This window comes from Dama dama, chromosome 15 (assembly GCF_033118175.1).
Source record: "Dama dama isolate Ldn47 chromosome 15, ASM3311817v1, whole genome shotgun sequence".
NCBI classification, from domain to species: domain Eukaryota; kingdom Metazoa; phylum Chordata; class Mammalia; order Artiodactyla; family Cervidae; genus Dama; species Dama dama.
Window position 1 is genome coordinate 28,384,478 of NC_083695.1, and position 144,179 is coordinate 28,528,656.

The window sequence follows — 144,179 nt, forward strand, 5'->3', positions numbered from 1 at the left end:
AGTGGAGTGATTATTTAAACCCAGTCTAGCTTCTGAACCAGCATTCTTAACTACTATGCTAAATAGTGGCAGTAGACTTTGAGAAACATGGATAGATTTCAGAGGTTTTTAGGATATGGAATTGTTAGGACTTGGTGCTTTCAGTTGGAAGATAAAAGAGGCAGAAGAATTAAACCTGTGTTTGTCACTGAGATAGGTACTAGAACAAAGAGTGAGAAAAGTTATATGGGGGAGAAAGGGAACATGATGTTCAGGATTAGATGTATTTTAATATTGAGTAGTCCATATGTCCGGAGAAGGCAATGGCACCCCACTCCAGTACTCTTGCCTGGAAAATCCCATGGACAGAGGAGCCTGGTGGGCTGCAGTCCATGGGGTCGCTAAGAGTCGGACACGACTGAACGACTTCACTTTCACTTTTCACTTTCATGCATTGGAGAAGGAAATGGCAACCCACTCCAATGTTCTTGCCTGGAGAATCCCAGGGACAGAGGAGCCTGGTGGGCTGTCGTCTATGGGGTCGCACAGCGTTGGACACAACTGAGCGACTTAGCAGCAGCAGCAGCAGCAGTCCACATGTCAGGAGATAAACAGTAGGCTGTTGGATTTATATGAAGGAGAAAGGCTGTTTGAAAGATTTGGCAATAATAAACAAAAAATGGTAATTGTAGCTAAGTTAAGTAGATGAGATGATCCAGGGAAAGTATAGTAAGGAAAAAGGTCTGAAAACAGAACCCAAAGACACACCAGTGTACTTACTGCATAGCAGAGGAAAGGGGATCCCACTGAGAATGGATGACAAGAAGAGGGCCCAAAGCCCAGAAATATGGGGCTTCCAGAGGCACCAGAAGAGAAAATTGAAATGACCTTTGGATTTGGCAAGCAGACATTGATGTGGGGAGCAGCCATATTAACACAGTATTGAGAGTAAAGCTATTTAGCCGTGGCTTCAGCAGGATATGGGAGGTGAAGTAGGGACAACAAACAATGAACACGTCTTCCAGAAACTTGGCTAGAAATAGGGAAGAACAAGCTAGAACTGGACGTTTAAGAAAGGACATGAGATTGCAGTGAGAACTTTGTGTTGGCTGGGTGGGGAGATGAGGGAAATTTGAGCATGCTGAAAATGGGAGGGAGCAAGACAAGATGGGGGAGCAGAAAGAATGAATATATGATGGATCAAAATCTCTATGAAGATCCAAACAAATGAGCTCATGTGCATTCTGGAGATTTTAGCCTTAGACAGCAGAAAAGTGAAAAAGTGTTAGTCGCTCAGTCGTGTCTGACTCTGTGACCCCATGGGCTGCAGTCTGCCGGGCTCCTATGTCCATGGAATTCTCCAGGCAAGAATAGTGGAGTGGGTTGCCATTTCCTTCTCCAGGGGATCTTCCTGACGCAGGGATCAACCCAGAGATTGAATCTGAGTCTCCTGCATTGCAAGAGGAAGGTGTTATGATTATCATGGAGGTGAGTTTGCAGGTGTTAAGGTAAAAAGTTGAGAGATTATCTGCCTAATGTCTTCCTATTTTTTTCCTGTGGTAGTTTTGCATGGTCAGCCACTGAAGATGAAAAGGAAAGTAGTAGGCTAGGAAATGTGAGGAAAGGGGACAAACGAGAGGTACTGAGTAGAGAACATGATGAAGAACTCACCAGGCAAACGGTCACAGACATCCAGTCGTGATGAGAGACTGAATTTGTAGTGGCATTAGAGTGGTTGAGGGATTTCCTATGACAACACTCAGCATTGTGCTGTAGGAGTGGAGGTGGGAGACAGCTGATGGGCAGACTGGGGTTTTGCTCTAAAGTTAAATGATGACAAGGTGAAGATGTTAAGGATTCAGCGTAAGTGATTAGAGTAACAGTCCAAGGAGTCTAGACTGCTTAGGAATTGAAGTGGAGATGGGGTTGACAGTAGGGAGGATGGAGAAGGGGCACAGGACTGAGGGCTGAGTCAGGATTCAGGAGAGGAGCTGTTGAGAAGACAACTGCAGAGCAGGCCTGTTGGGGGCAAAGGTTATTTCAGTTTAAGTGGTCAAAGAACCGAGAAGCCAGTTATGTGTGTGGTTTCCATGGATAATGAAGACAAATGAGAACTGAGGAGGGAGTGTAAGACTAATCCAGGTGTCAAAATATCGTAAGTGGTGGAGGTTGGCAAATTACTCAAATTAGGAGTGGGAAAAGGAGATTATCACAGATTTCCTAAGGGACAAGGGCATTTACATGAAAGTCAAGGAGTAACTCTGAGGAAAAGAGGAAGACACTGATACCAGTATACACTGCATGTGAAGGAATAAGCAATGTATGTATGAGGAAGCAATAGGGGAGTATTTTCCAGTAAGAGCCAGATTACAGTTAGCCCAAGAGGGAAGAAGGACTGTTGGTGCTGGATTGAGAAGTTTTGATTATGGGCAGTGGGATTCCAAATAGCTAATGACTTGGGGGAGGGAAATCTAGATGGCTCTGTCTGCATTTGTGTAAGTGTGAGCTCTGTATTGATACCCAAAATGGAATAAGGGCTGCATTCCTACTGAGGTGTGTGGTACCTCAGAATAACTTTTATTAATATAAAAGTTAATAAGGAGTGCTCAGTCTCTGCCCTTGATAGCTCAGAATATAGTGAAATAGATGGACACATAAACGTAGGTCCATGGCAATGACGAAGTGTGATGATTGGCAAACTGTACCAGAACACCAAGCGCAGCCCAGGAACCTGGGGTGGGAGGTTCAGAGAAAGCGTTTTGGCCATGATGATTGTGAGTTAAGTGAGGTAAAATAAACAGGCACAGGGTAGCTAATACAACATGGTCTAAGCATGGCAAACGATTAAGTAGTCCTTGTTGCCAGGATCTTGACTGTGAGGAAAGTGGTGGTGAGAACACGACCAGAGTCATATATTGGAAGGCTTCATAGACCTTGTTTTAGAAGAGCCATTGGAGGGTAAGGGAGAAGAGTGAAAAAGATATGCATGCAGGTAAACGCCAAGGGGGAGAATGGATTTAAGGGGTCCCCTTGCTAAAGGCTGGCATCCTTATTAGCAAGGAAAGGGGCTGCTGCTGCTGCTAAGTCGCTTCAGTCGTGTCCGACTCTGTGCGACCCCATAGATGGCAGCCCACCAGGCTCCTCTGTCCCTGGGATTCTCCAGGCAAGAATACTGGAGTGGGTTGCCATTTCCTTCTCCAGTGCATGCATGCATGCTAAGTCACTTCAGTCATGTCTGACTCTGTGTGACCCCATGGACAGCAGCCCACCAGGCTCCTCTGTCCACAGAATTCTCTAGTCAAGAATACTGGAGTGGGTTGCCATTTCCTTCTCCGAAGAAAAGGGGCAGATCCTAAGAAAATAAAACAATAGCTTTCTTTGTCTTCTGGAAGAAGGAGGGACAGGGAAATTCCTTACCAAATTCTCAGCTTTGGGCTGCATTCCACCTCTTATCTTTGCTCCTTCTTCATACAGCTCAGCAGCTTCATGGCTCCACCTTTTGGTTATTCAGGGCCTTCTGTATGATGCTCTGTATCCTAGTGTTGTGGTCCCCTAATATCTACTTGAATCTATTACCTTGATCTTCAGCTTTTGAATTTGTAAATAATATGTTTTCTTCCTTTCAGCATTAGAAATTTGATAATAAATTCACACTTTGGTGTGAATGTCTGAAAGCCTCTCATTTTTGTTTTGTATAATTTGGGAGTAGTGCTTAATAGTTATTTTTTAAAACTATATTCCTTTAAAAAATATTAGTAATGTATGTTCATTGTTGGAAATTTGAAAAAAAATAGAGAAGCAAATGGAAGATTAAAACCACCTATAATTACCTCTCTCAGAGATCATCACTACTTACATTTTGTTGTATAGATTTTGATTTTACTGTGTATGTGTGTGTACATACTTTTTTTGAAATAGAAAATTCTCCCAATTTTATGAAAACATATTACATTATCTACGTCAGAGGAGACTGGCTTGGCAGAATTCAAGAAGTACTTCCAATTCCCTATTAAATGGATGTAAAACCCATTTCTTCCACTTGCTACTGAATTTTGTACAGAGAATTAGATTAAATATAGTAATCTGGCTACCTTTGAGCCAAAAAGGGCCATTTGCATATTTTCTCTTAGAATTTTGGCCTTGTGCCTATGTGCAGGTATGTTAAAAAAGAATTTACTGTATGAGCCTTGACAAAATTTCCTATTTAGTAGCAGTCTGGGCTTATTCTGTTGTTGAACATCTGTTGGTATTAAAAATGTCCCTGTACTGTGTACAGCCATATCATATACAACAGCACCATGTTAATTTTGTGGTTTATTGACTAGACTGCAACTTCCTAATTGCTTTTCTGCCTGGACATATAACTAAAATTTATTTCAAAGGGTTCTACCCCACTACTGCTGCTGCCGTTGCTGCTAAGTTGCTTCAGTCGTGTCCAACTCTGTGCGACCCCATAGACGGCAGCCCACCAGGCTCCCCCATCCCTGGGATTCTTCGGGCAAGAATACTGGAGTGGGTTGCCATTTCCTTCTCCAATGCATGAAGGTGAAATGTGAAAGTGAAGTCACTCAGTTGTGTCTGACTCTCGTGACCCCGTGGACTGCAGCCTACCAGGCTCCTCTGTCCATGGGATTTTCCAGGCAAGAGTACTGGAGTGGGGTGCCATTGCCTTCTCCAACCCCACTACTAGGGTAGGCTAATGTGTGCCAGGAGCTGTCCAAAATCTTAAGGATACAAAGATGGATAAATCAAAGCTTCTGGCTCAAGGATATCACAGGATGTTAAGTGAAAGCATCGTTTATTTACATAAATTTATCTGTTAAAAAATTGACACTGTGAAACATAATGTGTGAAACATGAACAATTTCCTTTGAACTGTCAGATTAAAGAATGTGCAGTAAAAACTAATCTTATGAAATACAGAAGTAAAACTCCCAGTATTTCCTTTGGTCCCAAAGTGATTACATTTTGGGTTCTTTCTAAAAACCTTGACATACCTATGAGGCTTTTTTTTCATGTTTTTATTTTTTACTTAAAGTATAGTTGATTTACAGTGTGAGTTTAGGTTAGTGATTCAGTTATACTGATACACATATATCTATTTTTTTCAGATTATTTTCTCATAGGTTATTACAAAATGTTGGGTGTAGTTCCCCCTATTAGTTTAAATAGCTCTTATTTATTGTGTTCTGTGTGCCAGACAATGCTAACCCTTTTTCACTCATTATCTTAATTTTGTCAACCGATGAAGTAGGTTTTGTTATCCCCATTATGCATGAGAAACTCAGATTCAGATTAAGCAATATGGCCAAAATCACAGAGCAAACGGTTCAGTTTTTCAAAGACAGGAAAGATTTCAACCCATTTTAAAAAATGATTTTATGGTGAAGTAGTTTCCAATTCTTTGTCTCACTAGTTCTTCACAGGAAGTTTAGCGATATTGTCATACGTCATTCAGTAGACCACTTTCCCTCAACCGCTTTAAGTAGTTTATGTCCAACTTCTGCAAGACTAAGACACCCGATATTTTCTAGTAGAGGTCTACATGGTTTTGGGACCCTTTCTTCAGGTCCCAAGGCTGGTTTAAGTGCCTATTTATGCCTTCAAAACAACTGACACTTCTCCATCTCCCCCCAGTCTACAAAGCTTATTGAAGACAAGACTGCTGTGCCGAATCCCAACCTTGTTTCTCACACCTGACACGGTGAATGCTCAGCGGATATATGTTGAGCGCACGCATGAATGCATGACCAGACCAGCCTGACTTCTAGTTCTTATCCAGGCTTGTGAGTCTGGATAAGACCCTTTCAAGGGTCGACGTTTCCACAAGATGATTACACATCTCGCGAGTCTGCGCGTGAAAGGACCTTACAAAGGCGAGCAATCTAATAATACAAAGCACTGAAGAGGCGCCACTCAGAAGCAACTTCAAATCTTCATTTATCAGGTCAGGGCTAGCGAGAATCTGGGCAGTGTTTGAACGAGAATAAAATCAACCTTTGTGATTCCTACCCTTCTATAGATGCCTTCTAGTTCAGGCGCCGTAAGCAGTTAATTCACAGAGTCCCCCGGATGTGAGAAGAAGCTAGTTTGGTACTACCACCGACTCCCTCGCCTCCCGGTATCTTCCGCTTCCGCTTTACTACAGGAAGTGACGAAAGCTGGGTGGGCTGTAGGGGCAGCGTTTTCTTTTCCTCTCCACGCGGTAGACGAGACTGGTCGGCCTGCCCAGCTTGTGCTGAGTGATGCCGGGGAAACTTCTTAGTGACGCGGATTTGGAGTCAGACGTAGCCGTGGCAAAAGTGGAGATGCCGCGAAAACAAAATGAGAAGGTACCACTGAGGGCCGAGGGACTTGGGACCAGGCAGGACGAGAGGCCGGGCGCTAAGAGTAGGAGCCCGGGCCGGGGAACAAGGCGCGCGGCGCGGACCCTGCCCGGCCGGAGACCCGCGTGGGTTTCGACCAGTGGGTTTCGGGAATGGTCGGTGCTCCCCATGGGCGGTGTGCGCGTTGCCGAGAAGTCCGGGCAGATGTGAACTAGTGAGCCGGCCGGTGTCCCACGTGGTCCCAGAGTCTGGACGTCCGGCACCCGGTCACCGTTAGGCCCCACATTTTGGCCCAGACTCGGACCTCCCGGCGTGAGAGTGCGTGGAGGGAATTGTAAATCAAAAGAGGGACCAGCGCTTCCTCTTGAAGTGGCGCAGCCAGAAACCCATCTTGCACACGTGGGTAGCGTCCGTCGTGACATTTTTTACCCTAGTGGTGGGAATACAGTTTTCCGGAAAGCGGCCCTTAGACGAAAAAGTAGTTCAGTTCCTCTTAATATTTGTTGGCCCGATTTCCCGTGGAAATGTAGACGTGTTGTGCTAACTGCACACCGTATTTTTTTTTTTTTTTTATATAGGCCAGCAGTGTGCGGTAGTCTTAAGTTACCTCGATAGCTGTCTGCTTCCTTGCTGTTACTTCCTTAGAAAGCGATTTAACTTGTGACTGATTCTCTGTTCTGAGGTAAGGTCAGAGAGAACAAAGATTGTCCCTAGAAACTTGTGTTGTTCATGACTTAGAATTTCTTTCCTGCTGTTTCTGAGTCTTTTTAACGGGAGAGTTTTCCAGCAGCAATATTTTGGTGTTGTAGGAAGCAGAGGTAGCAGAGACTTGTCCCCAAGGGGAGGAAGTAGTCCTGGTTTCCTAGTCTTGCATCGGCCAGCCTATTCAGTTGTGGGATGCTGAAGTTAGAAAGCATATAACCTGCAAACTCCACTGCATTCCAAAGCAGTTCACAGGGACTGAAAATCCGCTCTCATTGGTGGAACAAAGGGATGATAGAATTGAAACCTCAAGATGGAGTGGACCAGATTGTTTTTCAGCTGTCTGAAGGATAGGTCATATGAGAGAGATTACCATTCATCCACGATTTAAGAGCAGAGGCCAGACCTGAAGTTTTATGGAGGCAGATTTCAGCTCAATGAAATAGTCCCCTTATTTCTTGCCTTGGCCTGAGGCTCTGCCACAGAGGTTTTAACAGAAGGTAAAACACATTTTCACTAATAACCAAGTTTTCAGAAATATGAAAAGTTGGAGGTGGTCAGACATTTCAAGTAGGAACTGTAATCTAGTTTGGTTTTGAGGTTTCCCTTGTTCCATTTTCTTGTGATTTTGTGCTGTTTTTCCCTTTAAGTTAGGTATATCTTTTTTATGCATGAGGTGATAGTTTGGGTTTTTACAACTTTTTGGTTCATAAAGTGTCTATATGTCAATTTCTTTGCATTTGTAAGAAAAGCAAGGCAAAGATTATGAATCTCTTTTTTACCTGTAGAGGGCTTCAAGCAGAGAAAGAAATCTGCTTAATATCATCTATCTGTGGACATACATGGTCATATTAACTTAATCAAGTTTAAATTAAGTTAAATTGTTCTTGATCACTTCCTGTAGTTTGTGGTTTAGAACATGTTGGAGAATCCTGTGAGCCATTCCAAGTCCCTTGTAAAAATTGGACTGTACAGCTTGTACAATTGAATAGTTACCAAGAAGCATTCTCTCACAAGCTAATGAAGTTATTGGTACATTATTCTCTCCATGTTAGCCAAGAAACAGTATTAAAAAACATACTGTTTGATTTTTGCCTCAGTGCAAATACACATGTTGAAAAATGCCTCCAAATTGTATTTTTCATAATTATGTGATCTTGAAATAATGCATAATTAATGTATTATGCAACTGTATCAGTGCTTTGCTCAGCTTTTGCATTGTCTTTATTTTTTAGAAAGGTAAAAAAGAGAAGCCAAAATCTAGTCTAAAGACTGAAGAGGCAGCAGAAGAAAAGGAAGAAATGATTTCTTCCAAAGCTAAAAAGGTTAAGAAGAAAGAGACTTCTGAGGTTGACGTGGATTCTCCTAAATCTAAAAAGGCAAAAAAGAAAGAGGAGCCATCTCTAGATGACATTATTTCTCCTAAAACTAAAAGTTCGAAAAAATCAAAGGAGCCCTGTGAAAAGACAGTTGTTTCTCCTAAAACCAAAAAAGTTATAAAAAATGAAGAGCCTTCTGAGGAAGAATTGGGTACACCTAAGCCCAAAAAGATGAAGAAAGAAAAAGAAATAAATGGAGAAATTCAAGAGAAAAGTCCCAACCTCAAGAATGGATTCCCTGACTCTGGACCTGACTCCAACTCCAAGGAAGCTGCCAGTGAAGAAAACAGTGAGTTAAAGCAGGTAAAGTTGCATTTTAATATGTAGAATGTATCTTTTGATGTTGATTCAGGTAAATAAGTATATAATTGTTACACATATTATTTAATAATGGGAGGAAATTGGATGTGTCAGCACTTATCAAGAGGATAGCACCTCTCTTGAGGTGCAGGGTGAGTATTTTAAAAACTGCAGTGTCAGAATGCCTCCTTTGCAAGGTTTAAGTTTAGAGAATGTCTTCTCTCCACACTTGATCTGCTTATTTTCAAGTCAGAAATCAACAGGAGGTATATAGTTACGCATATGTGCTCCAGCGTCCCTCTGAGGGTTTCACCTGGTAAATCATTATTAAGTGGAACCACTGAAAAGGTGCTTGCTTGATTGCCCAAGTCTTTTTGTTTAGGTCATTAACTAACTTGAGTTGAATACGATGCTTAAATGTCCCTTTGGAAGCTAATACTGTTTTTTCAGAAGCTCGGTCATCAAAGAAAAATGCTAAATCTAGTAAATTTCTCTTTGCCGTAGGGTTGTAATCAACATTTAAAATTTTTTCCTGATTATAAAAACCATATACAGCTATTTTTTGTCAGATTATAATTTTATCAATATTGTGTCTTGCCTTTTCCTAGCTTACCTATATTTTTATTTTTAAAATATTTTTATTTATATATGACTGTGCTGAGTCTTTGTTGTTCCATGGACTACTCTTGGATGTCGTACCTGGGCTTCTCATTGTGGTGGCTTCTCTTGTTGGGGAGCATGGGTTTTAAGGCTCGCTGGTTTCAGTAGTTATGGCACTTGGGCTCAGTAGTTGCAGCTCCCAGGCTCTAGAGCACAGGCTCAATAGTTGTGGTGGATGGGTTTAGTTGCTCCGTGGCAGGTGGGATCTTTCCTGACTGGGGATTGAATTTATGTCTCCTGATTTGGCAAGTGGATTGTTTATCACTAAGCCACCAGGGAAGCCTGTTGCCTATTTTTATATAAGGATTTTCCTTTTATTTATTTATTTATTTTTATTAGTTGGAGGCTAATTACTTCACAACATTTCAGTGGGTTTTGTCATACATTGATATGAATCAGCCATAGAGTTACACGTATTCCCCATCCCGATCCCCCCTCCCACCTCCCTCTCCACCCGATTCCTCTGGGTCTTCCCAGTGCACCAGGCCCGAGCACTTGTCTCATGCATCCCACCTGGGCTGGTGATCTGTTTCACCATAGATAATATACATGCTGTTCTTTCGAAACATCCCACCCTCACCTTCTCCCACAAAGTTCAAAAGTCTGTTCTGTATTTCTGTGTCTCTTTTTCTGTTTTGCATATAGGGCTATCGTTACCATCTTTCTAAATTCCATATAGGATTTTCCTTTTAAATATTAAATATTTTTAGTAGTTATGTAATCCATCATATAGATGTTTAGAAATTCACTTAATTATTCAGTTGTTGGACATTCAGATTTTGGGACATTCACATAGTGCCAGTGTAATCACTTGTCATAAATGCTTATCCCTTATTTTCTGTGGATATATGTATGAAAGATGTTGCTATGGGAAGTGGTTAATAACCTGTTGACCAGTGTATTGTTGATTTGGAATAACTGGAAAAGTTCTTAGTTGAGACTGAATCTACTTTCACTAGCCATATGTGGTATATTGGTGCTGTATATATTTGCCACAAAATTTTCTTCTGTTAGGGTTTTATAGATTACTATCATCTTTATCCTTTTCAGATCTTGTTTACTAACCAGAGTGTTTGTGTCTTTTTGGTTGATTTAGAAGAAATGTTTTAGGATAATTTCTTAGAAGGCTTTTTGTATTTAACCTGTAGGGATAAAGTTACTGATTTCTTTCTGTGGCCCTTTATTTGATAGGAAATGACTGTGGAGCAAAAAGAAGGAGCTTTCTCTAATTTTCCCATATCTGAAGAAACTATTAAACTTCTTAAAGGTAATATTCTTGGAAATATTGTATAATGTTAGAACACGTTATTTGGAAGCACTCTACTGATTTTGTTGAGATAAACTGGGACATGTTCTTATTGGAGATGATATACGCAGCCATATAATGAAGTAGGTCTGTATATGTGGTAAAGGACTAAACTAGTGATGGCCTTTACTGCCTCTTAAATGAATGATTAAAATTTATTCAATATAGTATATTCAAAAAATAGAAAATACATTATGTATATCAGAGGTATAATGACTGATAGTACTGGTGCAATTAAATAGTTGATGCCATGTTGGTATTTTCTTTTTTACCCTCTTGCACTTCTTAAGGCATCTCTAGGTTAATGATACTAGCCTGACTCATGTTAGTATTGTGCCTATGAACCAAGTAGGAAGTCACAGATGCTCAACTTAGGTGTTTTCTGAATCAGGTGTGGTGCAGTCAAGACAGCGAAACCCTGATTTTTGAGCTTATATTGGCCTGTGGATGAGATTTCGTGACAAGGGGCTTCATCTCTTAAGATAATAAGTATTTACTGTACTTTAGTGCTTTAAAGTTTATTGATATTTTTTGGTCAAGAAGATTCTTCATTGCCAGAATATATTTGAACTTAACTTTGTAAAGATGTGACCAGAATGTAGCATTCTAGAATTCTGCAGGATCAGAAGCCTGACTATGCTTTCATCCTCCAGTATGGCTGGGGCTTTAGGAACTGCACCGTCAGGTAACATGGCTCATTTGTTCACAGCCCGTGGGGTGACCTTCCTGTTTCCTATACAAGCAAAGACGTTTCACCATGTCTATAGTGGGAAGGATTTGATTGCGCAGGCGCGGACAGGAACTGGAAAGACATTCTCCTTTGCTATCCCTTTGGTTGAGAAACTTCTTGGAGAAGTGCAAGACCGGAAGAGAGGGCGTGCCCCTCAGGTAGGTATCTTTAACACAGTCTTTAGAGTTTACAGGTTCCAAGTCCACACAAGAAAGAGACATTGCTTGGACATCACTTATATATCCCTTTGTTTTGTTTTGAGTTCTTAAGGCCTTTTTCTTAAGATCTTTTTTACTAGAGATCTTTATCTGAAGGTATAAATCAAGATAATTCTTTTAAGACTGTTGACTGCAAACCTTATTTATTTAGATATTATAATTTGTTCCATGGTAATGATCACCTCTATTATTAATCCTTCTATATTTCTTTAAGACTCTTAGATGTCCCTGGGGCTCAAGGATTTTGTCAAGTGTCTCCATTTTTGCCTAAAATGGGGAAAGTGTTTTTAATAGAGATGCCTGAATAGGAAGGAGTATTAGATGTGGAGAGGCCAAGCCTCTGATCAGGATGGTGCTTGCTGAGCTCATCTCTAAAGAACTTGGCGTTTGCCAGACCTTGACCTCCCTGGAGTGCCTGTGTTGTCACCTTGGCTTTGGGTTGTTGTTCCTGACTGTTTGGCCTCACCTCATTCACGGGCTTTCCAGTATCCATGCCCCGTCTGCATTCATTCATTTGTTTACTGTTATTTGTCTGCAGTTTCAGCAGCTGTAATAATAAGTTATTCTAGCACCTGGAATAGTGCCTGGTACATAATGGATGTTCAGTAAATACCTGTTGAATGGATGTATGAGGTTGTTCTTAAATCACATTTGTTTTCATGCTGTTACCCTATTTGAGGGTCTGCTGTGGTTGTGTGTTGTGTTTCCTGTTACGATTCAAAGCCCTTCACCATATTGGTCTGCTCTTACTCTTCTGACTTCCATTGTACTTCCATTTCACTGCAGTGTGGAGATTTCAGACTATAGATTTTGTATCCTGGCTACCTAAATTTAAATCTAGGCTCTACCTTTTGGTTTTAGAAATCTGTTGTGTGTTATTGTAGGTATTATTATAGATATTTTGAAAGTAATTTTTAGGATGAGTTGAACCTCCTGGTGCATTGGAAATTTATTAAACAATTATTGCATAATACTTTGGATTCCATTATTAGTTTTTCTTTTCAGGTACTGGTTCTTGCACCCACAAGGGAGTTGGCAAGTCAAGTAAGCAGAGACTTCAGTGACATCACAAAAAAGCTGGCAGTAGCTTGTTTTTATGGTGGAACTCCCTATGGAGGACAAAGTAAGTTAATCCACAAGTGAGGAAAGGAAAATGCCATCTACTTTTAAGGTGACCTGATTGAACTTCTTCTGACTTCTGACATCTGTCTTTTCCTACCTGATTTAGTCATTTATGATGGTTTTCTTTTGTCTTTTTTTTTCCTTCTTTTATTTTTTGGTCATGTTGTGTGGCTTGCAGGATGTCAGTTCCCCAACCAGGGATTGACCCCGGGGCATGGCAGTGAAAGTGCTTAATCCTAACCACTAGACCACCAGGGAGCTCTCTCTTTTGCCGTTATTGTTTAAAGATGGTCAGGCACACGGTCCTGCATGATGATGTGTCAGATCTGTATATGGATCTTAGGACTTTTGTTATTATTTATCTATGTTTACCTAAAGGCTGCAGTAATGCCTTACTGAGCCTAAGAGGACAGAGTCCAGGAACTAGGAAGTCAGAACTCAAGGTTATTATTTTTATCTGTCAAAAACCTTGGGTCTTTGCCTCTTTTTACTGTAGACAGCCTTTCTTTTCTCTGGTGCCAAGAGTCATATGTATCCCTTCCTATAATATTCCCATTATTTCCCAATTTAAGACCTAGAAACTTTATTTTGTAGGTCAGATACATAATTCAGGAAGGGACTTAAGCATTTTGAAAGTCTTCATATTGGACAGATGAATGAGCGAAGATATGGTCATATATACAATGGAATACTACTCAGCCATAAAAAGAATGAAATAATGTCAGTTGCAGCGAGATGGATGAAGCTAGAGATTATCATACTAAATAACTCAGGCAGAGAAAGACAAATATGTGGTATCACTTATATATGCCATCTAAAAAAATGAAACAAGTGAATGTATTTACAAAACAGAAACAGACTCTCAGAAAATAGACTCATATTTGTGAAGTCCCTGGTGGTCCAGTGATCGGGACTCAGTGCTTTCAATGCCGGGGCCCCAGTTGGTCCCTGATCAGGAAACTAAGATCCTGCAAGCCACACAGCCCACTCCACCCCCAGCCTCCATCCCCTGGAACCCGAAAAGGAAGAAAACAAACTTATGTTATCAAAAGGGAAAGGTGGCAAGGGTGGTGGGTGGGAAATAAGTTAGGAGGTTGGGCTTAACATCTGCACGCTTCTGTATATAAAACATAATCAATAAGGTGCTCCAGTATAGTACAGGAAACTCAATACTCTGTGATAACCTGTATACGGAAAGAATCTGAAAAAGAATAGGTATATGTATATGTATAACTGAATCACATTGCTATCTACCTGATACTAAAACAACATTGTAAATCAGCTGTTGTTGTTCAGTTGCTAAGTTGTGTCTGACTGTCTGTGACCTTGTGGACTATAGCCTACCAGTCTCCTCTGTCCATGGGGTTTTCCAGGCAAGAATACTGGAGCAGGTTTTCATTTCCTTCTCCAGGTGATCTTCCCAACACAGAGATGGAATCCATTGGCAGATGGATCTCCTGCATTGGCAGGTAGATCCTTTACTGCTGAGCCACCAGAGAAGCCCTTAATATATATGTCAATAAGGAAAAGATTAAAGATGAAACAGAGAGCATTAATATTTCACATTATAAGAAAGTGGATTGTAATATATGAAATAAAATTCAGTTTCATTCACAATTAGAGATGTAAATTAAAATTATAATGAGTATTTTACCTGTTAGACTATCAAAGGATAAAAGATAGTTTGATAATTCCTTGAATGAGAAAACAGGCATATTCTTTACTACTAGAGAATTAAACCACCTCCTTAAATTGAAATACATATACCCTTTTACTTAATAATTCTACTTTATAGGAATTTACCCTACCAATATGATACTCATGTAGCCAAAGAGCTACTAAAGCTCCCTGAGTTAAGATGAGTTGACTTAAGAGTTCTTGACTTTACAGTGGTGATACATAAAAAAAAAAAAAAGTGATACATAGTAGCAACTATACTTTGAATTTCTGTCTTTTCCTGGGCTAGTGAAATGCAGTTTGATACTCTCAGGATGCTGGGCAGTGGCAGCTTACTCCAATATAAAATAAAAATTTACAAATAATATAAAAAATGACAAAAGAAGACTTAGTATTGGCACACAAGGCTTGTGATTATCTCTTTTTCAGTTTTGGTGGAACTAATACAGGCTTTGGCATCAGAACGGCATGGGTTTGCCTCTAACCTCTGCTCACAGAGTACCTGAGTGATTTTTTAGTTTAAGTTGCTTGATTTTTCTGCACTTTAGTTTATTCATGTAGGATTGCTAAACTCGCCCTGCAGTGCTGTGAGGATGAAATTGGGTAAGTATGTCGAGTACCTAGCAGTAGATTCCTCAACTACAGTAACGGTGGAAAGTTAGATCTAGATAACTAATAAGAACCTACCGTATAGCACAGGGGACACTTGGCTGTGCACCTGGAACTAACACAGCATTGTGAATCAACTATACAGCAGTAAAAATTAATTTTCAAAAAAAGGATAGAAAAAAAGTTATATCATTACCATCTCACCCCAGTTACATTGAACCCCACTTTTCTGAACATCTCTGCACTTTGTTGTAATGCTTGCCCGTCTTCCTATACCTGCTTGCCTATGTTGTTGTTCAGTCGCTCAGTCGTGTCCGACTCTTTGCTCCCCATGGACTGCAGCGTGCCAGGCTTCCCTGTCCTTTACCGTCTCCCGGAGCTTGCTCAAACTCATGTCCATCGAGTTGGTGATGCCATCCAGCCATCTTATCCTCTGTTGTCCCCTTCTCCTGCCTTCAGTCTTTCCCAGCATCAGGGTCTTTTTGAGTGAGTTGGCTCTTTGTGACAGGTGGTCAAAGTATTGGAGCTTCAGGATCAGATGAATATTCAGGATTGACATCATATAGGATTGACTCATTTGATCTCGTTGCGGTCCAAGGGACTCTCAAGAGTCTTCTCTAACACCACAGTTCAAAAACATCAATTCTTTGGTGCTCAGCCTTTATGGTCCAGCTCTCACATCCATACATGACTACTGGAAAAGCCATAGCTTTGACTAGTCGGACCTTTGTCAGCAAAGTAATATCTCTGTTTTTTAATGTACTGTCTAGGTTTGTTGTAGGTTTTTTTCCAAGGAGCAAGCTTCCTTTAATTTCATGACTGGAGTCAGCATCTTCAGTGATTTTAGAGCCCAAGAAAAAGTGTTACTGTTTCCATGGTTTCCTTATCTATTTGCCATGAAATGCTGGGACTGGATGCTGTGATGTTAGTTTTTTGGACGTTGAGTTTAAAGCCAGCTTCTTCACTTTCCTCTTTCACCTTCATCAAGAGGCTCTTTAGTTCCTTTTCGTTTTCTGCCATAAGTGTGGTGTCATCTGTATATCTGAGGTTATTGATATTTCTCCTGGCATTCTTGCCTATAGGAAGTTACTATTTTTTAAGATACTTATTTTCACTTTGTGAAATATTGACACCCTCCACCAGTAAAGGAGATAATCTCTTTCCTGGTGCTACCATCCCTCATTGGTGCATTTTTTTTTGTTATGTCATGTAGTACACTGGACTGCCGGTCTATTTTTGTCCATCTCACTAACACTGTGTGGTATGTGGGATCTTCAGTTCCCCCACCAAGGATTGAACCCCTGCCCCCTGCACTGGGAGTATGGAGTCTTAACCACTGACTGCAAGGGAAGTCTCTGGACTGTCATTTCTTACATATTTCCGCAGTAGGTCAAGCAGTGCTTCGAGTGTCTCTAAAGTACTTGGCATAGTACCTTGTATTAATACTTGTAGTTAATATTTTAGAATAAAAATATATCAAATTGGTGTTCCAGATTAATAAAAGGACTTAAAAATCCAGCATATCTCATCATTGGTGTTCTTTACAGTTGAACGCATGAAGAATGGGATCGATATCCTGGTTGGGACACCAGGTCGTATCAAAGACCACCTGCAGAATGGCAAGCTAGATCTCACCAAACTTAAGCATGTTGTCCTGGATGAAGTTGATCAGATGTTGGATATGGGCTTTGCTGATCAAGTGGAAGAGATTTTATGTGTAGCATACAAGAAAGGTAAATTCCACATTCAAGGACTGGCATAAGGGATCGGAGGAAGGGTAGTAATTAAGTAGTCTTCTGAAAGTTAAATGAAGCCTTAGGAAGTTGGCAGGAAATTTCCATGATTTGCACATAATTATAATAGGGAAAATTTGGGAAAATAAGAGAAGCCAAGTTGGTATACTTTGTTTTTGGTTTATTCCTGATTTGTGCTATTGTATATATTAACTGTAATCATACTGTACATGTAAAACTCCATGAACTATTTGTGCCATGATAATCTGTCTATATATTTTAATTTTTGCATAATATAAATCTGCTTACAGATATTTTTATGTAGACAGCTTACTTCAAACAACAATATTCAAAATTAGTTCTTAATGATAGATTCCCACAAAGGAGATCTGATTTGAAAGGTATAAATAGTTCATGTTCCTCAATATACACTGTCAGGTTGCTCTTAGAAGGGTTCTGTCAGTTATGCTACCATTTGAAATATAGGAAAATGCAGTGGTATTCTAAGAGCAAACTTAAAAAAATTGAGGTTGGGGAATTACTTTTAGTGTCTGACCTCAAAAAATGAATAAATTAGAATTCTAGCCTCCAAATGTTGAAGAAATGCTTGGGAGAATAGATGAGTACAGAATCTGTTGTGTTGATTACAGGTTATTTAGTGATTTAAATTCGTTGGTTATTGGGCCTGTTTAATTGGTGTTAACCACTTAGTAGGTCTCATTAGAAAGGACAGATTTTCCTCATGGTTTGTAAGGGCCAATGGTTAGAAAGCAAGATAACTAAGTTCTCTGCGTATTTCAAGAATCCTTTACTTAAATAATTAAGGCAATTTTTCTTTGCCCACTGGGAACCTTGGTGTCTTTAATTTTTATGTCCTCAATGCCTGGCTTGGTGTCAAAAGTGTTTTTCTTGTAGAATGTTGGGTGGACCCTGGAAAAATTGGGTGAGGTGGAATTCTGTCTGTGTAGGCTATTTTGAATTATTCATACTTTTTTTTTTCCCCCTCAAAGATTCAGAAGACAATCCTCAAACATTGCTTTTTTCTGCAACTTGCCCCTATTGGGTGTTTAATGTTGCTAAGAAATACATGAAATCTACATATGAACAAGTGGACCTAATTGGTAAAAAGACACAGAAAACGGCGATAACTGTAGAGGTAAATGATTCATTCAGTTGTTGGCATTAGTTACAAATAATATATAATGTTTTTCCCTGTCTGATCATATTTAGACTGCAAATACAAACTCCTTTTCCAGATAAGTACTAAATCTATGTGAAAAGTCAAGTAAAGTTATGTTTCTAATTGAGTGGTATATGGTATCTGTATTTTCTGAATTTCATCATCTGGTTGCCTGAATGAAGAATCTTTTGGAACTTAAATCTATATAAATTAGTAAGTGGAGTGACATTATACCTTGAGTTTATACATTAGAGGGCAACAGAATCCTAGTGTTGGTGCTGAAGCTGTTTTTTTTCTTAGCGTCCGGTACCTAGTGGAATTTATTGCATCCGAGCAACAGACCTGTACGGAGACTGACTCCTGATTGCACGTTTCAGTGGATGAAAGAACAGAACACACAGGCTTTCCTGCTGTCTGTTATTTGGTTTCTTGTGGGCATTTAGGAACAGCATTTCTTTTCTTACATTTTCCGGGTTAGGTCAGAAAATGGATAAAGAAGCCGGGTACTCTTTGGTGAACGAGGAAAGGCTCTCTGCTTTAGTTGTTTGGTTTTTTTCCCCTCTAAACAGTGGTGGTGGTTTTCTCTAGTCAGGCTTAAACAATTGCTTTTAGTATCATTAGAGTTGGGCAGATGATTTTAGATTCTAGTGAGGCTTTAGTGAATAATCTTTTTTCCCTCTTTCCTAAGCATCTGGCTATCAAGTGCCACTGGACTCAGAGGGCAGCAGTCATTGGAGACGTTATCCGAGTGTACAGTGGTTTTCAAGGGCGCACTATCATATTTTGTGAAACGAAGAAAGAAGCCCAGGAGTTGTCACAGAATGTGGCTATAAGACAGGTTGGTCTTTACCTTCTCTTCCCATAAGGAGACAGCATCTTTCAGGTAATAGAGTATACATCTTAGAGTTCATCTGATTTGCCCATCTTATCTCACAGATGAAGAAAGCGTGACTCAGACCCAAGGTTACCCTGACAAATATTTGATCACTCATATTTGGTGTAGTTGAATAGTAAAGGACAGGGAAGCCTGGCATGCTACAGTTCATGGGGTTGCAAAGAGTCAGACACAACTTAGTGACTGAATGACAACAAATAGTGGAATACAGTTGATTTAATGACCACCATTGAAAATTTGAGGCTTGTCCATGGAAGGCATATTTTTCCCTTTTTATTATTTTCAGCAGAGGTGTCACCAAAATGTGAATGTCTTTATAGGCCTAATTGATGATTTTATTTTATTTATTTAATTTTTTTTTAATTGATGATTTTAAAAGTACCTGCATTGTATGATCAGGTATTCTTAAGTGAGCTTGTTTCTTTGGCAGGATGCCCAGTCGTTACACGGAGACATTCCACAGAAGCAAAGGGAAATCACCCTGAAGGGTTTTAGAAATGGTGATTTTGGAGTTTTGGTTGCGACCAATGTTGCTGCACGTGGGTTAGACATCCCCGAGGTTGATCTGGTTGTTCAAAGTTCTCCACCAAAGGTAAGGGTTTTACAGTTAGATTTTTTTCCTCCCCAATTAGTAATTCACCTCGGATAAACTTCATTGGCTATGATACTTCTACTGTGCAAAGCTACACTTAGCTTTTATTTTGTTGTTTCTTTTGGATGCTGAAACAAATTGAAAGTTGTATTGCTTCTTTTCAGATGATTAGTGATAGCTTTCTTTGGGGTGTTAGGTTGCTAAGGGTGATTTTAAAATGAACTTGTCATATGTCCCCACCTCTCAGAACTGACAGTGTCATGAGTGAGCAGAGGTTGGAAAGATAGATTCTGGTCAGAGCGTTGTCCTGAAAGGTTGCTGGATGGGGGTAGTGCAATTTTGAACTGGACTTTGAAGTTGGTAAGGCTTAGGTGGGGTGTGGTAGGGTAGATAAACTTGAGAGCTAGAGAATAGAGAAGCGAGAAAGGCCTGTAGTTAACAACCTCTGGTTAAAACTGCTTGGGTGATGGGAACTTCCCAAAGAGGTCCTTGAACAGTTTATGTGGTGTGGACACTTACTTAAAAGTTAGTCTGAAGAAGCTTGTTCCCATCACTTCAAGCATGAAGACCTCATTACCCCCAAATTTGGCAAATCCGTCAGGATTAATGTTTACAGTGATGGAAAAATACATTACTGCAACGTCACCATTTCTTACACAGGATGTCCAGTAAGTGTGTAACATAGACATTACTTAAGTAAGCCTGTATACCTGCGCTGTCCAGCATGAGCACCACAGGCACGTGGAGCTGTTCAGTACTTTAAATGCAGCTGGTCTTAATTGACTTGCATGTGCTGTCAGTATGAAATACACATTGGATTTTTAAAAAATGTGAACTTTCTATTATGCACAGTAGTTTTGAAAGACTTGTGGGAAAAGAGTATATAATATCTCATTGATAACATGTTTTGTAGAAATAGCATACTGAAATGGCAAACTTTTGGATATAGTGGGTTAAATAAAATAATGCTTTTTTAAAAAAGCAATACTTTTTGCAGATTTACCCACTGCATAGGGACAGACCACTGTTCTAGAGGTTTTAAAGTTTTCTCAGTTCTTAAAGTTGGAATGCTTAGGTGCCTCCTCCCTCGCACTGTCCCCGCTCGGTCCAGGTCTGTCACCACCACGCTTGGCTCTGCGTAGGCTCTCAGGACTGCCTTTCTTCATGGTTCAGTATCATTGACGTATTTTACTTCCATAGGATGTTGAATCCTACATTCATCGTTCTGGGCGAACAGGTAGAGCTGGGAGAACCGGGGTTTGCATCTGCTTTTACCAACACAAAGAAGAATACCAGTTAGTCCAAGTGGAGCAGAAAGCGGTAAAACTTTTCTTAGCCTTCATTCAGCTAATGTTGAGTTCCAAAGTCAGTCTTTGTCTCTTTATTCGGTTTTTATTAACTTTATTTATTTAAATTTTATTTGTAAGCATGTGGCCATGAGTAAAAGCTTGTTGTTAAATATGTGTTTTATATATTGTCCTATGATTTAAAGCCTTTTTGAATAACTTCGCATTTGAAAGCAGTGGTTTTGTCTTAATATTTATGATGAGAAGGGGTCTTTTCTTATTGAGATGTTTGAAAGGCAGTTTTCAGACAGTGATGCACACACAATGAATACATCAGAAATACTTTCAGTGTAGGTTTAGGGGGTTACTTGAAGTTTGGAGAATTGCTTGAAAACTGTAAAAGACGAACGAGACTGTCAAAAGGAGAAACTTTTTAATGAGAAAGAAGGCACTTTTCCTTGCAGAAGAATTTTATACTTTCTCCTGTGATAGGTGAATGAAAAACTGATATTCTCAAATTGAGGGACATTCTACAAAATACTGACCAGCACACCTTAAAACTGTCAAGGTCATGAGAAACAGGAAAGACAAATTGTCACAGATCAGAGAAGACTTTAAGAAGACATTGTTAACTAAATGTAATGTGGTGTCCTTGGTCAGATATCAACAGAAGAAAGGATGTTAGAAAAACTAGTGAAATGTGAATGAAACCTGGGGTTCAGTTAATAGTAATGTTGGTTTCTTAGCTCTGACAAATGTACCAAAGTAATAGGTGCAGGTAGACAGGAACTCTGTGTACTATCTTTGCAACTTTTCTGTAAATCTAAAAACCTTTCTAAGATAAAAGGTTTGCTTTAAATATTTACCAAATATGTTTGGTAAGTATTAGAAAATTGGGGGACTGCTGGTCTCAATAGAAATAATTGATGGCCATGTTGTACATTAAATTATGGTTCATTTCCTTGTAGGGAATTAAATTTAAACGAATAGGTGTTCCTTCTGCAACAGAGATAATAAAAGCTTCTAGCAAAGATGCCATCAGGTATGTTCTTTACCACTGCTGTGGTTTGTTTCATGCTCACTCTATTTATTACATGTTTTTGTGCATTAATGAAATTTAGATTAAAATGTATTCTATTTAGTGTTTTAAAAAATTTATAACCTGCTTGTTAAAAAAATAGACTGTGCTGAGTAAAATTGTATAAAATAAAAATTCTCATTTCTGAACATTGTGCCCAATCCTGTTTACCAGAGGAAACCATTATTAATAGTTTGGTTGTGTTGGGCATTTTAAATAACTATATCTTAGATATGGTGTAGGTAAAAGTTATGGAAAGTATCTAGATGGTAAGGATTAGATTAACAGTATCATTGGAGGTGCTACTTGCGTAAGGGCAAGAACATTCTTCAGTGTGTGCAGTTGTCCTATAAATTGAAGAATACTTAATTTTTTTTGTTGAACTATAGTTGATTTACTGTATTGTATTAGTTTTAGACTCCTAATTTATCCCTTCTGTCCTGCCACTCTATTCCCCTTTAGTAACCATAAGTTTGTGAGTCTGTTTCCTTTTTGTAGATAGTTTCATCTGCATTATTTTTTGATTCCACATATGAGTTATAATATATGATATTTGTCTTTCTCTGATTTCATTTATTATGATAATCTCTAGGTCATCCATGTTGTTGGAAATAGCAATACTCAATTCTTTTTTATGGCTGAATAGTATTCCCTTGTGTATATGTACCGCATCTTTATCCATTCATTGGTTGATGGACATTTAGGTTGCTTCCATGTCTTAGCAATTGTGACTAGTGCTGCTATGAAATTTTTTCAAATTAGCGGTCTCATTTTCTTTGGATATTTACTCAGGAGTACAATTGTAAGATCACCCGGTAATTTAGTTTTTTGAGGAACCTCCATACTATTGCCTATAGTGGCTGCACCAATTTACATTCCCATTAACAGTGTACAAGAGCTCCCTTTTTTCTACATCCTCTCCAACATTTATTTGTGATATTTATTTATTTTGATAATAGCCATTCTGACAGCTACGGGGTGATGGTCATTGTAGTTTTCTTTTCCATTTTTCTGATGATTAGTGATGTTGAGCATTTCTTCATGTGCTGGTTGGCCATGCATATGTCTTTGGGGAAGTGTCTGGGTCTTCTGCCCATTTTTTTGATTGGCAAAGATACTTAGCTGTTTAGCATCCCTGGCTGTGCAGTATATTCTTGAGGTTGAGTGAGGTGGCACCAAAAAGGTCCCAGTCATTTTTCAAATGTTTCCAAGTGGTGAGCTACATCCCCTGCTTAAGAACCAGAGTCTGAGCAACATTTTTACAGTGTTTTTCATAGTTACTATTATAAATGTGTGAGAAACTTAATTTAAAAAAGAGTTCATAATCAGAAGAAATGTTAAATATTAGCATACTAGTAGCTCAGGAAAGTTTTGCAAATGAAAAGAATTTAACTCAGCATTTTTCAAATTTATTTTAGCATGGCATGCTTTTCTTTATCCTGCAGACAGGGTTTCCTGTGATGCCAGTTAAGGAAATTTGGGGTTAGATGGCCAGAAAGTTGAAAAGAGACCAAGATGCTAGTAGTACATGAGAAGGCCTCTAGAGCGTCAGCCTTGCCAAAAGAAGCTGCTGCATGTAGCCTTGTTCCTCCTTGTCTTGGGTGATCTCTTTCAGTTTTGAGATGTGACATTTATTTCTTATCACCAAGATAATAGTCATTTCCTAACAAATGTAAGGTCTGATAAAACGTGATTTGAGAGTTCTTTTATTTCAGAATGAGAATAGCTGTAGTATTTTCTAATTCTAAAAGTAACACATACTTTATTGTAAAAGCTTGTCATTTATTGATACATTTTTAGTGGCAGTATGGCATGTCATTGTATCTGTTTTATGGTTTACTTAGCCAGTCCATATTGGTGCACATTGTAAAATTATTTATACTCGTTCTGTAACAGTGTGATGAACATCTTAATACTTGTCTTATTTATTATTTTCTTGGATAAATTTTTCTTGGTTAGATGGTAAATTAGAATTAGACACAATCAAAGAAGTGGATTTATTGCTACAGAAATGTGATAATTTTATACACTACATCAAAATGATGTTACACATGTGTAAGATTTGGTTTGAAAGATTGAGATTTGAATCTCAAGATTGTGCTGTCTTGAAAATGAAATCTGTCCACTTTGACTATCCTTTTTCCTAACAAATCTACTTTCCATCAAACCACAGGCTCTTGGACTCTGTGCCTCCCACTGCGATCGGTCACTTCAAGCAATCAGCCGAGAAGCTGATTGAAGAGAAGGGGGCTGTGGAAGCCCTGGCAGCAGCCCTGGCCCACATTTCCGGTGCCACGTCAGTAGACCAGCGCTCCTTGATCAACTCAGAAGCGGTAGGGGTTCCTGTCAAATTTCTGACACTTTATAAAAGTGTCCCACTGAAATTTCCCAGTTGTTCTAACTTTTTCATGAAGGTTGATACATATTAACAAATCCATAGAGACAGAAAGTTACTGGTTGCAGTGTCTTACTGGAGGAGGGCAATGGCAGTGATTGCTAAAGGGAATATGGGTTTTGGTGGGGTAAAGGGATACTGACATATTCTGGAATTTTAAATACTGGTAATGATTGTAGATCTTGTGAAAATACTAAAACCCCCTGAATTGTATACTTTAAAAATGCCAGATTTTATAGTATGTGCATCGTACGTCAGTTTTTCTTAATCCTAAAAAAAATAAACCCAGTCATACAGTGTAAGCGCATATGATTCCTTTAGCCACCATACCTAGAAACTTAAAAAGGTAATGCTTTTCTTTTTTTTTTTTAAAGTTGAGATTTTTGAGATAATTGTAGGTTCTAGTGAAATTGTAAGAGTTAATACAGAGAGATTCCTTGTACACTTTGCCAGTTTCCCGCAGTGGTAACATTTTACAAAAGTGTAATATCACGATCTGGATACCAGCGCTAGCACAATGCACCAGTCTTACTCAGAGCTTCTCAGTTTTACTTGTACTAAAATGGCAGGGTGAGAGGGGTATGTTTTTAGAAAGAACTTTCTCATAAATATTTTAGAAACATGAGGACAAGTGTTTAAAAACTTTAACTTTGTTCCCTTTCCATAGGGCTTTGTGACCATGATCTTGCGGTGCTCAATTGAAATGCCAAACATTAGTTATGCTTGGAAAGAACTTAAAGAGCAGCTGGGTGAGGATATTGATTCCAAAGTGAAGGGAATGGTCTTTCTCAAAGGAAAGCAGGTAAGGCTCAGGCCTCTGTTGTAACCTCACCTTGGTTCAGTAGCTTCATGCTGGCCGTGAAACACTGTGTGGTAGCTTTTCCCTGTTCTACCAGATGCTGCATATTTTCATTCTGTAGATAGTCTTCTCTGGGCAGTGTTTTCCATGACCCTCAGTTGCCACTTAGTCATTGCAACTGCCCCAAGTGTATCTAGCCTGAACTATCTGCATAAAGTGCTAGACTTGGAGATCCATCTACTTCCCTGACATCCCCACCCAGATGGGGTTTATTAAGTAACTTAATGTAGAAATATTAAAAATTGAATTAAAAATCTAAAATCTTGCCTTTTGAACCTAGTGTTAATTCTTCCGACTCCGGCCATCAGTTAATGGCATAGACTATCATAGCAATTCTCAAGTATTTTGCTCTAATGACCTTTTTACATTCTTAATAAATTGTTAGGGACACCAAAATGCTTTTGTTTATGTGGGTTATACCTATTGATATTTATGTATTAGAAATTAAGACTGAAATTCTAATAAAGCATAAGAATATGTTCTGTTAGTCGTCAGACAATGATATCAACTGTAATGTAGTGTCTTGAAAACCTTCTACCCTTAAGAGAGTGAAGAGGACAGAGAACATTGTAGGATTATAAAAATATGTTTACTTGGTAGAATGCCTCAAAGATCTCAGGGTTCCAGTAGCACATGGACTATACTTGGAGAACTACTGACCTTGTAAACCAAATCAGGTTTATCTTCAACTCATTGCTTATCTGACCGTGTTGTTTACCTCCTTAAGCAACTGCACATTATCTGTGGGATAGAGTCCCAGCTTTCACATAGGGGTTCTTCATTAGCTGGCTCCTGTTCTCATTAGCAACTTCCTTTCTATCTCCTCACCACCAGCACCCTCCAGTCCAGCAATGCCAAGTACATCTTGCTTTCTTTCATCCTAGTGTATGCACAGTCCACTGTTTACATAGTATTTCTTATCTCCATGGTATCTTTTATGACTCAGCTTAGCCTTAAGTCTTTGTGAAGCTTCCCCTGGCCAGATGGCAGAGATGGGGGCCTCTGTGTGTACTTCAGCATCCTTAGGGTTTCTTCCTGTAAATTTTGCCTTGCTGTGTTTGCCTATGGCCGACTCAGGGACCAAAACTGTGTTCTAGATGTCTCTATACTGCAGTGAGTGCCTGGTATTGAATGGTTAGTTAATATGTGAATGAAGATTCCCACAGATGGCAAAATCCAGCAGTACCTGATGCTATCTATGGTTATAATTGGGTAAATTGTTGGTGAAATGGATGTTCCTCAAAATTTTGCAATTAAAGATAGCCAGGGGAGAGGAGTGTCTGTGTCACTTACGAGGGGAATTTGATTATTTTGTGGACACTGAGAAACAGGAGGGCTTTCTTCTTCTTTTTTTTTTTTGACTGCATCCAGTGGCTTATGGGATCTTAGTTCCTTGACCAGGGATTGAGGGCTTCTTAATTGGAAATGATGGCACTGCTTGTTAACGAAGATACTGTCCTGTATAATATTTAATTTTTAAATACTTTTCATTGGAGCTTGAATTATAGAAACTAGAAAATGAACAATATAATTTATTTTTCTGCTTTTAGTTAGGTCATCCTGATTACAGGAAGGCAGTGTATTTTAATGGTTTTAAACCATAGGTTTTATTTTAGAGCTATGCTTACCAAGTTTTTAAAACTGCTCTTACCCACTGTGGGACCTAAGACAAGTGAGTTAGCCTCATCAAATCTTTGTTTTCTCAGCTATAAAATGCAGCTGATTGCTCCATGAGGATTAGCACAGTGTAATAGCCAAGAATGATCTGTAGTCAATTCTAGGTAGTCTTGAGTCCTTTCATAAATACCCCTGGCTTTGCTTTTGTTCTTTGGGGATGTAGTGTGTTAGGCTTGGTCTAAAGTTTGTCTAAAATGGGTTTTTTTGATCTTTTTGTTTGTCTTTTACATAATTACCTAGTCTTTTGGAGTATTGATTAATGTGCATTTTATAATTCTTGTCAAAATCTGGATTAACTTGCATTTGTTTTGATTTCTAGGGTGTTTGCTTTGATATCCCTACTGCATCAGTAACAGAAGTACAGGTATTCTTTTCTCTTAGATTTTGAAGTTAATGTGTATTTAAACTGTAAAATGTTTGTTATTTAAAGCACAGAATAATAGGGAAACAACAGCTCTAGTCTCTAAAAGACCATTAAGAAGTAAATTTTACTACTTTTTCTGCTATTCTTTTTATACTGATATTTTTCTTTCTTCAGCCTTCCTGTTTTCCTGTTTTTGTTTACAACATTGTGAACAATACCCAGGTTTTTTCCCCATGGATTTTACAGGGGGTTTATATAGACATTTTAAATTGCTATATCGTTACTCAGTACTGTCAGAAATATGTTTATACATGGTGTAGTTATGTTTTACTACCTGACGCTCTGGCTACCCTGTAGTTACTAGATTGGATAAATGATGAGGGTATGCATAGTGATATTTTATTTTTGACCAGTGACCTTTTAAGCACTTAGGTTATCAATCTGGTTTTTCTTTAGAAAATGGGTAAAAATATTGTCTTTCTCATGCCTTTTAAAACCAAATTCAGTAGAAATCACAGCAGATTAAAACAGTACCTTCTCTCAACAGGAAAAGTGGCATGATTCACGGCGCTGGCAGCTTTCTGTGGCCACGGAGCAACCAGAGCTGGAAGGTCCACGGGAAGGATATCGCAACTTCCGAGGACAGCGGGAAGGCAGTCGAGGCTTCAGGGGACAGCGCGAGGGCAACCGAGGTGTCAGGGGACAGCGGGAAAGAAGTCGAAGCTTCAGAGGACAGCGATCAGGAGGTGGCAACAAAAGTAACAGATTCCAAAACAAAGGCCAGAAGCGGAGTTTTAATAAAGCATTTGGACAGTAACTTGAAGTAGAGGATTTATTTGGCAAAAACAGAACTGTGTTCAGCAATGTGGAACTGAACATTGTTTTTCATACAAAGTTAAAAGCACATGGTATTTCCTTCCTGACCACTTGCCCAGTCCCCATCTCTTCGAGAGAGAAAAGCTTCATCTAAATTATTTCATCTGACTGATGACTGTCATTTATAACTTTATTGCTACTTCCATCTTGGGTATTCCTTTGGAAAAGGTGTATGGATTCATTACATATTCTAATGTATTAATAGATTATAAGATAAAGTCAAGCATGTATCTGCTGATACTTTTTAAGTTGACCTGTCTTTATACTTAGAAATGTCTCTTAATAGTAGGCTTCCCTGGTGGCTCAGATGGTAAAGACTCTCCTGCAGTGCAGGATCCCTGGGTCAGGAGGATCCCCTGGAGAAGGAAATGGCAACCCACTCCAGTAATCTTGCCTGGAGAATTCCATGAACAGAGGAGCCTGGCAGGCTACAGTCCATGGGGTTGCAAAGAGTCAGGCATGACTGAGCAACTATCACTCACACTCATTCTTAATAGTGCCCTTCCTGAATACCGTGGGGAATACAGTAGTTTCTAGAGAAGCACTTTGAGCACTCAAAGCTTTGTTTTCTAACTGTATTCCTCAGCCACTTGCCTTCCAGTTACTCCTGTGGTTCTAGTGTATATCTTCTGAGAATTAATAGCAATGTTTCGAAGCAAGGTTTCACACTTAACTGTGATTAATACAGTTTATGCCTGCATATGCTCTAAATTTGGAGGATGGTGATGCATTTGATAGGAGATAGTATTTAGATTAGCTATTGTTATATGCATTTTGATACATTTTTAGCTTCTCAATAAAAGGTGATTTCATGCTTCAGTGAATTCCTCACAGATTTTAAAAATAATGTATATGTGTAAATACAAGTATTTTACTAGAAAGTAAGTATCTTAAAGGAATTCCAGGTGTATAACATGGCCCCATAACTTGCTTCGTGCGTAAGGAGGCTAGATAAATGGTGCTTGATGATAATGTACTCCACCTCCTATTGGAAAATTAACCTTATTTACCAAGAAGGAACTAGGGGGAATAGGGGGCAGAGATTTGCATTGCTGAAGAGTCAAAAAACCACTGAATATTTTCTACATGCAAGAAGGAAACGTATATTGAGAGCAAAGAGAAGAATGAGTGAAGGTGCATGATAAAGTTTTGTTTTTTTTTTGATAAAGCTTTTTTTTAAACGGTGAAAACTTAATGGTTCATTACTGTTTCTAGAGTTTAACTTCTAATGGGCAAGCTGGGGATTTTAGGTACAACGATCCAGTTTAGTTTCTCAAAGCCTAGCTGCTATAGCCACAGTATAGAATCTCTTCCTATCAGACTGCTACTCCATTGAAAGGTTGCAGCTACCTAGAATTCTTTTTAAGAGCAAACTATAGTTATTTTTAAGTTGTTGCTTTGAGGGAACTGAAGAACCTAATATAGCCCCTGGCCAGTATTGCTGCAAGGTCTCGTGTTATTTCTCTGGGAAACTTCGCACAAGATACAGGAACTTAAAAGTAGCTTTGTCTTCCTGCCTTGATTCCTAGATATTACTTACTGGAAATTTCAGGAAATAAACGATGATTTGAGGAATTCAAACACATGGCCTATCTTACTTTCATTTAATTATTTTGAACAACTGAAATCTTGCTAGACACTGGTTTCTCTGACTGGGTCTTTGTAGCCAACTGCTTCTTATTCAGTCACCTTTTCAGTAAGGGGCTCTCAGATAACCAACTCCTTGGTTCTTGAGACAGCATTCTTTTTCTATTAAGATTTCAGTTCTGTCTTTGAATCCTGACTGGATGTCTGTGTTCTTACATTCTCTTGGTTTCTTCTTTGATCCACTTGTCAGTTTTATCGCTTGACCTCCTCATGGTTTCCCATTCAAACCAGAGGGAGTTAGGTAGTTGATGACCGACAACTCCTGCCTTGTGGATCACGTTTTATTAAATTCTGCTTTTGCTGAGATACTGAGCATACTTAAATAACAACCCAAACATTTAAGTTTGGATAGGAATGGGTTGGTTTATCAAGTAGGACAGTGTACTTGTCCTTTAGGAGAAAATACTCAAGAGAGTAAGGGAGAAGATGAATGGGAATTTAACTTTACACGGCTTAGGACAACATGACTGACTTAATAAATGAAGCTAAAGTTTCTCCTGGGTCCGAGAATTCAAACCACATTTATAAATGTATAATTCAACTACTGTATGGTTTAAATGGGCTTATTGGGCTAGCCTGGGAAATAATACCGTTTTTACCATTTTCTACAGAGAAAGTATTTTGCAATTTATGTATCAGACAACTCAATGAACTTGTAAAAAACAACCAGTTTTTATGTTGGAACTATCTGTGCAGCAGTTTCTTTACAGTTGTACATAAAGTGTTTTTACTGTAAAATTGAGTTAATGTATACAAATAGATCTTTATGCCATAATAAAGTTACTAGTACTTACTATTTATGTTTTTGGTGACTTTTTTCCCTAAAATTGAAGCTTGGAATTTTTACTTTAAAAATAATAACTGATAGATATAAATATCCAAACAGGAAAGCAAGTAAGTCACCATATATCCAACATATTTGTGAACATCTCTTCCAGGGATTCATTTACAAAACTGGAATCATTCCTTCAGTTTATTGAATTGCTTTTCCCTCTAGGGCATGTGCATCTTTTTCTGTGTCTTTTTTTTTTTTTTTTTAGTTCTCTAACCGGGGATGGAACCCACACGCCCTGCAGTGGAAGTGTGGAATCTTAACCACTGGACCACCAGGTAAGGCCCTGTGCCATTGTTGATAACTATGCCATCTTACAGTATAAATGTGCCACTATAAGATGGTCATGTTGGTTATTCTGTAAACAGCCCTAAAATGAATGTTTTTGTTTAAATCTTTGTGTACTTAGCTGACTTCTCACCACTGTAGGATAAATCCTATAAAAGAATTGCAGGGTCAAAGTGAATGAATTTTGAATTTTGGTGCAAGTTGCTCTCCAAAGCAGTTCCAGTTTATGGTCCTACTCTCCACTCTAGGAGAGAAACCTGTTTCCCCGCAGCAGTAACACTAGGTGTTGGCTTCTTTTTGTCACTTTGCTAGGTGCATTACATGGATTTATTTACATCTTTTAATTGAGTGAGGATTAACACCTTAAGTTTATTGGTCACTTGCATTTCTTGAAAAGACTTTATTTTGAACTAATTTTGTACTTAGATAAATGTTGCAAAAATAGAACAAAGTTTGTGTATACTCTCCATTCAGTTTCCACCAGTGTTAATAAATGTTTTCCATTATCATAGCACAATGAACAAAACCAATCTATTAACATGAAGGGTACCATCCCATAGATGCTTCCTTGAATCTAGCTTTTTTTGTCTTATCAGTATACCCTGGAAATCACATCCATTCACAGAAATCTTTTGTTTTTACAACTGCATCATACTCCATTGTGTGGGTACACTATAGTTTATTCAACCCTTTTTTTATTATGAATGGGCACATAGGTTGTTTCCAGTATTTTTCAATTACAGTGCTGCAGTGAGAAATCTTGTTATATGTGTATTTATGTACTTTCAGAGGGGTATCTTCAGAGTAGATTCCTAGCAGTGGGATAGCTGAGTCAGAAGGTAAGTGCATATGTAGTTTTTGTTCTTTATTATCATGTATTGGCAAGGGGAATTCTAGAAGGGCAGTTTTTTTCCTGGAATTTATTTTTTGAAGAAGCCAGGCCATTTGTTCTGTAGATTTTACCACATTCTGAATTCTGCTGAGGCATTTCCCATCTGTCACTTAAGCTCCTTTTCCTCCTGTATCTATCTAATACATTGATAATTAGATTGCGACGTGTACCCAATGTCCAGTTGTCCCTCTTTTGATGTTAAGAGCAAGAAGTGATTGTTGCCTAAATCTCAGGTCACTGTGTTCTGGTGATCTGTACTCTATGCCACTCACTGGACAACTTCCACAGGGACTGCTCCCCTGGCAGCCAGAACTCTCGCATCTCAAGTTTCCTAGTCCCATGTCTTTGTGTTTCTCAGCTGTATCTATCTAAGGATTTATCAGAATCCTTTTGTTTTCATCTGTGCATGCTTCTTGCAAGGTCTTTAGAGGTTTGCACTGTCATGGTGGTTTGTTGAGCTCCTAGTGCAAGATAGTATTGCATAATGATCAAAAGTATGGGCTCTTGAGCAAAACTGCCTTATTGTATGTGACCTTTGGTAAATTATTAATCTCTCTAGACTTCAATTTCTAATCTGCAGAATGGGAATAATAATAGCTCACAGAGTTGTTCTGAGGATTAGGTGATTTTAATATATAGAATGTTACATGGCTCATAGTAATGAGATACCAAATTAACCATGTGCGAATCACTTTCCTAGTCACAGATGTATACTGAGCACCTACTATGGTGATTACAGTAGTTTCCTTATGAGTCTTCCCACTTTTTCCCTTCAGTTTGTTTTCTTAAATAATCCTGTTAAATCATATCTTGTCACTCCTTCAAAACCATCCCATCTCACACAGACTATCCAAACTTGCTATAGTGGCCTTATAAATGCTGCATAATCAGGTCCATACTACTTCTCTGACTTCGTCTTCTATGGCTCTCTACATTCTCTCTACTCCAGCCAAGAAGTTTCCTTTTCCTTGAACACATAAGACAGTCTCCTGTGTCAAAGCCTGTGTATTTGCTGTTCGTCTGTCTGGGATATCCTTCCTCTAATGTCTTCATGGCTCAATTTCTCACCTTCAGATCTTTACTCAAAGGAGGACTTTTCAGGAAGGTCTTTCCTGACCACCATGTTTAAAAATAGCAACCTTGCCTCATTGGCTAACAGTCCATATCACCTTTGTTTCCATAACAACTTATATTACTGTGTGTACATGTGCTCAGTTGTGTCCAGCTCTTTGCAACCCCATGGACTGTAGCCCACCAGGCTTCTCTGTTCATGGAATTTTCCAGGCAAGAGTACTGGAGTGGATTGCCATTTCCTACTCCAGGGGAATCTTCCCAACCCAGGGATTGAATTGCATCTGTTGAGTTTCCTGCATTGTTAGGTGGATTCTTTACTGTTGGGCCACCTGGATAGTCTAATGTCTTCCCTGTACTAGGGTAGAAAGTTTTTTAATTGCTGAATTCCAAGATCCTAGAACAGTGCCTGGCAAATTAACAGACATTTAAAATATCACATGAACAAATTACTCATTTGAAGTATTGTGGAAAATGCACTGGTAGGAAGCTAAAGTGGCAGCAAGAGTACCTGTTAAAATAATTCAAAAGATGATGGTCTAAACTACTAGAGATGAAAAGTAGACCAATGTAAGAGCTTTATAGAAGGTGGACTGGAGGTGGCTAGTGTTTAGTTTTACATTTAAGGATGAGAGAAGAAAGGAGAGTGAATGCAGGAAATCAGCTTGGTGTATAGTGGTGTCACTCACTGAGATGCAAAACAAGGAGAACATTTTGGTGTGGGTGGGAAGGGAAATGTGAAGAGGAAACTTGGGTTCCAGTTTGAACATAATGATATACAGGAGTCAGTTGGACATCCAGGAGTGGTTTTTCCAGTTGGGAGATGAATATTACAGTCTGTATCTCCAGAGAGCCATCTGGCCTGGAGACCAAGTTTTGGAAGTGAGCAGCCCATGCAACGGAAATCTTGGAAGTTTGTAAGAGCTCCCCAGGACAGAGTTTAGGAAAGAATCCTGAGAAGCACCAGCATTTATAAAGGATAGAATCTGTAGAGATAAGATAATATTATCACTTATGTTTTGCTTGAGAAAGGTTAAGCTTAAAAAATTTTAAGCTGATAAATTTGAAGCAGATCTGAGATTCAAACTTTGTGTCTATGAGCTTCCAGAATCAGTGCTCCTTTGTGTATCTCAAAGCGCTGAATATACCCAGGTCTTATAAAACTTGCTCAGAAGGCAGGTCAGGTGGTCTGGTATTCCCATCTCTTGAAGAATTTTCCACAGTTTATTGTGATTCACACGGTCAAAGGCTTTGGCATAGTCAATAAAGCAGAAATAGATGTTTTTCTGGAACTCTCTTGCTTTTTCGATTATCCGGTGGATGTTGTCAGTTTGAGCTCTGCTTCTTCTGCCTTTTCTAAATCCAGCTTGAACATCTGGTAGTTCACAGTTCATGTATTGTTGAAGCGTGGCTTGGAGAATTTTGAGAATTACTTTACTAGATCCACTGTGGGCTGGGTGATACACTAATGTCAAAACGTTTCTGCCTTTCAGCTTATAGCATTTAACGAGAGTAGTTACCTAGCTATGTTTGTAAACAACCTTTCCTGGTGATCAATGGATATCACCAGTTAAGCAAGAGAGACTTCCCACCCCTGAGGGCGGGGCTGGGCTGGAAGTGGTAATACATTCGGACAGCTTCCTTTCCATGACAACGGTTGCTGTGGTGACGACTACGCCTTCCCATTGGTCACTGCCAAGCATACTGCGGTTCCCCGGGAGTACGTCATTGGCTAGCGTTCCGCAATGCGCAGGCGCAGGGCTGTCGGGGCCGTAATTGAAGCGTCGCAAAACAGAAGGAAGGCGGGAGTCCCGATTGAAACCGAGGCTGACTAGGCCGCTATGGCGGATGCTCCGTGGGCCGAGATTCGTGAGAAATTCCAGACTGCGCTGGCCTTGTCACGGGTGGAACTGCATAAAAACCCGGAGAAGGAACCGTACAAGTCTAAATACAGCGCCCGGGCGCTGCTGGAAGAGGTTAAGGCGCTATTGGGACCCGCTCCTGAGGACGAGGATGAGCGACAGCAGGCCGATGATAGCTTGGGCGCGGGGGAACACGCCTTGGGGTTGCCGGCTGAATTGGTGGAGGCCGAGGGGCCCGTCGCCCAGGGGGCAGTGAGGCGAGCGGTTATTGAGTTCCATCTCGGGGTGAACCACATTGACACCGAGGAGTTGTCGGCTGGGGAGGAGCATCTGGTGAAATGCCTGCGGCTACTGCGCAAGTACAGACTGTCGCACGACTGCGTCTCCCTCTACATCCAGGCGCAGGTGAGAAAGACCCGGGCCCGCTGCTGTTGGCCGCAGGCCAGTGGGTGGAGAGGGGCCTCAACTCTTGCCGAGACCAAAGGCAAACGTAATAAGGCACAATTTGTCCCCACGTTTTCAAAGCTCTGTGGTAAGCGGCTTCCAGATCCCCTCTCCAGACTCTTCGCTTACTTCTCCTCCATCACTTTGTAGTCAACGGATCGGTTACCCAAGACCCTCCTACATTGTAAATGCTCTTTCCAATTCTCCACCTTTCCAAATCCAGTTCATTCTATTAAGAAAAACCCAAAGTAATTTGTTTCTTAATTTCAGGTCCCAAGGAAATTGTAAAGAATAATCAGAGTGCATTCTTAATTTGAAATAAGATGTCTATCTTGTCATAGTCATTCGTTTGCTTCCCAGGGAATTCCTGCCCATTCTTCAAAACCGATTTCAAGATTCGCTTCATAGTTTTAGTAACTTTCTTTGGATCATTGTATTCTGAACTGACTTCCTCCTAGTACGTTTGAGTTCTTGTAATACTTATTGTTTCATATTTCTATGGTGCTTGGTTTATTAAGAAATAAATCTGACATTCTTGTTGGGAACGTAACAGTTCAGAATACAAATATGTATGAACTTTTGTGTCACGTACTTTGCTTAAGTTAGTTCACAAACCCTTAAATTCAGTAGTTCCAGTTCCTAGTATATGTGATCCAGGGAACATTTACCTCAGTTGATCTTAGGGTGAGTAGGTCTCAAAGTTAAAAAGGACATTGTATAGGACATATTCTGTTATCATGGCCCTATTAAATTAAAAGCTACATAATACAGGAACTATATCTCTTTTTTGCTTATTATTTATAATTTCAGTCCCTGGCACATAAAAGACCATTCTAAATCATTTGTTTGTTGAGTGGATGAATGATCTAATGGAATCCATAAGATGTTGAATTCAAACAAAATCTCAATTATTTGAAATTTTCTTCAACCATTTGGCTTCCTAAGATCTTAATGAACATTTAAAAAATTCCTTCGATATCTCAAAAATAAAAACCTTCCTTAATGTAATATAGATCTCCAGTATTTACTGTACTTTTGTGACTTTTAATGTGCATGTTCTTAAATATATCAATATCTCTGAAATCAGGATCCATCTTACAGCTGACTGATTTTACGTCAAAATTTACTTGGCAGTGTTTTCTTGTTGATACATAAAATAATTGTGTCTTAAAAATTTTAACATCTTACATTCAGTGATTTACAGTATTTTGAACAGCCAGCTTTTTCTGAAGGGTGAATTATTAGAGATATTTTTACTAAAACCAGGAACAAAATCTTGATTAGATGTTCTGGCCATTGCAATAATATAGAAAGCAAAAAACAGTATCAGTCTTTTAAAATAAAAATCACTTTTTTAATGTGATTTATGTATACCTAAAAAACCTAAAGTCATCAACTATAAAAGTCTTAGAACTGTTTGATAAAACAGGTTAACAAAAAAAACCAGGAGGTTATATGGTAAATATATAATATCAATAGTATTCTGTATATAAGCAATAATTTGTTAAAAGTGTTATTTTTAGAAATTGCATTTACAAAGGGCAGGATAATAGAACTGATAATCTTAAAAGGAATGATCTACCATGTTCCTCCATGGCAAGAGTATTCAGATTTGGCTTATGCTAGTCTGTTTCTGAAGTCTGCTGCTCAGCTGATCTATTTATTACACGGGCCTTTTATTACATTTAATATTTGCTTTGATGAGAGATGACCTTACTAATAATAAAGCAAACTGAAAGGATGGAATAGGATAATTGTATCACAGTGGCAGAGATTATTAAAGATATTGATTGCATTCATTGTTGGAGAAACTATGAGGAGATGGATACTGTCCATTAGCATAGGTGTTGGTGGAAATATAAATCCATAGAACTTTCTGGAGATCAGTAGGTATCTGAGTCAAGACTTTGACTTAAAAATTTCCCGTGAGTATTCTAAAATAATATTGAGACAGGTGTGCAAAGGTCTGTTAACATGGATGTTTGTCATATCATTGTTAATTTAAAAAAGGAAAGAAAATAAACATTAGTGAGTAGCTCTATAGTTAAATAAGTACTGGTACATCCATATAGAAGAGCAGTATGCAGCCTTTAGAAATGATTTATGTTTGTTGACCAAAATATCAATACTAAGAGGAGAGAGAAGACTCTGAGGCATGCTTGGAATTATGTAGAGTGATTCCATTTTGGTAGAAGACTACCTGTGTGTTTGTGTTTGTATAAGAAAAAGTTTGAAAGTATCAGTTCATGGGAATTCATGAGTTTCTGACTGCTTTGTTCCAATCTGGTGTCTGCTTCCCGGGAAATTATTGATACACAGGACCTGGACCCACATTAGATTATCAAGAGAGGCTGTGCCCCTTCTGCCTTCTCAGAAGAAGGTGTTTTTCTCTGGTTAGCTGTCAGATATACACACTTGCATTATCATGCTGAGCAAAATTTAACTTAACAAATTACTGGGTTGTTCTCCCCACTGCCAGGACATGTATAAGGAGGACCTCAGCTTTACTGAGGTACAGCTGACATATAGTAAACAGCACATATCTAAGTATACAGTTTGATGAATTTCGACATCTCTATGTTCCCATGAAACAGTCACGGCAGTCACAGTAATGATCATATCCGTCACCACTAGATGTTTCTTTGTGTACGTGCATTTGTAATCCCTCACCCACTGCTGTATTCTCTTCCCTTCTTGCCCTCCTCCCCCACATTTTCTAGAATTTCATAATGGCCTTGTATGGTGTATACTCTTCTTTCGTCTGACTTCTTTCACTCATCATCTCATTTCATTGCTGCAACGGAGATAATCTTTTTTTTTTTTTTTCTTTTGCCTGTTAATATGGTGAATTACATTGATTGATTGATTTTTCTAATGTTAAGCCAACCTTTCTTTCCTGTGGTAAACTCCACTTGGAGTTTTTGCCAAGCCAAACTTGGGTCACATGTTACCCTTTTTATGTATTGTTGGACAGAATTTGCTAAAATTTTGTTAGTGTTTTTTTGTATCTTTGTTCATGAAGGATATCAGTCTGTAGTTTCTTGTTATGTCTTTGGTATAGAGGAACTGTTCTTTCCTCTTTGTTTTTCTGTATGAATTTGTGCAGACTTGGTATTATTTTTTCCTTACATGTTTGGTAGAATTCACTAGTAGTACTTTTTTAGCTGTTTTTGATTCAGTTTTTTCCCTTACCTATTCTGTTATCCCAAGGGCAAGAACATGGTGATGCTCTGTAAATGATACAGTACTTTCTGATGTTTTATGGGATTTATATTGTAAAAATAATTGGCACATCAAAAAAAGTTACCTCTGTGGAGGAAACACTGAAGCAAAACATTAACACTATTTTGAAAAGTCAGGTCAGTTTTAGATCCCTTGCATGGTCCTTGACTTCAGGACCTCAGTAAGTTATGGTTCAGAAGAAAAACCTGTGTCATTTCTAGACACACTCTAGGTCTCTACTTGGTTTCAGATTTATCACACACCAGAGTTGGTACTTTCTGTGGTAGAGCCTACCCTGGATCTAGCAGCCTAAATGCATGACCATCCCATCTAAATAGAGTAAATGTGGCGAACCAGTTCCTGGTAATAGGTACTTCTCTAGTTAGGTACAGTCTGCTGGGTTTGGGCTTATTGGAATCATGGCCGAATGGAGTGTCTCAGACAAAAAATGAATTGACTTAGGGAGTGAGAAAAGGTGACTTGTGGATTCATTTCTAAATTGAAGAAATGAGTTTTAAGGCAGATTATATTCTCTTGAGGCTGGATGGGCAGAATAATCATTAAATTAGTACTGAGTCTTTAAGCTTCCCCAGGGTACTGCAAAGAAATACAGAGGAGAGAATTGCCCAATCTCAATAATTTATCACTATAACCTACCTGCAGCTCTAGACACTGAGAACTGATCAAGTCACTTAAAACGCTCCCCCCCAAAACTATAGAATAGGTATACTATGTAAAGCCATAGGACAGAGGTCTGTGTTCCAGGGCAGCAATCTTATTACCTTTAAACTGTAGGATTTCGAAACATTTTTTTGTGTCTGCCACATGCCCTTTTTGCAGTCTGCTGAAGCCAGTATTTCATGAAACAGAATAATGATTTTAAATGTATAAAATAAAATGTAGAGGGTTGCAAAAGAAACCAGTAATATTGAAGTTATCAAAATATTTTTGAAAACAAATGTATGATATAGTGATATATAAGGTTCCTTATGAGTCCATTAAATAACGTCTATTTTTAAGTATAAGTTTAAAATATCATTGAATATTAATGATGGTTTAAGATATCTATGAGCTATAATACAAAGATTTTTTTCACTTCTATAGACCACAAAATCCCAGGTCGTGTAACTGTTAACATTTTGTTTACTGCCTTCATAACTGGAAAAAAAAATGCTAAATTTTAAGAGGATATAGTGAAAATGACTTTGTAATGTTTCCCCATCCATATTCATAGACTGAATTCTCTTCCTGGGTAACTTTTGGGTTCTTGGGCCAAGATTAAGAATTTGCTTTAAAGACATTGTTTCCTTATCCTGTTCCCTTCCCTGGGGAAGTAAGCAAAAGATGGTAGAAGCCCAGCCTCAGATGAATCCCTGTTCTGGAAAGACTGTCCTGAGGGTTGGGAGGCTGACTAATCCCATTGTCTAAGCAGGAGCTAGTCTTCAGGACAGGCCTGATTTGCCCTATGATCAAAGAGTTGTGTAGCAGGGGGAAAACTGACTTAGTTTTTAAAATGTAACATTGTACCCCAAATTTAGCAGCTTGAAACTTAATTACTGAAATAACAGGAATCCAGGCTGGCTTGCTAGAATTCTAGCTCAAGGTCTGTCATCAGATTATTGGCCTGCTGGGGCTGCACTGAAAGGTTCAGCTAGAGAATCCAAGCTCACTGTGTGGTTGTTGGCAGGATTCATACAGGCTGTTGGTTTGAGGCCCTGACTGTTGACTTCCCTTAGGTTCCTTGACACCATAATGTGGCTCAAAATATGGCATTTGGCTTCCCTCAAAGAGAACAGCAAGAGGGAGCCCCCAAAATGGAACCACAATGTTTTGTAACTTGATGTTGGAGGGGACCATCCATCACTGTTGCCATGTTCTGTTTATTAGAAGCAAGTCACTAAATCTAGCCCAGACTTAAAGGGAAGAGATTGTACAAGGACATGAACACCAGAAGACGGGAATCATTGGGAAACCCAATTTAGTGACTGCCTCCTGTGACATAAGGACAATAGTATTATGAATAATTAATTCATTGTTAATCAGAAACTAGTACTCTTTAGGTAGGCATTGACTTTGAAACTATGAAAACTACTTTATTGGAGGATTTATATTGTCATTTTTTCTCTTTTTATTTTCCAGAATAACCTGGGTATCTTGTGGTCTGAAAGAGAAGAAATTGAAACTGCACAAGCTTATCTAGAATCATCAGAAGCTCTATATAATCAGTATATGAAAGAGGTATGTTGCATATCAGATAAATTTTAATCTTTGATTGAAACTAGTCAAGAATTGATGTTAAGAATTCCTTATTCATAATATTACAGTATGACTTTTCAGTGTGCTTTGGGATGTCTTTATACAACTGTCTATGTGGTCACCTAATAGCTAAAATTACTTAATATTTTTTATTAAAGACTTTAGCATCCTTAAAAATTATCTTTGGATAAAGTCTAATGGCAGCCTTAATCCAAGTATACCTGTATAAGAAATATTCTAATATCCTGAAATACTAATATTTGCAAAATTTCTATTTTGATTTCTACTGAGGATAGCAATGCTTAAAGGAAAGCAAACAGCTATCAGTACTTAAGCAAAATATCTGAAATTTTGGAGGCACTGGTTCTCAAGTTTCAGCATGTATCAGAATCACCTGGAGAGCTTGTTAAAATACAGTGCTCACCCCGAGACTCTGAGTGAGCAGGTCTGGGTTGGGACCTTTTTAACCAGGAGCCAGGTGCTACTGCTGCTGCTGGTTTGGCTACTGCACTTTGAGAAGCACTGCTTCAGGGCAGTGATTTTCAATAACTTTACTTTCTTGAATTGTAAAACCCTTCTGAAATACAGTATGTCAAAATTGATAAATCTACTCTGGTTAAACAGGTCAGAAGCACGCTGAGCCCAGTGCACTACAGATACCTTCTTCCCTCCCTGCTGCGGTAGCATAAGAGGCACTGTGGAACTAGTCCTAGGGTTCTAGAGAGCGACGGTTGGAAACTTGCTTTAGAGGCTCACCGTCCTACAGAAGTGAGCTTTGTAACACCTCTGTGTTGCCAATCATTTCCTTAATAAATTTTACGTGCCCCTTGGCATTCTGGAGGAGGCCGTACATGTTTTGTGGGGCAGGGAGGTCAATAGGAAATCTCTGTACGTTCTACTCAGCTTACTGTGAACCTAACACTGCTCTAAAAAGTGAAGTCTATTACAAAAAATATTGGCAGTCTTTTGAAATTAAAATGGATTTAGTTAATTTTGTCCTGAGGCTATGTGTAGCAGTTTTGGAAATAACCAGGTATTTTGAGGTTTTTCAAACTCAAGGTTAAGAATCAGTGTTTTACCAGTTTCACTAATGATTCATATATTGCTAAATTCAGTAGTAAATTCTTAGTCTTCATCTTATTTGAGCATTTGGCATAGTTATTCAGTCTGGCCTCTGGCTCAGCTGAGTAGCCTCTGTTCTTTGACATACTTCTTTTATACCAAGTTGTATTTTTATTTCTTTATTTTTGGCTGCGCTGGGGCTGGGTCTTCGTTGCTGCCCGAGGGCTTTCTCTGGTTGCCGTGCATAAGCTTCTCACTGCGGTGGCCTCTCGTTGCAGAACGTGGGCTCCAGGGTGGGCTCCGTAGTTGTGGCCACAGGCGCAGTTGCTGTGCAGCATCTTCCCAGACCAGGGGTTGAACCCATGTCTTCTGCACTGACAGGCAGATTCTTAACCACTGGACCACCAGGGAAGTCTGACTACTCCTTTTATTTAGCTTCCACATGTTTGTTTTTCCTTCTCAGTTCTTGTTGCTTCATCTTTATATCCCCAACCTCTAAACAGTGGGGGTACCCAGAGTTCAGTGTGTGTGGGTGTCTCTTTCCATCTACATTCACTTCTTTGTTCTAACTACCATCTCTGTACTGATGACTCCCAAGTTATATCCCCAGTCTGTACCTCTCTAATTCCAAACTTGTCGGTCCAACTGCTGATTTGACACTTGCACTTTTTATGAGGTACGTAGGTATCTCTAAAACTACTGTCTAACATTGAGCTTCTGATACCTTCCCCTTCCTACCTTGCTTGCTATGAACACCAGTTTCTTTCATGAGTTGTTGAGGCCTGAAACCTTGGAGACTTCTCTCCTACTCACAGTCTCAGCAGATTCTCTTGGCTTTACTTTTATTTTTTAATATTTATTTATTTATTTGGCTGTGCTGGGTCTTAGTTGCGGGGCTTGGGATCTTAGATCTTAGTTGTGGCGTGTGAAATCTTTTGTTATAGCATGCGAATCTAGTTCTCCAACCAGGGACCTAATTCAAGCCTCCTGCGTTGGGAGCGTGGAGTCTTAGCCATTGGATCACTGAGGAAGTCCCTTTGGTTTTACTTTTAAATTAGGTCTAGAATCAGTCAGTTGAGTCGCTCAGTTGTGTCTGACTCTTTGTGACCACATGGACTGCAGCATGCTTGGCTTCTCTGTCCATTACCAACTCCTGGAGCTTGCTCAGACTCAGGTCCATCAAGTCAGTGTGCCATCAAACCATCTCATCCTCTGTCGTTTCCTTCTTCTGCCCTCAGTTGTTCCCAGCATCAGGGTCTTTTCCAATGAGTCAGTTCTTCACATCAGGTGGCCATCAAAGTATTGGAGCTTCAGCTTCAGCATCAGTCCTTCCAATGAATATTCAGGAGTGATTTCCTTTAGGATGAACTGGTTGGATCTTCTTGCAGTCCACGGGACTCTCAAGAGTCTTCTCCAACACCGCAGTTCAAAAGCCTCAATTCTTCGGTGCTCAACTTTCTTTATGGTCCAACTCTCACATCCATAAATGACCACTGGAAAAACCATAGCTTTGACTATGTGGACCTTTGTTGGCAAAGTAACGTCTAGAAGCAGACCACTGCTATCACCATCATCTCTTGCTGTAACCTTCTTGTTGGTCTTCCTGCTCTTATACCCGCTTCAGTCTCTTCTCAGCCCTGTTCAAAGGTAAATCAGATCACATCACTCCTTTCCTCAGATTTTCAGTGGTTTTCCCATCTTACTCAGTAGACTCTGAAGACCCGTGAAAACCTACAAGTTCTTTATCTGATCTGGCTACAGTTACTTCTCTAATTTCATCTACTATTCTCCCCTGTCTCATTCTGTTCTAGCTACACTGGCCTTGCTGTTCCTAAAACACACCAGATAAGCTCCCGACTCAGGGCCCCTGCACTTCTGTTTCCTCTGCTAATACTGCTCTTCTAGATAACTGTCTGGGTCGCTCCCTCAGTTTCTTCGGATCTTGACTCCCATGTCTCCCATCCAGTGAGGACTCACTGGCTACTCACCTCACACTGCAAGCCAACCCTCCCTAACACTTCCTACCCTGCCCCCGCTTTCCTGCTTTTTTTGCTTTGCACTTGTCACTAACATATTATTCATTTTAATATTTTATTTATCACCCATCTTCAGTACTAGAATGTATGCTCTAGGATGACAAGGATATTTTTGCTATTGTATTCACTGCAGCATCTAGAACAATATCTATTTCTTGATAACCAGTGAGTGATATTTTACCTTGTTCATCCAGATCAACCAAAAAAGGAATGGTGTTACTACAGTGTGAATGCTTGAATGAATTTAATAGAGAGTTTCAGTTTAAAAATGTATAAGCTAGTGTTTAGTTGGAGAAGTTTGATTGCTTATATGGTTTTCTACTTGTTTGGTATCAATCAGTAATTAATAATTTTAAATAAAATATTTCATAAATTATTGACCTAATTAATAGTGGCAGGTTAGAATGCCATTTTTTAAAATCTGTGCATTCAAAATATAGTTCTAGATAATGGAGAGATCTAAACAAAGTGAGGAATCATTGAATTTGAAGATAGGAAAGCAGATAATAAAGTAGTTAATGCAGAGTCACTGAAAATATGCTGTGTACATCCAGTGATTGCAGAATGGTTAAATAAATCATGATACTGTCTTAGCAAGGCAATATAATGTAACCATTAAAATGATAGAAGTATTTGGATCATCAGTATATGGAAAATGTGTTTAACGTGTACACTGTGATTACGGCTATATTAACATTTTTTCTTGTAAGGCCTGTAAAGATGAACTAGATGATATAACTAATAAAACTAATGTTTTCGTTTCAGAAGATGCAACTGATAAAGGCTAATATTTATTGAGTGCTTAAGCAGACTGCCTTTTATTCTCATAACAACACTATGAGAGAAATACTGTTATTCCCATTTATAAGTAAGGAATTTGTGATTCAGTGAGATTAGCATATACTGTGTGACACAGTCAGAATTTAAGTGTGGTTTGTCTGATCCCAAACTCTTGTTCTTTGTCACGCTGCTTTCCAAGGTGATGTATTAGTTATTGTATTAAAATAAAGGGATTCTTTTTCTCCATAAAATTGCTCAAATATAGAATAATAAAAAGGAAAATGCATTCTGTAGTTCTGAAGAGTTATTTATTAGCAGGTTTTGGGTGGTGGTGGTTGAAGAGACACAATCTTATAAGCCAGAAGGATTTTATTTTGTTTTATTATTACTGATTTTGGACATTACCATACATTACCATCAGTTTTTTTTTTTCTTTTGGCTGCACTGGATCTTTGCTGCAGTGTGTGGGCTCTTTGTTTCAGTGTACGGGGGCTTCTCTAGTTGTGGCTAGTATGGGCTCAGTGGTCCCATGTTAAGTGGGATCTTAATTCCCTGACCAGGGATTGAACCTGTATCCCCTGCATTGAAAGGCAGATTCTTAACCATTGGACCACTAGGGAAGGTCCTGCAGAGGAATTTTTTTTTTTTCTTCTGCAGAGGAATTTTAAACATTCATTCATTGATTTATTTCCAGATTTGAGATACAATTGACATATAATTTGTGTAAGTTTAAGATGCACAGGGTGATGGTTTGATTCACAGATATATTGAAAATGATTACCATAACAGGATTGATTGACATCTCCATCACCTCATAAAGTTACCTTTCTTTTTATTTGTTTTTGTGGTGAGAATATTTAAGGTTTACCATCTTAGCAACTTCCGAGTATACAATACAGTATTATTAAGTATAGTCAACATGCTGTACATTAGATCCCCAGAACTTTCTTATAACTTGAAGTTTGTACCCTTTGCCAAACATTTCCCCATTTCTCCCATCACCTCAGCCCCTGGCAACCACCATTCTATTCTGTTTCTAGGAGTTCACTCTTTTTTTTCTTTTTTTTTTAAGATTCCACATATCAATGATGCGTATTTGGAAGATGACCATTTTATAAGCATATCAGTCATTATAAAATTGCTACAAAAAGTCTCCCGATGTATTCTTACACCACTGGTATATGAGAGTTCTGATCTCCTTCACATATTTTCCTTACATAGATTTAAAAAAATTCTTTGCTAATATAGGCAAAATGTCTCATTTTAACTTGAATTTCCTTGATTAAAATGATAATTTAAAAATATTATTTTCATTTTTGTATTTTCTCTTTTGAAAGTGCATATTTTTTACACTTATTTACTCAATTTTTGTGTTTTCTTGCTAATTTGTTTGCTCTTTTATGTTAAAGCTTTTTGAATTATTGACGCATAACATTAGTTGAAGGTGTACAACATAATGATTCAATATATGTATATATTATGAAATGATCATAGTAAGCCTGATTAGTATTCATCACCACACATGTTTAGAATTTTTTTCTTGTGATGAGAATTTTAAGATCTACTCTCTTAGCAACTTTCAGGTGTATAACACAGAATTAAATTTTATTGGAGTATAGAATATTTATATGTTGTGTTGGTTTCAGGCATACAGCAGAGTAACTCAGTCACACGTACACATGTATCCACATGGCTTTAGGTTTTTCCCCATTTAGGCCATTGCGGAGTATTCAGTAGAGGTCCCTGTGCTGCACAGTAGATTTTCAGGTTGCTGGTTTGGGAAATGGCCACAGGGTGGCTGAATTTCTTCACACCCAACTCTTCTTACTGCAGTGACTAGAGCCTTAGGGGAATTCCTTTTCCCGGATTGTAAATTAGAGTGAATTGTGCCAGAATAAACACCCAAAAGTTTGTGTCTCAAAACTCCCTGTTTTTTAAAATTTAATATATATTTCTTAGTGATGTAAACTTGATTTACAACGTGGTATTTGTTCTAGGTTTACAGAGTCTTCTTCAGTTAAATACACATTTATGTATTCATCTTCAGTTTCGTTTCACATACAGATGATTAAAGACTGCTTAGTACACCCCTTTTGCCATATAGTAAACCTTTGTTGACTGTCTGTTTCATATGGATTAGTGTGTATAGGTTAATCAAAACCTCATAATATATCCTATCCACCACCTTTCTTCTTGGTAACTGTTAAGTTTGTTTTTGAAGTTTGAATGTCTGTTTCACTTTTGCAAATTAGTGCATTGGTGTCAATTTTTTTTTTAACCTATTCCACCTACAAGTCATATCATATCATATCTTTCTTTCTCTGAATTACTTCACCTACTAAAATTATGTACAAGTCCATAGGTTACTGCAAATAGCATCATTTCGTATGTTTTTCATGGCTGAGTTATGTGTGGTTCTGTGCACGTGTCCGTTCTTTATGCATTCATCTGCCTGTGGGCGTTTCAGTGGCCTCCATGACTTGGCTGTTGCACATAGTGCTGCAGTATATGTCTGGGTGCATTTTTCAGAGTCTGGTTTGCTGTGCACATACTCTTAAGAGTGTGATCACCAGATCATAGGGTGGCTGTGTTTTTACCTTTGAAAGGCACTAGTACACTATGTGTACTCTCTAGTGGCTGTTAGCATCAGAGGGTCCCCTTTTCTTAACTCTGTTGTAGCTGTTATTGTCTGTAGACTTCTTGATTATGACCATTTTGATTGATGTGAGGGGATACCTTGTTGTACTTCGGATTTGCATGTCTCTAATAAATCATCATATTGCACCTATTTCTGGGTGCTCTTTTTTTTAACACTGAGTTGGACTTCTCTGTTAAAATTGTCTTCTTCAAAGTGTGCCCTGTGTTTAATTCTTTTCGCTTGCTTGTGTGTGTGTATGTGTGCTAGTTAGTTGTCTCCGACTCTTTGCAACCCCATAGACTGGAGCCCATGAGGCCCCTCCGTCCATGGCATTCTTCAGGCAAGAACACTGGAGTGGGTTGCCATTTCCTTCTCCAAGAGGAACAATAGAAAGAAAGAAAGTGAAGTTGCTCAGTCGTGTCGGACTCATTGCGACCCCATGAACTGTAGCCAACCAGGCTCCTCCATCCATGGAATTTTCCAGGCAAGAGTACTGAAGTGGGTTGCCATTTCCTTCTCCATTTTGCTTGCTTACTCCTGGAAATTTTGGAGGGCAGGTATGAGAGTTGGACTATAAAGAAAGGTGAGTGCCGAAGAATTGAGGCTTTTGAACTGTGGTGTTGAAGAAGACTCTTGAGACTCTCTTGGACTGCACAGAGATCAAACCAGTCAATCCTCAAGGAAATCAGTCCTGAATATTCATTGGAAAGACTGATGCTGAAGCTGAAACTCCGATACGTTGGCCATGTGATGCGAAGAACTGACTCAAGAAAAGATCCTGATGCTGGGAAGGATTGAAAGCAGGAGAAGGGGACGACAGAGGATGAGATGGCTTGATGGTGTCACCGACTCAATGGACTTGAGTTTGCGCAAGCTCCGGGAGTTGGTGATGAACAGGGAGGCCTGGCGTGCTGCAGTCCATGGGGTGGGAAAGAGTCGGATGCGGCTGAGCCACTGAAGCTGAACTGAGTTCTCCTAGGCAGGAGATTTCAGGTTGCTGTTGTGGGAAGTGTCCACAAGGCGGCGCGTTTCTTCATGCCCAGCTCCAGTTACCAAGGCTTGCCAAGAGAGCCTTAGTGCAAGTCCTGCTTTGGGGTTGTAAGTTAGAGTGCAGTGTGCCAGAAGAGGCACCCCAAAATTTATTTCTCATTATGTCTTTTATTTATTTATTTTTGGTGCAACTTGGAAATACATGTTGTGTGTATTGTAGCGTATAGAATCATTTCCTATTACACACGCACATTTATTTACACGTTTGGATTCTTTACAATATAGGTTAATACAGAGTGTTGAGTAGACCTCCTTTGGTAGATACTGCTCTTTGTTGATTGTCTGTTTTGTAGGAAATAGATTGTATTTGTTCATCCCAAGCTTCTGAATTATTCCTTCCATGCTTCTTTCTTCTTTGGTAAGAAGATGTGCATGGATGTGCATGTGTAAATTGCACCTGTAAGTGACATGTGATATTTGCCTTTCAGATTCTGACTTACTTCACTTAGTGGGATTATCTCTAGGTTCAGCTGTGATCCAGCAATTGGAATAAGTACATTCTTTTTCATGCCAGATCAGATTGCATTGTGAACATTTCACTTCTTCATCAACTGTCAATGGATATTTTGGTGCGGCCGTGTATTGGCTGTTGTAAAAGGCGCTGCAGTGCCTGTGTCTTTTCGAAGTCTGGGTTGTGGCACTTAGTCTTTGGAGTGAGGATGCAGGATCTCATGGCAGCCGTGGTTTCACTGTTAAGGGCGCTTTTGTACTGCTCTGTCTGGTGCTGTTCCCGTTGACATTTGCAGCAGCACATAGAAGGGTGCCCTTAACCCCACTGTAACAGTTATTGTCTGCAGAGTTGAACAAGGCAAATTTGACTGCTGTGAGGGGATACCTCGTTGTACTTTTGATTTGCATGTCTCTAATAATTCACCATATTGTGCATGTTTGCGGGTGCTTTTTTTTAAAATACTATGAGTTGTACTTCTCTGTTGAAATTGTCTTCTTGAAAGTATGCCCTGTGTTTAATTCTTTTCACTTAATCACCACTGGAAATTTTGGAGGGCAGGTATTGCATACAGCCCACCAGTGCTTGTGAATATTAAAAGTTCCCATGGCAATAGCTTTCAGGTTGTTGTGGGAAATGGTCTCAAGGTGGAAATATTTCTTCATCGCACCTCTGGTTACACCAGCTAGCCAGCAGAGGCTTAGAGTAAGTCCCACTTTGGGGTTGTAAGTTAGAGTGCAGTGTGCAGGAAGAGGCGCCCCAAAGCTTGTGTCTCATTGCCTCTGTTTTGTATTAATTCTTGTTCCTTTTGAATTTTTTATTTCATATTGGGATATAGCTGAGTAACAGTTATGACAGTTTCAGGTGAACAGCGAAGGGACTCAGCCATACATGAACGTGTGTCCGTTCTCCCCAAACTTCCCTGCCGTCCAGCCGGCCACGTAACATTGAACAGAGTTCCTTGTGCTATACAATAGGACCTTATTGGTTATCAGTTTTAAATACAGCAGTGTGAACATGTCCATCCCAAACTCCCTGACTGTCCCTTACCCCCTCCCCCCAGCAGCGTTAAGTTAGTTTTATAAGTCTGTGAGTTCCTTTGTTTGTAAGGGAGTTCATTTGTATCATTTCTTTATAGACTCCGGGTATATAAGAGATGTTGTTTATACTTCTTCTCTGCCTGACTGACTCACTCAGTGTAACTGATTCTAGGTCCATCCGTGTTGCTGCAAATGGCATCATTTCATTCTTTTTCATGGCTGAGAAACATTCTACTGTATGTATGTACCACATCTTCTTTATCCAATCCAGTGTCAATAGAGATTGAGTTTTTTTTTTTTTCCGAGTGACATGAAATACATGTTGTGTGTGTTGTAGGTGTCCAGGATTGTTTCCTGTCACACATATACCTATATAATGTGCGTTTGGATTCTTTTCCCATATAGCTTGAATACAGGCTGTTGGATAGACCTCTCTTGGTAGATATTGCTCCTTGTTAATTATCTGCTTTGTGGCTAATTGTTTTTGTTCATCCCATCATCCTAATTTATCTCTTCCAGGCTACCTACCCCTGTGGTAACCATAAATTTGGTTTTCAGGTATCTGAGTCTGTTTATGTTTTCCAGTTAGTTCGTGAGTGTGCCTGGTGAAGGGAAGTGAAGTTGCGCAGTCGTGTCCGACTCTTTGTGACCCATGGACTGTAGTCAGCCAGGCTCCTCCGTCCATGGGATTTTCCAGGCAAGAATACTGGTCTGGGTTGCCATTTCCTTCTCTAGGGGATCTTCCTGACTCAGGGATCAAACCCTGGTCTCCTGCATTACAGGCAGACTCTTTACCGTCTGAGCCACCAGGGAACCCCTGCACCTATAAGGGCTGTCATATGATTTTTGCCTTTCTGATTCGGGCTTGCTTCACTTAGTAGGATTATCTCTGGTTTCAGCTATGTTCTGGCGATGGGCACAGCTACATTCGTTTTCATGCCTGAGTCAGATTACGTTGTGAACATTTTCCACTTCTTTATCCATTAATCTGTCGGTGGGCATTTTGTGGTGGCTTCCATGTCGTGGCCGTTGTGAAAGGTGCTGCAGTGCATGTTTGGGCGCCTGTGTCTGTTGGATGTCTGGTTTGCTGTGCACTTACTCTTAAGAGTGGGACTGCCAGATCGTATGGTGGCTGTGGTTTTACCTTTTTAGAGAAAGCCAAAATTAAGAGGACTGAAGAGTTGGTATTAGGTCCTTCTTCTTGCCAAAGGAGGGCACAACATTAATAAATGCTGGTTGTACTGCATACGCCTCTTGACTGACCCACTGATTTCTTCTTTTCTTATTTGACACCTTCAGAGTCTGACCTCTTACTTTCCCAGCATCGGTCAGGGAACCATGAACTTTACCTCCAGGTGTGCGGCCGGCTACTTCCTGAGTGCTCAGAGCCTCCACCCAACAGTGACTCAGAGTAGCCTCATCCTCTAGGGTGGTGCCTGCCAGGAGGCAGGACTTGATCTTCCGGAGCGACGCCCTCCAGTGAGGCTACACAAGCCTCGGTTTGGGTGACATCCCCGGCCAGTCACCTTGAGAGTGTCGCTCCTGCATGTTGGCGACGAGATGGCGGGCAGCACTGCCGCTGCCTCGAAGGCAGAGGCGAGAAAGCAGACGGAGCGAGGGCACGCGCGTCGCCTTCACCTGCCGCGTGCCACGTCACTGCTTGGTTTTACCTTTTAAAGACACTTTTACACTGGTCTATCTAGTGGCTGTTACCTTTGACATTTCACTGACACCATAGGAGGGTCCCCTTTCCTTAACCCCACTGTGGCATTTATTCTCTGTAGACCTCTGGTTCATGACTGGTGCAAGGGAATAATACCTTCTTGTAGTTCTGATTTGCATGTCTAATAATTCACCATGTTGCAGATGTTTCCAGATGCTGTTTTGTTTAAACACTGAGTTGTAAGTCCCTGTTGAAGTTGTCTTCTTGAAAGTGTGCCCTGTGTTTAATTCTTTTGCTTCTAGGAGTGAGTTACTCCCTAGAAATTTTGGAAGGTGGGTATGATTTAAGACCTATTAGTGCCTGTGAATATTAAGCTCCAGTTGCTGTTGTTTTTGGTCGCTGTTGCGGTAAGTGGCCACAGAACAGGAGCATTCCTTCATGCCCAGTCCTGGTTACCCAGTTTTGTCAACACCACCTTAGTGCAAGTCCTGCTTTGGGATTGTAAATTAGAGTGGAATGTGTTAGAGGAAGCACTCAAAAACTTGTGTCTTGTTACCTCTTTTTGTGTTAATTTTTAATTTATTTGGTATAACATTGCAATAATGTTGTATGTGTTGTCGATATACAGAAACTTTTACTGTTACACATGTGCATATAGCTCTGCATGTGCAGATTCTTTTCCCGTGTAGGTTGGTACAGAGTGTTGGGTATACCTCCCTTGGTAGATATTACTTTTTTTTTTTTTGGATTATGTGCTTTGTAAGTAATAGTTTGTATTTGTTTGGCCTTTCCTCCTAATTTATCCCTTGTCCACTTCTTTTCCCTGTGGTAACCATAAATTTGGTTTTTCAAGTTTCTGAGTCTGATTTTGCTTTCCAGTTAGATCATGGGTGTGCATGTGTAAATTGCACCTGTAAGTGAATGTCAATATGAGTTTTGCTGTTCTGATTGTTGCTTACTTCACTTGATAGGATTACCTCTGGGTTCAGCTCTGTTCCGGGAATTGGCATGGCTGCATTCTTTTTCATGCCTGAGTCAGATTGCATTGTGAATGTGTTTCACTTCTTCTTTATCCATTCATCTGTCAATGGAACATCCTGGCGCTTCCTGTCTTGACTGCTGTGAAGGGGCTGTATTGCGCAGTCGGGGCCTGTGTCTTAGAAGTCTAGTTTGTGGTGCACGTTCTCTTAAGAGTGGTAGTGCCGGATCACAGGCAGCTATGGTTTTACCTTTTAAAGGCACTTTTACACTGTTCTCCATAGTGGATGTTACCATTGACATTTCACCAACACCATAGAGGTTCTCTGTAACCACCTTGTAGGTTTTACTGTCTGGAGATTTCTTGTTCATGGTTATTTGATCTGGTTCCAAGGGAAGCCTCCTTGTTCTGATTTGCATGTTTAATAGTTCACCAGCTCTGATTACCCCGGGAGGCAGACACAGCCTTAGAGCAAGTCCTGCTTTGGGGTTGCAAATTGAAGAGGAGCCTGGCGGGCTACAGTCCATAGGGCTGCAAAGAGGGGGATGCAGCTGAAGCGACTGAGCAGGCAGGCAGGTGCCAGAATTACCCAACAGCTTGTGTCGTTACCTCTTTTTTGTATTAAATAAAATTTTTTTTATTGCTGTAAGATTGAAATACATCAATCTTATGATGTATGGGTGTTTTGTAGGTGTACCGAATTTTTCGTGTTACACAGATGGGATGATTATATTATTTTACATGTTTGAATCAGTTTGTATTGTGAACATATTGCAGTTCTTTTTTATCCATTCATTTGTTGATGGAAATTTTTTTGGCCTCCTTGTCTTGGTTATTGTAAAAGGTTCTACACAGTATGTTTGGGTGCCCGAGTCTTTTCAAAGTCTGATATGATGTGCACAGACTCTTTTTTTTTTTTCATTTATTTTTATTAGTTGGAGGCTAATTGCTTTGCAATATTGTAGTGGTTTTTGCCATACATTGACATGAATCAGCCATGGAGTTACATGTGTTCCCCATCCTGATCCCCCCTCCCACATCCCTCCCCATCCCATCCCTCTGGGTCGTCCCAGTGCACCAGCCCCGAGCACTTGTCTCATGCATCCAACCTGGACTGACGATCTGTTTCACACTTGATAATATACATGTTTCAATGCTATTCTCTCAGATCATCCCACCCTCGCCTTCTCCCACAGAGTTCAAAAGTCTGTTCTGTACATCTGTGTCTCTTTTTCTGTTTTGCATATAGGGGTATCATTATCATCTTTCTAAATTCCATATATATGTGTTAGTATACTGTATTGGTGTTCATCTTTCTGGCTTACTTCACTCTGTATAATGGGCTCCAGTTTCATCCATCTCATTAGAACTGATTCAAATGTATTCTTTTTAATGGCTGAGTAATATTCCATGGTGTATATGTACCACAGCTTCCTTATCCATTCGTCTGCTGATGGGCATCTAGGTTGCTTCCATGTCCTGGCTATTATAAACAGTGCTGCAATGAACATTGGGGTGCACGTGTCTCTTTCAGATCTGGTTTCCTCGGTGTGTATGCCCAGGAGTGGGATTGCTGGGTCATATGGCAGTTCTATTTCCAGTTTTTTAAGGAATCTCCACACTGTTCTCCATAGTGGCTGTACTAGTTTGCATTCCCACCAACAGTGTAAGAGGGTTCCCTTTTCTCCACACCCTCTCCAGCATTTATTGCTTGTAGACTTTTGGATAGCAGCCATCCTGACTGTCGTGTAATGGTACCTCGTTGAGGTTTTGATTTGCATTTCTCTGATAATGAGTGATGTTGAGCATCTTTTCATGTGTTTGTTAGCCATCTGTATGTCTTCTTTGGAGAAATGTCTGTTTAGTTCTTTGGCCCATTTTTGGATTGGGTCATTTAGTTTTCTGGAATTGAGCTGCAGGAGTTGCTTGTATATTTTTGAGATTAATTCTTTGTCTGTTTCTTCGTTTGCTATTTAATATTTTCTCCCATTCTGAAGGCTGTCTTTTCACCTTGGTTATAGTTTCCTTTGTTGTGCGAAAACTTTTAAGTTTAATTAGGTCCTATTTGTTCATTTTTGCTTTTATTTCCAATATTCTGGGAGGTGGGTCATAGAGGATCTTCCTGTGATTTATGTCGGAGAGTGTTTTTGTGCACAGACTCTCAAGAGTGGGACTAGCAGATCATTTGACCGCTGTGGTTTCACTGCTCAAGGCAATTTTATACTGTTCTTTCTAGTGGCTGTTACAATTGAGAATTCAACCTCACCATAGGAGGGTTGCTTTTTCTTAACTCCATTGTAGCTGTTACTGCCTTAGACTTCTTGATCATGGCCATTTTGATCAGTGCAAGGGGAGGTCTCCTGGCTGTTCTGGGTTGCATGTCTCTAAATCACCATATTTCTTTTGTTTGTGGGTGCTTTATTCTCTTTTAAACATTGTGACTTGTACGTCCCTATGGAATTGTCTTCTTGAAAGTGTGCCCCGTGTTCAGTGTTTCTCTTGCTTACTCCTGGAAATTTTGTAGGACAGGTGCAACATACAGCCCACCAGTGCTTGTGAATGTTCTGTTTAGGTAGGCAGTAGTTCTGAGTTTGCTGTTTTGGGAAATTCGCCACAAGGCAGCAACATTCTTCGTTCCCAGGCCTGGTTACTCTAGCAGACAGAAAGAGCCTTAGAGCAAGTCCTGCTTCTGGCTTGCACACACAGTGCAGTGTGCCAGAAGAAACACCCAACAGCTTGTGTCATTACCTTTTTTTGGTATTACATTAATTTTTATTTTTTTATTCGTGTTGGATTGAAATACATGTGTGTGTTGTAGGTGTATCGAATTTTTCGTGTGACACAGATACAAGTATGTACACACGTTCAGATTCTTTTTTCCAATTTGGTTATTACTGAGTGTTGATTAGACCTCCCTTGGTAGAATCTCTCCTTATTGATTATCTGTTTTGTAGACAAAGATTGTTTTTGTTCATCCCTAGCTGCTAACTTATCCCTTCCCCACTTCTCTCTGCTGTGGTAACCAGGCGTTTGATTTTCAAGTCTGTGAGTCCATTTCTGTTTTCCCAGTTTGTTCATGGCTGTGCGTGTGTAAATTGCAGCTCTAGGTGATATTATATGATACTTGCCTTTCTGGGTCTCGCTTACTTCACTCAGTAGGATTATCTCTAGTTTTAGGTAGGTTCTGGATGTTGATATGATTATATTCTTTTTCATGCCTGAATCAGAATGCATTGTGAACATGTTACAGTTCTTCTTTATCCACTCATTTGTCCATGAGAAATTTGTCCTCCGTGTTGTCTTTGTTACTGTAAAAGGTGTTCGAGTGCAAGTTTGGTTGCCTGTGTCTTTTCAAAGTCTGTTTTTTTTGTGCAAATACTCTTTAAGAGTGGAACTAACAGATCATTTGGCAGCTGTGGTTTTACTGCTCAAGACCCTCTTATACTCTTCTCTCAGGTGGCTGTGTGGCTGTGACATTGACAGTTCAGTCACACCATAGGAGAGGCCCCTTTTCTTAACCCCATGGTGGCTGTTATGTCTGTAAACTTGTTGGTCATGGCCGTTTGACCCTTATGAGGGGATGCCTCGTGGCTGTGCTGAGTTGGATGTCTCTGAATCACCATGGTTCTCATGTTTGTGAGTGCTTTATTCTTTTTAAACCCTGTGAGTTGCACTTCCCTGTTGAAATTGTCTTCTTGAAAGTGTGCCCCATATTTAATTGTTTTCACTCACAACTGCTTGACCTTTTGGACGGCAGGTACCATACGGCCCCCCAGTGCTAGTGAGTGTTCTGATCCTCCAGCCAAGTTTTCAGGCTGCTTTTGCTAGGTCGGCCACATGGCGGCAGCGTTTCTTCATTCCCAGCTCTGGTTACCAGGGCAAGCGGACAGAGCCTCATAGCAAGTCCTGCTTTGGGTGGCAAATTGCAAGGCAGTGTGCCAGAAGCACCCAGTACCTTATGTCATTATCCCTTTTGTGTTTCAATTAATTTTTATTTTTTTATTGAAGTAAGATAGAAAAACATGTTGTGTGTTTTGTAGGTGTACAGAATTTTTTTGTTTACACACATACATATATCTGTATGTTCAGATCCTTTTCCCAGTTAGGTTATTACAGAGTGTTAATTAGACCTGTCTTGGTAGATATTCCTCCTTATTGACTGTTTTGTAGAAATAGATTGTATTGTTCATTCCAAACTCCCAATTTATTCCTTCCCTGCCTTTTTCCCTTGTTATAACCATAAGTTGATAGTCAAGTCTTTCACTCGTTTTCCCAGTTAGTTTGTGGATATGCACATGTAAATCACAGCTGTAAGTGATATCATACGATTTTTGTCTTTCTGATTCTTTTTTTTTTTTTTTTCTGATTCTTGCTTACTTCCCTCATTAGGATTGTATCTAGTGTCAGGTAGGTTCTGCAAATTGACATGATTACTCTTTTTCATGCCTGAATCAGATTGCATTGTGAACATGTTGCAGTTCTTTATGCATTCATTTGTCGACGGAAATTTTATTTGGGTTCCATGTGTTGTTTATTGTAATAGGTGCTGCTGTGCATGTTTGTCTTTTTGAATTCTAGTTTGCTATGCCCATATGACTACGTGTGGGACTACGGGATCATTTGGCAGCTGTGGTTTTACTTATTGTGGCTGTTACCATTGACATTCGGCCACACCGTAGGAAGGTCCCCTCTTCTTAGTTCCATTGTAGCAGCTGCTGTCTGTAGACTCTTGATCATGGCCATTTTGACCGTTGTGAGGGGATCGGTTCAGTTCAGTTCAGTCGCTTAGTCATGTTTGACTCTCTGTGACCCCATGGACTGCAGCACGCCAGGCCTCCCTGTCCATCATCAGCTCCTGGAGTTTACTCAGACTCATGTCCATTGAGTCAGTGATGCCATCCAACCATCTCATCCTCTGTCGTCCCCTTCTCCTCCTGCCTTCAATCTTTCCCAGCATCAGGGTCTTTTCAGATGAGTCAGTTCTTCCCATCAGGTGGCCAAAGTATAGGAGTTTCAGCTTCAGCATCAGTCCTTCTAATGAACACCCAGGACTGATCTCCTTGAGGATGGACTGGTTGGATCTCCTTGCTGTCCAAGGGACTCTCAAGAGTCTTCCCCAACACCACAGTTCAAAAGCACCTCATTGCAGTTTGGAGTTGCATGTCTCTGAATCACCGTATTTCACGTGTTTGTGGGTGCTTTATTCTTTTTTAAACACTATGAGTTGCACTTCCCTGTTGAAATTGTCTTTGTGATAGTGTACCCATATTTCACTGTTTTCACTTAATTACTCCTGGAAATTTTGGAGGTCAGGTGCCATGTACAGCATACCTGTGTTTGTTCCCCTGCTGCTGCTGCTGCTAAGTCGCTTCAGTCATGTCCGACTCTGTGTGATCCCATAGACGTCAGCCCACCAGGCTCCCCTGTCCCTGGGATTCTCCAGGCAAGAACACTGGAGTGGGTTGCCATTTCCTTCTCCAATGTGTGAAAGTGAAAAGTGAAAGTGAAGCCGCTCAGGCAATAGTTTTCAGGTTGCTGTTGTGGGAAGTGGCCACAGGGCAGCAGCATTTCTTCATTCCCAACTCTGGTTACCCACAAAGGCAGAGGGAGCCTTGGAGCCTTAGAGCCTTCGAGCCTTCATTGGCTCTGCGAATTACAGTGCAGCGTGCCAGAAGCAGCACTCAACAGCTTGTGTTTCATCTTTTTTTGTTTTGAATTGTTTTTTATTGAGTAAGATTGAAATACATGTTGTGTGTGTTGTAGGTGTACAAAATTTTTCGTGTTACCCATAAGCATATATCTTTGTATGTTCAGATTCTTTTCCAGTTAGGTTGTTACAGAGTTTTGATTAGGCCTCCCTCGGTAGATATCACTTCTTATTATCTGTTTTGTAGATAGTAGGTTGGGTTTGTCCATCCCAAGCTCTTAGTTTATCCCTTCCCCACTCTTTCCTTTTGACACCTGTAAATTTGATATTCAAGTCTCTTGTTCCATTTTTTTTTCCAGTTAGTTCATGGGTGTGCATGTATATTGCACGTGTAAGTAATATCATATAATTTTTGCCTTTCTGTTTCTTTTTACTTCCCTTAGGATTATCTCTAATTTCAGGTAAGTTCCGGAAATTGGCATGATGATGTCTTTTTCATGTGTTAATCAGATTGCATTATGAACATGTTGCAGTTCTTGTTCACCTGTTAGATTGTCGATGGAAACTTTTTTGGCTTCCATGTCTTGGTTATTGGAAAAGGTGCTCTAGTGCACTTTTGTGCCTTTGTATTGCGGGTTCTGGTTTGCTGTGCACATACCCTTAGGAGTGGGAGTTACGGGGTCCTTTGGCGGCTGTGGTGTGGCTGTCGGTGACACATTTAGGCTGTTCTTTCAGGGGCTGTTACCACTGATGTTTCAGCAGAACCGTAAGAGGGTCCCCTTTTCTAAGCCCCTTGTAGCAGTTACTGTCTGTAGACTGTTGGCCATGGCCATTTTGACCAGTGGGAGTAGTTCCGTCTTTGTAGTCCCCAGGTGCATGTCTCTAAATAACCATATTCACATGTTTGTGGTGCTTTATTCCCTTTTAGACTGAGTTGTACCTTCTTTTAAAATTGTGTTCTTCAAAGTGTGTCCTGTGTTTCATTGTTTTCACTCACTCACTTTGGGAAGTCGTGGAGGGCAGGTACTGTATATAGCCCACCCGTGCTTGTGAATATTCTGTTCTCCTGCCAAGTCACTTCAGTTGTGTCCAACTCTTTGCGACCCTATGGACTGTAGCCGGCCAGGCTTCTCTGTCCATGGAATTCTCCAGGCGAGGATACTGGAGTGGGTTGCCATTCCCTTCTCCAGGGGATCTTTCTGACTCAGGGATTGAACCTGTGTCTTTTACGTCTCCTGCATTGGCAGGCAGCTTCTTTACCACTAGCACCATCTGGGCAGGCTCCTCCTTCCATGGGATTCTCCAGGCAAGAATACTGGAGTGGGTTGTCATTTCCTTCGCCAGGGGACCTTCCCAACTCAGGGATCAAACCCATGTCTCCTGCATGGGCAGGCAGGTTCTTTACCACTGAGCCACCAGGGAAGCCCATTCTCTTCCCCTAGGCAGTATTTTTCAGGTTGTGGAAAGTGGCCACAGGGTGACACCATTTGTTCACTCTCAGCTGTGGTTGCCCTGGCAAGCTGTCAGAGCCTTAGGGCATGTCCTGCTCTGGGGCTGGAAATTACAGTGTAGTGTGCCAGAGGAAGCAACCAGCGGCTTGTATTATTACTACTTTTGTGTATTAAGGTAACTAGTATTTTTTATTGGAGTATGATTGTGTGTGTTTAGGTGTACAGAGTTGCATGTATTTAGGTGTACAAAATTTTAATGTTACATATATACATATATATCTATGTATGTTCAGATTCTTTTCCCAATTAGGTTATTACAGAGTGTTAAATCTCCATTCGTAAATACTGCTCCTGATTGATTATCTGTTTTGTGGAAACAGATTGTATTTATTTTACTGAAGCTTCTAATTTATCCCTTCCCCACTACTTTGTCCTGTGGTAACTGAAAGTTTGATTTTCATGTCTCTGACTCTTTCCCAGTTGGTTCAAGGCTATGCATGTGTAAATTGCACCAGTAAGTGATCGCTTAAGATTTTTGCCTTTCTGATTCTTCATTACATCACTTAGTAGCATAATCTCTAGTTTCAGGTAGGTTCTGGAAATTGGCGTGATTACTTTCTTTTTGATGCCTGAATCAGATTGCATTGTGAACATGTTGCAGTTCTCCTTTATCCATTCTTTTCTCGATGAATAATTTTTTTCATTTCCATGTCTTGGTTATTATAAAGGGTGGTGCAGTGCATGTTGGAGAAGGCAGTGGCACCCCCTCCAGTACTCTTGCCTGGAGAATCCCATGGACGGAGGAGCCTGACAGGCTCCGGTCCGTGGGGGCGCAGAGTCGGACACGACTGAGCGACTTGGCAGCAGGAGCAGCAGTGCGTGTTGGCTGCCCGTGACTTTTGATCTCTGTTTGCGTGAAATATTTTTTTCCAGCCCTTCACTTTTAGTCTGTATGTGTCCCTTGTTTTGAGGTGGGTCTCTTGTAGACAGCATATATAGGGGTCTTGTTTTTGTATCCATTCAGCCAGTCTTTGTCTTTTGGTTGGTGCCCGTGTCTTTTGAATTCTGAGTTGCTGTGCCCATGCGCTTAAGCGTGGGAATACGGGATCCCGTGACTGTTACTGCCCAAGGCGCTTTCATACTGAGCCCTCCTGCCGGTACCATTGACATTCCTCCACACCAGGGGAGGGTCGTCCCCCTTTCGAAACCCGGTTGTAGCAGTTACTGTCTGTCGCCTTCTTGATCTTGGCCATTTGACTGGTGCGAGTGGACCTCCTTGCGGTTCTGAGTTGCTTGTCTCTGAATCACCGTATTTCGCACGTTTTTGGTGCTTTATTCTTTTTCAGCATTGTGAGTTGCACTTCCCTGTTGAAATTGTCTTCTTGACAGTGTGTGCTCTGTTCAATTGTTTTCACTTAACTTACTGCTGGATATTTTGGAGGGTAGTTACCATCGAGTCGCACCAGTGCGCGTGATCTCTTCTGTTCCCCCCGGGAAGAGCCTTAGGTGGTGGTTGTGAGAAGTGGCCACACGGGGGCAGCGTTTCCTCGTTCCCAGCTGTAGTTACCGAAAAAGGATGGCGCCTTAGAGCAAGTCCTGCTTTGGGGTTTCAGATTACAGTGCAGTGTGCCAGAAGCAGCACCCAGCAACCTGCTGGGTTGTATTAAATTCATTTATTTTTTTTTGGAGTAAGACTGAAATACATGTATATGTGTAGGTGTATAGAATTTTTTGTTATAGATATACATATATCTGCATGTGTTTAGATTCTTTTTTCTATTAGTTTGAGTGTTGATTCGACCTCCTTTTGTGGATATCGCTCCTTATTGATTATGTGTTTTGTAGGTAATAGGTTGTATCTGTTTATCCCAGACTCCTAATTTATCCCTTCCCCTGCTTCATTCTCCTGTGGTAACCATAACTTTGATTTTCAAGTCTATGACTCTGTTTATGTTTTACGCATGGTTCATGGGTGTGCATGTTAAAGGGCACCTATAAATGATATCATATGATTTTTGCTTTTCTTATTCTTACTTATTACTTCACTTAATAGGATTATCTCTAGTTCAGGTATGTCTGGAAACTGAGATGATTGCATTCTTATTCATCTGTGAATCAGATTTTAAAGATGTTGCAGTTCTTTGTCCATTAGTCAATAGAAAATTTTCTGGTCCATGTCTTGGTTATTGTAAAAGGTGCTACAGTGCACATTGGGTGCTTTTCTTTCCAAAGTCTGGTTTGCTGTGCCCTCACTGGTAAGAGTGGGACTACCGGATCATTTGCCAGCTGTGGTTTTACTGTTGAAGGCACCTTTGACTGTTCTCTCTAGTGGCTGTTACCACTGACATTCTGCTGCACCATGGGAGGGTCCCCTTTTCTTCAGCCCATTGCAGCAGTTATTGCCTGTTGAATTCTTGGATCTGGCCGTTTTGACCGCTGCGTGGGGATGCCTTGTGGCAGTAGGGAGTCCCTAAATCACCATATTTTGCATGTTTGAGGGCGCTCTATTCTGTTTTTAACACTGTGAGTTGTGCTTCCCTTTTGGTATTGTCTTCTTGATAGTCTACTCCATGTTTGTTTTCACTCACTCACTCCTGGGGATTTTGGAGGTCAGGTAGGTACCTTATACAGTCCAACAGTGGCTGTTCTCCGAGGCAGTAGTTTTCAGGTTGCTGTTGTGGGAAATGGCCACACGGGGGCAGCATTCCTCAGTCCCAGCTCTGCTTACCCAGCAAGCCAACGGAGCCTGAGTGCTTTGGTGTTGTGAATCACAGTGCAATATGCCAGAAAAAGCACACAACAGCTTACTTTGTTCCCTTTTTTTGGTTTTAAATTATTGTTGGATCAATTAAGATTGAAATACATGTTGTGTGTGTTGTAGGTGTACAGAATTTTTCACGTTACGCATATACATATATCTGCTGCTGCTGCTAAGTCACACCAGCCGTGTCTGATTCAGTGTGACCCCATAGACGGCAGCCCACCAGGCTCCCCCGTCCCTGGGATTCTCCAGGCAAGAACACTGGAGTGGGTTGCCGTTTCCTTCTCCAATGCATGAAAGTGAAAAGTGACAGTGAGTTCACTCAATTGTGTCCGACTCCTAGAGACCCCATGGACTTCAGCCTACCAGGCTCCTCTGTCCATGGGATTTTCCAGGCAAGAGGACTGGAGTGGGGTGCCATTGCCTTCTCCATACATATATCCATGTATGTTCAGATTCTTTCCCAATTAGATTGCTACAGAGTTTTTGATTAGGCCTCCCTTGGTAGATACCGTTTCTTATCTCTTTCAGAGGCAATAGATTGTATTTGTTCATCCCAAGCTCCTAATTTATACCTTCCCTGTTTCTTCCCCTGTGATAACCATAAATTTGATATTCAAGTCTGTTACTCTGTTTTCTCAGATAGTTCATGGTTGTGCATATGTAAATTGCACCTGTAAGTGATGTCGTATAATTTTTGCCTTTCTGATTATTGCTTAGTTCACTTAGTAGTACTGAATTTAGTTTCAGATAGGTGCTGGAAATTGGCATGATTACATTCTTTTACATGTGTGAATCAGATCGCATTCTGAACATGTTGCTGTTCTTCTATATCCATTCGTTTGTTGATGGAAAAGTTTTTTCAATTCCGTGTCTTGGTTATTGTAAAAGGTGCTATCGTGCACTTTTGCTTGCCAAAGTTTGTCAAATTCTGGTTTGCTGTGCCATACCTTTAAGGATGGGACTACTGGATTATTTGGCAGATGTGGTTTTTACTAGTTAAGGAACTTTTTTTTTACTGTTCTCTATAGTGGCTGTTACTATTGACATTTCAGCCACACCATGGGAGGGTTCTTTTTTCTAAACCCTGTTGTAGGAGTTATTGTTTGTAGACTTCTTGATCATGGCCATTTTGACCAGTGATACCTCATCCTTCTCAGTTGCCAGTCTATAAATAACCGTATCTCACATGTTTCCTGATACTTTATTCTTTTTTAAAAACCATGAGTTGTACTTCCCTGTTGAAGTTGTCTTCTTCAAACTGTGCCCTCTGCTTCATTATTTTCACTTACTTTCTCCTGGAAATTTTGGAGGACAGGTACCATATACGGCCCACCAGTGTTTCTGAATTCTGTTTTCCTAGGCAATTTTTTCAGGTTGCTGTTGTGGGAAGTGGCCACAAGGAGGCAGCATTTGCTAATTCCCAGCTCTGGTGGCAGGGCGCGGTGACGGAGCCTTAGGGCAAGTGCTGCTTTGGGGCTGGAAGTTACAGAGCAGAGTGCCAGAAGCAGCAGCCGGCAGCTTGTATTGTTACCTCTTTTGTGTATTAAAGTAACTTATCTTTTATCAGAGTATGCTTGGAATACAAGTTGTGTGTGTTTAGGTGTATGAACTTCTTTGGGTTAGACCTATACATATATCGTCATATGTTCAGATTCTTTTCCCAGTTAGGTTATTAAAGAGTGTTGATTAGACCTCCTTTGGTAGATATCCCTTCTTATTGACTCATATCTATTTTGTAGAAATAGATTGTATTTTTTCATTCCAAGCTCCTTATTTATCCCTTCCCTGCTTCTTTCTCCTGTGGTAACCAAAAGTTTGATTTTCAAGTCTCTGACTCCATTTATGTTTTCCCAGGTAGTTCAAGGTTGTGCATGTGTAAATTGCACCTATATGTGATATCATATGACCTTCACTTAGTAGGATTATCTCTAATTTAAGTAGGTTCTGAAAATTGTCATGATTACATTCTTTTTCATGCCTGAGTTAGATTGCATTGTGAATATGTCACAGTTCTTCCTTATCAATATGTTTGTTGATAGAAAATTCATTTGGCTTACATCTTGGTTATTGTAAAAGATGCTGCAGTGCACATTTAGGTGCCCGTGTCTTTTTGAATTCCAGTTTGCTGTTCATATATGATTAAGCATGGACTACCAGATCATTTGTCAGCTGTGGTTTTACTGCTGACGTCAGTATATACTGTTCTCTCCGGTTGCTGTCAGTGTTGACATTCAACTGCACCATAGGAGAAACTCCTTTTCTTAACCCCATTGAGCAGTTATTGTCCATAGACTTCCTGAGCATGGCCATTTTTACCGTTTTGAGGGGATACCTTGTTGTACTTCTCAGTTGCGTGTCTGTAAATCACCATATTTCACATGTTTGTGGGTGCTTTATTCTTTTTTGAACACTGTGAGTTGTATTTCCCTTTTGAAATTGTCTTCTTGACAGGGTGCCCCATGTTTAATTCACTTACCCCTGGAAATTTTGGAGGGCAGATACCATTTACAGGCCCCTGAGCTTGTGCATAGGATGTTTCCCTCAGCAGTGTTTCAGTTTACTGTTGTGGGAAGAGGCCACGTTGTTGTGGGAAGGCGGCAGCATTTCTTCACGCCCAGCTCTGGTTACCCCCAAACGCGGACGGAGCCTTAGAGCAGTCCTGCTTTGGTGTTGCAAATTACAGTGCAGTGTGCTAGAGGAAGCACCAGGCAGCTTGTGTTGTTATTTCCATTTGTATTTAAAATCATTTTTATTTTTTACTGGAGTAAGATTGAAATATACATTGTGTGTGTTGTACGTGTAGAGATTTTCATGTCAGACATATCCATATGTTTACATATGTTCAGATTCTTTTCCCGATTAGGTTGTTACAGAGTTTTGATTAGACCTCCCTTGGTAGGTATCATTTCATCTGTCCTGCAGGTAATAGATTGTATTTGTTCATTCCAGATCCTAATTTATTCCTTCCCTGCTTTTTTCCCTTGTGGTAACCATATGTTTGATTACCAGGCCTCTGACTCCATTTATGTTTTTCCAGATAGTTCATGGGTGTGCATGTGTAAACTGTACCTGTAAGTGATATGTGGTTTTTGCCTTCCTATTTATTTTTCCTTTATTTAGTAGGATTATCTCTTATTTTCCAGTGAGTTCCAGAAATTGGCATGATTACATTCTTTTTCCTCCCTGAATCAGATCGCGTTGTGAACATGTTTCAGTTCTTTATCTGTTCGTTTGTCAGCGGAGTATTTTTTGGCTTCCAGATCTTGGTTTTTGCAAACAGCTCTGTAGTGTACTTTTGGGTGCCCATGTCTTTCATATTCTGGCTTGCTGTGCACATAGTCTTAAGAGTGGGATTACCGTATCATTTGGCAGCTGTGGTGAGTGTTTAAGGGAATTTTAGACTGTTCTCTCTAGTGGCTGTTACTACTGACACTTCAGATGCACCATAGGAGGGTACCTTTTTCTTAAATCCCAACTGTAGCAGTTATTCTTTGTAGACTTCTTGATCATGTCCATTTTGAAAAGTGCAAGTGGATAACCTTTTAGTTCTTGGTTGCATGTCTATAAATTACCATATTTCACATGTTTGTGGTGCTTTATTCTTTTTTAAAAACTATGAGTTGTACATCCCTGTAGAAATTTTTTTCTTCAAAGTGTGCCCCCTGTTTCACTGTTTTCACTTATTCTGGAAATTTTGGAGGGCAGGTACCATATACAGCTCACCAGTGCTTCTGAATTCTCTTGTTTTCCTAGGCAGTGGTTTTCAGGTTGCTGTTGTGGGAAGTGGCCACAAGGAGGCAGCATTTGTTAATTCCCAGCTCTGGTGGCAGGGCGCGGTGACGGAGCCTTAGAGCAGGTGCTGCTTTGGGGCTGGAAGTTACAGAGCAGAGTGCCAGAAGCAGCAGCCGGCAGCTTGTATTGTTGCCTCTTTTGTGTATTAAGGTAACTCTTAATTTTTACCATATTACATTGGAATACAAGTTTTTTGTGTTTAGGTGTACAGAATTTTTCATGTGAGACATACACATATATGTATGTATGTTCAGATTCTTTTCCCAATTAGGTTATTACAGAGTGTTGATTAGACCTCCCTTGGTAGGTATCTCTCCTTATTGATTATCTGTTTTGTAGAAATAGATTGTATTTTTTCATTCCAAGTTCCTATTTTATCCCCTCCCTCCTGCTTTCTTTCTCCTGTGGTAGCCAGAATTTTGATTTTCACGTCTCTGAGTCCGTTTATGTTGTCCCAGTTATTTCAAGGATGTGCATGTTTACATTGTACCTCTGAGTGATATCATGATATATTTTCCTTTCTGATTCTTGCTTACTTCAGTTAGTAAGATTATCTCTAATTTCAGGTAATTTCTGGAAATTGGCGTGTACATTCTTTTTGGTGCCTGAGTCAGACTGCATTGTGAACATGTTGCGGTTCTTCTTTATCCATCGGTTTTTTGATGGGAACTTCTTTTGGCTCCCATCTCTTGTTTATTAAGTGTGCTACAGTGAGTTGGATACCTGTGTTTTCTTGAAGTCTGGTTTGCTGTGCACATAATCTTTAAGAGTGGGGCTAACAGATCATTTGTCAGCTGGGGTTTTACTTCTCAAGGCACTTTGTACTGTCCTTTATAATGGCTTTTACCATTGACATTCAGTCGCACCTTAGGAGGGTCCCTTTTTTGTAACCCCTTTGTAGTCGTTATTGTCTGTAGACTCTTGATCATGGCCATTTTGACTGGTGTGAGGTGATACATTGTTGCAGTTCTGAATTGCATGTCTGTAAATAACACATTTTGCACTTTTTTCCTGTGCTTTATTCTCTTTTAAACACTAATGAGTTGTATTTCTGTGTTTCAGTTGTCTTCCTCAAAGTGTGCCCCATGTTTGTTTTTGCTTACTTCACTGGAAATTTTGGATGGCAGGTACCGTATACAGCCCACCTGTGCTTGTGAATATTCTCTGCCTTCAGGTAATAGTTTTCAAATCGCTGTTGTGGAAAGTGGCCACAAGGCAGCAGCATTTCTTCATTCCCAGCTCTGGTTGCCCCAAGGAGGGGACAGAGCCTTAGAGCAAGTCCTGCTTTGGGGTTGTAAGTTACAGTTCGGTGTGCCAGGAGAAGCAGCCCACAGCTCGTGTTGTTACCTCCTTTCTGTATTAAATTCATTTTTGTTTTTTATTGGAGTAAGGTTGAAATACACTTTGTGGTGTTGGTGTGGAATTTTTCATGTTACAGATATATATAACTTACGTATGTTCAGATTCTTTTCCCAAATAGAATCTGAGTGTTGATTAGACCTCCTTTGGTAGATCACTCCTTATTGATTATCTGTTTTGTAGAAATAGATTGTATTTTTCATCCCGAGCTCCTGATTTATGCCTTTCCTGTTTCTTTCCTCTGTGGTAACCGTAAATTTGATTTTCAAGTCTCTGACTCCGTTTATGTTTTCCCAGTTGGTTCATGGCTGTGCATGTATGTGTAACTTGCACATATAAGTGGTGTCATGATTTTTGACATTCTGATTTTTCTTACTTCACTTAGTAGGATTATCTCTATTTGCAAGTAGGTCCTGGAAATTAGCATGATTACATTCTATTTCGTGTCTGGATCAGCTTGCATTGTGAATGTGTTGCAGTTCTTTATCCATTTGTTTGTTGATGGAAAATTTGTTTGGCTTCCATGTCTTTTCGAAGTCTTGTTTGCTGTGCACATATGCTTGGAAGTAGGGCTGCCGGATCCTTGTCAGCTATGTTTTTACTCCTCAAAGCATTCTATACTGTCCTCTCTAGTGGCTGTTACCTTTGACATGTCAGCTGCTCCGTAAAAGCATCCCCTTTTCTTAACCCCATTGTAGCAGTTATTGTCTGTAGACTTCTTGGTCATGGCTATTTTGACCTGTGCAAGGGCATAACTCATTGCGGTTCTGAGTTGCATATCTCTAAATCACTGTATTTTGCCTGTTTGTGTGTGGCTTATTCTTTTTTAAATAGTGAGTTGTACTTCCCTGTTAAAATTGAATTAAAATTCCTGAAAGTGTGCCCTGTGTTTAATTGTTTTCACTTACTTCTGGAAGTTTTGGAGGGAAGGTGCCATGTACAGCCCACCAGTGCTTGTTAGTATTCTGTTCCCCTGGGCAGTAGTTTCCAGGTTGCTGTTGCGGAGGTGACACAAGGCAGCAGCATTTCTTAGTTCCCAGCCTTGGTTCCTCCTACAAGTGGGCAGAGTCTCACAGCAAGACCTGCTTTGGGGTTGCCAATTACAGTGCAGTGTGTTAGGAGAAGTGCTCAACAGCTTGTGTCGTTACCTCTCTTTTGTATTAATTTTTATTTTTTATTGGAGTGAGATTTAAATGTTTTGTGTGTTGTATGTGAACAGAATTTTTCATGTTACACATAGACATATGTCTTCATATGTTCAGGTTCTTTTCCCAATTAGGTTATTACACAGTGTTGATTAGACCTTCTGTGCTAGATATCATGCCTTATTATCTGTTTTTTAGAAATAGATTTTGTTCATCTCAAGTTCCTAATTTATCCCTTTCCCGCTGATTTTTCAAGTCTCTGACTCCTTTATGTTTTCCCAGTTAGTGCATAGTTGTGTCTGTAAATTGCACTTGTAATTGATGTCTTATGATTTTTCCCTTTCTGAATCTTGCTGAACTTCACTTAGTAGGATTATTTCTAGTTTCAGGTAGGTCCCAGAAATTGACGTCATCACATTCTTTTTCATGCCTGAATCAGATTGCATTGTGAATATTTGCATTTCTTCTTTATCCATTCGTCGATGGAAAATTTTTTTGGCTTCTGTGTGTTGGTTTTTGTAACAGGTGCTAAAGAGCACCTTCGAGTCCCCGTGTCTCTTCGAGTTTTGGTTTGCTGTGCACTGACTCCTGTGAGTGGGACTGCCAGATCACCGTCAGCTGTGGTCTTGCTGGTCAAGCACTCATACTGCTCTCTCTGTCCTCTAGTGGCTTCTGCCGTTGACCTTTCCGCAGCAACGTGGGAAGATCTCCTTTTTTTAACCCCATTGTAGCAGTCACTGTGTGTAAACTTCTTGATTGTGGCCAGTTTGAACAATGCAAAGGTATACCTGGTTTTGAGTCTCATGTCTTTTTTTTTTTTTTTTTTAATTTTTATTATTATTATTGAGTCTCATGTCTTTAATAATATACCACAGGGTGTATGTTTGTGGGTGCTTTTTTTTTTTAAACACTTCGAGTTGTGTTTCCCTGTTGAAATTGACTTCTTGAAAGTGTTTCCTGGGTTTAATTGTCTTCCCTTACTTAACTTCTGGAAATTATGGAGCGTGTACCATATACATAAAACCCGCCAGTACTTGTGAGTATTCTTTCTGTCCCTTTAGGAAATAGTTTTCAGGTTGCTGTTGTGGGGATTGGCCACAAGGTGGCAGCATTTCTTCTTTCTCAGCTCTGGTTACCCTGGCAAGCTGACAGGGCCTCAGAGCAAGTCCTGGTTTGGGTTTTTAAATTACAATGCAGTGGGCCAGAAGTATCACCCAGAAACTTGTGCCTTCTTACCACTTTGTTGTATTATTATTATTTTTTGAGTAACACTGAAACACATGTTTTGTGTATTTTAGTTGTATAGCATCTTTTCCCGTTAGATATATACATCATTTCAGTTGCTCATTCGTATCCAACTCTTTGTGACCCCATGGACTGCAGCACGCCAGGCTTCCCTGTCCATCACCAACTCCCGGAGCTTGCTCAAAGTCATGTCCATTGAGTCGGTGATGCCATCCAACCATCTCATCCTCTTTCCCAGCATCAGGATGAGTCAGTTCTTGGCGTCAGGTGGCCAAAGTATTGGAGCTTCAGATTCAGCATCAGTCCTTCCAATGAATACTCAGGACTGATTTCCTTTAGGATTGACTGGTTGGATCTCCTTGCAGTCCAAGGGACTCTCCAGAGTCTTCTTCAACACCACAGTTCAAAAGCATCAATTCTTCAGCACTCAGCTTTCTTTATAGTCCAACTCTCGCATCCATACATGACTACTGGAAAAACCGTAGCTTTAACTATACTGACCTTTGTCAGCAAGGTAATGTCTCTGCTTTTTAATATGCTGTCTAGGTTGGTCATAGCTTTCGTTCCAAGTCCCAAGTGTATTTTCATTTCATGGCTGCAGTCACCGTCTGCAGTGATTCTGGAACCCAAGAAAATAAAGTCTGTCACTGTTTCCATTGTTTCCCCATCTATTTATCATGAAGTGATGGGACCAGATGCCATGATCCTTGTTTTTTGAATGTTAAGTTTTAAGCCAGCTTTTTTACTCTCCTCTTTCACTTTCATCAAGATGCTCTTTAGTTCCTCTTTGCTTTCTGCCATAAGGTTGGTGTCATCTGCATATCTGAGGTTATTGCTGTTTCTCCCAGTGATCTTGATTCCAGCTTGTGCTTCATCCCGCCTGGCATTTCATTTGATATACTCTGCATAGAAGTTAAATAAGCAGGGTGTCAATATACAGCCTTGATGTACTCCTTTCCCATTTTGGAACCAGTCTGTTGTTCCATGTCTGGTTCTAACTGTTGCTTCTTGACCTGCATACAGATTTCTCAGGAGGCAGGTGAGGTGGTCTGGTATTCTCATTTCTTGAAGAGTATTTCCATATATATGTATACTTGTTTGGATTCTTTTCCCAGATAGGTTAATACAGAGTGTTGAGTTGTTATTCTTTTTTCTTTTTTTGGATAATGTGCTTTGTAGGTAATGATTTGTATTTGTTTATCCCATCCTTCTAATTTATCCCTGCCCCACTTTTTTCCCCTGTGGTTACCATAAATGTAGTTTTCAAGTCTCTCCAGTCTTTTTATGCTTTCCAGTTAGTTCATGGGTATGCTGGTTTACATTGCACTTATAAGTAACTGCAAATGATTTTTGCCTTTCTAATTCTGACTTCCTTCACCTTGTAGGATTATCTCTAGGTTCAGCTGTGTTTTAGCAATTTGTGTGTACAGTTTTTTATGCTTCATTCAGATTGCACTGTATGTTCCTCTTCCGTATCAGTTCTTCTGGTGATGCATATTTCGGTGCTTCCATGTCTTGCCTGTTATAAGTGGTGCTGTAGTGCGTGTTTGGGTGCCCGTCTTTTCGGGGCCTGGTTTGTGGTTCACATACTCTGAAGAGTAGGACTGAATATTTGGCAGCTGTACTTTTACTGTTGTTAAAGGTCCTTTTCACTGTTCTCTCTGGTGGCTGTTACCATGGACATTTCAGCGGCACAGAGGAGGGTCCCCTTATCTTAGTCCATTGTAGCTTTTATTGTCTGGAGATGTCTTGATTATGGCCAGTTAGCCCACTAAGAAGGGGATATCTTTGATTGTGATTTGCATGTCTCTAATAATTCACCATGTCTCCTATATTTGCAAGTGCTTTATTTTTTTTTAAACGCTGTGAGTTGTACTTACATGTTGAAATTGTCTTCCTGAAAGTGTGCCCCGTGTTTATTTCTTTTTGCTTACTTACTCTTGGAAATATTGGAGCACAGGTACCATACACAGCCCACAAGTGCTTGTGAATATTCTCTTCCCCTAGGACATAGATTCAAGGGATTAGATCTGATAGACACAGTGCCTGGAGAATTATGGATGGAGGTTTGTGACATTGAACCGGAGGCAGGGATCAAGACCATCCCCAAGAAAAAGAAATGCAAAAAGGCAAAATGGCTTTCTGAGGAGGCCTTACAAACAGCTGTGACTAGGAGAGAGAGAAGGGAAAGGCAAAGGAGAGAAGGGAAAGGCAAAGGAGAGAAGGAAGTATATGCCCATCTGAGTGCAGAGCTCCAAAGAATAGCAAGGAGAGATGAGAAAGCCTTCCTCAGTGATCAGTGCAAAGAAATAGAAGAAAATAGTAGGATGGGAAAGTCTAGAGATCTCTTCAAGAAAATTAGAGATACTAAGGGAACATTTCATGCAAAGATGGGCACAATAAAGGATAGAAATGGTAGGGACCTAACAGAAGCAGAAGATATTAAGAAGAGGTGGCAAGAATACACAGAAGAACTGTACAAAAAAGATCTTCACAACCCAGATAATCACTATGGTGTGATCATCAACCTTGAGCCAGACATCCTGGAATGAGAAGTCAAGTGGTCCTTAGGAAGCATCACTATGAACAAAGCTAGTGGAGCTGATGGAATCCCTATTTCAACAGTTGAGCTATTTCAAATCCTAAAAGATGATACTGTGAAAGTGCTGCACTCAATATGCCAGCAAATTTGGAAAACTCAGCAGTGACCAAAGGACTGAAAAAGGTCAGTTTTCATTCCAATCCCAAAGAAAGGCAATGCCAAAGAATGCTCAAACTACCACACAATTGCTCTCATCTCACACACTAGTAAGGTAATGCTCAAAATTCTCCAAGCTAGGCTTCAACAGTACGTGAACCGTGAACTTCCAGATGTTCAAGCTGGTTTTAGAAAAGGCAGAGGAACCAGAGATCAAATTGCCGACATCCGTTGGATCCTTGAAAAAGCAAGAGAGTTCCAGAAAAACATCTACTTCTGCTTTATTGACTATGCCAAAGCCTTTGACTGTGAGGATCACAACAAACTCTGGAAAATACTTCAAGAGATGGGACGACCAGATCACCTGACCTGGTTTCTGAGAAATCTATATGCAGGTCCGGAAACAACAGTTAGAACTGGACATGGAACAACAGACTGGTTCCAAATAGGAAAAGGAGTACGTCAAGGATGTATGTTGTCACCCTGCTTATTTAACTTCTATGCAGAGTACATCATGCAAAATGCTGGGCTGAATGAAGTACAAGCTGGAATCAAGATTGCTGGGAGAAATACCGATAACCTCAGATATGCAGATGACACCACCCTTATGGCAGAAAGCAAAGAACTAAAGAGCCCCTTGATGAAAGTGAACGAGGAGAGTGAAAAAGTTGGCTTAAAACTCAACATTCGGGCCAAAGAACTAAACAGACATTTCTCCAAAGAAGACATACAGATGGCTAACAAACACATGAAAAGATGCTCAACATCACTCATTATCAGAGAAATGCAAATCAAAACCTCAACGAGGTACCATTACACGCCAGTCAGGATGGCTGCTATCCAAAAGTCTACAAGCAATAAATGCTGGAGAGGGTGTGGAGAAAAGGGAACCCTCTTACACTGTTGGTGGGAATGCAAACTAGTACAGCCACTATGGAGAACAGTGTGGAGATTCCTTAAAAAACTGGAAATAGAACTGCCATATGACCCAGCAATCCCACTCCTGGGCATACACACCGAGGAAACCAGATCTGAAAGAGACACGTGGACCCCAATGTTCATCGCAGCACTGTCTATAATAGCCAGGACATGGAAGCAACCTAGATGCCCATCAGCAGACGAATGGATAAGGAAGCTGTGGTACATATACACCATGGAATATTACTCAGCCATTAAAAAGAATCACTTGAATCAGTTCTAATGAGATGGATGAAACTGGAGCCCATTATACAGAGTGAAGTAAGCCAGAAAGATAAAGACCAATACAGTATACTAACGCATATATATGGAATTCAAAAAGATGGTAATGATAACCCTATATGCAAAACAGAAAAAAAGACACAGATGTACAGAACAGACTTTGGGACTCTGTGGGAGAAGGCGAGGGTGGGGTGTTTCGAGAGAACAACATCGAAAGATGTATATTATCTAGGGTGAAACAGATCACCAGTCCAGGCTGGATGCATGAGACAAGTGCTCAGGCCTGGTGCACTGGGAGGACCCAGGGGAATCGGGTGGAGAGGGAGGTGGGAGGGGGGAATCGGGATGGGGAATACATGTAAATCCATGGCTGATTCGTGTCAATGTATGACAAAAACCACTACAATATTGTAAAGTAATTAGCCTCCAACTAATAAAAATAGATGGAAAAAAACCCTCAACATTCAGAAAGCTAAGATCATGGCATCTGGTCCCATCACTTCATAATAAATAGATGGGGAAACAGTGGAAACACTGATAGACTTTATTTTGGGGGGCTCCAAAATCGCTGCAGATGGTGACTGCTGCCATGAAATTAAAAGAAGCTTGCCCCTTGGAAGAAAAGCTGTAACCAACCTAGACAGCATATAAAAAAGCAGAGACATTATTTTGCCAACAAAGGTCTGTCTAGTCAAGGTTATGGTTTTTCCAGTAGTCATGTATGGATGTGAGAGTTGGACCATAAAGAAAGCTGAGTGCCGAAGAACTGAGGCTTTTGAACTGTGGTGTTGGAGAAGACTCTTGAGAGTCCCTTGGACTGCAAGGAGATCCAACCAGTCCATCCTAAAGGAGATCAGTCCTGGGTGTTCATTGGAAGGACTGATGCTGAAGCTGAAACTCCAGTACTTTGACCACCTGATGCGAAGAGCTGACTCATTTGAAAAAACCCTGATGTTGGGAAAGATTGAGGGCAGGAGAAGAAGGGGACGACAGAGGATGAGATGGTTGGATGGCATCACTGACTCGATGGACATGACTGTGAGCAAGCTTCAGGAGTTGGTGATGGACAGGGAAGCCTGGTGTGCTGCAGTCCACGAGGTGGCAAAGAGTCAGACACGACTGAGCAACTGAAGTGAACTGAACTGAGGCAATAGTTTTGAAGTTGCTGTTGCCTGAAGCGGCCACAGGTGGGCAGCATTTCTTCATCCCCAGTCCTGTGTCTCCCCCCCCCCCCCCCACCCCCCACAAGCCAACATTGAACCTTAGAGCAAGTCCTATTTTTGGGTTGTAGAGTGGAATGCCCCAGAAGAAGCACCCCAAAACTTGCCTTTGGGTAGCTCTCTTTTGTATTAAATGTTTTTTATTGGAGTAACTTTTAAATACATGTGGGTGATGTAGGTGTACAGAATCTTCCTGTTACACATATACATACATCTTTGTATGTTCAGATTCTTTTCCCGTATAGGTTACTAAAGAGTGTTAATTAGGTCTTCCTTTGTAGAATATAACTTGTTGTTAATTACGTTTTATGGGTAATAGATTGTATTTGTTCATCCCAAGCTCCTAATTTATCCCTTCTCCGCTTCTTTCTCCTGTTGTTACCATAAGTTTGGTTCTAAAGTGTCTGAATCTGTTTCCCCAATTAGTTCACGGGGTGTGCAGATTATACCTGCAAGTGATATAAAATTTCTGCCTTTCTGACTTCATGTAGTAGGATTCTATTTCACACAGGTTCTGGCAGTTGGCATGATTACTTGTTTCATGCCTGAGTCAGGTTGCATTGTGAACATGTTCCACTTCCTTATCTGTTCGTCAGTCCATGAACATTCGTTGCTTCCACGTCTTGGCTGTTGTAAAAGGTGCTGCGGGGCACATTTGCGTGCCTGTGTCTTTTCAAAGTCCGCGTCTCTCCCAGAGACTCTTAAGAGTGGGGCTGCTGGGTCATATGGCAGCTGTGTTTTTTTAGCGTTTTAAAGGCCCTTTCGTACTCCTTTTCATAATAGTTGTACCAATTTACTTTGCTACTAACAGTGTAGAAGTGTTCCTTTTCCTGTACACCCTCTTTAGCATTTATTGATTGTAGAAATTTTGATGATGGGTTTTCTGAGTGGTTTGCGATCATGTCTCATTTTCAATTCTGAGTTGAATTTTTTAAATAATTATTAAAAAACAGTTCTGAGCATGTTTTCATGTGCCTCTTAGCTGTGTGTTTGTTTTTTCAGAAAATGTTTTTTTTTTAGATTGTCTGACCATTTTTGATTAGTGTAACATACATTTTGAATGTTCATTTTTAGGCCATTAGCACTTTTCCTGAGGAATATATCACCAAATTGAATTTTAAAAGCTGTGGATATTCTAACTTAGTTTTTAAAATTTCCTTATAAAGTGCTAAGGGCAGAGCCTCACAAAGCCAGATTGATGTTTGTTTCCTTTATGAATTTAGGATCATAGTCTTACACATGACATTGTTAGTTTAAAATGTGAAGATTGTATTTCATTAAACACTAGTATTAATTAGCATTTAATGACATTAAGTATTTCATTTAACACTATTAATTGCCTATATTTCATTAAATACTAGTATTAATATAAAAACATAAAACACATAGCAGAATTCTTTGTTCTTAATTGTACCTCTTTTTAATTTAAGAGACTGGTTTGACTCGAAAACTGGTTTGTGTTACAGTATGAAGTGTGATATAGTATGTACATAAAAAATACATTAATTCCTCTCGTCAGTACAGGGCTAAGCATTCAAAACAGCCCTCAAAGTTGTTAAGGAGGTTTCTGAAGAATATTTTGTTTGCCTTAGGCCTTACAAAAAGTAAAAATGGCTACGACAGGAAGTTCTAGGAACAGAAATTGTGATCCTTTTAATGTTTGCATCCAGAATATAAGATCACTTTTTTTTTAATGGAAACCATGGTTGCTATTTGAAGTTTAGTGAATTCAGTTTAAAGCAGACGAGCCTGCCCTTCCGGAAGTAGAATGAGGCAGTGGTTAAGGAGTTCTACTTTTCTTGGAAGACCTCAGATGAGATTATATGTTTTTTATACGTATTAAGTCAGTGAATCCTCATAACTACTTGTTGAGGTAGATGTTTATTATCCTTACTTTATGGATGAGGAAACATAACAAGAGATGGGGTAACTTGCCCAAGGTAATTAAACGATGGAATAACTGACTTTAATTCCCCTGTGTTGAAAGGGGGTGATCTGTGTGTGCTTTCCTTGTCCCCCTGACAGTATTAGAAAAAATATCGGAAACTTTGATTTTTACTGGTGGTCCGCTTGGAACAATATTGCTCTGAGGACGTATGTACATTTTGTTATACACCATGCTTATGTCAGTTTTCAGAAGAGCTTTTGTTTGTGAGAAGATTAAGACTTAAGATAACTATAGAACTATACATCTGTAAAAATGAAATATTTTTTAAGTGTATTTGAAGTTCTCCCGAGCAGCAATTAAAGTATTGTTAAGTGTGAGCTTGTATGTATTCTCTCTTTAATTTGTTTGACTCTAAGAATATTGTTAAGAAGTTACTTCTTGGATAGTATGTGAAAATGAACTAGTTAAAAATGAAGTAAAAATTAAAATAAAATAAAATTTGATTTCTCAAATTCCTCCAGAGGAGGGTGCTTGGTGTTTACAGTAAAAATTTAGTTTCTTTTTCTTTGATTGCAGATTGGGAGTCCTCCTCTTGACCCTGCTGAGCATTTTCTTCCTGAAGAAGAGAAACTTCCTGAACAGGAGAGATCAAAAAGGTGAGCAGGTGTAGAAATCAGCCCTCACAGGTATTTCCACATCGTGCGTTGGAGGTGATTGCCCAGTGTTTTCTCTTTCAAGGCAAAGGTTATGGAATGTGGGTTCTGATGTGAATTAAAACCTTCATTTGCCACTTTCTGGATGCGTTACCCTGTTTATATCTGGGGCCCAGTTTCCTTGTCTGTCAGATACAGTAGTCATATGAACTGGAGGGTCAAGATAAAAAGTTCCTTATAAATTTGATAGATTTGAAAGTTCCTTATAAATTATACACTGTTACAGAGATATTTTTTCCTTTATAGATTTGAGAAGGTTTACACTCATAATCTGTATTACCTGGCTCAAGTCTACCAGCATATGGAAATGTTTGAGAAGGCCGCCCATTATTGCCACAGTACCCTAAAACGCCAGCTTGAGCACAACGCCTACCATCCTATGGAGTGGGCTATTAATGCTGCTACCTTGTCGCAATTTTACATCAATAAGGTAAGCTTCTCAGAGCAGTTAGTGTGTGTAAAAATAGAACCGAGAAAAACCTTGAAAATGTCATCTTTTAAAAACAGATAGCTTGTAGTTTATGATGTAAACTAAATAGAAAAATGCAGTCCAGTTTGCCAGTGTACTAAAGTTTGTAGCCTTTTGTTGCAGTAATCCTTTTGAATCTTAAAATAATTTTATCATGTCCTACATGTTGCTTAAGACCAATTCTTTTTTGATACAGGCAGGCTATCTCTGTTTTAGTGAAATGTTACCTTAAATTGCAGATTTTATCTTGTAGATTTAACTTTATCTTTATGCATTGGTAATCTGGCAAGTGTGAGAATTTGTCTGAGGAAGTTGACTGTTAAATGTGGGCTTTGATAGAAGCATGTGATGCTTTCAGTTATTCTTTAGAATTAACTCCTTTGTGAAACTTACTCTATGTTGGGAATGTCTTGCTCAATTCCAGAGTTCTAGGTTGTTATATTTTTTCCTCGAGTATTACACAAGGACAAATTAGAGCTTCTTCGTTGCTTTCAGAATTATTCTGAATTATGTGTATTTTTTTATGTATATATATTCTTAATTGACCTAAATTTTTTAGCTCTTACAAGAATTTTTAATGCTAAAACACTTTAAAGCCTCCTTTCCCAGCCAGATTTTATATTAATTCTCAATATCTCAGTAATAGAAATAATTTTCTTTGTATTTTGAATTCACATGCCTCTGAAACTTTGGTAATTCTTTGCTTATCAGAGTTCCTTCTTAGATCTGTGTTTATCTGCTGCTGTATCCTTCCTGGGCCTGTTATCCTTTCTAAGTGTTTTGTTAGTGCTGGTTCTATAAACGCGCCCTGTGTTTAAAGTATTGTCCCACAGAATTTCATTCAGAAAAGCTATTAGCAGGAGAGAAAGGGCTGTGGTGACTACAGCATCGCTTCTAGGACTTTGGTCTAAGATCAAGCGTGTAAGTAACGCTACTGTGTGTATCAGACCATTCAGTTAAATCTAAATCTCATGGATTCATTTCATTGTGATCATCAGAACTTACCTGGTGCTTCTGCTTGTGGCACCTTTTTTTTTTTATAATAGTTCGCAGAGGCCTCTTGTTTTGTTTAGCAACTTTAAAATTATTCACTGTAATTGTACTAAGATATCCAGATATTAGAGTGTAATTACAAGTTTATAAAGTTGTTAAGCATTGCTTATGTAGAGCATGCAGTAAATTTCACGAGTACCTCCCCACCCTGTGCTTGTATTTTTTCTTTTTTTACCAAAGTGTTTTGTGAGTTTTCTTCCAACTAGCTAAGTTATAATGCAAAGAGAGGTTTGAGCCTTTTTTTTTTTTTTAATACAATTGTCATTTATATCACTGTCATTTCATTTGGTTCCATGAGGTTTTGCTACATACTGAGTCCCTACCTTGCAAGTGCTAAAGTCCCACATTTACCAGCCACGTAGAGGACCCCATGCGCACTCACTGTTAGTTCTAACAGTGGTTACTTTCAGATAACCAGTCTGGACAGTGCTGAAGTGATAATGAATAAGAAGTTATAGGGCAACAATGAAAACTTCTTTATGTTAACTGTAACTTTCTTTTGGTTTTTGAGGTTTAATACCAATATTTTGATCTGTAGAGACTGCTGGTCTAGTACTACACATGGTACCCAGCTGTTCTCAAGATGGCTTCTGAATTTACCGTAATGGGGAGATGCGTTGAGTGCTGATACTTTAAAGTCATAGTCAACTGTTAAAAACCACCTTGGCAAAATCAGTGTTACTCATATGAAGTAGACATATTTAACAAGGGTGGCTTCCAACTAGAATTTGGACTTTTAACTTGGTACTTCTGCTGAGTATCCCTGTGACATACATGACACATGTGAAGTGAGTAACGAGGAGATCTTCTCCAAGGGTTTGCGAAGCTTACCATGCCCACGTCTGAACTGTGAAGTCTTCAACTGTCGGTAAAGCAGTTCCACAGAGTTCGTCTGTGGAAATCTGTTGACTTCAAAACTTGCTGGGGAGCCTCATTATATGTAAAATTGGAAAGGTTTCAGAAGACAGAATCTCTTATCAAAATTTATCCTGTTTGCCTTTGAATGATTGTATTTAAAAGGGATCTCTAAACCTGAGAAAGATGAAATCTTCCAGTCTTTGACAGAATGTAAATGGTCTAAAAATCGTTCATGCAGAGAACTCGGCTATTTAGACTGAAGCTTAAAGGATGCGGAGGCATGGTAGGACACTAGGATGATAGCCGTTCTTTTCTGCTGATGATTACTGGAGGGGAGCTGATTTTCAATCAGCAGGTATTTTTCCAGGCAGTTTGGATTATTAAGAGTTTGAGGGTATTGTCATTTTAATCTTTAAGATAGTTTTTTAACCAAATAATACTCAGACATATCTTATATACTTTCTTGTTTAGTTACCATACAGGGTCTCCTTAGTAGTGTTTTTTACCTGAATTTATAGCTTTTCCCATATTAAGAGACTATGCAACTATCTACTGCAAATAAGGTTTGTGATAATTGAATTTATTCTTATTTCTGCAACAGCAATGCTTTATGGAAGCCAGACACTGTTTATCCGCTGCTAATGTCATTTTTGGTCAAATTGGAAAGATCCGAACCACAGAAGACAGTAAGTTTATTTGTACATGTTTCATTATATAACTTTTTAAAAAATATTTTTATTTTGAAATCCTGTTAATTTAGAAAATTCAAGAACAGAACAAAGAATTACCATAGGCCCATCTAAATTCACAAAGTTTTTATATTTGCCTCATTTGCAGATATGGTTAGGCTCCATTACCCTCTAATACTTAAGTGAGTTTTTCCTAGAAATATTTTCTTACATAATCATAGAACAGGAAATGTAACATTGATACAGTTCTTTTATCTATAATTCATATTTAGCAGCTGTCTCCATAATGTGTTTTGTAGCAGTTTCTCTATAGTACTAGTTTCTCTAGTACTTTAAAAAATTTTTATTGACATCTAGTTGATTTATAGTGTTGTTAGTTTCTGCTGTACATCAAAGTGAATCAGCTTTACATATACATATATCCACTCTTTAGATTCTTTTTTTTTTTTTTCATTTATTTTTATTAGTTGGAGGCTAATTACTTTACAGTATTGTAGTGATTTTTGCCATACATTGACATGAATCAGCCATGGATTTACATGTGTTCCCCATCTCGATCCCCCCTCCCGCCTCCCTCTCCATCCCATCCCTCTGGGTCATCCCAGTGCACCAGCCCCGAGCACTTGTCTCATGCATCCAACCTGGGCTAACGATCTGTTTCACACTTGATAGTATACTTGTTTCAGTGCTATTCTCTCAGAACATCCCACCCTCGCTTTCTCCCACAGAGTCCCAAAGTCTGTTCTGTATATCTGTGTCTCTTTTTCTGTTTTGCATATAGGGTTATCATTACCATCTTTCTAAATTCCATATATATGTGTTAGTATACTTTATTGGTCTTTATCTTTCTGGCTTACTTCACTCTATATAATGGGCTCCAGTTTCATCCATCTCATTAGAACTGATTCAAATGTATTCTTTTTAATGGCTGAGTAATATTCCATGGTGTATATGTACCACAGCTTCCTTATCCATTCGTCTGCTGATGGGCATCTAGGTTGCTTCCATGTCCTGGCTATTATAAACAGTGCTGGCTGTGATGAACATTGGGGTCCACGTGTCTCTTTCAGATCTGGTTTCCTCGGTGTGTATGCCCAGGAGTGGGATTGCTGGGTCATATGGCAGTTCTATTTCCAGTTTTTTAAGGAATCTCCACACTGTTCTCCATAGTGGCTGTACTAGTTTGCATTCCCACCAACAGTGTAAGAGGGTTCCCTTTTCTCCACACCCTCTCCAGCATTTATTGCTTGTAGACTTTGAATAGCAGCCATCCTGACTGGCATGTAATGGTACCTCATTGTGGTTTTGATGTGCATTTCTCTAATAATGAGTGATGTTGAGCATCTTTTCATGTGTTTGTTAGCCATCTGTATGTCTTCTTTGGAGAAATGTCTGTTTAGTTCTTTGGCCCATTTTTGGATTGGGTCATTTATTTTTCTGGAATTGAGCTGCAGGAGTTGCTTGTATATTTTTGAGATTAATCCTTTGTCTGTTGCTTCATTTGCTATTATTTTCTCCCAATCTGAGGGCTGTCTTTTCACCTTGCTTATAGTTTCCTTTGTTGTGCAAAAGCTTTTAAGTTTCATTAGGTCCCATTTGTTTATTTTTGCTTTTATTTCCAATATTCTGGGAGGTGGGTCATAGAGGATCCTGCTGTGATTTATCTCAGAGAGTGTTTTGCCTATGTTCTCCTCTAGGAGTTTTATAGTTTCTGGTCTTACATTTAGATCTTTAATCCATTTTGAGTTTATTTTTGTGTATGGTGTTAGAAAGTGTTCTAGTTTAATTCTTTTACAAGTGGTTGACCAGTTTTCCTAGCACCACTTTTTAAAGAGGTTGTCTTTTTTCCATTGTATATCCTTGCCTCCTTTGTCGAAGATACACTGTTTAGATTCTCTTCCCAGAGGCTACGCTGGTGGCTCAGATGGCAAAGATTCTTTTCCCATATAGGTCATTACAGATTATTGAGAAGAGTTCCCTGTGGTATACAGTAGGTCCTTATTAGTTATGTTTTATATATAGTAATGTGTATATGTCAGTCCCAACCTCCCAGTTTATCCCTCCCTGTCCTGCTTTCCTTCCTGGTATTCATAAGTTTGTTTTCTACATTTGGGACTTTATTTCTATTTTATGAATAGGTTAATTTGTCCCATTTTTTAAGGTTTCATATATAAGTGATATCATATGCTATTTGTCTTTCTCTGACTTAACTTCACTCAAATCTTTAGGTCCATCCATGTTGCTGCAAATGGTGTTATTTCATTCCTTTTTTTTTTTTTAAATGGCTGAGCAATAATCCATTGTATATATGTACCAGATCTTTGTACATTCTTCTGTTTATGGACATTTAGATTGCTTCCATTTCCTGGGTATTGAAAATAGTGCTGCAGTGAATATTGGGGTGCATATTATCATTTTGAATTATGGTTTTCTTTGGATATATGCCCAGGAGTGGGATTGCAGGATCATAGGGGAGGTCTATTTTCAGTTTTTTAGGGAACCTGCACACTGTTTTCCATAATAATTGTCACATCTCTTTAGTCATATTTAATCTGGACCAGTTCCCTCAGCTTTTCTTTCATCAGGCATTTTTGAAAAAATATAGACCTCTTATTTCATAGATTTTCCACAAATTGATGTTTGTTTCCTTATACTAAGAATCAGATTATACGTTTTTGGTTGGAATACTATATATGTGATGTGTCCAAATATCTAGTTTAATTATAGTGTTTCACTTAGTTTTATAAATCACAGCACAGTCAGCTTCTGTATTTGAGCCAGTCAGAACCAAAACAAGCTATCACTTCACATCTGTTAATTGGCCATTATCAAGAAGACAAGAAATAACAAGTGTTGGTGAAGATGTAGAAAAGGGGACCCATGTGCACTATGGTGGGATTGTAAATTGGGGTAGCCACTATGAAAAACTGTATGGAGGCTCCTCAAGAAATTAAAAATAGAGCTATATATGATCCAGTAATTCTTGGGTGCAGTTGCCCCTTCATGTCCACAGGAGATTGATTCCAGGAACCCCCACAGATACCAGACACCTCTGGATGCTCCCGTCATAATGCATATAAGCAACACACATCCTCTCTTGTATACATTAAATCATCTCTAAAGTATTTACAAATACTAAATACAGTGTAAATGCTATATAAAGTAATGGACAACATGTGGCAAATTCAAGTTTTGCTTTTGGAACTTTCTATATTTAAAAAATTTTATTTTATACTGGAGTATAGTTAATTAACAGTGTTATGTCTCAGGAAAACAGCAAAGTTCCCTGTGCTGTACAGTAGGTTCTTGTAGGTAACCTATTTTAAATATAGCAGTGTCTTTTTAATGGCTGAGTAATACTCCACGGTGTATGTATGTATCACACCTTCTTTATTTAACCCGTCAGTGGACATTTAGCTTGTTTCTATGACTTGGCTACTGTCAGCAATGCTGCAGTGAACACTGAGGTGCATGTATCCTCCTGAACCATGATTTTCTCCAGATATATGCCCAGGAGTGGGATTGCTAGATCATAGGGTAGTTCTGTTTTTAGTTTCCTAAGGATTTTCCATACTGCTCTCCATAGTGGCTGTACCAAATTACTTTCCTGCCAACAATGTGGGAGGGTTCCTTTTTCTCTACACCCTCTCCAGCATTTGTTATTAGTAGACTTTTTGATGATGGCCATTCTGACTGGTGTGGGGCGCTACCTCATTTCTCTAATAAGTAATGATGTTGAGCATTTTTTCATATGCCTCTTGGCTATCTAAATGTCTTTGGAGAAATGTCTATTCAGGTCTTCTGCCCATTTTTTGATTAGGTTGTTTTGTTATTGAACCATGTGTGAGCTATTTGTAAATTTTGGAGATTAATCCGTTGTCCATCATATCATTGACAAATATTTTCTCCCATTCTTTGGCTTGGCTTTTCAATGGAGTATTACTCAGCGATTAAATAGAATGAAATAATGCTGTTTGTAGCAACATGGATGGACCTGAAGATTATCATACTAAGTGAAGTAAGACAGAAAAAAACAAATATCATGTGATATCACTTATAAGTGGAATCTGAAAAAGTAAAGAAGTTCATTTGTATCATCAAGCGAGAAACAGACTCCCCAACTTTGAGAATAAATTTATGGTTACCAGGGGGGAAAATTGGGAGAAGGGTTAGATTGGGAATTTGGGATTGTCATGTACACACTGCTGTATTTAAAATAGGTTACCTGAAAGGACCTACTGTATAGCACAGGGAACTCTGCTCAGTATGCTGTAATAACCTAAAATGGAAAAAGAATTTGAAAAATGATACATGTGTAACTGAATTACTCTGCTGTATGCTAACATAACATTGTTAATTATCATATTAAAAAACAAAGCAGTAATATGCCCAATAGGACCTCTGAGCACATTTTAGTAAGGTATCAGTCCAGTAACTTTTGGTTCCAGACCTTAAGGAAGTCAGTTACTCAGATCCATAAGCTATAATCCATAAGCTATGATTATGGATCATAGGAAAGATCAAGGGCTTCATATCTTTGAATTTGCCTACTTGCTACAATCTACTTATAACCCCAAGATTACTACTCGAGGCACGTCTGTGGTCATTTGCAGAGAGCCAGAGGGTGTGAGACACTTGAGGTGCACATTACCAGCTGCTGAAGTTGAACAAGGCAACGCTCTGCCTTCTCATTTCAAGCCCTCACACTATAAGCAAGTATCCTTTTTGTGGTCTATTTCGTTCCACATTTTTCAGATTGTTCTGCATTTTGTTGTTTAAAATGGCCCCCAGGTGTAGTGCTGAGGTGGTGTCTAGTGTTCACAAGCACGTGAAGGCTGTGGGCACCTTCTGGAGAAGATACGGTGTTAGATCAGCTTTATTCAGGCACAGGCGACAGTGCCGTTGGCCGTGCGTTCATTGTTAATGAGTCAGCAGTTACACATGAAGTAAGGTGTCTTTAACAGAAATGTGTGTAACATAAGGTTATATATTGATCAGTTGATGAAAATATTGTGTCCAGAAGCTCATTAGAACCTAACTCTGTGTTTCCCCTAGGCGTGATGTTTTAGCATTCCCTAATTTATTATTCACGGTGACTTTATAGAACATAACTACCATAAATGATGAGAATCAGCTGTATATTGTTTCCTTAGAATCCAGGTAGAAAAGTTTTACTGTTGGGATTAAAAATTACCTTTTCTGTAGAACCAAACATTCATATGAAGGAGATGATCCAGCTGATCAGTGACTTACATCACTGCTGGGAGATGAACAACTTGCTTCTCTCCATGTAGAGCCACTGACCTGATCTCTGCTCTCTGGAATTGGCTGGGGGGCTTTGCAACCTTGGGAAGGCTCAGGACAGATAAAAATCAAACCTACAGGTTTGGGAACAAGTTTTCCCAAACTTGTTCTGAACAACAGGCTGAACATCATGATAATGGGTGTTGGTTTCTAACAAGATACTTAAAATACCTAAAGTATGTGTTGTTACTAGGGGAGAAAATGGTTTTTTGGAAAGTGAAAAGTAAATCTTAGCTATTACAGTGGTATGCAGAAAGATAGAGACAAAGAAAAGGAAAGAGAAAAAGAAGAAATCTTGCCATTTTTGACAACATGAATGGACCTTAGGGCATCATACTACATGAAATCAGAAAACAGCACACCCTGTATGATTTCACTTATATGTGGAATCCAAGAAAACAAAACCCAAAAATCTCCTAGGTACAGAGAACACATTAGTGGTTGCCAGAGGTGGGTGTGGATGAATGTGTGAAGGGGGTCATAAAATTAATAAGTCATGGGGATATAAGGGACAGCATGGTGTGTGTTATAATATATTGATTGCATATTTGAAATGTGCTAACAGAGTAGATCTTAAAAGTTCTCATCCCAAGAAAAAACATTTAACTATGTGTAGTGACAGATTCTAGCTAGACTTACTGTTGTGATCATTTTACAGTATTTAAAAATGTCAAGTCATTATGTTGTACACCTGGAACTAATATAATGTTATATGTCAGTTATCTCAGTTTAAAAACTATGTTAGTCATCTAACAAGTTTTATAGTAAAGTAACAATGTATCATTAAGGATCAGAAGAATACAGAGGCTGAGTTAGAGGATTGTACATTATGAAATTAAATTTTTTCTCTCTTATTACATTCAATCATCGATTGGTTGAAGTCTAAAAGGCATTTCTCAAAAAAAAAAAAAGAAATAGTTAATGAGAACTAAACCTCCAGTGAGATGTTTTGTTTTTACTCTTCAAAGTAGAAAGCTAAAACATTGGCGATGTTCGATGTTTTTAAATAACTTGATTGAGCAGCTTTATATGTTGTTAGAGTGTTGAAAATAATTTGGCAGTGTGTATCAAGAGCATTTTAAATGGTGTAAACTCTGGCCCAGTAAGTTTCACATCTAGGAATCTAAAGGAAATAATTGAAAATCCAGACAAATCTGTGCACACAGATCTTCCTGTTTAGAGTTGTTTGTAGTAGAGGAATTAGAAACAGTGGCCAGTATTAGAAGAATGACTAAAGTATAGAAATATACATTGTACATGATGCTATACTTAAAAATGACATTAAAGAGTTGATGATAATAAGTATGTTGTGTTAGTTACTCAGTTATGTCCGACTCTTTGTGATCCCATAGACTGTAACCCACCAGGCTCTTCTGTCCATGGAATTCTCCAGGCAAGATTCCTGGAGTGGGTTGCCGTTTCCTGCTCCAGGGTATCTTCCCGATCCAGGGATCGAACCTGGATCTCCCGCTTTGGGAGCAGATTCTTTACCATCTGAGCCATCAGGGAAGACCTCATTTTATTACATTTCACTGAATTAAAAAAAAGAAAATGTTTTGTGGCAACTCTGGAGCAATTGATCAATACTGTTTTTCTAACAGCATTTGCTCAATTCATGCCTCTGTCACATTTTGGTAATGCCTATATTTCACACTTTTTCATTGTTATTTGTTATGATGGTCTGTGATCAATGATATTTTACTGTTGAAATTGTTTTGGGGTGCCACTAACTGTGTCCATATAAGATGGTAAAGTTAATTGGTAAATGTGTTCTGATTGCTCCACTGACTGGCCATTGTCTTGTGTCTCCCTCCCTCTCCTTGGACCGCTCTATTTCCTGAAGACACAGCATTATTAAAATTAGATCAGTTAATAACCCTACTGATCTAATTTTAATAATGCTGTGTCTTGAAGTGAAAGGAAGAGTTGCATATCTCACACTTTAAGCTAAAAGCTAGAAATGACTAAGCTTAGTGAGGAACACATGTCAAAATGGGCCAGAAGAACTCTTGTGCAAGTTAGCCAAGTTATGAACGCAAAGAAAAAGTTGCTGAAGGATGTTAAAAGTGCTACTTCAGTGAACACACGAATGATAAGAAAGCAAAACAGCCTTCCTGCTGATAATGGGGAAAGTTTTAGTGGTCTGCATAGAAGGTAAAACCAGCCACAACATTCCCTTAAGCCAAAGGCTAATCCAAAGCAAGGCCCTAATTTTCTTCAATTTTTTGGAGGTTAAGAGAGGTGAGGAAGCTACAGAAGAAAAGTTTGCAGTTGAGATTTAAGGAAGGAAGCCGTCTCCATAACATAAAAGGGTAAGGTAAAGTAGCGAGTTACCCAGAAGATCTAGCTAAGATCATTAATGAAGGTGGCTACACTATACAGACTTTCAGTGTGGCTGAAACAGCCTTCTGTTGGAAGAAGAGGCCATCTAGGACTTTCCATAGCTGGAGAGAAGTCAGTGCCTGGCTTTAAGGGACAAGCTGCTGACTCTCTTGTTTGGGGCTAGTGCAGCTGGTGATTTTAACATTCTGAAAATCCTAGGGTCCTTAAAAATTATGCTGATTATGTTTTATGCTAGTTATGCTACCTGTGCTCTGTAAATGGAACAACAAAACCTGGATGACAACACATGGTTTACTAAAAATTTAAGCTCATCGTTGAGACCTACTGTTCAAAAAAAAGAAATTCCTTTCAAAGTATTATTGCTCACTGACAGTCTACCTGGGTCATCCAAGAGCTCTTATGGAGATGTACTTACGATTAATGTTGTTTGCTAACACAACATTCATTCTGTAACCCATAGATCAAGGAGTCATTTCGACTTTCAAGTCTTATTATTTGAAGAAAAAAATCATGAGGCTATCACTGTCGTAGATGTGACTCCTCTGATATATCTGGGCAAAGTAAATTGAAAATCTGCTGGAAAGGATTCACCATTCTAGATGTGATTAAGAAGATTTGTAATTCATGGGAAGAGGTCAAAATATCAACATCAACAGCAGTTTGGAAGAAGTTGACCAGACCCTCAGGGATGATTTTGAGGGTTTCAAGACTTCAGTGGAGGAAGTAACTGCAGATATAGTAGAAATAGCATGAGAACTAAAATTAAAAGTTGAACCTAGGGGACTTCCCTGGTGGTCCAGTGGCTAATATTCTATGCTCTCAATGCAGGGGACCAACATTTGATCCCTTGTCAGGTAATTAGATTCTACATGCCACAACTAAAGCTCTCATGTGTCACAACTAAGACCCAGTGCAGCTGAATAAATAGGTAAATAAATATTTTAAAAATGTTGAACCTGAAGGTTTGTCTGAGTTGCTGTAATCTCATGCTAAATTTTGAGAGCTGAGGACTTGATTCTTAGGGAAGAGCAAAGAAAGTGGTTTCTTGAGATGGTATCTACTTTAGGTGAAGATACTGTGAAAATTGTTGGAATGACAACAGAGGAGTTAGAATATTACATAAACTTGATAAAGTAGTGCAAGGATTTGAGAGGATTGACTAATTTTTGAGAGAAGTTCTACTGTGGGTAAAATGCTATCAAACAGCATTGCATGCTACAGAAGACATTGTTCCTGAAAGAAAGAGTTCATCAGTGCAGCAAACTTCTCTCTTATTTTAAGGAAGTGCCATAGCCTCCCTACCCCAGCCTTCAGTAACCAGTGCCCTGATCAGTCAGCAGCCATCAGCGATGAGGCAAGACCCTCTTAACTAGCAAAAAAGATTATGACTCTCTGAAGCCTTAAATGATGTTTAGCTTTTTTTTTTTTAGCAATAAAGTATTTTTTAATGAAAATGTGTACATTTTTAAGACAATGCTATTGCACACTTAATAGACTACACTGTAGCACAAACCTAACTTTTATAAGCCACAGAAAACCAAAAATTCACGAGACTCATTTTATTGCAGTGATCTGGAACCAATCCTGCAATATATGAGGTGCTTGTACGCAAAATTTAAGATATGTGGTGACCTTAGTTTTTACCTGTAGGTAATACTAAAGAAAAAAACTAGAAAGAAGCTCTGGGTGGTAGGAATTTTGGGTGTGTTTCTTCCCACTGCTTCAGTTAGGACTTGTTATTTTTATAATCAAGAGTGATATAAAGAAGAATGGCGTACATAATGAAAATTACAGTTGTGACCATTGGCTTACACAAGTCATGTTGTACCTTTTAGCTACGGAAGCTGAAGGAGATGTGCCAGAGCTTTATCACCAAAGAAAAGGGGAAATAGCAAGATGCTGGATCAAGTACTGTTTGACTCTCATGCAGAATGCCCAACTTTCCATGCAGGTAATACAGTCAAAAGTGATCTTTTCTGTCTTAAACAGCAGGATGTAACTAAAAGCTTAAAATGGGAAGTATGCCCATTGGACTCACTGCATGTGTATTATTCATGGCATGCAGAAGGCTTATTTCTTGCTTTCCCTGTCTCAGCCTGTTCAGATCTTACTCATCCATTAAGGCTGTCTCAAACAGCACCTCTTCCTTCAAGACTTGCCACTGGATAGAGCATAAGCCCCACCAGAGGGGAGTCTTCATCATATTCATACTATGTACCTACCGATCTCTACACATAACAGGTGTTCAAAAACTATTGAATGCGTATACGATTCTTAAACCCTACAAATCTCTTCTCCCTCCTTTAAGAACCCTTCCTAAGTCACTTGACTTATTCATATTCTTATCTTATTCCTTTACCTCTTCTTAGACTGTGAGCAACCTGATGGCAGGAAATCTTACTAATCTTCATATACTTTAGACAGTAAATATACATATTGATAAAAATATAAGTATAAATGTATCTGGAAACAGCCCTGCTAGTTTGTGGCTGTGTCTCCATGGCAGTTAACTTCTCTGTGTCTCAGTTTCCTCACAAGTAAGATGGAGATAATAATAGTGAGTTAAAAAAGGGCTCAGAAAAGTGTCCAAGAGGTAACTAAGTCCTCAATCAATGTTAACTATCATTGTTGATACCATTATTACTAATCCATACTTAATGGATTCTAGTTCCTAATCAGAGCCCTGGTGGCTCAGACGGTAAAGAATCTGCTTGCAATGCAGGAGACCCAGGTTCGATCCCTGGGTCAGGAAGATTCCCCTGGAGAAGGGAATGGCAACCCATTCCAGTATTCTTGTCTAGAGAATTCCATGGACAGAGAAGCCTGGAGGGCTACAGTCCCTGGGGTCACAAAGAGTCAGACACGGCTGAGACACTAACACTTCAGAGGAAAATAAATTATTTGGATGCATATTCTAAAGTACATCGGAGACTTTCCTGGAGGAGTTATTATGCCTCTTTTCTGTTTACATGCATTAAAGTATAACCATTTTTACTAGTAAATATAGAACCTTTTGAAACTACTATACAAAATAAAAGCAAACAAACCACAAAACCCCAGAAACAGGAGTGTTTCAAAGGTGAGAGCACTTTGGAGGTAGAGGGTAAAGATGAGGCATATTTGGAAAAGGAAGGAAGTGGGGAGAAGAACTAGGGAGTTTTATGTCTAGAGAAATTGCAGCCCAGAAAATCTGTCAGTGTTCTTCCTCTCAGAAAGCAGTCTAAAAAGTGTGTAAATAAATACACCGCCAGGAAGCATGGTCAGTAAACAAGATTTAGAGACTTAGGCCTGCATTTGAAGTAATTGTGTCAAGCAAAGCGCCCTGTGGTTTACTCTTACCATTCCTTTAGTCCATGCTTTCCAGACTGGGCACTGGAATTTACCACCTGCTTGTTTTAAACTCAAATAGTGACCACGCTACTAAATTACTTAGATTTCCTTTAATCTGGCTTTGTTACCTTAGCTTCATCCTTTGATCATCTGCTTACCTGAAAAGCCTTCTTTAATTCAAGTTTAATAACATCTACAATTTAAGTATTTATTTCTGACAGGTTTATAGTAGTCATTGTACTATGATGAACAAAAACAGACCTGGTTTTTATGTCATACGAAAGTGCAACTTAAGTTCCACAAAGGAGAGACACAAGATATAAGAAGTCACGATGGGAGGAAGTAACATCTGAAGGAAGCTCTGGGAATGCATAGGAATTTCTAGACTGGAGAAGCAGCACAGCATTCCAAGGAGCTGAAGCGGCTGTTGAAAAGTTCTGTGGTGTGGGGAGCACGGTGGTGGAAATGATGGAGCAAGGCCTGTGAGGCTGGAGCAGAGAGAGCGTGTGTGATAGAAGACCGACTTAGAAAGGGGCTGGAACATTCTGGGTCTTCCATGACTGGAAGCCTTGGTTGGGGGCGGGAGGGTTTGGACTGATCACTTAGGTGGCAGAATGGAGGATTGAGGGAAAGCAGGCGTGGACGAGGAGGATTGCTTAGATCACTGGAACGGTGGGGGTGAGATGTGAAGGGAGCTTGGGCTAGGACAGTGGAGGAAGAGATGGTGGAAAAGAGTGGGTGCAAGAGGTTATTTAGGGGGCAAGACAGAAAGGATTTGATGATAGATAAGAAGTGTGGGCTAAAAGAGGAGAGAGACATCAAGGATGATTCTCCTGCATCAGCTGGCTGTCCAGCTCGAGGGAGTGACCTTCACTAAAATAAGAGAATAGGAACCTGTTTGCAGAAGAGGGAGAGTTCCATTGTGGACATATTGAGGCTGAGGGGTCTTAGTCTTCTGAGAGGAGGAGGAGGTGTGTACGGGGCTTTAGTTATGGGTCTGGAGCCTAATAAGAGCCTGGTGTACCTGAAGATTTGTGGGTCCTCCTCCTGAGGATGGCAGTTGCAACCATGGGCACAGATGGAGACACCCGTGTAGAGCTGTACTGTGCAGTAGAAGTAGGGAACCAGCTACATTCGTCACTTTCAGTTGTCTAGCGGCTACACTGACTGAGTGCTAAGTTGCTTTAGTCGTGTCCAACTCTTTGTTACCCCATGAACTATAGCCTGCCAGGCTCCTCTGTCCTTGGGATTTTCCAGGCAAGAACACTGGAGTAGGTTGCCATGCCCTGCTCCAGGGGATCTTCCCGACCCAGGGAGTGAACCCGTGCCTCTTATGTCTCCTGCATTGGCAAGTGAGGTCTTTACCACTAGCACTATCTGGGAAGTGGCTACATTAGACAAAGAAGAAAGCAAGTGAAATGAATTTTAACTTGTATTTCTTCCACCTAGAATATATAAAGAAATACTCATTTCCATTTGTTATTAATACTAAAAAGTTGTTGCGCTGTTTTATAATCTGTACTAAATCTTGGAAATTGGGTGTATATTATTTTACCCCGATCACATCTCAGTTTGGACAATTCAAATGCTCCGTCGTCATCCGAGCATAGCACATGACTCTGTTCTGAACAACGCAGATCTAGAGAGAGGACCTCAGATGAAGAGAAGAACTGGCCTCGGGGCTGACCACTGGTTATCTGATGTTTATCATGCAGGAAGAAGAGAATGAACTGACTATTTTTCAGCCATCTTAGTTCCTTCCTCTTTTTTTTTTGCCCCAGGAGGTAGGGGAGATAACTTTAACTATGATGGTATATTTAACACTGTCTTTATTTTAGTATCTTTGAGAGACCTAGAGCATTTCTCTGTAGTATATTTTATTAAATAACTTAGCATAAACATCATGCTGTTAATCTTAATGGAATTTCTCTGCAATATTTTTAAGGCTGATTTCAGCCTTACTCTAATGTTAAAATATCAATACTAACAATGTATTACATGTATATAATATTTCATAGCTCTTATAGTTTTCATATGCATTTATGTTATCTGAAGGAGTAACTATAAATGAGTTAGTTCCCCCAAGAGGAAAGTAATAAACAGTTTAGTTGTGTTATTTACTTTTTTCCTAGTTTCTTTCATTTTTAATTACTTGGAATATAACTAGAAAGAAGTCAGGATTTCCTGGTGGTCTAGTGGCTAAGACGTCACACTCCCAGTGCAGGAGCCCTCGGCTCTATCCCTGGGTCAGGGAACTAGATCCCGAATGCCTGCAAGTAAGAATTTGCTTGCCACAAACTAAAAAATCCCACATTCCACAGTTAAGGAGCTGGATCAGTCAAATTAAAAAAAAAGTAGATAAATATTAAAAAAAAAACTAAGAGCTTTAAAAAGATGTGGGTTTCCCTGGTGGCTCAGATGATAAAGAATCTACCTGCAATGTGGGAGATCTTGGTTTGATCCCTGGGTTGAGAACATCTCCTGGAGAGGGGAATGGCAACCCACTCTAGTAATCTTGCCTGGGAAATTCCATGGACAGAGGAGCCTAGCGGGCTACAGTCCGTACAGTCACAAAGAGTTGGACACAACTGAGCGACTAAAAGATGTGATTGTAATACCTCCCTCCCCCAGGCTGGGAGGTAAGAGGGTTTTCTTGTCTTGTGTGTTAGTTGCTCAGTCGTGTCCGACTCTTTGCAGCCCCGTGGACTGTAGCCTGCCAGGCTCCTCTGCCCATGGACTTCTCCAGGCAAGAATACTGGAGTGGGTAGCCATTCCCTTCTCCAGGGGATCTTAAATTTGCTTTAGTACTGACAGCAGGAGACAAGTCAGTGTCTGTCTTCCTTAACCATAATTTATTTTTTTCTTTCAGGACAACATAGGAGAGCTTGATCTTGATAAACAATCTGAACTTAGAGCTTTAAGAAAAAAAGAACTAGATGAGGAAGAAAGAGTTAGGAAAAAAGCTGTGCAGTTTGGAACCGGTGAACTGTGTGATGCCATCTCTGCAGTGGAAGAGAAAGTGAGCTATCTGAGACCTTTAGATTTTGAAGAAGCCAGAGAGCTTTTTTTAACGGGCCAGCACTATGTCTTTGAGGCAAAAGAGTTCTTTCAGATTGATGGTTATGTCACTGACCATATTGAAGTTGTCCAAGACCACAGTGCTCTGTTTAAAGTGCTTGCATTCTTTGAAACTGACATGGAAAGACGGTGCAAGATGCATAAACGCAGAATAGCTATGCTAGAGCCCCTGATGGTGGACCTCAATCCACAGTATTACCTGTTGGTCAACAGACAGATTCAGTTTGAAATTGCACATGCTTACTATGATATGATGGATCTGAAGGTTGCCATAGCTGACAAGCTGAGGGATCCCGATTCACACATTGTGAAAAAAATCAATAGTCTGAATAAGTCAGCACTGAAGTACTATCAGCTCTTCTTAGACTCTCTAAGAGACCCAAATAAAGTCTTTCCTGAGCATATAGGGGAAGATGTTCTTCGCCCTGCCATGTTAGCTAAGTTTCGAGTTGCCCGCCTCTATGGCAAAATCATCACTGCAGATCCCAAGAAAGAGCTAGAAAATTTGGCAACATCATTGGAACATTACAAATTTATTGTTGATTACTGTGAGAAGCACCCTGAAGCTGCCCAGGAAATAGAAGTTGAGCTAGAGCTTAGCAAAGAGATGGTAAGTCTTCTTCCAACAAAAATGGAGCGATTCAGAACCAAGATGGCCCTGACTTAATGATCCTTGTTTCTGATGACAAGATGTGCAATATTGAGATTTTTTTCCTCCTTAAACAGACCCAGTTCCATTGTGATGTTTCACTTAATAGCCAGGTGAGTGCTGTTTGAGCTTGAGATACAGTCAGACCAATTGAGTCTTTGCTAGGACCTTAATCAGCATAATTAATAATTTATACCTAATTATGTAAATACATTGCCTTGTTAAAGTGACATGTGATTGGTATTTTAGATTGCTCGTTTCCTATTTAAATATATGCCTTTCCTGCCTCCTTTTCTAAAAGTAGGTTTTTTGTTGGCTGATATTTACTTGATGGATTTGTTAAGGGAAAAAAATGCTGGTTAATATACCTGGGGGGCAAGCTGTTACTGTATTAAAATTGAAAAAGTAACTTCTTGTAGTTATTCTTCCCAAAATATTTACTTTCCTAAAAAAAAATAGTTTCCTTTCTGAGATATTAAAAAACTAAGTTATGTTGTAAAATATTGTAGTATGTTTCATAATAGAGAAAAAAAGGCCTTGTTGGAAATATAATAAATTGACTTGTTTCACTAACAAAAGCTTCCGTTTATTCTTTTGTCTTCTTGTAAGAATTGGTTTATTTTTTTTCATTTATTTATTTTTTAAATTTATTTATTTATTCACTTTACAATATTGTATTGGTTTTGCCATACATTGACTTGAATCCTCCATGGGTGTACATGTGTTCCTCGCCCTGAACCCCCCTCCCACCTCCCTCCCACCTCCCTCCCCATTAAGAATTGGTTTATTTTTGATACTTCAAAAGTATTGCCTTATTTGAAGCCAGAGAAGAATATTTCTTTGGTAATGTTGTACAGAGAGAACACATAAAATCTCACTGAGTATCCTTACTGAAATACTACCATGTACCAGAAAAGTTCTACTGGATTCAGTTTCTCAGAGGATCCTAGTATACTGCTGCTGCTGCTAAGTCGCTTCAGTTGTGTCCGACTCTGTGCAAACCCATAGACGGCAGCCCATGAGGCTCCCCCGTCCCTGGGATTCTCCAGGCAACAACACTGGAATGGGTTGCCATTGCCTTCTCCAATGCATGAAAGTGAAAAGCGAAAGGGAAGTCGCTCAGTCGTGTCTGACTCTTAGCAACCCCATGGACTGCAGCCTACTAGGCTCCTCCGTCCGTGGGATTCTCCAGGCAAGAATACTGGAGTGGGGTGCCATTGCCTTCTCCACCTAGTATACTGGTGAACCTTAAAGCATTGTTGAAAAAAGATCTGTACATAATAACATTGTTAATATATGTTATTTTAAGTAGATGCAGAATTGAAATGGAGCTCCTCTTCAGATAGTGCAAATATCAAGATCAGTTGTAAAATTTGATACAGAGAATAGCACTGTGTGCTAACTTAGTCCTAAGCTTTCTGAAGCCAAGCCTAAGATTCTGTAATGTTCATTTATGTGTGGTAAATACCTTGCTTTTCCTTTGAGGTCAGTTTGCCGGAGGGAGGCGGGGGTGTGGATCTTTGAATGTAACAGCATTGTGTGATTCACTGAATATTTAATGCTTATTAAATATCTACTGTGGGTCAGGCACTGTTCTTGCTTTTCTGAGCTTGGAGGATACAATAATGAAGAAGATGAACAAGGTCCTATTCTCATGGAGCAAGTAAATAGAGAAGCAAGAAGATTTCAGGTCATGAATGCTGTTAAGAAAGAAACCAGAGGGACTTGCTAGTGGCCCAGTGGGTAAGACTCCCTGCTTCCACTGCAGAGGGTCCAGGTTTGATCCCTTGGTCAGGGAACTAGATCCCACATTCTGTAACCAGAGATCCTGTATGCTGCAACTGAAAGAGCCTGCATGCCACAACTAAGACCAGTGCAGCCACATAAAATAAGTATTTTTTTAAAAAGGAACCAGAATGCTAGATTGACATTAAATGGGAAGTGGAGCTAGTTTAGTGAAAGTGACCTGAAAGGCTGCTGAAAAGGTGGGCAGTGACACTGAGAGAAGACGTTAATGGGCTAAAAGGGCAAAATCACTGCAGATGGTGACTGCAGTCATGAAATGAAAAGATGCTTGTTCCTTGGACGAAAACCTATGAGAAACCAGGAAGCATATTAAAAAGCAGAGACATTACTTTGCCGACAAAGGTCCATCTAGTCAAAGCTGAAGTTTTTCTAGTAGTCACATATGGATGTGAGAGTTGGACCATAAAGAAAGCTGAGTGCCAAAGAATTGACGCTTTTGAACTGTGGTGTTGGAGAAGACTCTTCTTGAGAGTCCCTCGGACTGTAAGGAGATCAAACCAGTCAATCCTGAAGGAAATCAGTCCTGAATATTCATTGGAAGGACTGATGCTGAAGCTCCAATACTTTGCCACCTGATGTGAAGAACTGACTCATAAAGACCCTGATGCTGGGAAAGATTGAAGGCAGGAGGAGAAGGGGATGACAGAGGACGAGATGGTTGGATGGCATCACCTGACTCAATGGACATGAGTTTGAGCAAGCTCAGTTGGTGATGGACTGGGAAGCCTGGTGTGCTGCAGTCCATGGAGTTGCAAAGAGTTGGACACGACTGAGCGACTGAACTGAACTGAAAAGAGCAGCAAAATCAATATTCTTTGGGTGAGTGTTCCAGAGAATGTGAGGCCCTCAGGCTGGACTGAACTCAGGAAGGAGTTTTGCATTTGAGAAGATAGGAAGGCCTGTGTGACTGCAGCCGAGGAGGTGGGAGCCAGATGGGGTGGGGCAGGTGTGGGAGAGGACTTTGTAGATGAGGGTAAGGAGTTAGGATTTTATTCTAGGCTTGGTGGGAATATTTGTGGATTTTTTTTTTTTAAAGGGAGAACATGATCTGATTGGCATATTAAAGAAAAACTGATCTGGGTCCTGGGGGGAAAATAGATTGTAGGGAGAAGGGGGATGTGCCAAAAGAGAAGCAGGGAGACAAGCCACATTCCATTAGGATTAATCCAAGTGTTTGGACTAGGGTGATCCAGTAGGGATGGAGAGAAGTGGATAAATTCAGAATGTGCTTTGGAAGTAGACCCACAGGACGTGCTAGAGGATTATGTGGAACGCCTGAGGGGGAAAGGAGTCAAGAACCATATTAGGTTGAAGTGTGCAGGAGAAGCACGTGTTTCTGAGGGAGATGTGGGGTTAGAATAAAGAGTTCTGTTTAGGTCATAGTGAGTTTAGGATATTAAGATACTTGAGATGGAATGATTGCTAGTGGCCTTCTTTAATCAGACTTGAAGGGATCAAGAGGAGGCAAAGAGGGGAGGGAGGCTGACTGGGGATGTGAGATGGCTCTGCATCTCAGGTCTGCTCATTTCTTCAACTGTCTTGAGAACTAACTCTAGAACAAGTCCCCCTGTTATAAGCCTTTCTTGATAAGGCCGTTTTGTTCTCAACATTATTCAGTCTCAACTTCCTTTTATAGCCATTCAGGTGTTTCCTTAACTTACTGAGCTCCTTCTGTGGGCTAGTTGTGCTAAACTCTAGAACATGACCTGTAAGGCACAGCCTCTTAAACCCTGATAGCTTTTCTTCCTCTCGACTGTTATTCAATTTAGGTTCAAAAGGTTCAACTGTAACGCACTGGTCTTAAACCAGTCTTTATCCTCGTAACCATCAACATACTTTGCTATTTACTACTTGCTATCTAGTGTCTTTTCATATTTTAAGACTTTGTCTTTAGTTATCAGCAGAAAATCTGGCTGCTTCGTGGCCTGCTCTGTTCAGAGCCTGTTCCACCGACTGCTTTCCTGAGCACAGGGCCCCAGAGACAGCTGTTCTCTGAGACTTTGTTGTTTCCCTGGATTAGTACTTCTCAAACTTTTTGGTCTCAAGGCTCCTTTGCACTGAAAATAGAAGATGCCAGAGAGCTTTTGTTTTATGTAGGTTATAAGGGTATATCTTTCTGTGTTTACCCTATTTGAAATCTAATTTTGGGAAATTTTAATAATTTAATGTTAATAAACCCATTGGATTTTTTTTTTTGGCTGCATCCTGTGGCATGTGGGATCTTAGTTCACTGACCAGGGATCAAACCTGCAGTGGGATTGCAGAGTATTAACCAGGGAAGTCCCTGGATATAAACAATTTTATGAAAAAGTGAAAAACTTTACATTTGCTTTAAGAAAAAGTGGCATACTTTACATTTTTGAAAGATATTTAATGTCTGACTGAATAAGAAACAGGTTGATTCTCATAACTGATGTGAGGTAACATGTCACGTAGCCTTTGGAAAACTCCCCTGTACATTTGTGACAGTGTGAGTGAACAAAGTAATGTCATATTATTATGAAAATAGTTTCATGGGACGTCATGCTCCAGTCTGAGGTTCCCTGGGCCCTACCTAAAGAACTGCTGCCCTGCTTTATCTCCAAAATAAATAACTCATAAAACTCAACAACAACAAAAAACAACTCAATCAAAAAAATGGTCTGAAGACCTAAAGACATTTCTCAAAGAAGAGACACAGTCAGCCAGAGGCACATGAAAAGATGCTTAGCGTCACTAATTATTAGACAAATGTGAGTCAAAACTACAGTAAGGTACCTCTTCACAGCAGTCAGAATGGCCGTCATTGGCCATTTGTTACAAATAACAAATGCTGTAGGAGGGTATGGGGAAAGAGACCCCTCCTACACTGTTGGTGAGAGTGAACAGAAGTTGTCACTATCAGAAACAAACACTCAGAAAAGTAAAAACAGAATTACCATATAATCCGAGAATCCCACTCCTAGGCATATATCTGTAGAAGCTAGAATACAAAATGATACTTGCATCCCTATGTTCATAGTAGCACTGTTCACAACAGTCAGAACATGTCCATCAACAGATGAGTGGATAGAGAAGGTGTGATAGACACATGCGATGGAGTGCTACTCAGCCATAAAAAAGAATGAAACAATGCCATTTGCAACACCATGAATGCAACTAAATCCTATCATACTAAATGAAATAAGTCAGGAAAAAGACATACTAGATGATGTCACTTGTATGTAGAATCTAAAATATGGCACACATGAGCCTATCTATAAAACAGAAATAGACTCACAAATAGAACAGATTTGTGGTTGCCATTGGGGGAGAGAGAGGGAGGGACTGGTAGTTTGGGGTGAGTAGGTGCAAACTATTACGTTGAGACTGGATACACAACAAGGTCCTACCTTATAGCACAGGGGGGTATATCCAATCTCCTGGGGTAAACCATAATGGAAAAAAATATGAAAATGTACATATGTGTATAATTGAGTCACTTTACAGCAGAAATTAACGTAACATTGTAAATCAACTATACCTCAATTAAAAAAGAACAGCTTCCCTAGCCTGTTCTGTGTTGGACAAGGTGCAGAATGGATGTTGAGACTTAGTTTAATGTGGCTGCAGTTACATATCTAATCCTCCCATGAAAAGAAAAAAAAATTAATCTTTTCTATTGTTTATTCCACATCGGTTTTGGTTGAATGTAGAGTCATGGCAATGTCATGTCTTTATTATCTTATCACGAATGTATTGGGTGTCTTGGCAATGCTGGGTTCTTTCATCCTGTTTTGTCTGCTTCAACTCTGTCAAAGCTGTTCCACTTATTTTCGTCCCTTAGTGTGGAGTTGCTGAAGGGTGCTAGTGGTTCCCCCTTACGAAGCTGGTTCTTGGTTCTGGGATTGTTTTGCAAAATCTTCCATGAAATACATATGCCCAGAACCCTTAGACGTTTTGGCAGCAAGACAGAACTTGGCCCAGAGGCAGTGACCTATCAGAGGCACACAGCCTTGTGTTCTTCCTCTCACCCCTGAGACTAATTACTGGGGCAAAGACTGTACACCGAGGTAATAAAAAGTGGGCTTTTCCAGGACATGGAAGCAACCTAGATGCCCATCAGCAGATGAATGGATAAGGAAGCTATGGTACATATACACCATGGAATATTACTCAGCCATTAAAAAGAATTCATTTGAATCAGTTCTAATGAGATGGATGAAACTGGAGCCCATTATACAGAGTGAAGTAAGCCAGAAAGATAAAGAACATTACAGCATACTAACACATAAAAATGGAATTTAGAAAGATGGTAATGATAACCCTATATGCAAAATAGAAAAAGAGACACAGAAGTACAGAACAGACTTTTGAACTCTGTGGGAGAAGGCGAGGGTGGGATGTTCGAAAGAACAGCATGTATATTATCTATGGTGAAACAGATCACCAGCCCAGGTGGGATGCATGAGACAAGTGCTCGGGCCTGGTGCACTGGGAAGACCCAGAGGAATCGGGTGGAGAGGGAGGTGGGAGGGGGGATCGGGATGGGGAATACATGTAAATCTATGGCTGATTCATGTCAATGTATGACAAAACCCACTGAAATGTTGTGAAGTAATTAGCCTCCAACTAATAAAAAAAATTAAAAAAAAAAAAAAAAAGTGGGCTTTCTTTCAGGGAGCAAGCAAGGGAACCTGTTGTTTGTCCTTAGTCCCCTCTGCTTCAGCAAAGGCCCCAATAAAGCCTTTCCTGAACCTTTAGTCTGACCTCTGATCAATTTCTATTGATGAAAGAGACCAACAACCCTGGCTGGTAATGATCTGTGGCGCCCAAAGTGGGGCTCGACCCCTCCTGAGGAAAGGGTCTGGGCGCCTCTGGGACACCTAACAGCTTTCACGTGGGTGACAGGAGTCTGAACCACTTGCTTCAGAGTCACCCTAGTTTGTTAACTCCCCCCCTGGCCCCTGGGGTCTCAGTCCCCTCACTCAGGCAACACTTTCCCTTCGCCTTTATGCCTTTTCCTCCATCACCATTTCCCCTTTCCCTCTCCTGAAATCTCTCTACTTTGCTCTCTGTCCTCTCCTTTTGAAAGGGTAGACGGAGCAGCTACAGCATCACTCCTCTCGGCTTGTGAGACCTGCTCCCTCTGGCTGGCGCAGGCTCACCTTGATGGGTGACAAGCCGAGGAGGGAGAGGCTCACCTCATACCCTGCAGACCTTGGTCCAGGGGCTCCCCACTGACCGGAGATTTATGAGAGGGATGCAGGTTCAAACCTCATATCCTGTAGTGACTGGAAGTCTGATCCTCCTAACATTCTCACCTTTATTTTCCTGCTGCCAAGAGAAGTCCCATGGGGACGGGCTGAAGCAGCAGATTTCTATACACTGGTGAACGTGTGAGAGGCCACTTGTGGGTTGCGGTCCCACACAGGACGGACGGTGGCTGGTCCAGGCTCTTTCACCCCCGTGGGCAGGAGACAGGGTGCGCCCTCCTTCACTAGCCCTTTCTGGAAGCGTGTGGCTGGGTGTCTGAATGGACACCCACAGGGGACGGGGTGAAACGGCGATCTCTCTCTCTGTGTCTCTGTTTTCCAGTGTTTTCTGTCCCTCCTGCCTTTACCTCTCCCTCAGTCCTCAGCCCATACTCCCGTCCCCTTTATCCTGAAAACTTGTCTGTGTCATTAAGTGTTATCATTGGTATCTTTGTGAAGTAGTTTTGTCTGTCCACCAGCTCCTGCAAGTCTTTGCTGACATTGTGGTCACAGTGGAGCACTGAAGGCTTGAAATACAAACAAGCCTGCATTGCCTTGGACTCGGCCTTGTTGGGGGTACTTAGTGGGATTTTAAAAAACAAAAGACAAGACAGGAGCTTGCATTTTCCCCTCCTCTGCTCTTGCCGTGGGCTTGTAACTCTCCTGCCTGGGCTCTCAGGAAATACCTGCAGTCCCCCAGACTGAGGTGGGTGGGGGGAGGACAGAGACATTTTAAATGCAAGTGGGAAAACTGAGGTCTTTGGTTCTGTAGAAATTAACTTGTCTAGCTTAAACCTATGACTTTAATAGACTTTTTAAGAGTTATCAATATTAAGGATAATACTTTCACTGTACCCAGAGTTACATGAAGTCAGTAAGTGCATATTGTTTCTGTTATAAATCCTGTCAACAGGGAAAAATAACCTGATATGGTTAAATTTTTAAGTAAATGTAACTTGGATCAGAAAGTTTTTTGTAAACTATAGGAATAATTATGTTTTGGAAATGTTCATCTAAAAGAGTCTCTCTAAATTTTGATTAATTTGAAACTAAATGAGAGTAATTGGATATTCACACCATTTCAAACAAGATAAAATATTGGAACATTAATTGCTAAACAGGTCTACTTTCGTCTTCTTGTGAGACAAACTAAAGATGTTTGTTGCCACCTTACATGTTCTTTAGCAAAGAATGGAAAGGTAATGTAAAGGACAGTTCATGGTTGCTTAAGTAGGATGTGTGTTTTCAGAAAAGAAGGTATGAGGACTGGAAATATATGTTTTGAAAGGAAAATGGGTCATTTTTCCTAGAGCTGGCAATTTTTGAATGGGGAAAGAATAAGGGACAAACTTTGGCTACAGAAAGTTTAGAAGATTTGCAGAAGAGAAACACTGAGAAGAGTTTGTATGTGGTCAGGATTTCTAAGGTTGGATTAAATTTCTTTAGGTAATTGGATTTTTTTTTTTTTTTTTTAAGTAGGTTGATGCAGGACTGGATTTGGTTCTTCTCTCTCATAAGAGAGTAAAATTGTCCTGGATGCTGCTTTTGAGAACAGATTATGTGAGTTCCTGTGCCTTTAACTGATGTACATTTACTTTTTATTTTTTTCCCAACTTAGCCCAAGGAATAAGTATTGTTTCACAGAAACCTATGATATATGAGTATTATAAAACTTCTACAAATTTTAGACAGACTTCCCAAATATCGAATTCTAATTGAAATTCTCTGGACTTCCAGTTAACTTTGGGGTGCTTCAAGGGTCCCCTGTGTGCGTGTAGGTGCGTGTTCAGTTGTGTCCGACCCCTCGTGACCCTGTTGCACTCTAGACTGCCTGTTGTCACTCAGTTGCTAAGCTGTGTCTGACTCTTTGCGACCCCATGGACTGCAGCATGCAAGGCTTCCCTTTCCTTCACTATCTCCAGGAGTTTTCTCAAATGCTTGGAAGATCCCAAAGAGAGATTCTAAACTAATTGGGTTAATCTGTAAGGAGAGGTTTGGCAGGTTCTCAGAGAATCCTGACAAGTTCAGGGATGAATTTGTCAGTCTGGGATTGGCAGTCTCTCTCACCTGGCAGGACATCACGGTATTTCAGGCCCACTGTTGCACTTGGGATGAAATGGAGCATATACTGATAAAGGCCGGGGAACGTGCACATGGCTTCCTGCCACCCACCCACAACAAATTTACCAAGTGGAGGAGATGCAATCCCAGAACATGACCCACACCTGGACTATGAAGATTGTGTAAGCCAGGCTAGGATGAGACATTTTACTACTTGTCTATCAGAAGGAATGCAAAAGTGTATGGTGAAGCCTGTAAATTGTGATAAAATCTGAGACATTACACAGGGAAACAGATGAAAACGCAGCAGTCTTCCTGGGCCAGGTGACAGAGGCATTCAGAGAGGACACCAGTACAGACCCTGAGTCCATAGAAGGGAGGACACTGCTGGCCATGAATCTTATCACTCAGGCTACTCCTGACATCCAGAGAAAACTACAAAGGCCCGGGGCTGGGCTTGAAACCCCATTGTCAACTTGATAGAGGAGGCCTCCCAGGTCTGTAACAACCACGACTTAACAGAGGCGAGCAGTAAGGATAAGGGGCTGATGTAGAAAAAGCAGCTTTGGGCTGCTGTAACTCACCCACAAACAGCCAAGAAGCCACCTGGGCTGAAACCAGTTTGCCTTTTGTCTAAGGAGGGACACCGGGAGGGCAATGTCCTGTGCACCCTCCAGTGGGACATTCGAGAGGTACCCCTGACCAGCCTCAGATTTTTGATAATTTCTCAAATGAGATTCCTGTGGACTGTCTGGCGGGCCCAAGTGCCTGCCTGGCTCCTGATCCTACTTGACCATCGTCAGGACTCCAGCAGAGCCTCAGGTCACCCTAGACGTGGCAGGTAGGAGAACTGAATTTCTCACAGACACCTGAGTCACTGCTCTGTTCTGACTTGACCAGCCAGCCCCCTCTCCAGCCATGACTGTACTGTGATGGGAGATGATGGACAGTCAAAGGGAAGGTGGTTTATGTCTCCCCTCCCTGCGGACTCAGGTCCGCTATCACTACTCTCCTTTCTATATAAGCCAGAATGCCCTGTCCCCCTCCTCGGGAGAGGTTTGCTAAATAGGAGCCATGTAGTCTTAGGATAGGTGAAATCCAGGGAGGAAAAAATTCAAACAGAAAATGCATCTATTGGTAGTGATAGCCCCAGATGACCCACCTGCTGGTCATCAAAATATTTCCCAGGACATCCTATAAGAAATTAGAGAACAGGTGGATCTTGTAGTTTGGGATAACTTGGTTCTAGGCAGGGCGAAATTCCTTCCCCTATAAGAATAAGATTAAGGCCTGGGGCACAGCAATCCTTCTGCTGGGCATGTACTTCTGAGAAAATCATAATTCAGAAAGACACATGTACCCCAGTGTTCACAGCAGTACTATTTGCAATATCCAGGACATGGAAGCAACTTAAATGTCCACTTACAGATGAAGGGATAAAGAAAATGTGGTATAGGTATACAAAGGAATATTACTCAGCCACTAAAGAGTGAAATTGGGTTATTTTAATGATGTGGATGGACCCAGAGTCTGTCATACAGAGTGAAGTGGCTCAGAGAGAGAGAGACAAATACCAGATATTAACAAATATGTGAAGAATAATGAGCACCAACATACCAGAACGCTGCTTAACCTCTGTTTCATTTCCTTCCTTCCCACTTCTGCCCGCAGAGGTCCTAAATCTGGCATTTATGCGTACTGTGTTATATATCAGTTAGAAGTTACATATTCAGGCCAGTCCAGTGGTTAGGACTCCACTCTGCCATTGCATGGGCTGCAAATTTGATCCCTGGTTGGGAAACTAAGATCTCACATGTCGTTCAGCATGGCCAAAAGATAAATAAATTAAAGAATAAAGACTAAGACCTGGAGCATATACTGGGAAAAACTATGATTCAAAAAGATACATGTGGACTTCCCTGATGGTCTAGTGGTTAGGAATCCACCGGCCAATGCAGGGTACATGGGTTCAATCCCTGATTCAGGATTGAGCCATGAGGAAACTAAGCTCTTGTGTCATAATTACTGAGCCTGAACTCCGCAACAAGACAAGCCACTGCAATAAGTCCAAGCACTGCAACCAAGAGTAGCCCCTAGTCACAGCAACTAGAGAAACCATGTATGCAGCAAGGAAGACCAAGCACATCCAAAAATAAAAAATACACTTCCACCATATGTTCATAGCATGATTCAGAATAGCCAAAACACAGAAATGACCTAAATGTCCATCCACAGATGAGTGGATAAAGAAGATGTAGTACATATATACAATGGTATACTACTCAGCTATAAAAAAAGAACAACATAATGCCATTTGCAGCAACATGGATACAACGGGAGATAATCATACGAAGGGAAATAGAGAAAAAGAATAATAATATCACATGGTATCACTTATATGTGAAATTTAAAATATGACCACAAATGAACATGTCTACAAAACAGAAACAGGCTTACAGACTAGAGAACAGATTAGTGATTCACAAGGTGGAGGCTGGGAGGAGAAGGATGGACTGGGAATTTGGGGTGGGTAGCTGGGTTTAGAAAAGGCAGAGGAACCAGAAATCAAGTTGCCAATATCAGTTGCATCATAGAGAAAGCAAGGGAGTTCCAGAAAAACATCTGTTTCTGCTTTATTGATTATGCTAAATCCTTTGACTGTGTGGATCGCAACAAACTGTAGAAAATTCTTAAAGAGATGGGACCACCAGACCACCTTACCTGCTTCCTGCGAAGTCAAGAAGCAAGTTAGAACCAGACATGGAACAATGGACTGGTTCTAAATCAAGGCTGTATATTGTCACCCTGCTTATTTAACCTATATGCAGAGTACATCATGCAAAATGCCAGGCTGGATGAAGCATAAGCTGGAATCAAGCTTGCCAGGAAAAATATCAATAACCTCAGATATGCAGATGAGTAACCTTAATGGCAGAAAGCTAAGAGGAACTAAAGAGCCTCTTGATGAACGTGAAAGAGGAGAGTGAAAAAAGCTGGCTTAAAACTCAACATTCAAAAAACTAAGATCACGGCATCTGGTCCCATCACTTCATGGCAAATAGATGGGGAAACAATGGAAACAGTGACAAACTTTATTTTCTTGGGCTCCAAAATCACTGCAGATGGTGACTGCAGCCATGAAATGAAAAGACACTTGCTCCTTGGAAGAAAAGCTGTGACCAACCTAGACAGTGCATTAAACAGCAGAGACATTACCTTGCTGACAAAGATCAGTAGTCAAAGCTATGGTTTTTCCAGTAGTCATGTGTGGATATGAGAGTTCAACTATAAAGAAAGCTGAGTACCGAAGAATTGATGCCTTTGAACTGTGGTGTTGGAGAAGACTCTTGAGAGTCCCTTGGACTGCAAGGAGACTAAAGCAGTCAATCCTAAAGGAAATCAGTCCTAAATATTCATTGGAAGGACTGATGCTGAATCTGAAGCTCCAACACTTTGGCCGCCTGATGTGAACTGACTCATTAGAAAAGATCCTGATGCTGGGAAAGTTTGAAGGCAGGAGAACAGGATGACAGAGGACAAAATGGATGGCATCACCAACTCAATGTACAGGAGTTTGAGGAAGCTCCAGGAGACAGTGAAGGACAGGGAAGCCTGACGTGCTGCCGTCCATGGGGTTGAGAAGAGTCAGACACGACTGATCGGCTGAACAACGACGACAAGATGCAAACTATTATATTTAGAATACATAAACAACAAGGTTCTACTATATAGCATAAGGAACTAGTTCCAATCTCCCAGGGTATAATGGGAAAGAGTATTTAAAACAGAGTGTATTTTATGGAAAAACTGAGTCACTTTGCTGAACAGTAGAGATTAACACACACTATAAAAGAACTACACTTCAATTTAAAAAATCAACAAAAAAAGTCAATACATGAAACAAGAACAAAAACATTAAACACTGCCAATTTTTTTCTGATAGAGTTGAAAAAAAAAAAAAAAAGATTAAGATCTTGGGACAGATACCACTGAAAGAGACAATGTCTTTTAAAGCTGGAAGCCCTGAAGGGGATCCAACCACTGCTCAGAAAATTCCTAAAACATGGACTCTTTAGGCCCTACCAGTCTCCTTGGCGAAGAAGGCAATGGCACCCCACTCCAGTACTCTTGCCTGGAAAATCCCATGGACGGAGGAGCCTGGTAGGCTGCAGTCCATGGGGTCATGAAGAGTTGGACACAACTGAGTGACTTCACTTTCACTTTTCACTTTCATGCACTGGAGAAGGAAATAGCAACCCACTCCAGTGTTCTTGCCTGGAGAATCCCAGGGACAGGGAGCCTGGTGGGCTGCCGTCTATGGGGTTGCAGAGGCGGACACGACTGAAGCGACTTAGCAACAGCAGCAGTTCCCTTGCAACACCCACATCCTCCCCATTCAGAAACCTAGTGGGGAGTAACTGTTTGTGCAAGTCTTTGGAGCAGTGAATGAGGCAGTCATCCCTGTTCACCCACTCACGCCAAATGCAGACCCTCCTAACCCCAGTGCCAGGAGCACCCAGTATTTCTCTGTTATGAACCTCAAAGATTCTTTTTCAGTATTCATCTATATTCAAACTCTTAATGCCATTTTGCCTTTGAATGGAGGAACCCTGACACCTGGACAGATAACTCAGTAGACACGACAGTGTTTCTACAGGGTTTTTGGACAGCGGCCAACCTTTGGAAATGAATTAGAAAGGCAGCTGAGGGAACTGAGCCTTGAGATGGGAACTCTTCTACCGTATGTTGGTGATCATTGACTAAGTAGTGTGGCCAAACGAGATTCACATCAGATACCATTAGGGTCCTAAATTTCCTGGCAAAGGGGCTTTTTATAAAGCCTCTCTAACAAAGGCACAGATCTCACAGCGATGGATTCAATATTTAGGGTTTTCTTTTGACCCCAGCAGCAGAAGTCCCGATCATAGATCAAAAACGAACAATTAGTGCATTACCATCTCCAGCCAAAAAGAGGCAACTTCGAGGCTTCTCAGAATGGCTGGCTTCTGTTACATCTGGATTCTAAATTATAGCCTCACAGCAAAACCCCTACTTGAGGCTCTACAGGGAGGAGAAAGGGAACCCCTTCAATTGAATAAGAATCACTAGCAGGGCTTTGAGACTCTAAAGACTGAGTCGAGTAGAGCACTGGGGCTTCCAGATGTGGACATGCCATTTACCGTGCGTGCTCACAAGAGGTCAGAGGCAGCACTAGGAGTCCTGACCCCGAGACTGGGACTGACCCAGGGGGTACTGGCTTGCTTTGCAAAACAACTGGACTCAGCGGCCCTGGGATCGCTAAGTTGCCCGCGGGCAGTAGCAGCCACAGCCCTGTTGGTTAATGAGGCTTCCAAGCTCACCTTGGGACTACACTTAGTTGTGTTGACCTCTCATCAGGTACAATATGTGCTGGAGGTCAAAGGACATCGTTTTTGACTGAAGGAAGGTTAGCAAGATATCAGGCCCCTTCTTAAGGACACCGCTGACCTTACTTGAAGGTGTGCCAAACCCTGAACCCAGCAACTCTGCTTCCAGTGGTCAAGAGTGGAGACTTAATGCAGAATGTAGAGAGACCCTAGAATCAACTTACGCCAGCAGGTCTGATCTTCCAGATGAGCCTCTTCATAGCCCTGAGGTCGAATGACTTAATGATGGGAGCAGTTTTGAAGAAGTGAGAACCCAATAGGCTGGCTCTGCCTTGGTTAGTCTAGATGAAATCACAGAAGCCAAAGTCCTGCCATCCCTGACTTTAGCCCAGAAGGCTGAACTAATTGCATTAGTGAGAGCATTGCAGTTAGCAAAGGATAAGATATTAAATATTTTTACTGACTCTAAATGTGGGTTCCATGTGCTAAATCCTCATGTTGTCATTTGGAAAGCAAGAGGAATGTTAACTACTATAAATTCCCACATAAAACAAAGATTTCATTCTGGCTCTTTAAGAAGCAGTGCAGCTCCTGACCTGCGTAGCAGTAATCCACTGTAGAGGCCATCAGAGAGATGGATCTTCTGTGAGCCAAGAAAACAGCAAAGCTGATCAAATTGCAAAACAGGAGCTCAATTGCAAGGAGCCGAACAAGTTATGGCTCTAGTGATTGCCCCCCTGAACTCTGTAGCCTTTCCTAGTATTCCCCACAGGAAGAAGAAAATACTGAGAAATGGGACTATGAGGAAAAAAAGCACCGGCTGGCATGAAAAGGAAGAAAAGTTCTAACCCTTGAGGCCCAACAATGGAAGTTCATGAAGAGCTTACTGATGCCGCCTGCCATGGGAGGGATGCAATAGGGGCAGAAGGCTTTTGCAGGAAGGCGGTAAAGAGAACAGTAAAACAAGTAATGCTTGCCTGGGATTTATGTGCCCACAATAACACACCCATCCAATCCCTGTTTGCTGCTCAGATCGATTAGATGCTGAGGGACATATCCAGGGGAAGGCTGGTAGGTAGATTTCACCCAAATGTCCTCATGATCAGGACATAAATATCTTCTGAAGTTTGTTGATATTTTCACAAGATGGCTTGAAGCCTTCCCCACCCAATCTGAAAAGGCTGTGGAAGTCTGTAAGTCCCTTTCAAAAGAAATAATTCCTCAGTTTGGACTTCCAAAGTCCCTCCTGAGTGATAACAGGCCCTCTCTATAGCCAGAATCACACAGGGGCTCACAATGGCCCTAGGAACAGACTACAAGCGTCATACCCTTGGCTCCCCCAGTCTTCGGGTAAGCTAGAGAAGTGAACCATACTTTAAGGAAAACCTTAGCAAAGCTCAGGCAAGAAACTCAGGAACCCTGGACCAGCTTACTTCCTATTGCAGTCCTCAAGTTCTGTGTATCCCCCAGGAGTGATCTGAGACTTAGCCCGTTTGAAATGACCTATAGGAGACCTTTTCTTACTACTGACATTCTAGTGAATGAGGACCTGAACCAGGCCTTGAGATATATCATTTACCTAGGACAAGTGCAGAAGCAATCCAGGACTGTCCCCACAAGGCACTGCCAGCTCCCCCTAAAAATACACAGGAAGGAGCAGTTCCTTCACAAAGAAACCCCGGTGACCAAGTTCTTCTTAAAACCCGGAAAGGGGTTCCCCCAACCAGCCATTGCCAAAAGGGAAGTCCCCCTATAGTAATTTAAACCATCCTCACTGCTGTCAAACTGAAAGAGAATGGGTATACTTGTTCCAGACTAAAGATTTTACCTCCAGAAACCCCAACACAAGAGAAGAACAGTACACCTGTGAGCCAGCGGAAGATCTGAGATACCTAGTCAGAAGACAAGCACCATCACAGGTAAGTAAAAGGATGTAGTGGGTTGGATCCTATTTGAAGCCTTTATGGACTTGAGACCACTACTGTTCCTTGGCTGGTGTGGTTCTTGCCAATTGTCTGGCCCTTGAGTACCTTCTGGCAGAACAAGGTAGAATTTGTGGGATAACTAATACTTCCTGCTGCACTCGGATCAATGCGACGGGACACATAAAAGTTAATATTAAGGAGATATAAGCCCAGGCAGACTTGGCTTCATAATTTTGGTAGGGGATTTAGTGCCTCCCTTATCTGGTCAACAGCTTAGGAAGACCAAAGTTAACCTGGTTCCTTCCCTTTCTAGGCCCTTCAATGGCTATTGTCATTCTCCTTTTTAGCCCTTGTTTATTTAACCTTTTGGTTAAGTTTGTGTGTTTAGGCTCCGAAAGTTTGAAATAAGACTCATGATGGTGCAAGAAATGCAGTCCATTTCGGTGGAGAGTGGCCTAGGTTCCTACAGGTCCTTGAAACAGTCAGCGAGGGGCTTCTCCACCTCTCGGGTGGGCTAAGGTCAGCAGTCTCGTCCAGCAGGAAGCAGTTTCAGAGCAAGAGACCTTCAGCTCCTTACCCCTTTAGAATAAGGGTGTAGAGTCTTTTGGGGGGAATGAGACAGGCTGGGATCTGGGATCCTTTGCTGAAGTGCTGCAATGCTTGTACCTGAACACACCTCCCCTCAAGCAACGAAATACCAAGAAACTGTATGGGATTAAAAATAACTGCCTGTATGCACAGTGAGGGCAAATTTTGGACAAAAGATGTAAAGAGGCCCTAAACTCTGCCTCTTTTGAAGCCCTGAATCAAAAGAAGATCGTCCAGAGCAGACGTAGGGTGCTGCACTTGCCCCCTGCACACACCACTACCTCAGGGGTGGACAGCGCACCTCAGCCACCCTCCGGCCTGAGCCGTGGACACACTCTACCCTCACCCCATGTAAGAAAGAGCTGGGGCCCACCCCCTCAGAGATGGAGCCAGCAAGGGAATTTGTTGTTTGTTCTTGCTCCCCCTGCTGCAGCAGGGGCCCTAATAAATCCTTGCCTGCAAAAAAAAAGTGAGATTTTTTTAATGCAGAAGTTCTTTTCCATTTTCTATTCAATCATGCTAGATTTACATATATATATAATGGAACATTATATTCCATTATATTCCCTACTCAGGGAATTCCCTACAGGCCTTTCCCTCCTCTAGGGGATCTTCCCTGCAGACCCAGGGACTAAACCTGTATCTCTTGTGTCGCCTGCACTCGTAGGAGGATTCTTTACCAGTGGAATATTACTCAGCCATTAAATGAATGAAATAATGCCATTTGCAGCAATATGGATTGACCTAGAGATTATCATACTAAGTGATAGGAAGTAAGTGATTTGAAGTAAGTCAAAGACAAATATTATATGATATCACTTATATGGGGAATCTAAAAAGATGATACAAATGAACTTATTTACCAAACAGAAACAGACTCAAGACTTGGAAATACAATTTGTAGTCATGTATGGATGTGAGAGTTGGACCATAAATAAAGCTAAGCACTGAAGAATTGATGCTTTTGAACTGTGGTGTTGGAGAAGACTCTTGAGAGTCCCTTGGACTGCAAGGAGATCCAGTCCATCCTAAAGGAGATCAGTCCTGGGTGTTCATTGGAAGGACTGATGCTGAGGCTGAAACTCCAATACTCTGACCACCTGATACGAAGAACTGACTCATTTGAAAAGACCCTGATGCTGGGAAAGATTGAAGGCAGGAAGAGAAGGGGAAGACAGAGGACGAGATGGTTGGATGGCATCACTGACTCGATGGACATGAGTTTGAACAAGCTCCATGAATTGGTGATGGACAGGGAAGCCTGACATGCTGCAGTCTATGGGGTCACAAAGAGTTGGACATGACTGAGTGAACTCAAAGGAGAAGAATGTAGGGGAAGGAAAAAAAGGAGTTTGGGATTAACATATATACACTCCTATATACAAACAATATAACCAGAGAAATCTCTGATGTCCAATGGTTAGGTCTCTGTACTCTGACTGTCAGGGCTGGGGCTCAATCCCTGGTTGGGGAACTCAGACCCCACAAGCCATGCAGCATGGCCATCAATAAACAAATAAGGACTTCCCTGGTGTCCAGTTGTTAAGAATCTGCCTGCCAATGCAGGGGGAATGGGTTCAATCCCTGGTCTGGGAAGATTCCACATGCTGTGGGGCAAGTAAGCCTGTGCACCAAAACTACTAGCTCATACTCTAGAGCCCAGTGAGTTGCAACTGTTGAGCCCAAGTTCCACAACTACTAAAGCCAGTGTGCCCATGAGCCTGTGCTCTGCAAGGGGAGAAGTCACTGCAATGAGAAGCCTGAACACTGCATCTAGGGAGTAAACCCACTTGCCACAACTGGAGAAGCCATGCAGCAACAAAGACCCAGCACAGCCAAAAATAAGTTTTTAAAAATTAAAAAAGAAATAGGTTTAAGAATAAAATAGATAATCAACAAGGACCTACTATATAATCCAAAGAACTCTATTAAAAATTCTGTAATAACCTATATGGAAAAAGAATCTGAGAAAGAATGGAGTTTACCCAAACTCATGTCCATTGAATCGGTGATGCCATCCAACAATCTCATCCTCTGTCATCCCCTTCTCCTCCCACCTTCAATCTTTCTCAGCATCAGGGTCTTTTCAAATGAGTCAGCTCTTCACATCAGGTGGCCAAAGTATTGGAGTTTCGGCTTCAACATCGGTCCTTCCAATGAACACTCAGGATTGATCTCCTTTAGGATGGACTGGGTGAATCTCCTTGCAGTCCAAGGGACTCTCAAGAGTCTTCTCCAACACCACAGTTCAAAAGCATCAATTCTTCAGCGCTCAGCTTTCTTTACAGTCCAACTCTCACATCCATACATTACTACAGGAAAAACCATATCCTTGACTGGTCGGAACTTTGTTGACAAAATGTCTCTGCTTTTTAATATGCTGTCTAGGTTGGTCATAACGTTTCTTCCAAGGAGTGAGTGTCTTTAAATTTCATGGCTGCAATCACCATCTGCAGTGATTTTGGAGCCCAGAAAAATAAAGTCAGCCACTGTTGCCACTGTTTCCCCATCTGTTTGCCATGAAGTGATGGGATCGAATGCCATGATCTTAGTTTTCTGAATGTTGAGCTTTAAGCCAACTTTTTCACTCTCCTCTTTCACTTTCATCAAGAGGCTCTTTAGTTCTTCACTTTCTGCTGTAACAGTGGTGTCATCTGCATATCTGAGGTTATTGATATTTCTCCTGGCAATCTTGATTCCAGTTTATGCTTCCTCCAGCCCAGGATTTCTCATGATGCACTCTGCATATAAGTGTAAGAGTCCTATAATTTCATGGCTGCAGTCATGATCTGCAGTGATTTTGGAGCCCCCCAAAATAAAGACTCTCACTGTTTCCATTGTTTCCCCATCTATTTGCCATGAAGTGATGGGACCAGATGCCATAATGTTAGTTTTTTGAATGTTGAGTTTTAAGCCAGCTTTTTCACTCTCCTCTTTCACATTCATCAAGAGGCTCTTTAGTTTCTCTTCACTTTCTGCCATAAGGGTGGTGTCATCTGCATATCTGAGATTGTTGATATTTCTCCTAGCAATCTTGATTCCAGCTTGTGATTCACCCAGTCCAGTGTTTCTCATGATGTACTCTGCATGTAAGTTAAATAAGCAGGGTGACAATATACAGCCTTGATGTACTTCTTTTCCTATTTGAAACCAATCTGTTGTTCCATGTCCAGTTCTAACCGTTGCTTCCTGACCTGCATACAGATTTCTCAAGAGGCAGGTCAGGTGGTCGGTATTCCCATCTCTTTCAGAATTTTCCAGTTTATTGTGATCCTCACAGTCAAAGGCTTTGGGATAGTCAATAAAACTGGTTTACTTTAAAAAATTTCTTTATACCTTGTATATAAAAGGTACTTATAAAAATTAATGTTATTGAGCACTATCTAGTCTATTCCAGGTACTCTGCTAAGCACTTTATATGCATTATTTCATAAAATTGTCCCAAACTTTGACATGGATACTGTCATCCTCCTTTACAGAATGTGCCACTGAGGCTTAGAGAGCTTCAGTGACTTGTTTAAGTTCAGAGGTTCACAGAGCTATTATTTAAACCAAGGTCAATATGAGTATCTTATAGAAAGTTAGCAAGCTGCTGGTTCTATTCATTTTAGTTTAAATGGACTATAAGAAAAGACCAACATCCATTGACAGATAAATGAATAAAGAACATGTGGTATATACACACAATAGAATATTCCTCAGCCATAAGGAAAGGATGAGATCTTGCTACTTGCAACAGCATGGATGGACCCAGAGGGTATTATGCTAAGTGAAGTCAGAGAAAGACAATACCCCATGATTTCACTTACATGTGGAATCTCAAAAAAACTAAATAAACAAAATAAAAACCGACTCACAGATACAGAGAAAAAACTGGAGTTTTCAGATGAGAGAAGAGGGTGAGAGGTTGGGCAAAACAGGTGAAGGAGATCAGGGCTATAAGTCAAGTCACAGGGATATAACGTACACAATAGCCAACAATGGATGTAATGTATGGTCAATAGTATTACTTACACACATAATATTATCATACAGGAATTTTGTATGGTGGCAGATGGTTACTAGACTTATTGGGGTGACAATTTTGCTATGTACATAAATGTCAAATCCTGTTGTACACTTGAAACTAACATCGTATATTGCCTGTGCTGTGCTTAGTCAGTTGTGTCTGACTCTTTGTGACACCATGGACTTAGCCTGCTAGTCTCCTCTGTCCATGGGGATTCTCCAGGCATGAATACTGGAGTGGGTTGCCATGGGAATCTTCCCAACCCAGGTGTCCTGCATTGCAGGTGGATTCTTTACCGTCTGAGTCACCAGGGAAGCCTGTTTATTATCTAGACATCAATAAATTTTTTTTTAAGTGACAACTACATGTCAAGTAAAATTGCTGACAAGCCATTGAACCAAGCTGAAGTTATAATAAGTAAAGATTAGCCTAAAATCATATTGTCTAAATTATAATTAGAACTACATCTATAAACAGATACATAGATGTTAAAAATAGTCTTTTTTGTAGCTAAGTAGCTAAGTTGTTGCAGTACTTCTAAACTTTTCATAGCTACCTGCATTGCAGGTCTGTTTTTGATTATCACAATAAGTTACCAATTGTGAGATATGAAGAAAAACTCAAAATACCTTAGGGGAATGATTTTTTTTTAATGACTTGGTCTATGTAGAATACTTGCATTAACAGGGTGTCAGGGGGCTTCCCTGGTGGCTCAGTGGGAAAGAATCCACCAGACAGTGGCAGGAGACACAGGGTCACTCCCTGATCCAGAAAAATTCCACATTCAGCGGAGCAGCTAAGCCCGTGCACCCCAGCTGTGGAGCCTCTACGCTAGAGCCCAGGAGTGAACACTATGTAGCCTGTGTGCCCTCGCTACCGGAGCCCGCTCACCCGAGAGCCTGTGCTCCACAAGAGAAGCCACTGCAGTGAGAAGCCCACACAACTAGAGAACAGCCTGCACTGCAGTGAAGATCCAGCAGAGCCAAGATAATTACCTAAAATTATTTGAAAAAATAGGATGCCAGTACAAACTGGGCCTTTTACTCATTTTGGACTTCAGAGAGATATGATCTTTTTGGGAAAAAAATCAATTGGTGGTCATGCTATCCATTCAAGTTGACTTTATCAATACTTATTATTTTTGGACTTTGGAAAAACCTAAAATAAGAAACAATTTCAAGAAAGCAAGGAACCATTTGTCAAGGAGAAATCCCACAGAAAGTACAGGTCTCATAAAAAAACACCCATCCCACCCAATTAGACTCTTTAAGTCAGAAACTTCTCAGTGATGGAGTTGGGATGGAGAGAAGTAGATAAATTCAGAATGTGCTTTGGAAGTAGAATCACAGGACATACTAGAGGATTACGTGGAATGCATGAGGGGGAGAGGGGTCAGGAACCATATAAAGTTAAAGTGTGCAGGAGAAGCGCATGTCTCTGAGGGAGATGTGGTGTTAGAATGAAGACTTCTATCTAAGCAAGTGAGTTTAGGATGTTACGATGCTTGAGATGGAATGATTGCTAACAGCCTCCTTTAATCAGGCTTTAAAGGAAAGTGAAGGGGATCAAAAAGAGGAGGCAAAGAGGGGAGAGAGGTTTACTGGGGATTTGAGATGGCTCTGCATCTCAGCTCCTCTCCTTTCTTCAACCCTCTTGAGAACTGACTCTAGAACAAGTCTTCCTGTTATAAGTGTTTCTTGATATGGCCAATTTGTTCTCAACCTTATTCAGTCTCACAACTTCCTTTTATAATCATTCATGCATTTGCTTAGCATATATTTACTGAGCTCTTTCTGTGTGCTAGTCTTTGTGCTAAACTCTGGAACTTGATCTGTAAGTCACAGCCTCTTAAATCTTGATAGTTTTTCCTCCTCTCATCTGTGTTATTCACCTGGAGTTCAAAAGGTAAAATTGAAGTTGAGGCACTGGTCTTAAAACCAGTCATTGTCCTAAAAACCATCAACATACTTTGCTATTTACCATTTGCTGTCTATGGTGACTTTTTGTATTTTAAGAATTTATCTTTATGTATCAGCAGAAAATCTCACTGGTTGCTTTGTGGCCCGCACTCTGTTCACACAGCGTATTCCACAGACTGCTTCACCTGAGCACAGGGCCCCAGAGACAGTGTTCTCCCAGACTTTCTTGCTTCTCTAGATCAGCAGTTCTCAAACTCTTAGGTATCAAGGCCCCTTCACACTGAAAATGGCAGATGCCAGAGAGCTTCTGTTTATGTAGGTTATATCTTTCTATGTTTACCTTATTTAATAGTCAATTTAAGGAAATTTTAATAATTTATGTTAATAATAACAACACACTGGATTTTTCTTTTTTTCGCTGTACCTCATGGCATGCAGAATGTTAGTTCCCCAGCCAGGGCCTGAATGTACAGCCCCTGCCGTGGAAACATGTGGTCCTAACCACTGGACAGCCAGGTCCCCGGATTTAAACAATTCTGTGAAACAGTTATTTTCCAGAAAAAGTGGCATGTTTCACATTTTGCAAATATCTTTCATCTGAATTAATAGGAAAAAGGTTGATTCTCATAACTGGTGTGATGTAAACTGTCATGTAACCTTTGAAAAACTGCACTGTACATTTGTGAGTGTGTGTGAACAAAATAATGTCCTATTATTATGAAAATGGCTTCCTGGGTCTGATTCCCTGGCCCCCCAGTTTCAGAACTGCTGCCCTCCTTAATCTGCAAATTATACGCATAGCTCATACAACTCAGCAACAACAAATAATGAAATGGAAAAAACAAGGAGAAGACTAAACATGCATTTCTCAAAGACACACAGTTGGCTGTAGGCGTATGGAAAGATGTTCAACATCACTCATTATCAGAGAAATGCAAATCAAAATCACAGTGAGGTACCAACTCACACCAGGCAGAAGAGCCCTCATTAAAAAGTCTGCAAATAACAAGTCCTGGAGAGGGTGTGGAGAAATGGGCATCCTCCTACACTATTGGTGGGGATGTAAGTTGTCACTATGGGGAACAGTATGAAGGTTCCTCAGAAACTAAAAATAGGATTATCATATGATCCAACAATTGCACTCCTGGGCATACATCAGACAAAACTATAATTCAGAAAGGTACATGCGCCTCTATGTTCATAGCAGCACTGTTTACAATGATTAGACATGGAAAGAACCTAAATGGTCATCACCAGATGAGTGTGTAAAGAAGGTGTGGTACATACATACCATTCAACCATTAAAAAAATAGAATAATGCTATTTGCAGTAATATGGATGCAACTGGAGATTATCGTCCTAAGGGAAATAAGTCAGAGAAAGACAAACACTAAATCATATCACTGACATATGGAATCTAAAATACGCATAAGCGAAACTGTCTACTAAACAGAGTGAGACTCCAAACACAAAGAACAGACCTGTGGTTGTCAGGGGACTGGTGGAGGGGGAGGGATGGACGGTGAGTTTGGGGTTGCTACATGCAAACGTTTACATTTAGAACTGGTAAAAAGCAAGATCCACTGTATATCACAGGGAACTACATCCCATCTCCTTTGTGGAATAAACTATATCCTTCTCCATTATGGAATAAACCACAACAGAAAGGATATAAAAAAGTATATATATATATATAAAACTGAATCATTTTACTGTACAGCAGAAATTACCATAACTGTAAATCAATTTTACTTCAATTGAAAAAAGAACTTCTGCCCTAGCCTGTTCTGTGTAGGGCAAGGTGCAGGGTGGATATTGAGAGTTATCTGGGGACACTAACGTGGCTGCGGTGGCTGGTTTAGACCTTCTGATTAAAGAAAATATAGACTCATCTCTTATTTATTTAGTCCACATTTGTTTGCTTGAGTCTAGAGTCTGCACTCAATATGCCAGCAAATTTGGAAAACTCAGCAGTGTCACAGGACTGGAAAAGGTCAGTTTTCATTCCAATCCCTAAGAAAAGCAATCCCAAAGAATGCTCAAACTACCGCACAATTCCACTCATCTCACCTGCTAGTAAAGTAATTCTCAAAATTCTCCGAGCTAGGCTTCAGCAATATGGGAACCGTGAATTCCAGATGTTCAAGCTGGTTTTAGAAAAGGCAGGGGAACCAGAGATCAAATTGCCAATATCTGCTGGATCATCAAAAAAGCAAGAAAGTTCCAGAAAAACATCTATTTCTGCTTTATTGACTACGCCAAAGCCTTCAGCTGTGTGGATCACAATAAACTGTGGAAAATTCTGAAAGAGATGGGAATACCAGGCCACCTGACCTACCTCTTGAGAAACCTGTATGCAGGTCAGGAAGCAACAGTTAGAACTGGACATGGAACAACAGACTGGTTCCCAATAGGAAAAGGAGTACGTCAAGCCTGTATATTGTCACCCTGCTTATTTAACTTATATGCAGAGTACATCATGAGAAACGCTGGGCTGGAAGAAGGACAAGCTGGAATCAAGATTGCCGGGAGAAATATCAATAACCTCAGATATGCTGATGACACTACCCTCATGGCAGAAAGTGAAGAGGAACTAAAGAGCCTCTTGGTAAAAGTGAAAGAGGAGAGTTAAAAAGTTGGCTTAAAGCTCAACATTCAGAAAACTAAGATCATGGCATCTGGTCCCATCAACTCATGGGAAATAGATGGGGAGACAGTGGAAACAGTGTCAGACTTTATTTTTTTGGATTCCAAAATCACTGCAGATGGTGACTGCAGCCATGAAATTAAAAGACGCTTACTCCTTGGAAGGAAAGTTATGACCAAACTAGATAGCATATTAAAAAGCAGAGACATTACTTTGCCAACAAAGGTCCATCTGGTCAAGGCTATGGTTTTCCCAGTGGTCATGTATGGATGTGAGAGTTGGACTGTGAAGAAAGCTGAGCAGCGAAAAATTGATGCTTTTGGAGAAGACTCTTGAGAGTCCCTTGGACTGCAAGAAGATCCAACCAGTCCATCCTAAAGGAGATCAGTCCTGGGTGTTCATTGGAAGGACTGATGCTAAAGCTGAAACTCCAGTACTTTGGCCACCTCATGTGAAGAGTTGACTCACTGGAAAAGACCCTGATGCTGGTAGGGATTGGGGACAGGAGGAGAAGGGGACGACCGAGGATGAGATGGCTGGATGGCATCACCGACTCGATGGGCATGGGTTTGGGTGGACTCCGGGAGTTGGTGATGGACAGGGAGGCCTGGCATGCTGCGATTCATGGGGTCGCAGAGAGTTGGACACGACTGAGTGACTGAACTGAACTGAACTGAGAGTCATGGCAATGTCATGTCTTTATTATTTTATCATGGAATATATTGGGTGTCTTGGCAATGCTGAGTTCTTTAACACTGTTTTGTCTGCTTCAACTCTGTCTGAGCTGTTCCATTGTTGTTTTCATCCCCGTCACTGTGGAGTCACTGAAGGGTACTAGGAGTTCTCCCTTACCTAGACAGTTGGTTCATAGTTCTGGAATAGTGCTGCAAAATCTTCCATAAAATACATATGCCCAGAACCCTTAGATGTGTTGGTAGCATGACAGAATTAGGGCCAGAGCCAGTTACCTGTTAGAGACATATAGTTATTTCAAAGAGCCTTGTGTTCTTTTCCTCAACTCTGAAACTAGTTACTGAGGCAAAGATTATACGAAAGTTAAAGTTAAAGTGTAAGTCACTCAGTCGTATAGGACTCTTTGCAACCCTATGGACTGTAGCTTGCCAGGCTCCTCTGTCCATGAAATTCTCCAGGCAAGAATACTGGAGTGAGTTGTCCTTCCGTTTTTCAGGGGATCTTCCCAACCCAGGGATTGAACCCAGGTCCCCTGTTTTGCAGGCGGATTCTTTACTGTCTGAGCCACTAGGGAAGCCCCAAAGACTACATACCGAGCTCCTACGAAGTGAGATTTTGTTTGCATGAGCAAGCAAGGGAATCTGTTGTTTGCTCTTGGTCCCCACTGCTATCTCTGCCCCCAGTAAAGCCTTGCCTGAATTTCTAGTCTAGGCCTCTGATCAATTTCTATTGATTAAGGAGGGCAAGAACCCTGCTTGGTAACATATTTTGTGACACCCAATGTGGGGCTTGTCCCCTTCTGGGGAGAGGTTCTTGGATCTCCAGGACCACAAATCGCACCTTCCCTGTGGGTGACAAGGGGCCACCTGATCCTCTTGTTTCAGCCTCAGCATGTTTGTTAAGTCTGCTTCCAGGCCCCTGGGGTCTCAGTCCTGTCACTCAGGCAATGCTTCCCTTTCCCCTTTCCCTCTCCTGAAATCTATTTCTCTCTGACCTCTCTTACTTCTATCCTATGCTTGCATAAGTGTGGACCATGGGCAGGTATAGCATCACTCCTCTCAGCTTGTAAGATCTGCCTCCTCTGGCCAGCAAAGGCTCACCTTGATGGGTGATGAGCAGAGATGGGAGAGGCTTACCTCAATATGGTGCAAACCTAGTTCCAGCAGGATCTGCCTGATGGGAGGTCAATGACAATGATACAGGCTCAAACCTCATATTGTGTAGTGGCTGGAAGTCCAATTGTCCCAATATTCTCCCCTTTATTTTCCTGTTTCCAAGAGAAGTCTAGTTGGGAACAGGCTGAGGATTTCTATGAACTGGTGTACTGTGTGGTTGCAGGCCCACACGGGATGGACAACTGTCTGGGTCCTGGGCTTGATCACCCTGGTGAGCAGTGGACAGGATGCTCCCTCCTTCACAGCCCTTTCTGGAAGAGTGCAGGTTTGGGGCTGGACAGACACCCTCAGGGGGTGTGTGGAAATGGCAATCTCTCTCTCATTTTCAGTCTTTTCTGTCCCGCCTCCCCTGTGCTCCAGTCCTCTTTGTCCTGAAAACCTCTTGTTTGTGTCTTTAAGTTTTGTCATTGGTATCTTTGTGATGTAGTTTTGTCTGTCCGACTGCTCCTGCAAGTCTCTGTTGACATTGTGGGCGCGGCACACCACGGAAGCCTTGAAATACAAACAGCCCATATTTCCTGCGACGCTTCTTTAGGTTACTTAGTGGGACCTTCAAAAACAAAGGAAAAGACAGGAGCTTGGATTTTCCCCTCCTCTGTACTTGCAATCTAACTATTTTGCCTGGGCTCTCAGGTAATGCCTCATATATTTGATCTCCTAGATTGAGGGGGGAAAAATAAGCACCATTATAAATTTAAGGAGGAAAACTATGAACTCACTGGTTCTGTAGAAATTAACTTGTCTAGCTTAAACCTGTGGCTTTAATTAATACAGACCTTTCAGAGTTATTAATATTAAGGATAATACTTTCACTGTACCTAGAGTTATAGGAAATCATTAAGTACATATTGTTTCTGTTACAAAACCTCTCAATAGGGAAAAATAACCTGATGATTAAATTTTTAAGTAAATGTAACTTGGATAAGAAGTTTTTGATAATCTATAGGAATAATTATGTTTTGGAAACATCCATCTAAAATAGTTTCTCCAAATTTTGATAAATTTGAAACTAAATTATGTCTCAGAGAACTCAAACAGGGCCTCTGTATCAACCTAGAGGAGCAGGATGGGGAGGGAGATGGGAGGGAGGTCCAAGGGGGAGGGGACGTATGTATACATATGGCTGATTCATGCTGATGTTTGAAAGAAAACAACAAAATTCTGTAAAGCAATTATCCTTCAATTTAAAAAATAAATTAATGAAAAATAAAATGAAAGGAATTAATTGGATATACCATTTCAAATGAGATAAAATATTGGAACATTAATTACTAAACAGGGCTAAGTTCATATACTTTTGTCTTCTTGTGAGACAGAAGCTAAAGATGTTTGGTGCCGCCTTGACATATTCTCTACCAATGAATGAAAAGATAATGTAAAGGACAGTTCAGGGTTGTTTAAGTAGGATGTGAGTTTTCAGAAAAGAAGGTATGAGGAGTGGAAATATGTTTTTTGAAAGGAAATTGGGTGATTTTGCCCTAGAACTGGCTATTTTTGCATATGAAAAGAATAAGGGACAAAATTTGGCTACAGAGTTTTAGCAGATTTGCAGAAGAGAAGATTGAGAAAAGAATTTTGTACGTGGTTAGGATTTCTAAGGTTGGATTAAATTTCATTAGGTAAGTGGGTTTTTTAAAAAGTAGACTGATGTAGGACTAGATTTGCTTTCTCTCTCTCCTGAGAAAAAAAATTGTCCTGGATGCTGCTTTTGAGAACAGATCACATGAGTTCCTATGCCTTTAAGTGATCTCTATTTACTTTTGATTTTTTTCCCCCAACTTTAGTGCAAGGAATAATTTTTGTTTTACAGAAACCTATGATTCACAAACAAATTTTTGACACACTTCACAAATACTAAATTACAATCGAAATTCTCTTGATTTCCAGTTAATTTTGGGGTGCTTCAGGGGTCCCCCATGTGCATGTATGTGCGTGCTTTGTCATGTCCGACTGTTTGTGACCCTGTGGACTTTGTTATTGTTCAGTCACCAAGTTGTGTCGACTCTTTGTGATACCATGGACTTGCACGCCAGGCTTCTCTGTCCTTCCCTACCTCCTGGAGTTTGCTGAAATGCCTGGAAGATCCCATAGACAGATCCTAGACTAACTGGGTTAATCCGTAAAGATAAGTTAGGCAGGATCTCAGAGAACCCTGACAAGTTCAGGGATGAATTTGTCAGTCTGGGGTTGGCAGTCTCTCTCACCTGGCACATCATGGTTATTCTGACCCATTGTTGCACCAGGGGTGAAGAGAAGTGTATGCTGAGGAAGTTGGGGAACACACAGATGGCCTACTGGCCACCAGCCACACCAAACTTACCAGGTGGGTGGGCATCTAATCCTAGATCATGACTCCACACTGGGACTATGAGGACTGGGTAGGCTGGGCTAGGATGAGACATATTACTTGTCTTTCAGAAGGAATGAAAAGGGGTATGGTGAAGCATGTAAATTATGATAAGGTCAGAGAGATTACAGAGGAAGAAGGTAAAAACCAGGCAGTCTTCCCGGGCCGGGTGACAGAGGCATTCAGGAAGGACACCAGTACAGACCCAGAGTCCACAGAAGGGAGGACACCAGTGGCCATGCATTTTATCACCCAGGCTACTCCTGACATCCAGAGAAAATTACAGAAGCCTGAGGCTGGGCCCCAAACCCCACTGTAAACCTTGGTAGACGAGGCCTTCAAGGTTTATAACAACCAAGACATAACAGAGGATAATAAGGATAAGAGGCTAACAAAGAAAATGCAGTTTTTATCTGCTCTAACTCTCCTGCCATGTTGAGGGGACCCTAGTGGGGTGAGAACACCCAGTAGACTGCCAAAAAGCCACCTGGGCCAAAACCAGTGCCTTTGTCTGAGGAGGGACACCAGAAGGGCGATGTCCTGAGCACCCTGCCTGAGAGGGACCCCTTGAGAGAGTCATTTCCTAGGTAGGTTGATAAGAAGTCTAGGGGTCCGCAAGGAGAGAGGGGTCTGGAATTTTCAAAGAGGAAGAAAGGACAAACTTTTCCTCTACATTCCTTAGGATTATATAACAATAATGTATCCTGCCTGAGGACAGTCTCTGGATTAAACCTTCTGGCTAATTCTGTTATTTTACAATGTAAATTATGGGAGTAGGTCTGGTGAGGTCTTTACAACCTCCAGACATTCTTTGGATTCATTGGAGACTATATAACTCCATTGCTAACACTAGCAAGCTGGTACTCTTTCTACCCTCTTTTGATGCCTATGTCAGAAGCTTTCTCTATCTCCTTTATACTTTAATAAAACTTTATTACACAAAAGCTCTGAGCGATCAAGCCTTGTCTCTGGCCCCAGTTTGAATTCTTCTCCTCCAGAGCCCAAGAATCCCAGTGTCTTTTTGAGGTTCAGCAACAACCTTTCACCCTGACCAGCCTCAGTTTTTTGAAAATTTCTCAAATGAGATTCCTGTACACTGTCTGGCGGGCCCAAGTGCCTTCCTGGTTCCAGATCCTACTTGACCATCCTCAGGACTCCAGCAGAGCCTCAGGTCACCCTAGATGTGGCAGGTAGGAGAAATGAATTTCTTACAGACACCTGAGCCCCTGCTCCATTATGACTTAACCAGCTGGCCCCCTCTCCAGCCATGACTGTAATGTGATGGGAGTTGATGGACAGCCAAAGGGAAGGTGGTTTATGTCTCTCCTTGCCTATGGACTTGGGTCCATTATCGCTACTCACTCCTTTCTGTATATGCCAGAATGCCCTGTCCCCCTCCTTGGGAGAGATTTGCTAAATAAATTAGCAGTGATGTAGTCTAGGGTAGGTAAAATCAAAGGACATAAAGAATTCAAAGAGAAAATGCATCTATTGGTAGTGAAGACCCTCCTGCTTGTTATCAAAACATATCCAAGGACATCCTCTAAGAAATTAGAGGACTGGTGGATCCTGCAGTTTGAGATAACTTGGTTCCAGGAAGGGTGAAATGATAAAAATAAGAATAAGACCTGGGGCACAGCAATCCCACTACTGGGCATATACCCTGAGAAGACCATAATTCAAAAAGACACATGGACCCCAATGTTCATGCAGCACTATTTACAATAGCCAGACATGGAAGTCACCTAAATGTCTACTGACAGATGAATGGATAAAGAAGATGTGGTACATATATAAGATGGAATATTGTGTGTGTTAGTCGCTCAGTAATGCCCAACTCTTTGCGATCCTATGGCCATTAAAAAAAAAAAAAAAAAAGCGTCATTTGTAGTGATGTGGATAAACCTCAAGTCCGTCATACACAGTGAAGTAGGTCAAACAGAATGAAGTAGACCAGGGAGAGAAAAACAAATATTATATATTAATGCATGTATAAATGGAATCTAGAAAAATGGCACTGATGAACCCATTTGCAGGTTAGGAATAGAGATGCAGGCATAGAGGACAGATATACGGACAAGGTGGGGGTGGGGAAAGGAGGTCAGAGGAATTGGAGAGCAGCATCGACATATATACACGACCGTGTGTAACATAGCTAGCTAGTGCAAAGCTGCTGGGGAGCATAGTAATCTCAGGTCGGTGCTCTGTGATGACCTAGATGGATAGGATGAGGGTGGGGTAGAAGGAAGTCTCAAGAGGGGTATATGTATGCAAGTGTGCTAAGCTGCTTCAGTTGTGTCCAACTCTTTGGGACCCCATGGACTATAGGCTGCCAGGCTCCTCTGTCCACGGGATTCTTCAGTCAAGAATACTGGAGTGGGTTACCATGCCGTCCTCCATAGGATCTTCCTGATGCAGGGATCTAAGTCTGTCTTTTACATAGCCTGCATTGGCAGGCAGATTCTTCACCACTAGTGCCACCTAGGAAGCCCGGGCTACTTGTCATTGTTCAGTTGCTAAGTCATGTCCAACTCTTTGTGACCCCATGGACTGCAGCACACCAGGCTTCCCTGTCTTTCACTATCTCCCGGAGTTTGCTCAAACTCATGTTCATTGAATCTGTTGTGCCATCCAACAGATGGCACACCCCCTGATAGGGGTGATCCTCTTTCACCCCCTTCTCCTCCTGCTTTAAATCTTTCCCAGCATCAGGGTCTTTACCAGTGAGTTGGCTCTTCCCATCAAGTGGACAAAGTATTGGAGCTTCAGCGTCAGTCCTTCCAATGAGTATTCAGGATCGATTTACTGTATGGCTGACTGTTTTGAAAGCCCAGATGTATGTATACATATAGCTGATTCATGTTGTTGCACATCAGAAAAAAAAACACAAAAATGTAAAACAATTATACTCAAATAAATATACTGCAAGGATATATTGTTCAGCACGGGAATATAGACAATATTTTATAACTTAAAATGGAGTAAAATTTATAAAAATTTCAAATTACTATGTGGTACACATAAAACTAATACTGTAAATCAAATATGCTTCAGTTTAAAAAAAAGAATGAAATATTTCAGACTTATGAAAAGATAAAAATAATGAGCACCCATATACCCAGAACACTGCTTTAGCCCTGTTTCATTTCCTTCCTTTAATATATATTAGTTAGAAGTCACACATTCAGAGGACTTCCCTGGCAGTTCAGGCATTAGGACTCTGCTCTACTAACGCGTGGGTGAGAATTTGATCCCTGGTTAAGGATTTAAGATTTCATATTTAAAATCCCATAGGCCAAGCAGCATGGACAAAGGATAAACAAATTAAATAATAAAGACTAAGGCCTGGGGCATATACCAGGACAAAACTGTAATTCAAAAGGATACATGTGGACTTCCCTGGTGGCGTAGTGGTTAGGAATCCACCTGCCAATGTAGGGAACATGGGTTCGACCCCTGGTCCAGGAAGATTCCACATGCCATGAGAAAACTAGGCCCACGTGCCACAACTACTGAGCCTGTGCTCTAGAGCCTGAGCTTCGCAACAAGAGAAGCCACTGCACTGAGGAGCCCAAGCACTACAGTGAAGAGTAGCCCCTACTTGTCACAAATAGAGAAAGCATGTGTGCAACAAGGAAGACCAAGCACAGCTGAAATAAAAAATACAAGTAAAAAGGATACACGCACCCCTAAGTTCATAGCAGCACCATTCACAACAGCCAAAACATGGAAGAAACTTAGATGTTCCTCGACAGATAAATGGATAAGAAGTAGGAGTACATATATGCAATGATATACTATTCAGCTGTAAAAAGAACAAAACCATTTGCAGCAGCGTGGATGCGACTGGAGATTATCAAATGAAGTGAAATACAGAAAGAGAAAGAAAAATATCAAGTGATATCACTTATATGTGAAATTTAAAATATGACACAAATGAACACGTCTACAAAGCAGAAACAGACTCACAGACTACAGAGCAGGCTTGTGGTTCACGAGGTAGAGAGGAGCAGAAGAGGGATAAGCTGGGTATTTGGGGTGAGTAGATTCAAACTACTGCCATCAGAATGCATATACAAGGTTCTACTGTATATCGCAAGGAACTATATCCAATCTCCTGGGATAAACCATGATGGAAAAGAATATTTAAAAAGAATGTATGTGTGTTTAAAACTGAGTCACTTTGCTGTACCGCAAAGATTGACACACACTGTAAAAGAACTACAATTTTTAAAAAGTAATAAAAAGAATATCAATACATGAAACAGGAACAAATTAAACACTGTCAATTTTTTTTCTGATAGAGTTAAAAAAAAAAAAGATTAAGAACTGGGGAAAGATACTGCTGAAAGAGACAAATATCTTCTAAGCTTGAGGCCCTGAGGGGCATCCAACACTGGTCAGAAAATTCCTAAAACACCGACTCTTTAGGCGCTGCTAACCCCTTGCAGCAGCCCTGTTCTCCTGGTTCAGAAGTCTAGTGGGGAGTGTTGGTTTGTGCAGACTTAGGAGCACTTTGTGGAGAAGGAAATGGCAACCCACCCCAGTATTCTTGCCTAGAATATCCTGTGGACAGAGGAGCCTGGTGGGCTGCTGTCCACAAGGTCGCACAGAGTCGGACACGACTGAAGCGACTTAGCATGCGTGCATGCATCGGAGGAAATGGCAACCCACTCCAGTATTCTTGCCTGGAGAGTCCCAGGGACAGAGGAGCCTGGTGGGCTGCCGTCTATGGGGTCACACAGAGTCGGACACGACTGAGCGACTGAACTGAACTGAACTGAGGAGCAGTGAATGAGGCAGTCATCCCTGTTCACCCACTGGGGTCAAACCCATACACCCTTCTCATCCCAGTACCAGGAGCACCCAGTATTTCTCTGTTTTGGACCTGAAAGATGCATTTTTCTGTATTCCCCTTTAATCAAACTCTTAATCCTGTTTTGCCTTTGAATGGAGGAACCCTGAAAACCTGAAGGATACCCAATATACATGACAATATTTATGAAGGGTTTTTGGGACAGCCCCCATCTTTTTAGAACAGCATTAGCAAGGGAGCTGAGGGAACTGAACCTTGAGAACGGAATTTGCTATAATATGTTGATGATTTATTTATAAGTAGTGACATCAAAAAAAGATTCAGATAAAAATACAGTTAGGATACTAAATTTTCTGGCAAAAAGGGGATATAAAGCTGCTCTAACTAAGGCACAGATTTCACAGCAATGGATTCAATATTTAGGATTTGTTTTAACTCCAGGTGCATGAGCCCTGGCCATAGACGAAAAAATAGCATTTAGTGCATTATCATTTCCAACAGAAAGAGGCAACTTTGAGGATTTCTCATAATGGCTGGGTTCTGTCTTACCTGGTTTTCAAATTATGGCCTTATAACAAACCCCCTACATGAGACACTAAAGGGGGGAGAAAGGGAACTCCTTCAATTGAATAAGAACCACCAGCAAGTCTATGACTCTAAAGACTGAGTAGCAGACCAGCTCTGGGGTGTCCGAGTTTGGACGAGCCTTCACCCTATACGTTTGCAGAAGGTCAGGCATAGCACTAGGAGTCCTGACCCCAAAGCTGGGAGCAGATCAGAGAGCATGGACTTGCTTTTCAAAACAACAGGACTCAGTGACCCTGGATGGCCACACTGCCTGTAGGCAGTAGCAGCCACAGTCCTGGGTTGGTTAATGAGCTTCCAAGCTCACCCAGGACAATACTCAGTTGTGTTGATCTCTCATCAGGTACAATCTGTGCTTATAGTCAGAGGATATCTCTGGTTGACTGGAGGAAGGTTCACAAGGTATCAGGCCCTCCTGGTGGACACCAAGGTGTGCCAAACCCTGAACCCAGCAACTCTGCTTCCAGTGGGAAAGTGGAGACTTGTTGCCTCAGTGTATAGAAACCCTAGAACAAATTCACCTCATCAGGTCTGATCTTCTAGATGAGCTGAGGTTGAAGATTTACTGATGGGAACAGTGTGTAGAAATAAGGACCCAACAGGCATGGTATGCCATAGTTAGTCTAGATGAAGTCAAAGGAGCCAAGGCCCTGCCATCCCAGATGTCAGCTGAGAAGGCTGACTTAACTGCATTAATGAGAGCTTTGTAATTAGGGAAGGATAAGAGATTAACTATTTTTCGAAACTCTAAACATGGGTTCCATGTACTACATGATCATACTGCCATTTGGAAAGAAAGAAAAATATTAACTGCTAGAAATTCCCCCATAAAGCAAAGATTCCATTCTGCCTCTTTTAGAAGCAGTGTAGCTCCCCACCCGGGTAGCAATAATTCACTGTAGGGGCTATCAGAGGGAAGGGTCTTTTGTAAGCCAAGGTAACAGCAAAGATGATCAAATTGCAATACAGGCAGCTGGAACCTAAATAAGTTATGGCTCTAGTGATTGGCTCCCCTGAATTCCCTAGTCTTCCCCAGTATTCCCCACAGGAACATGAAAATCCTGAGAAGTGGGGCTATGAGGAGGGAAGCACAGGCTGATATGAAAAGGAGGCTAAGGTTCTAATCCCTGAAGTCCAACAGTGGAAACTCACTAAGAGCTTACACAATGCTACCCACTATGGGAGGGATGAAATATGAGACTTGATGCCAAAGTGTTTTTTAGGGAAGGGGTTAAAACAGTAGTAAATCAAGTAATGCTTGCCTGTGGTTTATGCACCCATGATAACCCACAGACTCATCAAACACCCCCTTCCTTAGTCAGGCCAGTCCAATACCAAGGGACATATCCAGGAGAAGACTGGAAGTTAGTTTTCACCCAAATGCTCCCAGGACCAGGATATAATATCTTCTGGTATTTGTTGATACTTTCACATGATGGGTTGAAATTTTCCACACCTGATCTTAAAAGGTGATGAAAGTCTGTATGTCCCTTTTAAAAGAAATAATCACTCGGTTTGGACATCCTAAGTCCCTCCAGAGAGTTAACAGGTCGTGACTTATAGACAAAAACACACAGGGGCTCACAATGGCCCTGGGAATAGACTAGAGGCTATATACCTCTTGGTACCCCCAGTCTTCAGAGAAGGTAGAGAAAATGAACCATATTGTAAAGAAAACCTTAGCAAAGCTCTGCCAAGAAACTCAGGAACTCTGAAACAACTTGCTTCCTATTGCAGTCCTCAGGGTCCACGAAGCCCCCAGGAGTGGTCTGAGATTTAGACCATTGAAAAGACCAACAGGAATCCTTTTCTTACTACTGACATTCACTGATGAGGAAGTGAGCCAGGCTCTGACATATATGATTAATCTAGGACAAGTTCAGAAGGCAGTCCAGGATTATTCCCACAAGGCCCTGCCAGCTCCCACTGAAAACTACAGGAATGGAGCTATTCCTTCACAAAGAAACCAAATCCTTCTTAAAACTAGAAAGAGAATTCCCCCAAGACCAGCTATTGCCAAAATGCGAGGATGCCTGTGAAGTATTTTAACGACCTCCACCAGTCAAATTTCAAGGGACATCTATTTGGGTTCATTTGTCCAGATTATAGCTTTTACCTCCAAAAACGCTGCAGGTCACAAGAGAGGAACAGTAAACCTGTGAGCCAGTGGGAGATCTGAAATATCTAGTCAAAGGACAGGCATCAGGCTTCTCTGGTAGTCAAGTGGTTAAGAATCCGCCTTTCAATGCAACGGACAGCAGTTTGATCCCTGGTCTGGGAAGATCCTGCAGGTTGCAGGGCTAAGCCCATGTGCCGCAACTGCTGAGCCCATGAGCCTAGAGCCTGTGCTCCATGGCAAGGGAAGCCTCTTCCTCAAGGAGTTTGCACACTGCAGCTAGAGAGTACCTCCTGCTAGCCACAACTAGAGAAAAACCTGCACGCAGCAGCAAAGACCCAGCATGGCAAAAAATAAGTAAGTAAATAATTTTTAAAATGTTTTTGAAAAAAGACAGGCATCATCAACAAATAAGTAAAATGATGTAGTGGGTTGGCTCCTATTTGAAGCCTTCAGGGGACTTGGGACCTCTCTTGTTTCCTTGACAGTTTTCTGGTCCTTGAGTACTTTTTCTGGCAGAACAAGGTAGAGTTTGTATGATAACTAATACTTCCTGCTGCACTTGGATCAATGAGACTGGACATGTAAAAATTACTAGTAAGGAAATATAAACCCAAGCAGAAATAGATTTAAGAGAGCCAACCTACTACATCACTTTACTTATTTGTTGATGGTGCCTGTCTTTATTTTTAAGCATTTTAAAAATTATTTACTTATTTTTATTTTTTGCCATGCTGGGTCTGGATCAATGAGACAGGACATGTAAAAGTTACTATTAAGGAAATATAAACCCAAGCAGAAATAGATTTAAGGGATTAGATCTGATAGACAGAGTTCCTGATGAACTATGGACGGAGGTTTGTGACATTGTACAAGAGACAGGGATCAAGACCATCCCCAAGAAAAAGAAATGCAAAAACAGCAAAATGGCTGTCCGAGGAGGCCTCACAAATAGCTGTAAAAAGAAGGGAAGGGAAAAGCAAAGGAGAAAAGGAAAGATATACCCATTTGAATGCAGAGTTCCAAAGAATAGCAAGGAGAGATAAGAAAGCCTTCCTCAGTGATCAATGCAAAGAAATAGAGGAAAACACAGAATGGGAAAGACTAGAGATCTCTTCAAGAAAATTAGAGATACCAAGGGAACATTTTATGCAAAGATGGGCTCAATAAAGGACAGAAATGGTAGGGACCTAACAGAAGCAGAAGATATTAAGAAGAGGTGGCAAGAATACACAGAAGAACTGTACAAAAAGATCTTCACAACCCAGATAATCATGATGATGTGATCACTCACCTAGAGCCAGACATCCTGGAATGTGAAGTCAAGTGGGCCTTAGGAAGCATCACTATGAACACAGTTAGTGGAGGTGATGGATTATCAGTTGAGCTATTTCAAATCCTGAAATATGACGCTGTGAAAGTGCTGCACTCAATGTGCCAGCAAATCTGGAAAACTCAGCAGTGGCCGCAGGACTGGAAAAGGTCAGTTTTCATTCCAATCCCAAAGAAAGGCAATGCCAAAGAATGCTAAATCTACCACACAATTGCACTCATCTCACACGCTAGTAAAGTAATGCTCAAAATTCTCCAAGCCAGGCTTCAGCAATACGTGAACCGTGAACTTCCAGATGCTCAAGCTGGTTTTATAAAAGGCAGAGGAGCCAGAGATCAAATTGCCAACATCCGCTGGATCATCGAAAAAGCAAGAGAGTTCCAGAAAAACATCTATTTCTGCTTTACTGACTATGCCAAAGCCTTTGACTGTGTGGATCGCAATAGACTGTGGAAAATTCTGAAAGAGATGGGAATACCAGACCACCTGACCTGCTTCTTGAGAAACCTGTATGCAGGTCAGGAAGCAACAGTTAGAACTGGACATGGAAAAATAGACTGGTTCCCAATAGGAAAAGGAGTACGTCAAGGGTGTATATTGTCACCCTACTTACTTAACTTTTATGCAGAGTACATCATGAGAAACACTGGGCTGGAAGAAGGACAAGCTGGAATCAAGATTGCCGGGAGAAATATCAATTACCTCAGATATGCAGATGACACCACCCTTATGGCAGAAAGTGAAGAAGAACTAAAAAGCCTCTTGATGAAAGTGAAAGAGGAGAGTGAAAAAGTTGGCTTAAAGCTTAACATTCAGAAAACTAACATCATGGCATCTGGTCCCATCACTTCATGGCAAATAGATGGGGAAACAGTGGGAACAGTGGCTGACTTTATTTTTCTGGGCTCCAAAATCATTGCAGATGGTGACTGCAGCCATGAAATTAAAATACGCTTACTCCTTGAAAGGAAAGTTATGACCATATTAAAAAGATAGCATATTAAAAAGCAGAGACATTACTTTGCCAACAAAAGTTCGTCTAGTCAAGGCTATGGTTTTCCCAGTGGTCATGTACGGATGTGAGAGTTGGACTATAAAGAAAGCTGAGTACTGAAGCATTGATGCTTTTGAACTGTGGTATTGGAGAAGACTCCTGAGAGTCCCTTGGACTGCAAGGAGATCCAACCAGTCCATTTATAAAGGAGATCAGTCCTGGGTGTTCATTGGAAGGACTGATGTTGAAGCTGAAACTCCAATACTTTGGCCACGTGATGTGAAGAGCTGATTCATTTGAAAAGACCCTGATGCTGGGAAAGATTGAGGGCAGGAGAAGAAGGGGATGACAGAGGATGAGATGGTTGGACGGCATCACCAACTCAATAGACATGGGTTTGGGTGGACTCTGGGAGTTGGTGATGGACAGGGAGGCTTGGCGTGCTGAGGTTCATGGGGTTGCAAAGAGTCGGACACGACTGAGCGACTGAACTGAAAACCCAAGCAGAGTGACTTCATAATTTTGATAGGGGCAATATCGTCTCTCTTGTCTATTCACCAGCTAAGCAAGCCCAAAGTTAACCTGGTTCCTTCCCTTTCTTGGACCTTAATGACCATTGCTTTTCCTCTCTTAGCCATTGTTTATTGACCCTTTTGTTTACATTTGTGTGTTTAGCTTCCAACAGTAGTGGAAGCAGGGTAGTGCACTTGCCCCTGCACATGACATCACCTAAGGGGTGGGCAGACCACCTAAGCCACCCTAGGCCCGACCGCCAGACACACCCCTGCCTTCACTCCATGTAAGGAACAAGCTGGCCTGCCTTAGGGAATGAGTAAGTTAGGGAACCTATCATTTGTTCGTGCTCCCCTCTGCTGCATCAGAGGCCTTAATAAAGCATTACTGAAAAAGTGGGATTTTTGATACAAAATTCCCTTGCCATTTTCCTTTCAATCTTTCTACACACACACACACACACACACACAGTGGAACATTATTAATCATAGCTGTAATGAAGAATGAAATAATGCCATTTGCAGCAATATGGATGAACCTAGAGATTTTCATACTAAGGGAAGGCAGACAAAAAAAAAAAAATAAATCCCTTATAGGTAGAATCTAAAAAGATACACATGAACTTATTTACAAAAGAGAAACAGACTCACAAAAACAAATGGTATGGTTGCTAGAGGTGAAAGTTTAGGAGGAGTGATGAATGAGTTGGGGGTTAACATATACACACTACTATATATAAAATAGATAATCAGGGATTTCCTGGTGGTCCAGTGCTTAGAACTTGGAGTCTCCCTGCCGAGGGCCCAGAAGAATCCTTGGTTGGCAACTGAGATCTTGCCAGCTATGCAGTGTGGCCATAAATAAATGAATAAATAGGTTTTAAAATAAACTAGATAGTCAACAGGCTTCCCTGATTGCACAGTGGTAAAGAATCCACCTGCAAAGTCTTTGCAGGAGATGAAGGAGATGTGGGTTTGTTCCCTGGGTAGGGAAGATCCCCTGGAGGAGATCCCTGGAGGGGAGGGATCTGGAGGCAATCCACTCCAGTATGCTTGCCTGGAAAATCCTGGACAGAGGAGCCTGGTGGGCTACAGTCCATAGGGTCACAAAGAGTCAGACATGACTGAGCACAGGAGAATTAGGACCTACTGTGTAGCACAGAGAACCCCACTCAATTAATAACCTATGTGGGTGTATTACCACATGTAAACTAGATAACAGGCGGGAATTTGCTGTATGAAACAGGGGATACAAAGCCGGTGCTCCGTGCCAACCTCGAGAGGTGGGTGAGGAGGGAAGGGGGAGGGTGGTTAGGAGGGAGGGAATATCTGCATATCTGTGACTGATTCATGTTGATGTACGGCAGAATGATCACAATATTGTGAAGCAATTATCCTCCAATAAAAATAAGTGAATAACCTATACGGAAAAAGAATCCAAAGAAGAATAGATCTATGTACATATACAACTGAACCACTTTGCTGTACATCTGAAACAAATATTATAATTCAACTATATATCAATATAAAAATTAAAAAGAGAACAGTTTAGGTAGAGATCAGGAAAAGTCTGTGAAAATTAAAGTATATAATTTAAGTAAAAGTTCAGGATAAGAAGTAAGAAATACCCCAGTGTACTGACTGCTTTAGGTGCTAGACAAATGACAACACACGCATAACTTCTGACTAGTAGGAACTGAATAGGCATTAGAAAGCAGTGGAATTAATAACACTGCTCTTTGTGATATATGAAAGCTGTTGAGAGTAAATCCAAGAGTTCTCATCACATGGAAAAATAATTTTTTGCTTTTATTTTATATCTGTATGAAATGATGGTTGTTCACAAAACTTACTATGGTCGTTTCATGATATATGTAAGTTAAATCAATATTCTGTACAATTTAAATGTAAGCAATGCTGAGGTCTCAATAAATTAGAAGAAAAAAGATTTAAAAAAAAATCTTGCTATTTTTAGGGAACTAATAACTAAAGGCAACATTCCTTCATTCATTCACTTATTTGTCAAGTGAACCTAGAATCAGAAGACTGCATTTTACCTGTCAGTTGTGAGGAGTTATCTGAGAAAAACACTGAAATTTGTCTCTAAATTTTAGGGTCCTTCAGATAGTGCAGGCTATCTTTGGGGAAGAAAACTGGTTATTAAGGACAAGTTTGTATACATGCTATTCTCATCTCTGCTGTTAATTCTTAGGAGCCCACACTGGATGCAGGACTTTTCTTCTCCCCTTGCAATTGCCTTGGGGAAAGTATTTGCAGTTGTCTGTAGTTCAGTGGAGTTTTCTGGGTTATCTACATCTTGTTCATCTCTGCTCTTCAAGTCAGTTTGAGTCAGTGCTGTTAGTTTCTCCTCCACTCTTGTGAGAGGGAGGGCTTGATAGATTTTTGTTTTTGTCTAGAAAATAGCCACATCCACATTTCAAACGTATTTGGAATTTTGTTTTGGCCAATTAAGTGTATTCTGTACTTGGGGTTTGGCAAACTCTCTGTAAAAGGTCAGATGGTGAAAATTTTAGACTTTTCAGGCAAGTGGTCTGGTGCAGATATTTAATGCTGCTGTGAAAAACCATACATAAATGAAGAAATGTGCCTGTGTTACAGTAAAAATTTATTTGTGGCAATAGGTGGCAGGCTGGATTTGGCCTGGGTCTGTGGTTTACTCCTTTTACTGGGGTAAATTCTTGCTTTTACTGGTTTACTCTTGGAATTTCTTTGTATTTATATATAAAATGTACTAATAAAAACTAATATTATTGAGCAATACCTAGCCTATTCAAGATACCCTGCTAAGCACTTTACATGCATTATTTCATATAATTGTCTCAAAGTTTGACATGGACACTGACATCCTTTTATCGAATGTGCATCTGAGGCTTGGAGAGCTTCAGTGACATGCTCAAGGTCACACAGGCAGCAAGTGGCAGAGCTATTATTTGAAATAAGGTCAATATGAGCATCTTTTACCAAGTTAACAAGCTGCTAGTTCTATTAATTTTAGTTTAAATGGACTATATAAAGATACAACCATCCATTGATGAATGGATAAAAAAGATGTGGTATATATACACAATAGGATATTCCTCAGCCATCAGAAAAGGATAACATCTTGCCACTTGCAACAACGTGTGTGGACACAGAGGGTATTATGCTAAGTGAAGTCAGTCAGAGAAAAGCAATACCACATGATTTCACTTACATGTAGAATAAAAGAAAAAATGAATAAACAAAACAGTAACAGACTCAAGGTTACAGAGAACAAACTGGGGCTGCCAGATGAGAGGAGAGGGGTAAGAGGTTGGGCAAAATGCATGAAGGAGAGCAGGAGGTACATTCTTACAGTTGTAAAGTCACAGGGATGTAACATACAACACAGGCAACTATGTCATGTATAGTCAATAATATTACTTATAGACATCATATTACCATATAGTAAATTTGTATGCTGGCAAATGATTGCTAGACTTATCAGGGTGACCATATCACAGTATATATAAATGTGAAATCATCTTGTATCCTTAAAACTAATATTGTATATCAGCTTTACATCAATTTTAAAAAAATTAAAGGGACATTACACTCAAACTTTGACATGTATACTGTCATCCTCATTTTACAGAATGTGCATCTGAGGCTTAGAGATCTTCAGTGATTTGCTCAAGTTCACACTGGATGAAGCACAAGCTGGAATCAAAATTGCCAGAAGAAATAGGAATCAAAATTGCTGGAAGAAATATCAGTAATCTCAGATACGCAGATGGCACCACCCTTATGGCAGAAAGTGAAGAGGAACTAAAGAGGCTCTTGATGAAAGTGTACAGGAGAGTGAAAAAGCTGGCTTAAAACTCAACATTCAGAAAACTAAGATCATGGCATCTGGTCCCATCACTTCATGTCAAATAGACGGGGAAACAACGGAAACAGTGACAGACTTTATTTTCTTGGGCTCCAAAATCACTTTAGATGGTGGCTGCAGCCTTGAAATGAAAAGACACTTGCTCCTTGGAAGAAAAGCTATGACCAAACTAAAAGCATATTAAAAAGCAGAGACATTACTTTGCCAACAAAGGTCTGTCTAGTCAAAGCTATGGTTTTTCCAGTAGTCGTGTATGAATGTGAAAGTTGTACTATAAAGAAAGCTGAGCACCGAAGAATTGTTGCTTTCGAACTGTGGTGTTGGAGAAGACTGTTGAGAATCCCTTGGACTGCAAGGAGATCCAACCAGTCCATCCTAAAGGAAATCGGTCCTGAATATTCATTGGAAGGACTGACTGATCCTGAATCTGAAGCTCCAGTACTTTGGCAACCTGATGTGAAGAACTGACTTATTGGAAAAGACCCCGACGCCGGGAAGGATTGAAGGCAGGAAGAGAAGGGGATGACAGAGGATGAGCTTGTTGAATGGCATCACTGACTTGATGGACATGTGTTTGAGTAAGCTCTGGGAGTTGGTGATGGCCAGGGAAGCCTGGTGTGCTACAGTCCATGCGGTAGCAAAGAGTTGGACACGACTGACCTGAACTGTCAGGACACAAATGGGCCTTTTACTTGTTTTGCTATTCAGAGAGATGTGATCACTTGAGGGAAAAAAATTAGAGGTTGTAATATTCATTCAAAGTTTTTTTATTACTTACCATATGGAGACTTTGAAAAAACCTAAAATTAAAAAAAAAAAAAAATTCAAGAAAGCGACCAAGAACTGAGTGTCAAGGAGAAATCCCGGAGATAGTTCAGCTCTCATAGAACATCTCACCCTTACAACTCTTTAAGCCAGAAACTTCTCAGGGATTGAATAGGGATAGAGAGAAGAGGATAAATTCAGAATGTGCTTTGGAAGTAAATCACTAGTGCAGACATGCTAGAGGATTACATGGAACGCATGAGGGGGAAAGGAGTCAAGAACCATATTAAGTTAAGTGTGCAGGAGAAGCATGTTTCTATGAGGGAGACATGGGGTTAGAATGAAGACTTCTGTTTAGGTCATAGTGCGTCTAGGATATTAAGATGCTTGAGATGGAATGATTGCTAACAGCCCCCTTTAATCAGAAAGGGGAAAGTGAAGGGGATCAAGATGAGGCAAAGAGGAGAGGAAGGTTTACTGGGGATGTGAGATGGCTCTGCATTTCAGCTCCTCTCAGTTCCTCAACCCTCTTCAGAACTGATTTTAGAACAAGTCCCCCTGTTATAAGCTTTTCTTGATATGGCCATTTTGTTCTCAACGTTATTCCATCTTGTAACTTCATTTTACAATCAATCATGCGTCTGCTTAACATATACTTACTGAACTCTTTCTGTGTGCTAGTCTCTGGACTAAACTCTAGAACATGATTTATAAGGCACAGACTCTTAAATCCAGATAACTTTTTCCTCTTCTCAACTGTGTTACTCAACCTGAGTTCAAAAAGTAAAATTTACCTGTAACAGGCACTGCTCTTAAAACCAGTCTTTATCCTCATAGCCATCAACATACCTTGCTATTTGCCATTTTCTGTCTATAGTGACTTTCCCTAGTTTACGAGTTTGTCCTTAGTTATTAGCAGAAAACCTCAGTGGCTGCTTTGCAGCCTGCACTCTCCTCCCGTAGCCTGTTGCACAACCGCCCTCCCTGAGCCCAGAGTCTCAGAGACAGCTCTTCTCCAGGTTTTTTGTTTCTTTAGCTTATTCCTTCTCAAACTTTTTGATCTCAAGGTCTCTTTGCACTGAAAATGAAGGATGCCAGAGAGCTTTTCTTCCTATGGTTCTCTCTTTCTATGTTTACACAATTTGAAATTTAATGCATGGAAACTTTGATAATTTATGTAATAATACACCCAATGTATTTTTTCCTTTTTCAGCAAGTCCAGCAGCATGTGGGATCTTACTTCCTCAACAATGGGTGGAACCCATGCCCCCTGCCAAGGAAGCACGGAGTCTGAACCACTGGACAGCTAGAGAATGGGTTTAAACAATTTTTTAAAGAAATTATTTTCCAGGAAAAGTGGTATATTTTACATTTTTGCAAACATCTTTAATGTCTGATGTAATAGGAAACAAGTTGATTCTCATAATTGGGGTGATGTAACATGTCATGGAGCCTTTGGAAAACTCCACTGTACATTTGTGAGTATGTAAGTAAGAAAAAACTGTTATGAAAACAATTTCACGGGGTCTCTTTCCCTAGTCTGGGTTCCCTGGACCTCACTTTAAGAACTTCTGTCCTCCTTAATCTACAAAATACACAAGCAGCTCATACTCAGCAACAAAAACAACCCAGTCAAAAAATGGGTAGAAGACCTAAAACAGACATTTCTCAAAGAAGACATTCAGTTGGCCATAGGCATATGAAAAGATGCTCAACATCACCAACTATTAGGGAAATGCAAATTAAAACTACACACCTCACACCAGTCAGAATGGCCATCATTGGGACTTCTCTGATGGGTCAGTGGTTGAGACTGCACTCCCAATGCAGGGGCCCTGGGTTTGATCCTTTGCCTACTTCTGTGGTGGCTCAGATGGCAAAGTGTCTGCCTACAATGCAGGAGACCCAGGTTCAATCCCTGGGTTGGGAAGATCTCCTGGAGAAGAAAATGGCAACTCACTCCAGTATTCTTGCCTGGAAAATCCCATGGACGGAGGAGCCTGGTAGCTACAGTCCATGGGGTCACAAAGAGTCGGATACAACTGAATGATTTCAATTTCACTTTCACTGGGAACTAGATCCTGCATGCAAATAAGAGTTTGCATGTCACAATGAAGATTGAGAACATCCGTGCTATAACTAAAACCCAGTACAGCCAAATAAATAAATAAAAGAATAATGGCCATCATTAAAAAGTCTGCAAATAACAAATTCTGGAGAGGGTGTGGAGAAAAGGGAACTTTCCTACACTGTTGGTGGGAATGTAAGTTGCCACTATGGACAACACCATGAAGGTTTCTCAGATTTTTCAGTATGATCCGACAATCCCAATCCGGGGCATATATCTGTACAAAACTATAATTCAAAAAAGTTCATGTACTCCTGTGTTCATAGCACTGTTCGCAACAATCAAGATATGGAAACAGCATAAAAGGCCATCCAAGGTGAGTGGAAAAAGAAGGTGAGGTACATACATACAGTGGAATACTACTCAGCAATAAAACAGAATGAAAGAATGTCATTTCAGCAACATGGATGCGACCTGAGATTATCATAAGTGAAGTAAGTCAGAGAAAGACAAATACCAAATGATACCACTTATATGTGAAATTTAAATATGACACCAGTGAACTTACCTACCCAAACAGAAATACACTCACATAGGGGACAGGCTTGTGGTTGCTGGGGCGTGAGGGGAGAGGGGGGATGGACTGGGAGTTTGGGGTGGGCAGATGCAAACTATTATATTTAGAATGGATAAACAACAAGGTCTTATTGTAAAGCCCACAGAACTGTATTCAATCTCCTGTGATAAATCATAATGGAAAGGAATATGAAAGAGAATGTCTATGTGTGTATAACTGAGTCACTTTGGTGTACAGGAGAGATTAACATAACATTGTAAATCAACTATACTTCAACTGGAAAAAAAAAAAGTACTGCTCCCTTAGCCTGTTCTATGTTGGGCAAGGTACAGAGTGGATGTTGAGGGTTAGTTGAGAAAACTAATGTGGCTGATTTAGGTATCCCATTTGAAAAAGACATAGACACCCCTCTTATTTAGTCCACATTGGTTTCGGGTGAATCTAGAGTCATGGCAGTGTAACATCTTTACTATTTTATCACAGTAGGTACTAGAGCTCTTGGCAATGCTGGGTGTTTTAATACTGTTTTGTCTGCAACTCTGTCAAAGCTGTTTCATTGTTGTTTTCATCCCTAGTACTGAATGAGTCACTGAAGGATAATAGGAGTTTCCCTTTACTTAGACAATTGGTTCACAGTTCTGGAGTAGTTTTGCAAAATGTCCATGAAAGACACATGCCCAGAACCTTAGAAGTGTTAGCAGCATGATAGAATTTGGGCCAGAGCCAATGACCTATCAGAGCAATTGAGTTATTTCAAATAGCCTTGTGTTCTTTTGCTCACCCCTACAGCTAGTGACTGAAGGAAGACTGCATGCTGAGCTACTAGAAGTGGGATTTTTGAGTGAGCAAGCAGGCGAAACTGTTGTTTGTTCTCACTCCCTCCTGTTGTAGCAGGGGCCTCTGTAAAATCTTGCCTGAATTTCTAGTCTTAAGCTCTGATCAATTTCTATTGATTAAGGAGGCTGAGAACTCTGCTTGGTAACATTTTGTGGTGCCCAATGTGGGGCTTGTCCCCTTCTGGGGAGAGGACCTGGGACCTCCAGGGCCACCAAACACAGCTTGCTCATGGGTGACAAGCGGCCACGTGAGCCTCCTGTTTCAGCATAACCATGTTTGGTAACTCTGCCTTCCTCGCCCCCGAGGCCTCGTTCAGGCAATGCATCCCCCTCCCCTTGATCCCTTTCTCTCGCCTGACACCTCTCTGCTTCTCTCTTTGAACTCTTCTCTGTGTGTCCTCTCTTACTTCTGTCCTATCCTTGCAGGAGTGCCGTCATCGGGCAACCACAGCATCCCTCCTCTCGGCCTGTGAGACCCTCTGGACGACAGTGTCTCACCCTGATGGATGGTAAGCAGAGAGGGGGAGGTTCACCTCGTACAGTGCATTCCTTGGTCCAGTGAGCTGTCTCTGACTGGAGATTTATGACAGGCTCAACCTCATTACATGTAGGGTCTGGAAATCCAATCATCCCATAATCCTCACTTTTATTTTCCAGCCACCAAGAGAAGTGTAGTTGGGGACGGTGCAGATGTCTATATACTGGTGTATGCATGGGTGAGAGTCCCCCCTGTGGGTTGTAGTCTCACACAGAAAGTACATGTGTCTGGTTTCCAGACTTGATCACCCTGGTGGGCAGTGGGCAGGGTGCTCCCTCCTTCACTGGCCCTTTCTGGAAACATGCAGGTTGGTGCCTGAACGAACACCTGCAGGGGGTGGGTGGAAATGGCATTTGTCACTTTTTCCTTCT

The 144,179-nt window shown here is 40.6% G+C and overlaps 2 protein-coding genes across 3 annotated transcripts; both read left to right on the plus strand.

Annotated features, from left to right (window-relative positions):
- Window positions 1-6,140: 6,140 nt before the first annotated feature.
- DDX21 (DExD-box helicase 21) lies at window positions 6,141-29,524 on the plus strand. Of its 2 annotated transcripts, XM_061161688.1 has the most exons (16): window positions 6,181-6,311; window positions 6,884-6,987; window positions 8,243-8,689; window positions 10,538-10,613; window positions 11,362-11,540; window positions 12,606-12,723; window positions 16,556-16,741; window positions 17,752-17,897; window positions 18,610-18,759; window positions 19,247-19,408; window positions 20,609-20,728; window positions 21,663-21,736; window positions 23,946-24,105; window positions 24,835-24,969; window positions 27,023-27,067; window positions 27,615-29,524. In XM_061161688.1, exons 3-16 carry the CDS (start codon window positions 8,309-8,311, stop codon window positions 27,882-27,884), a joined length of 2,202 nt encoding a protein of 733 aa, XP_061017671.1. In that variant the 5' UTR covers window positions 6,181-6,311; window positions 6,884-6,987; window positions 8,243-8,308; the 3' UTR covers window positions 27,885-29,524. The 2 variants fall into 2 exon arrangements, with proteins under 2 accessions (XP_061017670.1, XP_061017671.1); XM_061161687.1 differs by lacking the exon at window positions 6,884-6,987 and having other exon boundaries at window positions 6,141-6,311.
- Window positions 29,525-34,462: 4,938 nt separating this feature from the next.
- Window positions 34,463-95,620, plus strand: KIFBP (kinesin family binding protein). The gene is made up of 7 exons (XM_061161689.1): window positions 34,463-34,940; window positions 40,341-40,439; window positions 77,139-77,218; window positions 77,522-77,705; window positions 80,257-80,341; window positions 89,827-89,942; window positions 94,191-95,620. The coding sequence occupies exons 1-7, from the start codon at window positions 34,515-34,517 to the stop codon at window positions 95,064-95,066; spliced, it is 1,866 nt and encodes a 621-aa protein (XP_061017672.1). The 5' UTR covers window positions 34,463-34,514; the 3' UTR covers window positions 95,067-95,620.
- Window positions 95,621-144,179: the final 48,559 nt, after the last annotated feature.

What these genes read in the sequence shown, in the direction of transcription:
- DDX21 (XM_061161687.1), top strand. Translation starts at nt 6,225, where the DNA reads ATGCCGGGGAAACTTCTTAGTGACGCGGATTTGGAGTCAGACGTAGCC. An exon ending in AACTCCCTATGGAGGACAAA is followed by an intron (nt 12,724 to 16,555) that starts GTAAGTTAATCC and finishes TGTTCTTTACAG; the next exon opens with TTGAACGCATGAAGAATGGG. An exon ending in TCTTTCTCAAAGGAAAGCAG is followed by an intron (nt 24,970 to 27,022) that starts GTAAGGCTCAGG and finishes TTTGATTTCTAG; the next exon opens with GGTGTTTGCTTTGATATCCC.
- KIFBP (XM_061161689.1), top strand. Translation starts at nt 34,515, where the DNA reads ATGGCGGATGCTCCGTGGGCCGAGATTCGTGAGAAATTCCAGACTGCG. An exon ending in CGCAATTTTACATCAATAAG is followed by an intron (nt 77,706 to 80,256) that starts GTAAGCTTCTCA and finishes TTTCTGCAACAG; the next exon opens with CAATGCTTTATGGAAGCCAG. An exon ending in GATCCGAACCACAGAAGACA is followed by an intron (nt 80,342 to 89,826) that starts GTAAGTTTATTT and finishes TGTACCTTTTAG; the next exon opens with CTACGGAAGCTGAAGGAGAT.